The following is a 144179-nucleotide window of genomic DNA, read 5'->3' as shown; positions in this document are numbered from 1 at the left end:
TACATTACATTATGCAAAAGGCAAAACCAGAAGTAGAAACGGATCAATAATTAGCATGGGTTGGCATGGGGGAGGGGCTAACTAAAAAGGGATAGTAAGGGACCCTGGCCAGTGTGTCTAAGTGGTTAGGGCATTGGCATTCACACTGAAGGGTCGTGGGTTCAATTCCTGGTAAAGGGCACATACCTGGGTTTCAGGTTTGATCCCCAGCCCCAGTCAGGGCGTGTGTGGGGGCAACCAATTAATATGTCTCTCACATTGATATTTCTCTCTCTCTGCTCTCTCTTTCTCCCTCCCCCACCCTTCCTTCCACTCTCTCTAAAAATCAATGGAAAAATATTGGGTGAGGATAACAAAGGGGGATAGTAAGAGAATTTGAGGGAGCAATGGAACTACTCTGTCTTAGTTGTGGTGGTTTCACTATGCATTTGTCAAAACTTGCAAGTGTACACTAAAAAAATGTGACTATATATAGATTAATTTTTTTTAATTAAATCTTTATTGTTCAGATTATTACATTTGTTCCTCTTCCCCCCCCCCATAACTCCCCTCCTCCCAGTTCCCGCCCCACCCTCCACCCTCACTCCCCACCCACTGTCCTCATCCATAGGTGCACGATTTTTGTCCAGTCTCTTCCCGCATCTCCCACACCCCTTTCCCCCCCAAGAATAGTCAGTCCATTCCCTTTCTATGTCCCTGATTCTATTATAATCAACAGTTCATTCTGTTCATCAGATTATTTATTCACTTGATTCTTAGATTCACTTGTTGATAGATGCATATTTGTTGTTCCTAATTTGTATCTTTACCTTTTTCTTCCTCTTCCTCTTCTTAAAGGATACCTTTCAGCATTTCATATAATCCTGGTTTGGTGGTGATGAACTCCTTTAGCTTTTCCTTATCTGTGAAGCTCTTTATCTGACCTTCAATTCTGAATGATAGCTTTGCTGGATAAAGTAATCTTGGTTGTAGGTTCTTGGTCTTCATCACTTTGAATATTTCTTGCCACTCCCTTCTGGCCTGCAAAGTTTCTGTTGAGAAATCAGCTGACAGTCGTATGGGTATTCCCTTGTAGGTAACTGAGTTTCTTTCTCTTGCTGCTTTTAAGATTCTCTCTTTGTCTTTTGCTCTTGGCATTTTAATTATGATGTGTCTTGGTGTGGTCCTCTTTGGATTCCTTTTGTTTGGGGTTCTCCGCACTTCTTGGACCTGTAAGTCCATTTCTTTCACCAGGTGGGGGAAGTTTTCTGTCATTATTTCTTCAAATAGGTTTTCAATATCTTGCTCTCTCTCATCTTCTGGCACCCCTATAATTCTGATGTTGGTACGCTTGAAGCTGTCCCAGAGGCTCCTTACACTATCCTCGCATTTTTGGATTCTTTTTTCATTTTGCTTTTCCGGTTGGGTGTTTTTTGCTTCCTCGCATTTCAAATCATTGACTTGATTCTTGCGCTCCTCTGGTCTGCTGTCGGGAGTCTGTATAATATTCGTTATTTCAGTCCGTGTATGCTTAATTTCTAGTTGGTTCCCCAATATAAGATCGAGGATCTCATTAGTTTTCTTGTAGATCTCATTAAGTTTATCGGCGGCTTCTAAACAGTTCTTGAGAGACCTTAAAAGTGTGGTTCTGAACTCTATATCTTCCATTGACAATTTGTCCTGTTTCTTTGTCTCCACATTTTGTTATGCTTCCTTGGTGCACCCCCTAGTGGTCTTTGTGCGCAAGTCTTATAGTTAAACCTTGATTGTTGTAGCTAATACCAGGGAGGGTTTGACCTCCAGGCCAAGTGGCTATGAGAATCAGCTGTGTCTGCAGTGAGAGAACTTCTGTCCTCTAGGGAGGTGCTAATCTAGCCTTTGCTTGAGGCTATCCGGCAAATGCCTCTGTGCAGGGCTTGGGCAGGGTGGGTCGCACAGGATCAACAGGATGGGTCGGAGAGAGCAGTTATGGCGGCTCTCAGTCCTGTCCCCAGGGGCTCTGCCTCTCTGAGTCCCAGCAACCACTGCACACCTCCGAGAGAAAGCTGCACTCGCTCTGACTGAAGCCAGACAGTCCCGCGTCTCCTGTTTGAGTCTGGGTCCCTAAAGACTTGCCCTTATCTGGAGCTCAGAGTCTGCGACTCCCTCCCGATTGAAAACGCCAACCACGCCCTCCGCCGCCAGCCTGCTCCGTGCACTCCGCACCTCAGAATTTGACTTCAGCACTGCACCTCCTCTGAGTGTCCGTATGCGTTTCTCTTTCCTCCTAGTTGTAGGACTTCCACTCAGCCAGCGTTCCTGTGGTTCTGGGTGATGTCCATTCCGTCTTTTAGTTTCACTTTTGAAGTAGTTGTTCAAGGCAGCAAACTCCGGCGTTAACCTATGCCGCCATCTTGGTTCTCCCTGGAAAATGGCATTTTTCTAGATTAAATTTTAAAATATATTTTTATTGCCCTTGACCGGAATCAAACCTAGGACCCTTCAGTCTGCAGGCCAATGCTCTATCCACTGAACCAAACCAGCTAGGGATAGATTACATTTCTAAAAAATATTGTAAGAGCTATCAAATAAGAAATAGAATTTATAACAGCCAAACCAGTAGGAGAGAAAATGTGATCAATCCAATAGAGTCAGAGAAAGGGTGCAGGAAAATAAGCTTTGAAAAAGCAAAGTTAATACAAAACTCAAAATAATATGGTAGAGAGTCAAAAGTCCAATAATATGGTAGATGCCCTACCCCAGCAGTCAGGCAGGAGGAAATTCCCACTCACTCTTGGGAGGGTTAGCCTTTTTGTTCTATCCAGGCCTTCAACTAGTTGGAGGAGACCCATCACATTAGGAAGGGCAATCTGATTGACTCTGTCTCCCAATTCAAATGTTAATCTCACCCAAAAAACTCCCTCATAGACATACCCAGAATAATGTTTGACCAAATATCTGGCCACCCCATTGTTATTAGTGGAAGTGGGGTGTCCACCAGTGGAAGGGGATATCCCCTTCCCCACTGGGTGCTCTTGGTCGAGTCCTTATGATACCTCAAGAAAAATAATTTTCTGCCGAAACCGGTTTGGCTCAGTGGATAGAGCGTCGGCCTGTGGACTGAAAGGTCCTGGGTTCGATTCCGGTCAAGGGCATGTACCTGGGTTGCGGGCACATCCCCAGTAGGAGATGTGCAGGAGGCGGCTGATCGATGTTTCTCTCTCATCGATGTTTCTAACTATCTCTCTCCCTTCCTCTCTGTAAAAAATCAATAAAATATATTTTTAAAAAAAAGAAAAATAATTTTCTGAGATTCGCATGGGATTGTAAGTGATCCTCATTTGCGTGGAATTACATCCCTCAGTTTCTAAAGTCCCAGTTCCCTTAATCCAGTCCTGGAAGAGGTGCAGCTGGGGATTCAGCAGAGCTAGAAACAAAGCCAGTGTTCAGTTTCTGTTCAATGGTAGAACTGGATCTGGTACAGCATTAGGCTAGCTACAGTCCATCAGTCCATTGTGTGTAGAATCCACATGGCCGGAAGCCATGTGGGCAAATGCTGGAGCGTGAGAGTCCCATAGCCAAGCAAGAGGCAAGAGGAAGGGCTCCATATTTAGGAGATAAGTATCTTGAATCTTCGCACTCTTGCAGTGGCCACATCTACCAATGACCTCTTCCCAGGTGTGACTGACAGAAAAGTAACTTCCCTACTTCACCCAGATTTTACTGGGCATGTGTCTAATTGGTCTTTCCTTTGCTCCTTTCCAGTTATTCATAACTAGGTAATTACAACAGTGTCACCATGACCCAGTTAAGTTCACATGGGAAATTAACCATTACATCCAATATATCCAAACTATTTTCATTTCAACATGTAATCAATGTAAAAATAAATTAATGGGATATTTTACATTTTTAAACTAGGATCTCATAACCCAGAGTGTATTTTATACATACAGCCCATCTCCATTTGGATAAGTCACATCTCTTATTTTCAATAACCAAATATGGGTAGTGGCTATTGTATTATACATGATAGCTTGCATTTTCACATTCTTAATTATGTCTTTTGATGAACAGAAGTTCTTAATCTACTTTAGTCCAATTTATTCATCTTTTACTTCATGGTTAATGCTTTTGGTATATTAATAAATATTTCCCTACCACAAGGTCTTAAGAATATTTTCTCAGAAGCTTTATTGTTTTAACTTTCACATTTAGATTTATAATCCACTTGGAATAGATTTTTGGAGTATGGAGTGAGGTTAGGGTCAGGTTTCAATTTTTTTTTCTTCAATATTGAAATCCAATTGAACACCATTTATTGCAGGGAAAATTGTGTTTCTCCCCTGATCTGCAGGACCAACTCAGTCATATTTCAAGTGTCCATATACTAGTACATGTGGGTCTATTTCTAGATGCTCAGTTTGTTCCATTGGTATTTTTGCTGTCTATGAACTAATGCTATCTTGGTTACTATGGCTTTATGATATATCTTAATATTGAGTAAAGAAAATCCTCTCACTTTGTTCCTCTACAGAAGTGGTTCTCAAAGTATGGCATCACTATCAATTGGAAATTTATTAGAAATGCACATTTGAGGCTCTATTCCAGACCTACTAAATTTGAGAATCTACGGGAGGGTAGAGCTAAGAAATTTGTGTTTTCAAAAGCTCTATTGGTGATTATGGTGCGCTTTGAAGTTTGAAAGCAACTCTTCTGGAACAGGGATCAAGAAGCTATGAATTGCCTGGCCAGTGTGGCTCAGTGAGTGAGCTTCGACCTATGAACCAGGAGGTTACGGCTGGATTCCTGGTCAGCGCACATGCCCGGGTTGTGGGCTCGATCCCCAGTGGGGGTGTGTGCAGAAGGCAGCCTATCGATCCATGATTCTCTCTCATCATTGATGTTTCTCTTTCTCTCTCTCTCTCTCTCTCTCTCTCTCTCTCTTTTCCTCTCAGAAATCAATAAAAATATAATAAATGAAGCAGCTATGGCTTGCAGGTCAAATATTGCCAGCTATCTGTTTTTGTACTTTAAAACATTTTAATACATTTTTATGATAGTTTCAATGAAGATTTTACACATCATTTCTTAGATTTAATCTTAAATACTTGGTTTTTATGCTATTCTAAAGGGATTTGTATGTCATTTTTCTGTTTGTGGTTGGCATATAGAAGCACAATTAATTTTTGCATATTAATTTTACATATAATAACCTTGCCAAACTGTTTAAAATTTTATCTTTCTATTTTGTAGATGATCTAGTCAGACAATCATATTATTTGCGAAAAATTAGAGTTTTGTTTCCTCATTTCCAAGCGTTACAACTTTTGCATCTTTTTACTGTCTTATACTTCAGGCTAGAATTTGCATTACAGTGTGGAATGAAAGTGGTGATAATTGGAATCCTTGTCTTATACTTGATCTCAAAAGGAAGGCTTGTTTTTCATATAATTCCTATGCAGAATGATGCTTCTGTCATAACTATACTTGTCATTATACAAAGTCCTAGACTACAGTTATTATTATATAAACTACCTCTTATTCCTTTATATATATATTTTTAATTTATTGCTTAAAGTATTACAAAGGGTATTACATATGTGTCCATTTTATCCCCCCGCCCTAGACAGTCCCCTAGCCTCCCCTATCCCCCAATGTCTTATGTCCATTGGTTATGCTTATATGCATGCATACAAGTCCTTTAGTTGATCTCTTACCCCCCTACCTCCTGCCCCCCAACCCTCCCCAGCCTTCCCGCTGCAGTTTGACAATCTGTTTGAGGCAGCTCTGCCTCTGTATCTATTATTGTTCAAAAGTTTATAATGGTCTCTATTATCCATGAATGAGTGAGATCATGTGGTATTTTTCCTTCATTGACTGGCTTATTTCACTTAGCATAATGCTCTCCAGTTCCATCCATGACGTTGCAAATGGTAAGAGTTCCTTCCTTTTTAGAGCAGCATAGTATTCCATCGTGTAGATGTACCACAGTTTTCTAATCCATTCATCTACTGATGGGCACTTAGGCTGTTTCCAGATCTTAGCTATGGTGAATTGTGCTGCAATGAACATAGGGGTGCATATATCCTTTCTGATTGGTGTTTCTGGTTTCTTGGGATATATTCCTAGAAGTGGGATCACAGGGTCAAATGGGAGTTCCATTTTCAGTTTTTTAAGGAAACTCCATACTGTCTTCAATAGTGGCTGCACCAGTCTGCATTCCCACCAGCAGTGCACAAGTGTTCCTTTTTCTCCACATCCTCTCCAGCACCTTTATATTTTGGCATTCTCTAGGACTCTTGTTACTTCTCACAGACACATAGGGAAATTACATTTATTCTTGAGGCTTCAGGTAACATAATTTAAAAATTACAATAGTAATTTTGTCTGGACTTTAAGTCCAGACAAGATGGCATAGATTAATCTCTACATACACTTCCCTACTAAATAACACAAGGAGTTACCAAAGGAGAATCCTTAAAGGAAGTAAGAGGTAGTTGAACTAGTTTGGGACCCTAGGACTAGAGGAACATCAGCAGAGCATCTTATGAGATGCCCCCAACAGAAGAGGGTGATACAGGCCTAACCTTTTCTGATCATTAATCTAGTGACAGAATTAGATTTGCTTATTCCTCCCCTGGATCAAAAGGAAGTCCCACTGACACCACCAGACAAGCCCATCAGAACCAGAAGGGAGAAGATTAGAAGCCCCACTAACAATATGCAGTGAGTAGAAGCCCTCTCCTTTCCTGCTAGGCCTCAAACTCGGTTCCCCCTCTCAGAGAAGTTGCATTCTGAGGCAGTAACTTGAAAATCCAACCAAACCTGCCTGACAAGCACTCTTCTTCCCCACCGGGTCTGCAACCCTTCTTCCACCTAGAGACACCATGTGCAGAAAACATTAGAAGGGAGAGAAAATCTCAAATCAATAATCTTAGTGCCTACCTCAAAAACTAGAATAAAAGGAGCAAAATTAACCCAAAGTAAGCAGAAAAAAGGAAATAAAAAAGAGTTGAGATCAATGAAATTGAAAATAAGAATACAATAGAACCTGGCCAGTGTTTTGGTGGTTAGAGCATCAGACTTCACACTGAATGGTCGTGGGTTTGATTCCCACTCAAGGACAGTACCTGAGTTGAGGGTTTGCTCCCCACCTCTGGGTCAGGGCATGTGTGGGAGGCAACGATAATTGATGTATCTCTCATCTCTCTCTCTCTCTCTCCCTCTCTCTCTCTCTCTCTCTCTCTCTCTCTCTCTCTCTCTCTCTCTCTTTTTCCCCCCTCCCTTCCACTCTCTCTGAAAAGAATTTGGGGAAAAAATCCTCAGGTGAGGATTAACAACAACAACAAAAGAATACAATAGAAAAAAATCAATGAAACAAAAGCCGAGTTCTACACAAAAAGTCAATAAACTCAATACATTTCTGTCAAGACTGATAAATCCTATATAATAAAAGGCTAATATGCAAATAGACCAAATGGCAGAACAAGTGAACAAGCAATCAATCAATCACTATGATGTGCGCTGACCACCAGGGGGCATGTGTGGAACATGGTGGGCATTGGCCACAGTGGGATGGTGGAGCAGGTGAGCGGGGGGTGCCAAACCAAGGTGGGGCGCTCGTTGCTGTCATCGGGGCAAACCTCTGGTGGTTACTGAAAATTATTTGTTCCCATGCGCCACAGTCTAGCCCAGCACTTGCACATGCTGCCAGGGCAGGAGCTGCTGCTTGCACCCACTGCCAGTGCTGACCCCCCTCCCACCTGCAGCCAGCACCAGGCCTGCCACTTGCACCCGCTGCCGGTGCCTGGTGCCGGTCCCGATCACTTGGCATCATCAGCAGGTGCGAGTGGCAGCTGCTGACCCTGATCGCCCCTGGGGGCTTCTCCACCTCCCCCTGATCCTGAGGGGCAATCAGGGCAGTAGCCACTGCTCTCACCCACTGACGGTGCTGGCCCCGATCACACCCACTGCTGGCGCTAGCCCCAATCGTGCGAGTGGGGCTGGCGCTGTCAGTGTGTGGGAGTGGCGGCAGCAGGATCAGGGCTGCTGGCAGACAGGGGACTGGGGCCATGGCAGGAGGGGCCAGGCTGGGTTGTGGAGGATGGGCCAAGACCCACCCCTGTGACTTCTGCAGCCTCACGGCCCATAGTTCCTTTCAAGGTGCACAAATTCATGCACTGGGCCCCTAGTATAAAAATAAAGATGCATGCCCTGGCCAGTTTGGCTCGGTGGATAGAGCATCAGCCTGTGGGCTTAAGGGTCCCGGGTTTAATTCTGGTCAAGGCACATGCCAGGTTGCGGACTCCATCCCCAGTAGGGGGTGTGCAGGAGGCAGCCAATCAATGGTTCTCATCATCAATGTTTCTCTCTCACTTCCTTCCCCTTCCTCTCTGAAATTAATAAAAATATATTTTAAAAAATAAAATAAAGACACAGCCCTGGCGGGGTAGCTCAGTTGGTTAGAGCATCATCCTGATATGCCAAGGTTGTGGGTTCAATCTCTGGTCAGAGCACATACAAGAAACAACTAATGAATGCTTAAATAAGTGGAACAATAAATTGATCTCGATCTCTCTCTCATCAATAAATAAAAGTGTAAAAAAAGTCAAATCAGTAATATCAGGAATGAAACAGGAGGTATCATTACACATCCTGTTACCCATTTAAAGGATAACAAGTGAATACTATGAACAATTTTACACTCATAAATTCAACGTAGGAGAAATGGACCAATTTCTCAAACTACAAACCACAAACTACAAAACCGCAAACTATCAAAACTGAACTAAGATGAGCCGGGCTGGTGTAGCTCAGTGGTTGAGCGTCGACCTATGAACCAAGAGGTCACAGTTCAATTACCGATGAGAGCACATGCCCAGGTTTCGGGCTCAAACCCCAATTTGGGGTGTGCAGGAGGCAGCTGATCCATGATTCTCTCTCATCGATGTTTCTATCTCTCCCTCTCCCTTCCTCTCTAAAATCAATTAAAACAGCATAAGTGCCCATCAGCAGATGAGTGGATTAAAAACCTGTGGTACATCTACACAATGGAATACTACGCTGCGGTAAAAAAGAAGAAACTCTTGCTTTTTGCAACAGCTTGGATGGAACTGGAGAGCATTATGCTAAGTGAAATAAGCCAGTCAGAGAAAGATAAATACCACATGATCTCACTCATTTGTGGACCATAGAGAAAAACATAGACTGATGAACAGGGACAGATCCAAAGACAGAGAAACAGCAATCAGACTATTAATCCCCAGAGGGAAAGTAGGGGAGGGTGGGGGTAAGGGGAAGAGATCAACTAAAGGACTTGTATGCATGCATATAAGCCAAACCAATGGACATGGACAACAGGGGGATGGGAGCATGAGGGGGGGGAGGATGGGGGTTAATGGAGGGGAATGAGGACATATTTGTAATTCCTTAACTAATAAGAATTTAAAGATTAAAAAAATGTATATATATTTTTAAAAACTGAACTAAGATGAAATAGATATTTTGAATAATCCTGTAACCATTAGATAAGTTGAATTCATAATTATAAAGTTCTCAAAAATAAATCTCCAGGCCCATAAAGTTTCACTGGAGAAGTCTACCAAAATTTTAAGAGTTTGCATCAAATTACACAATCTCTTCCAGAAAATAAAACTCTTTCCAATTCATTTTATGAGGTCACTATTAATATGGTACAAAAGCTAGAGACAGTACAAGAAGAAAGAGAGAAGAGAGGAAGGAAGGAAGAAAGGAAGGAAGAAAGGAAGGAAGGAAGAAAGGGGAAACAAAGGAAAGAAAGAAAGAAAGAAAGAAAGAAAGAAAGAAAGAAAGAATAAAGAAAAAGAAAGAAAGAAAGAAAGAAAGAAAGAAAGAATAAAGAAAAAGAAAGAGAGAAAGAAAGAAAGAGGAAGAAAGAAAGAAAGAAAGAAAGAAAGAAAGAAAGAAAGAAAGAAAGAAAGAAAAAGGAATGAAGGAAGGAAGGAAGGAAGGAAGGAAGGAAGGAAGGAAGAAAGGGAGGGAGGGAGGAAGGAAGGAAGGAAGGAAGGAAGGAAGGAAGGAAGGAAGGAAGGAAGAAAGAAAGGAGAATAAAGAAACCACAGGCCGGTATCTCTAAGGAACTTAGACACAAAAATTATTCAACAAAATATTAGCAAATTAAATACAATAATTTATAAAACAGGTATATACCATTACCAAATGAAGTTTATTCCAGATATTCAAAACTGATTCAACACTCAAAAATCAATCACTGAAATCCACCATATCAATAGGCTCAAGAAGAAAAATCTTATAGGCACAGAAAAAACATTTGAGAAAATTCAACACCCATTTATGATTTAAAAACCCCCCAAAGCTCTCAGTATGTAGCATGATAAGGGAAGTGCCTCGACTTGATAAAAAAAAATCTACAAAAAGATGACAGCTTACATCACAATTAATGTTGAAAGACTGCTTTCCTTCTAGTCTACAAAGAAGCCACAGATGTTCACTCTCGCCACTATTCAACACAGCACGGAAAATACAACACATTAAGACAGAAAGATATAAAAAGAATACAGCTTAAAACGGAAGAAATAAAATTGTCCTTATTTATTTATTTTTAAAATATATTTTATTTCAGAGAGGAAGGGAGAGGGGGAGAGAGATAGAAACATCAATGAGAGAGAATCATTGATTGGCTGCCTCCTGCACGCCCCCTAGTGGGGATCAAGCCCACAACCCAGGCATGTGCCCTTGACCAGAATCAAACCCTGGACCCTTCAGTCCACAGGCTGATGCTCTATCCACTGAGCCAAACCGACTAGGGCAAATTGTCCTTATTTAAAGATAACATGCTTGTCTATACAGAAAATCTCATGGAATCTACAAAAAATCTTCTAGAACTAATAGGTGAATTGAGAAAAATTGCAAGATACAAGTGAAATTCAAATGTATTTCTACATATTAACAATAAATATGTGGAAACCAAAATTAAAAATACTCCCCTCCTGTCTCCTTCCATGATACATACCATGGCCACATACTTTCCAAATAAATATTTAGAAATATTCTCTTTCTCTATTATATATTATGAACAGGATGAGAAGTTTTAAAAGTTGTACAGTCAGCCCTTAAATGTTTATTTGCACACTGCACATGTTGATTCTTCATATTCAGATTGGTCCTCAGTCAAAATTAAAACAGACATACTCTCATGTGACATCTTCTTCAAATAATAACTAAATTTAAAATTTCCAGCTTTAATGAGATATAACTGACAAACTAAATTGTATGACATTAACATGTACATTGTGGTGATTTGATATATGTATACATTGTGAAAGGTCTCCCACTATCTAATTAATTAATGCATCTATCGCCTCACATATTTATCTTTTATTCCTTTTTTTTTGGTGACAACATTTAAATTTCTTCAGCAAATTTTAATTATACAATACAGTGTTATCAACTATAGTCACCATGTTTTATTACTACATTAGGTCTTTAGGTCTTACTCATTTTATAGCTGAAAGTCTGTCTTTTTCTGTTTGATTTCTTTCATTTAGAATAACATTCTCAAGGTCCATCCCTGTTATCACAAATGGCAGGATTTTCTTCTTAATCATCCTATATAATAAAGAGGTAATATGCAAATTAACCCTCATGCCTTCACAAGATGGCTGCCTACAACCAGGCCAGCAGGGGGGTTAGTGAGGGATGACCAAATGACTGAACAAGCAGGCTGTGTGGGGCGACCAGGCCGGCAGGGGGGGTAGTGAGGGATGACCAAACGACTGAACAGCAGGCTGCATGGGGTGACCAGGCTGGTGGGAGGGGTAATTAGGGGCGACCAGGCTGGCGGGGGGTTGCAGTTGGGGGTGACCTGGCTGGCATGCAGAGGCAGTGAGGGTTAATGAGGCCAGCAGGGGGGAGCAGTCAGTGGCAACCATGCAGGCAGGCAGGTGAATGATTAGGAGCTAGTGGTCCAGGATTGTGAGAGGGATTCCTGACTGCCGATTTAGGCCCGGTCCCTGGAATTGGGCCTAAACTGGCAGTCAGACATCCCCCAAGGGGTCCCAGATTCAAGAGGGTGCAGGCTGAGGGGACCCCCCACCCCCATTCACAAATTTCATGCACCAGGCCTCTAGTGGCTGAATATTCCATAGGTTGCAACTCAAGACTAAAGGTCAGCAATGGGCAAGTTCTACTGGACAGATTAGGAATGTTACCAAAGGCCAGGGCAGTGGGAGGTTCCTAGCAGCTGGGGGATAAAATTCAAGGGCTGGGGCCACTTGGATTTTGACCCTTCATAATCCCACCAAGTCAGCCCCTTCATTACCTCACCCCAGGCACATACACCTTGGCCATTAAGAAGGTCCAACCCTTGTAAAGGCTCCTATCATTAACCTGTAACAAATCAATGTGGAAATAAAGGTATGGTGACATGGAAAGAGCACTGGACTTAGAGACATAAGCTCTTAGTTTACATCTATCTCTATTACTACCTTAGTAGTGGGACCTTGATAATTTCTGGGCTTCACTGCTTTCATCTGAAAACTAGAGGCCTGGTGCACGAAATTCATGCACGGAGGGGGGGGATGATCTCACTCCCAACAGACCTCCCTGCCAGCCTGATCTCGCCCCCAACTGCTCTCCCCTGCTGGCCTGATCACCCCTAATTGACTTTGCGTGCCTGATCACCCCTAACTGCCCTCCCCTGCCATCCTGATCTCACCCCCAATTGCCCTCCCCTGCCAGCCTAATCACCCCTAACTGCCTCTGTCTCGGCCCCCACCACCACGGCTTTGTCTGGAAGGAACTTGGACGTCCGGAAGATGGCCGGTCAACCTGGTCTAATTAGCATATTACACTTTTATTAGTATAGATGGGGGAAATAATTTTCTTACCCTCATTCACATGATTGTTGTGAAGATAAAATTAGATAACAGGGTAGGCACATTGGTGTAGTGTAATAAGCATGTCAGACCCAACAAATGATACTTCCAATTCCAATATAAACACTTCAAAGTTGTGTGACTATGGGGAAAATACTTAACCTTTCAGAGCTCTCATTTCCTAACCTGTAGAATTGGATAAATATTATAAGTCTCACAGGTACATTGTGGCTTAAATGAGATAGTATTCAGAAGTGCCAAATCTCTAATAGGCACTCAAGAAGTAGTAATAGCCCAGCCAGTCTGGCTCAATGGTTGAGCTTCAACCCAGGAACCAAGAGGTCACTGGTTCAATTCCTGGAATGGGCACATGCCCGGGTTGTGGGCTCGATCCCCAGTAGGGGGCATGCAGGAGACAGCCATTGATGAAATTGCTCTCTCATCGATGTTTCTATCTATCTCTCGCCCTTCCTCTCCCTCTAAAAACCAACAAAAAACATTTTTAAAAAAGTAGTAATACCAGTACTAAATCTAGATGACAATATGTTGTAAAAAGCCTATACAAATAGACCAAGGTGGTGCACAATGGGGAGGAATTCACTGCATTTTTTTTTAAGGATGTGGCCCTTCTTCATAAAGATTGATTATCCCGGCCCTTTGCCATTACATCTTTAAATTCAAGATTTCACATTAATAGTTTTCAGAGAAGCTCAGGATAGCAGTGTGTCATAAAAGGGTTAAAAAAGATGTCTGGAAAGTGGGCAAAAACCTGTAGCTCCACCCTGCACCACTCCCCCCCTCCCCCAATAAGGTATTCTAAGAGATAGCATAGGACTCTCATTTCCTTAGTCAAAAATACATGGTTCTTATTCTTTTGATCATCATAGGCACAGCATTCTTCATACGTTGCATGATACAGTGTTTTCCCATTAGAATGTTCACTGCTCTTCAATTATCCATGTATATTTTTGTGCAACACTGGTAATTTTCATACATATTTATTCTAATTTCATTTCTATTGTATCCCTATGATTTTTCCTACTGGAACTTTCAACACTCTCACTGCTTTTGTATGTATCAGATATATGTTAATAATGTTCATTAAATTGCTCAAACCTAAGCAAAATCACTGCAAACATGTCTGATAAACACCAATTCCAGAGACAAAAATGAGAGTCAATAACTATCTGCTGGTGGCAGAGACTTGATGACATTTGCTCTCCATACAGCTTGTGGCTCTAAGAAATATCTCAAGTAGCCCTAGCCAGCTTGGCTCAGTGGATAGAACATTAGCCTGTGGACTGAAGTGTCCCAGGTTCAGTTCCAGCCACGGGCACATGCCTGGGTTGCAGGCTCGATCCCCAGTAGGGGGCATGCAGAAGGCAGCCAATCAATGATCCTCTCTCATCATTGACGTTTCTATCTCTCTCCCTTTCTCCCTTCCTCTCTGAATTCAATAAAGAACTAAAAAAAAGAAATATCTCAAGTAGAGGCATTTCAGCATATAGGGAACCTACTATATGCCAGGCATTGTGTCAATAGCTGGGAATGCAGTGGGGGCAAGACAAACCTAGTCTCAGCTCTCCTCAAATTTTCAATCTAACAGAGGGCACAGATCAGGAAATGGGCACTTGGCATGCAGTGTGCTGAAATGATGGGGAACTATAGAAGCACAGAAGCAGGTTATTTAATCCAGACTTGGAAAGCAGAGGAGACTTCTGGAGGGAATAATGTCTAAACTGAGACCAGAAGGATGAGTAGGATTGACTCAGATAAAGATGAAGGGAAAGGATTCTATGCAGGGAATATGACCTGCTCAAGGAACTGAAAGTACTTCTGTCCTGCTGTACAAATTGTGATGAGGAAGACTGGAGAGGTAAGTGGGAGCCAGGCTTCACTGGGCCTTATAAGCCATGGGGAGGAAGTGAGGAGTAGTTGAATACTCTGAAGGGAGACACTTGAGTCTCAACTGATTCTTTTACTTAGTAGTGTAAACTTTGGCAAATTATTTAAAACTAGAGGTCTGGTGCACAAAAGTTGTGCACTGGAGGAGGAGGTCCCTCAGCCTGGCCTGCACCCTCTTGCACCTTAGGTCCACTCCTGCCACTGCCACTGAGCTTTCCAGCCATGATCTAGGCTCAGGGCTTCTGGCTGAGCAGCGCTCCCCCTGTGGTAGCGCACTGACCACCAGGAGGCAGTTCTGCATTGAGTGTCTGCCCCCTGGTGGTCTCTGCGTGTCATAGTGACCAGTCGTTCTGCTGTTCAGTCGATTTGCATATTAGCCTTTTATTATATAGGCTTTTAAGCCTCAGTTTTCTTATGTGTAAAATGAAGACACTTCTCTACACCTACCTCATAGATTTAAGTGTTAATGAGGTAGTGTAAGATAACTAACACATAGAATATGCTTAATAAATATTGCCAATTATTATTCCTATATAATTTCATCTAATATGAACTTGATATACTTTGGTTGTTGGAAATTTGTGGTCTCATAGATTTGCATAGGCTGTATGTATGTGTATATATACATACACTCACATACACACATATTTTTTTCACATTACTTTTTAAAAAATCCTCAACCGAGGATATTTTTCCCATTAATCTTCAGAGAGATAGTGGAAGGGAGGGAGGAGAGGGTGAAAGAGAGAGAGAAACACACCAAATGGTTGCTCCCACATGCCCCCTGACTGGAGCTGGAGATCGAACCTGCAACCAAGGTACATGCCCTTGACTGGGAATCGAACCACTGAGCAAAACTGGCCAGGGCTCACATTACTTTTTAATCTTAGACTTTTATTATGAAACAGAAGTTTTATACATTGATATAGTCCTATTTGGCCTCCTTTCTTTTCTAATTTGTCTCCCATGGATTTAATATTATTATCACTGCCTCTACAGTGACAGTGTGTTCTGCCTTCCTCGGTCTTACTTTTATTATTTTTTATTGAATTTATTGAGGTGAGATTGGTTAATAAAATTACATAGATTTCATGTGTACAATTCTATATTGCATCATCTATATATTGTGCTTACCACCCCAAGTCTTCTCCTTCCGTCATGATTTATTCCCTATTTAACCTCTTCTATCTCCCCCAGCCCTTTCCCCTCTGATATTCACCATACTATTGTCTGTGTCTATGAGGTGTTTTTTTCTTAATCCCTTCATTTTTTTCACTCAGCCCCACAATCCCCTTCCCCTCTGACAACTGTCAGTCTATTCTCTATGAGTTTGTTTCTATTTTGTTAGTTTATTTTTTTAAATTAGAATCCACATATAAGTGAAATCATATATGGCACTTCTCTTTCTCTGACTGGCTTATTTCACTTAGCAGAATACTCTCTAGATCAGTGATGGCAAACCTTTTGAGCTAGGCGTGTCAGCATTTTGAAAAACCCTAACTTAACTCTGGTGCTGTGTCACATATAGAAATTTTTTGATATTTGCAACCATAGTAAAACAAAGACTTATATTTTTGACATTTATTTTATATATTTAAATGCCATTTAACAAAGAAAAATCAACCACAAAAATGAGTTCGCGTGTCACCTCTGACACGCATGTCATAGGTTCGCCATCACTGCTCTAGGTCCATCCATGCTGTCGCAAAAGGTAAAATTTCCTTCCTTTTTATGGCCAAGTAGTATTCCATTGTGTAAATGTGCCACAGCTTTTTTATCCACTCATTTACTGATGGGCACTTGGGCTGCTTCCAAATCGTGGCTATTGTAAATAGTGCTGCAATTAACATAGGGTTGCATATATTCTTTCAAATTAGTGTTTGGGGTTTCTTTGGATATATTCCCAGAAGTGGCAAAAAATTAAAAATGGAACTGCCTTATCACCCAGCGATTCCTCAATCTTCTTTTTAAAAAATTGATTACATTATTTTTGTTAATCCTCACCGGAGAATTTTTTTCCCATTGATTTTTAGACAGAGTGGAAGGGAGGGAGGGACGGTGAGAGAGGGAAACTCAATCTTTCTGAAACTTGCTGCTTCTGTACCTTTCTGTCCTTTGAATCTAAATTAATAGCCTAAGGAAAGAGCGCCCTCTGGTGTTCAACATTCATCACTTCAAGAAACATTGCCCCATTAACTGTGGTCTATGGTCCCTGCCATACCAGATGGTATTTTTTCTATTGATTTTTAGAGAGAGTGGAAGGGTGTGAGGGAGGGGAGAGAGAAGGAGGAAAGGAGAGAGGGAGAGAGGAAAACTCAGTTTTCCTGAAACTCGCTGCTTCTGTAACTTCCCACTGCTTGAAACTAAATTGATAGCCTGAAGCAAGAGCGCCCTCTGGCATTCAACACTCATCACTTCAAGAGACAAAGTCCCTAGGGGGGGAAAAAAAAGGCAAGGGGGTGGGGGGGGACATCTATAGTACTCTGAACAATAAAATATTTTTTAAAGTTATTTTAAAAATACTAATAAAGTTTCAGTGATATCGTTCATATATACTGCTAATGGAAATTGAGTTAAAACTCGAAGTTAATTTGAAAGAAATTTAAACATATGCATCCATATTTTAAGTGCACCCAACCTTTTACCCAGTGATTCTGTCCTGAAAATTATGCAGAGAAGATATCCATTGCAACATTGTTTATGATGATGAAATTTCAGAAATAATGGATATTCAACACTTGCGAGATGACTAAATAGTGTGGCATTCCAATATGAAATATTATGCAGCTTTTAATAAAGATATTTATAAAGAATATCTTATTGAGATGGAGAATGTTCATGCTATAGTGTTATGTGAGAAAAGAAGAATATAGCATGTTCTGTTGAGTATCACAAACATATTTTTGCACACATCTCAATTGAGTAAACTCATAAAAGTATAATTACTGTGTATACACATTTTAATGCTTTTCATACATATCAGCTATGGATGAAAAGGGGCCACATACTAAATCTGACTAGCTCAGGAGAGGCCTGCATGGCGGCCTTACAAACTCAGAGACCTAAAGTAACCACATAGGATGGTGGGATTTTAAACTTTTTAATTAAAGGCAGTTCATGGCAAGTAGTCATGTTCTCTGGAAGTATTTTTCCTTAACAAAAGTCAATCTTCACCTTAACTAAGCTTGTCATCTATTTTATAAAATTCTCACCTGAGGATATGTTTTTGTTGATTTTTAAAAATATATTTTTGTTGATTTCAGAGAGGAAGAGAGAGGGCGAGAGAGATGGCAACATCAATGATGAGAAAGAATCATTGATCAGCTACCTTTTGCATGCTCCCTACTGGGGATCAAGCTCATAACCCGGGCATGTGCCCTGACCAGCAATTGAATGCTGACCTCTCCTGGTTCATAGGTCAGTGCTCAACCACTGACTCACACCAGCGGGACTGATTTTTGCTATTTTTTGTTTTGTCTTTTTAGTGAGACAAGAAGAGAGAGAGAGAGAGAGAGAGAGAGAGAGAGAGAGAGAGAGAGAGAAACACTGATGTGAGAGAAACATTGATGGGTTGTCACCCGAACACATCATGACCAGGGACTGAACCCTAAAACTAGGTATGTACCCTAACCAGGAATCGAACCCACAACTTTTTGGTATATGGAATGACACTCAAATCAACTAAGCCAGGGTCTGTTGTCTTCTTGAATTTTAGGACAACTTACCTGATAAAACATGCCTTTGCAATAACAATGTTATTTCCTTTTTTTCCCAATTCCTCAAAGCACAGGCACTGTACAAGACTGGAGACCACAAACCCCCTAGTTGTTATTGTATCATGTTAATTGTTAACTGTTAACTATCTTATGTAAAAGAAGTTTACATGTTTACAAACTTATGTAAAAGAAGTATGGGTCTATCATTTTAGTTTTTATCCAATCCCAGAAGTCCCTTCACCCCCACCCCCTGCTTTGCTTTCTCCCGCCTCCCTAATCTGTCATCAATGTATTTCATTTAACACACGTCTTCTCTTTTTATTGTAATGTATAACATAAAGCGCAAAACTGCCATTTTGGGGAAAGCATTTTCTCAATCTGTTGAGGTTTTGCTTCCTGGCACTTGTCATCAGTTTGGCTCAAATAACTCATAAAAATAAAAAAAATTAAAAAGAACAAAAACCCTCAGTCCAAGAGAGGATGGGGGCTGTTAAACTATAAGTTCACAATACAAAACCTGTGGCAATTATAAAATGTTGTTGTCTTTGAACTTTCAAAGGTATTACACATCTACTAATGAATATACAGCCCAGGAAAATGTATATGTGCACAAAGATTATTACATACAAAAAGAAAAGGCACAAGGATTTGAAGATTTGGAATCCATGCCATATCCATTATTACTGTGTGGCCTTGGGAAAGTCCTCCTCCCAATTGGGCCTCCCATTTAAAAAAATTTTTTTTATTGATTAAGTTATTACATATGTGTCCTTATCCCCTTGTTACCCCCATCCCCCCCCCCACTCATGCCCTCACTCCCCTGTTGTCTGTGTCCATTCGTTAGGCCTATATGCTTGCATACAAGTCCTTTGGTTGATCTCTCCCCCTTACCCCCACCCTCCCCGACCTTCCCTCTGAGGTTTGACGTCTGATCAATGCTTCTCTGTCTCTGGATCTGTTTTTCTTCAGTTTATTTTATTCATTATATTCCATAAATGAGTGAGATCATGTGATATTTATCTTTCTCTGACTGGCTTATTTCACTTAGCATAATGCTCTCCAGTTCCATCCATGCTGTTGCAAATGGTAAGAGTTCCTTCTTTTTTTTTTTTTTACCACAGCATAGTATTCCATTGTGTAGATGTACCACAGTTTTTTAATCCACTCATCTGCTGATGGGCATTTAAGCTGTTCCCAAATCTTAGTTATTGTAAATTGTGCTGCTATGAACATAGGGGTGCATATATCCTTTATAATTGGTGTTTCTAGTTTCTTGGGATATATTCCTAGAAGTGGGATCACTGGGTCAAATGGGAGTTCCATTTTTAGTTTTTTGAGGAAACTCCAAACTGTTCTCCACAGTGGGTGCACCAGTCTGCATTCCCACCAGCAGTGCACAAGGGTTCCTTTTTCTCCACATCCTCGCCAGCACTTGTCATTTGTTTATTTGTTGATGATAGCCATTCTGACAGGTGTGAGATGGTACCGCATTGTCGTTTTGATTTGCATCTCTCGTATAATTAGTGACTTTGAACATGTTATCATATGTCTTTTGGCCTTTCTTCTGTCTTCTCTTGAAAAGTATCTATTTAGGTCTGTTGCCCATTTTTTGATTGGGTTGTTTATCTTCCTTTTGTTAAGTTGTATGAGTTCCCGGTAAATGTTGGAGATTAAACCCTTATCGGTAATAACATTTGCAAATATGTTCTCCCATGCAGTCGACTTTCTTGTTGTTTTGTTGATGGTTTCCTTTGTTGTGCAAAAGCTTTTTATTTTGATGTAGTCCCATTTGTTTATTTTTTCTTTAGTTTCTATTGCTCTAGGAGCAGTATCAGTGAAGAAATTGCTTTGGCATATGTCTGAGATTTTGCTGCCTGTGGATTCCTCTAGTATTTTTATGGTTTCCCGTCTTACGTTTAAGTCTTTTATCCATTTTTGAGTTTATTTTTGTGTATGGTGTAAGTTGGTGGTTTAGTTTCATTTTTTTTTGCATGTATCTGTCCAATTTTCCCAACACCATTTATTGAAGAGGCTGTCTTGACTCCATTGTGTGTTCATGCCTCCTTTGTCGAATATTAATTGAGCATAGTGGTTCAGGCCGATTTCTGGGCTCTCTGTTCTATTCCATTGATCTATATGTTTGTTCTTGTGCCAGTACCAGGCAGTTTTGAGAACAGTGGCTTTGTAATACAGCTTGATATCTGGTATTGAGATCCCACCTACTTTGCTCTTCTTTCTCAGGATTGCTGCAGCTATTCGGGGTCTTTTTTTTTAATTCCAGATGAATTTTTGGAAAGTTCGTTCTAGGTCTGTGAAATATGCCATTGGTTTTTTAGTGGGGAGTGCATTGAATCTATAGATTGCTTTGGGTAGTATGGACATCTTGATGATGTTGATTCTACCAATCCATGAACACGGTATGTTCTTCCATCTGTTTATGTCTTCCTCTATCTCCTTTTTCAGTGTCCTGTAGTTTTCCACATATAGGTCTTTTACCTCCTTAGTCAAGTTTATTCCTAGGTATCTTAATTTTTTTGGTGCAATGGTAAATGGGATTGCTTTTTTAGTCTCTCTTTCTATAAGTTCATTATTGGTGTATAGATATGCCATAGATTTCTTGGCATTAATTTTGTATCCTGTTACATTGCCATATTCATTTATTAAGTCTAATAATTTTTTGATGGAGTCTTTAGGGTTTTCTATGTACAGTATCATGTCATCTGCGAATAAGGACAGTTTTACTTCTTCTTTTCCAATTTGGATGCCTTTCATTTCTTCTTCTTGTCTGATTGCAATGGCTAGTACTTCCAGTACTATGTCGAACAGGAGTGGTGAGAGTGGGCATCCCTGTCTTGTTCCTGTTCTTAGGGGAATTGGTATTAGTTTTTGCCCATTGAATAGTCTCCCATCTTGCTGAGAATTTTTATCAAGAAAGGGTGTTGGATTTTTTCAAATGCTTTTTCTGCATCAATTGATATGACTATGTGACTTTTATCTTTCAATTTGTTTATGTGATGTATCATGTTTATTGATTTGCGGATATTGTACCATCCTTGCATTCCTGGGATAAATCCTACTTGGTAATGGTGTATGCTCTTTCTGATGTACTGTTGGATCCAATTTGCTGAAATTTTGTTGAGGATTTTGGCATCTATGTTCATGAGGGATATTGGCCTGTAATTCTCTTTCATTGTGTTGTCTTTATGTGGTTTTGGTATTAGGGTGATGCTGGCTTCATAGAATGAGCTTAGAAGTGTTCCTTCCTCTTGAATTTTTTGGAATAGTCCGAGGAGGATAGGTTTTAGTTCTTCCTTGAATGTTTGGTAAAACTCCCCTGTGAAGCTGTCTGGCCCCGGGCTTTTGTTTGCTGGAAGCTTTTTGATGACTGCTTCAATTTCTTCCATAGTTACCGGCCTATTGAGACTTTTAGAATTTTCCTGATTGAGTTTTGGGAGATTGTATTTTTCTAGGAATATGTCCATTTCCTCCAGGTTGTCTAGTTTGCTGGAGTAGAGCTGTCCATAGTATTTTTTAACAATCATTTGTATTTCTGTGGGGTCTGTTGTTATTTCGCCTCTTTCATTTCTGATTTTGTTTATTTGGGTCCTGTCATAAATGGAATAGAAGTAACAACTGAGATTATAGAAATACAAAATAGTATAAGAATATTATGCACAACTATATGCCAACAAATTGGACAATGTAGAAGAAATGGATAGATTCCTAAAACATACAATTTTCCAAAACTGATTCAAGAATAATAGAAAATCTGTACAGGCCAATTACAACAACAGAAATTGAAGCCGTAATTTAAAAGACTCCCAGCAAGGAAAAGTCCTGGACCGGATGACTTCACAGGTGAATTTTACCAAACATTCAAAGAAGAACTAACACCTATCCTTCCCCAACTATTCAAAAAAAAATTCAATTGGAGGGAAGACTCCCAAGCTCATTTTACAAGGCCAGCATTATTCTAATTCCAAAACCAGATAAAGACTCTACAAAAGAAAGAAAATGATAGGCCAATATTCTTGGTGAACATAAGTGCAAAAATCAACAAAATATCAGCAAAAAGAGTTCAGCAATACATTAAGAAGATAATATAACATGATCAACTGGGATTTATTTATTGGATGAAAGGTTGGTACAGTATCCTCAAATCAATTAACATGACATACCACATAAAAAATGAAAGATAAAAACCACAGGATCCTATCACTAGATGCATAAAAACATTTGACAAAATGTAGCACCCATTTATGATAAAAACTCTCAGTGAAGTGGGAACAGAGGGAACATACTTCAACATAATAAAGGCCACATATCACAAACCCACAATTGATATTATACTTAATGGGGGGAAACTAAAAGTGTTTCCATTATCAGGAACAAGACAGACATGTCCACTTTCACCATTCTTATTCAACATAGTACTGGAAGTCTTAGCCACAGCAATCACACATGAAGAAGAAATAAAAGGCATCCAAATTGGAAAGTAAGAAGTAAAACTGTCATTATTTGCAGATAACATGATACTATATAGAGAGAACCTTAACAATTCCACCAAAAAATACTACAACTGATAAATGAATTCAGTAAAATAGCAGGATACAAAATAGTCAGAAATTGGTTGCATTTTTATACACCAATAGTGAACTATCAGAAAGGAAAACCGAGAAAACAACCTCATTTACAATTGCACCAAAAAACTCCCGCATACCTAGGAATAAATTTACCACGGAATACTTTTTACCAAGGAGGTAAAAGACCTGTACTCAGAAAATTATAAGACACTGAAGAAAGAAATTAAAGATGACACAAATAAGTGGAAGTATATACAGTGCTCATGGATAGGAAGAATTAACATTGTTAAAATACACTAAGTGGCCAGATTATTATGACCACCTGATGTTTGTAGGCAAATTAGCTATAATTTCGCGCTGAACTTGCTAGAGGGCCAGACCATTATAAACGTCTCAATAGCACAATATACTTAAGTATCATTGCTGATCAAGTTCATCCTATCATGTTGATGGCCTATCCCAATGGAGATGGCTTCTTCCAACAAGACAATGCTCCATGCCACGGTGCTCGTATTGTGCAGGAGTGGTTTCAAGAACATGAGGGAGACTTTACCTTGCTTAGGTGGCCCCCACAATCACCAGATCTCAATCCAATGGAGCATTTGTTGGATGAAGTTAAAAGAGCCATCAGGCAGCTGGTTCCACAACCATCAAATGTCACAGAACTAGACAGTGCTATTCACCAGGCATGGTGTCAGATTCCTCGCATCACCTTTCAACATCTCGTGGAGTCAATGCCAAGACGAATCGCCGCAGTATTGAAGGCAAAAGGTGGCCCAATGAAGTACTGATGGGTTGGTCATAATAATCTGGCCGGTCATAATAATCTGGCCACTCAGTGTAAATTTTGGATATTAACCCCTTATTGGATGTATCATTGGTAAGTATATTTTCCCATTCAATAGGCTGACCTTTCATTTTGTTGATGGTTTCCTTTGTTGTCCATACTATCCAAAACAATCTCTAGATCCAATGCAATCCCTATCAAAACACCAATGGCATTTTTCACAGAACTAGAACAAGTAATCCAGAAAACTTATATGGAACCACAGAAGACCCTAAATAACCACCTCAATCTGGAGAAAGAAGAAAAAATTGGAGGCATTATGCAACCTCATAGCAAACTATGCTACAAAGGCTATAATAATCAATGAACTATATTATAAGACTATAGTAATCAAAACGGTATGGTACTGGCATAAAAACAGACACATAGATCAATGGAACATAATAGAAAGATCAGAAATAAACCCATGCCTACATGGTCAATTAATATTTGACAAAGGAGGTAAAAACATTCAATGGCTTAAGACAGTATATTCAATAAATGGTGTTGAAAAAATTGGACAATACATGCAAGAAAATGAAACGAGACCACCAACTTACACTATATACAAGAATAAACTCAAAATGGATTTAAGATTTAAATATGACTCAAAACCATAAAACTCCTAGAAGAAAACATAGGCAGTAAAATATCAGACATTTCTCTTAGCACTATTTTTAAAAAATATATTTTTATTGATTTCAGAGAGGAAGAGAGAGGGAGAGATAAAAACATCAATGATGAGAGAGAATCATTGATCGGCTGCCTCCTGCACACCCCCTACTGGGGATCAAGTCTGCAATCCAGGCATGTGCCCTTGACCAAAACTGAACCTGGGACCCTTCAGTCCACAGACCAATGCTCTATCCACTGAGCCACACCAGCTTTTCTTAATGATATATCTTTTCTTAATGATATATCTTCTTGGGCAAGGGAAGCAGAAGAAAAAACAAACAAACAAATGGGACTACATCAAACTAAAATGTGTTTTCACAACAAAGGAAACCATCAACAAAATGAAAGGTCAGCCTATTGAATGGGAAAATATACTTGCCAATGATACATCTGATAAGGAGTTAATATCCAAAATTTATAAAGAACTCATACAACTCAACACCAGAAAAACAAAAATACCAATTAAAAAGTGGGAAGAAGACCTGAATAGCCACTTCTACAAAGAGGACATACAGATGGCCAATAGACATATGAAAAGATGTTCAACATCACTAATCATCAGAAATAAAGACCCTAATGAGATATCACCTCACACCTTTCAGAATGGCTATCATCAATAAATCCATAAACAAGTGTTGGTGAGGATGTGGAGAAGAGGGAACTCTTGTGCACCCTTGGTGGAAATGCAGACTGGTGCAGTAACTACAGACAACGGTATGAAGTTTCCTCAAAAAATTAAAAATGGAACTGCCTTTTGACACAGTGATTCAATTTCTGGGTATTTATCTGAAGAAACCCAAAAACACTTATTCAAAAGAATATATACCCCCCAATGTTCATTGCAGTGTTATTTACAATAGCCAAGAAATGGAAGCAATCTAAGTGCCAATCAATAGACAAGTGAATAAAAAAAGTAGTGGCACATATATACAATGGAATATTACTCAACCATAAAAAAGAATAAAATCTTACTTTTTGCAACAGCATGAACGAACCTAGAGGATATTATGCTCAGTGAAATAAATCAGTTAGAGAAAGACAACATATGGTTTCACTTATATGTGGAACCTGAAGATCAAAATAAACGAGCAAACAAAATTGAAAGATTCAGACACAGAGACCAGACTGGTGATTGCCAGAGGAGAGGTGGCTGGGGGGACTGGGTGAAAGAGGTTAATGGATTAAAAAGTACAAGTTGGCCTAACCAGTTTGGCTCAGTGGATAGAGCGCCAGCCTGCAGACTGAAGGGTCCTGGGTTTGATTCTGGTCAAGGGCATGTACCTTGGTTGCGGGCACATGCTCAGTGGGGGGTATGCAGGAGGAGGCTGATCGATGTTTCTCTCTCATCGATGTTTCTAACTCTCTATCCCTCTCCCTTCCTCTCTGTAAAAAATCAATAAAATATTTATATTTTTAAAAAGTACAAATTGGTAGTTGCAGAAGAGTCAATATAGAGAATACAGTCAATACTATTGTGATAACTATGTGTGGTGCCAGGTAGGTACTGAAAATATTAGGGGGAACACTTGTATATAATTGTCTAATCACTATGCTGTACACCTAAAACCAATATAAAATAATACTGAAAAATATATTTTATTTTGGTGTTAACATTTAAAATTATTTTATGTTAAGGTTATGTTGATATTGAATCTTAGTTGGAATTATTCAGTGGTTCTCAACCTGTGGGTCGCGACCCCTTTGGCGGTCGAACAACCCTTTCACAGAGGTCACCTAAGACCATCCTGCATATCAGATATTTACATTACAATTCATAACAGTAGCAGCATTACAGTTATGAAGTAGCAACAAAAATAATTTTATGGTTGGGTCACAACATGAGGAACTGTATTTAAAGGGCCAGAAGGTTGAGAACCACTGATAGATGTTCATTGTACTCTTCTTTAAACTTTTCTATATTAAAAATGTAAAGTTGAGCCTGGCCAGTGTTGCTCAGTGGTTGAATGTCGATGTATGAACCATGAGGTCATGGTTGGATTCCCAGTCAGGGCACATGCCTGGATTTTGGGCTTGATCCCCAGTAGGGGTCATGCAGGAGGCAGCCAATTAATGATTCTCTCTCAGCATTAATGCTTCTCTCTCTCCATCTTCCTCACTGAAATCAATAATATATACATATATATGTATATATAAAGTTGGAATTTTTTTTAAGTCCACAAAGTCCAGGGCAATCTCAGTGCAAACTTGGATGCTTCCCTGCAGCACAGTGCCTAGTGACCCAATCCAGGTCTCCCACAGCATGCTTCCCTGTATCCTGACCCATGGGCACAGAAAAAGCCATATGAGTTGAGGTGGGGGACATGAAACAGGGAAGGCTTCATGGAGTGGGCTGAATTTGAGGTGAACATTTCAAAGTAAGGAATGAGAAGAGGGAAGAGAACTAATATCATTATGCCTCAAGCTCTCTCCTAGGAACTTCACTTACTTTATTTCATTAGTACTCTGCTCACAATACTAAGATGTAGGTGGTTTTACCGCCACCAATAATAATCCTATATAATAAAAGCCTAATATACAAATTATCCCCTTGACCAGGAATTCAACAGGTAGTTTGACTGCTTGCTATGACATGTGCTGACCCAGGTGCTGAGGGAACTGTGCAGGGCCCAATGACTCAGCAGAGGGTGGCACGTGGGGGTCCAGGGGCCCAGGTGCTGCCCAGGGCCCAGAGGTCACCTGGGACCTGCACTTCCATGCCAGATGCTAGCACTTCCATCACCAGCCAGGCCTAGGGACTGCACCCATGCACAAATTTTGTGCACTGGGTCTCTTGTAACAAAATGAAAGCAAGTACCATTGACTTAGTATAGTACTGACCAGGTATCAGGTACAGTTTTAAGCTTTCACTATTATCTCACTTATTCCTTAAAGTTCCTCATGGCTAGGGAAGAGTTCAAATTTTGAAGACATTCACTAACCTCCCAACATCTAGTGCTAGGGTTCCATGAATTTCACTTAGGATCAACTTTGTGATGACCATTCTCCTAGCAATTCCACACGAATTTACAACCAGGCAGCAGCCCAGATTTGAGGCCCACCTAGAGTCAAGGCTTCCACCAAATGATGTCTCTTTCTTCTCCTCCTCTGCTGACCCTGATTCACTCAGGACTCTGGGAAGAAAATGAACCGCAGAGAAAAGAAACTTGCTTCTGCTCCCATAGCTAATGAATGGCAGCTTGAGTTCAGACTTAGGCCAGCCTGACTCTCTGGCCAGGCTCCTCTGACTCTGGTGCTGTGATGTTTTGTTTCTTTTCTTTTTTTGAGGCATGATGGCTTTGTGTTTACACAGCCATCCTATATAATAAAAGCCTAATATGCAAAGTGTCCAACAGTCCGTTTGACCATTCCACCAGTCGCTATGACACACACTGACCACCAGGGGGCAGATGCTCTGACCGGTAGGTTAGCTTGCTGCTGGGGTCCAGCTGATCAGAACTGGGTGAGATGGGCCAGACATGCCCTGGGGCCCTCCCTGGCCCCGATCTTGCACTAGTGGGGTTCTTTGTCCTGGCCTGCACCCTCTCGCAATCTGGTACCCCTCAGAGGATGTCAGAGAGCCAGTTTCAGCCTGATCCCTGCAGGCCAGGCCAAGGGACCCCACCGATGCATGAATCCATGCACTGGGCCTCTAGTAGTAAATAAAATATTAATGGAACACCCTCATTTAGGAAAAACTGTGCAAGTAAAACCATGTGCCTATATTTACAGAAATATGAGGCTTTAAAATATATTACTGTTAACTCGCCAAAAAGAGATAATAGGTATTATATTTCATTAGTCAATGACATAGATAAGGGAAATATATTTTCATATTTTATCAGTTAATTATCATTTATTACTCAATCCTCTGAATGTTTTCCTTTTATATGGACTTACTGATGTCCTTCAACAGATGAATGTACAAAGATGTGATACACACACACACAATGGAATATTACTCAGCAATAAAAAAAGAATGAAATATTGCCATTTGTGGTAACATGGATGGACCTTGAGGGTATTATGCTAAGTGAAATACATCAGATGAGAAAGACAAATGTATGATTTCCCTTATATGTGGCATTTTAAAACACAAAACAAACAAAACAGAAACAGACACATTATGAAAATGAGCTGATGATTGCCAAAGGGAGGGGGTAAGGTGATGGATTAAATAGAGGGGGAAAATGTGTTATAACTAGTGATCAACAAGCCTTACACCTTCACTTATTTCTTTGGCCCAGAAGTCATAAAGAAAAAGATTGCCAGATTATTTTTCAGGTTCAAAACTTCTGTTTTTACAAGAGACATCATAAATAAAAAGTAAAATAATAGTCTGAAGACACTATTTACTGTAATTATACAAATTATTACTTTTTAAAGTATAGAAAGAGGTCCTACAAATTAATAATAAAATTTAGCAAAGATGTGAACAGTTACTTCACAGTAAAAAGAAAAGCCTTAGTGAGGTATAATAGACATTCAATAAACAACACATATTTATTTATTTATTTATTTATTTTTAAATATATTTTATTGATTTTTTACAGAGAGGAAGGGAGAGAGATAGAGAGTTAGAAACATCGATGAGAGAGAAACATCGATCAGCTGCCTCCTGCACATCTCACACTGGGGATATGCCCGCAACCCAGGTACATGCCCCTGACCGGAATCGAACCCGGGACCCCTCAGTCCGCAGGCCGACGCTCCATCCACTGAGCCAAACCAGCTTCGGCTGATTTCCTTTTTTTTTTTTTTTTTGTTGGAGAAATGCGTATGTTTACTATTCTTTTTTTTTTTTTTTTGAGTTGAAAAAAAGCTTTTTCTACTTTTTTTTTGCTTAAAGTATTACAAAGGGTATTACATATGTGTCCATTTTATCACCCCGCCCTAGACAGTCCCCTAGCCTCCCCTATCCCCCAGTGTCTTATGTCCATTGGTTATGCTTATATGCATGCATACAAGTCCTTTAGTTGATCTCTTACCCCCCTACCAACTGCCCCCCAACCCTCCCCGGTCTTCCTGCTGCAGTTTGACAATCTGTTTGAGGCTGCTCTGCCTCTGTATCTATTATTGTTCAAAAGTTTATAATGGTCTCTATTATCCATGAATGAGTGAGATCATGTGGTATTTTTCCTTCATTGACTGGCTTATTTCACTTAGCATAATGCTCTCCAGTTCCATCCATGACGTTGCAAATGGTAAGAGTTCCTTCCTTTTTACAGCAGCATAGTATTCCATCGTGTAGATATACCACAGTTTTCTAATCCATTCATCTACTGATGGGCACTTAGGCTGTTTCCAGATCTTAGCTATGGTGAATTGTGCTGCTATGAACATAGGGGTGCATATATCCTTTCCGATTGGTGTTTCTGGTTTCTTGGGATATATTCCTAGAAGTGGGATCACAGGGTCAAATGGGAGTCCCATTTTCAGTTTTTTAAGGAAACTCCATACTGTCTTCCATAGTGGCTGCACCAGTCTGCATTCCCACCAGCAGTGCAAAAGTGTTCCTTTTTCTCCACATCCTCTCCAGCACTTGTCGTTTGTTGATTTGTTGATGATAGCCAGTCTGACAGGTGTGAGATGATACCTCATTGTTGTTTTGATTTGCATCTCTCGGATGATTAGTGACTTTGAGCATGTTTTCATATGTCTCTTGGCTTTCTGAATGTCCTCTTTTGAAAGGTGTCTATTTAGGTCCTTTGCCCACTTTTTGATTGGATTGTTTATCTTCCTTTTGTTGAGTTGTATGAGTTCCCTATAAATTTTGGAGATTAGGCCCTTATCAGATATGACATTGGCAAATATGTTTTCCCACACAGTGGGTTTTCTTGTTGTTTTGTTGATGGTTTCTTTTGCTGTGCAGAAGCTTTTTATTTTGATGAAGTCCCATTTGTTTATTTTCTCTTTAGTTTCAAGTGCCCTAGGAGCTGTGTCAGTGAAGAAATTGCTTCGGCATATGTCTGAGATTTTGTTGCCTTTGGATTCTTATAGAATTTTTATGGTTTCCTGTCGTACATTTAAGTCCTTTATCCATTTTGAGTTTATTTTTGTGTATGGTGTAAGTTGGTGGTCTAGTTTCATTTTCTTGCATATATCTGTCCAATTTTCCCAACACCATTTATTGAAGAGACTATCTTGGCTCCATTGTATGTTCTTGCCTCCTTTGTCAAATTCAATAAACAACACATATTTAAAGTGTATGATTTGATAAGTTATGACATATGAAACTGCATGAAATTGTTACTACCAAGACAAGGAGACCTAGGTTCTTCTTGAAGGAAAAAATTCAGTCAAGAGACTGTGCAGCAAAGCAAGCCAGAATTCATTGGCTGCAGCAAAAGCACACTCAGGACGGTGACACAAGGAAGGGCTTAGCATAGAAGAAGCAACAGGAGAGCCTAGGATGGGCTGCTTTAGCTCCTGGGAAGTCAGAGAATAGGGGGCCTTGGAGACAGTTTCAGAGGGTTAGCCCAACAGGAGCTGCTGCTGCCCATTGCTGCCTGGGTTACAAGTCTCCTGGGGTCCCTTAGAAGTTAGGGCATTGGTTGGCAACCTGCGGCTCGGCAAACCGCGGCTCGCGAGCCACATGCAGCTCTTTGGCCCCTTGAGTATGGCTCTTCCACAAAATACCGACTTCTGCGCATGGGCCACGAAGTTTCAATCGCACCATACGTGCGTGCCCGCACGTGGTATTTTGTGGAAGAGCCACACTCAAGGGGCCAAAGAGCCGTGTGTGGCTCGCGAGCCGCGGTTTGCCGACCACGGAGTTAGGGGATGTGTGCCTGTGGGGGAAAGAGAGGGGGATTGGAACGGTGTGGGTGTGCTCCCCAGACGGAGAGCGCAGGCTGGGTTCTTTGTACTGAGTGCTTTTCTCTCTAGCTTGTAGGTTGAAATGTTAGGGGAGCGCTCAGGGGAGGTTTTCCTTAGAATGCTCGTCAGTTTTCCGAGTGTGCTCTTTCAGGGTTGTGGTCTCCAATTGGTCGGTGCCAGAGCAGGGGGGTTATTAGTCAATGAAGTTGGTCCTGGCATCACCCACTGGGTGTTGCTGCTTTTCTAGTTCTGGAGCTGAAACACAACTGAGGCCTAGATGTCATCTCTAAGGAGGAAAGGTGGGGGGGAGAGGGGGTGTCCAAAATCACATGACCAGGGATATGCTGGCAGAGGAAAGGTTACCCTGGGGGCAAGGTCCTTGTTTTGCCAGTTGATAGGCACCCAGGGCTTTCTGCCCTGGTGACCTGTACCTGGCCCATCATCCTTGCTCTGCTCATGTCTATCTGACTGCCTATAACAAAATGATGGTGGTGTCTATTGTGTCGAAGTCATCCATCTATAGCCAACCCAGGAAAGCACCAGGCTTTGGTGCAGGTTCCTGTGGTCATAAAGGCTAACAGGTGAGTCAGTACTGGGGAGAAAAACTTCAAAGCAACTACTGCCAGTGAACTCAGAAGCACCAACTTTAGACATAAAGGACAGCACTTTATTGTTCTTTTCTCTGAGAGGCCATCATTAACTGGTAAGGATTACATGCTTACTCTTGGCGACAACGCCAAGACTAAAGCAGCATCGCACTGTAAAAACAAACTGCATTTACAGGTCGGGCCTCTAGGGGGAGAAAGCTCCTGGAAGAATGCCTAGAGGCGACAGAGTGTTCAAGTCACTTTGTCAGAGTGCAATGAGTTTCTTTGCGGAGCAAGGTCTCCTTGACCGCTGGCTGATAGAGCGGTTTTCCACAGCTGCAGCCAGCTCTCCAAGGGTACCAAAAGCAGGAGAGACAAAAAGCTAATATTTCACCCAGATCGGTGTGTTCGCGTTCATGAAACGCTGACTGACAGTCCACTGGCGCGGCTTGCCAGCCCAGATTCCCCTCCTTCCACTACCCATTTGCTCTGGCCGGCCCAGGTCCGCCCAGTCCAGGATCCAAAGAATAGATTGAACGGAGGCTCTGGGCGCCAGTAACAAAACCAAAAAAAGGTGGGAAGGGGAGGGAAAGCCAACTACTTCTGGTTAAGTTTCGTTTTTACTAAAACTTCACGTGACTTCCTGACTCTCGACTCAGCGATTTCTACATTCAGCCTCCTTTATTTTATTGGTTTGTCATCACCGCCTTCACCTTTTCTTGTACTAGTATAACTCTACCCACCAGTTTTAACATTTAAGCCGAATTTCCCATTTGATACAAATAACAAATAAATCACCTATTTAATTCATTTCAAGCCCGCAAAATAATATACGGGTTTAAATAATCACTTGACACAGTCTCCTCCCTCATTCCCCAGGGGAGGAACTGCCACACATTTCCTTAAAAGAATCATCAATCAGGTATGTCTCTCCCCGCCCCCCCCCCCCACTTTAGTTCTGGAGTATTACAGACCTATTCCTAAGCAAATAAACGAATTAGATAAAGAATTGATAGTTTTCTTGGAATTGTTTTCTGTCTCCTCCACAGGTATAACCCAATAATGACAATTCTGAAAAATGTTGTGCAAATTGAATTTTTAGAACTTAAAACATGATTTTTGTTTTTTTTTAATTTATTTTAATCTTATAATAAAATAATACATACTTATTTTAGAAAATGTGACTAATCAGACAATTCAAAAGACAAAAAGGTAATTATTTATAATCTCAACACTTGGAAATTATCCTTATTAATAATTTGATGTCTTGCCTTCCAGTCTTTTTATTATGGATTTTTTAAAACCATTGTAATTTTTACCCATCCCCCCACCTCCTCCCCTTTGGCAACCATCAGCTTGTTCTCTGTATCTTTGAGTCTGTTTCTGTTTTGTTTGTTTTTTTCTTTTCTTTTCTTTTTTTAAAAATAAATATATTTTATTGATTTTTTACAGAGAGGAAGGGAGAGAGATAGTCAGAAACATCGATGAGAGAGAAACATCGATCAGCTGCCTCCTGCACATCTCCTACTGGGGATGTGCCCGCAACCCAGGTACATGCCCCTGACCGGAATCGAACCTGGGACCCTTCAGTCCGCAGGCCGATGCTCTATCCACTGAGCCAAACCGGTTTCTGCTCTTTTCTTTTTTTTTTTTTTTTTAGCTTTCGAGTATAAGTGAAATCACACGGTATTTGTCTGACTTATTTCACTTAGCATAATACCCTCTAGGTCAGTGATGGCGAACCTATGACACGCATGTCAGAGGTGACACACGAACTCACTTTTTGGTTGATTTTTCTTTGCTAAATGGCATTTAAATATATAAAATAAATATCAAAAATATAAGTCTTTGTTTTACTATGGTTGCAAATATCAAAAAATTTCTATATGTGACATGGCAGCAGAGTTAGGTTAGGGTTTTTCAAAATGCTGACATGCCGAGCTCAAAAGATTCGCCATCACTGCTCTAGGTGCATCCATGTTGTTGCAAATGGCAAGATTTCATTCTTTTTTACTGCTGAATAATATCCCATTGTCTATATGCATCACATCTTTTAAAAATTGTATTTATTTATTTAGTCCGCACCTGAGGATATTTTTCCATTGATTTTTAGAGAGAGAGAGAGAGAGAGAGAGAGAGAGAGAGAGAGAGAGAGAGAGAGGAGAGAGGAGAGAGACACATCGATTGATTGTCTCCCACATGCACCCTGACCAGGGCCGGGAGCCTGCAACCGAGGTACATGCCCTTGGCTGGAATGGAACCTGGGACCCTTCAGTCCCCAGGCTGACACTCTATCCACTGACCCAAACCAGCTAGGGCTATGTATCACATATTTATCCATTCCTATATCAATGGGCACCTAGGTTGCTTCCATATCTTGGCTATTGTAAGTAATGCTGCAATGAACATAGGAGTGCATATATCTTTTGAAATTCATATTTTTGTTTTCTTTGGGTAAATACCCAGAAGTGGTATTGCTGCATTGTATGGCAGCTCTATTTTAAATTTTTTGAGGAATCTCCATACCATTTTCCAGAGTGGCTGCACCAATTATCATCCCACTAAAAGGATACAAGTGTTCCCTTTTCTCCACATCCTCACCAGTATTTCCAACTTATTTTCCTTCATTACAATGTTAGCATTTTCCCATTGTATTAAGAGCATAACTTTTTTTTCTTTTTTTTAAAATTAAATCTTTATTGTTCAGATTATTACATTTGTTCCTCTTTTTTCCCCCCATAACTCCCCTCCTTCCAGTTCCCGCCCCACCCTCCACCCTCACTCCCCACCCACTGTCCTCATCCATAGGTGCACGATTTTTGTCCAGTCTCTTCCCGCATCTCCCACACCCCTTTCCCCCCCAAGAATAGTCAGTCCATTCCCTTTCTATGTCCCTGATTCTATTATGATCACCAGATTATTTATTCACTTGATTCTTAGATTCACTTGTTGATAGATGCATATTTGTTGTTCATAATTTGTATCTTTACCTTTTTCTTCTTCTTCCTCTTCTTAAAGGATACCTTTCAGCATTTCATATAATCCTGGTTTGGTGGTGATGAACTCCTTTAGCTTTTCCTTATTGGTGAAGCTCTTTATCTGACCTTCAGTTCTGAATGATAGCTTTGCTGGATAAAGTAATCTTGGTTGTAGGTTCTTGGTATTCATCACTTTGAATATTTCTTGCCACTCCCTCCTGGCCTGCAAAGTTTCTGTTGAGAAATCAGCTGACAGTCGTATGGGTATTCCCTTGTAGGTAACTGAGTTTCTTTCTCTTGCTGCTTTTAGGATTCTCTCTTTGTCTTTTGCTCTTGGCATTTTAATTATGATGTGTCTTGGTGTGATCCTCTTTGGATTCCTTTTGTTTGGGGTTCTCTGCGCTTCCTGGACTTGTAAGTCTATTTCTTTCACCAGGTGGGGGAAGTTTTCTGTCATGATTTCTTCAAATAGGTTTTCAATATCTTGTTCTCTCTCATCTTCTGGCACCCCTATAATTCTGATGTTGGTACGTTTGAAGCTGTCCCAGAGGCTCCTTACACTATCTTCGTATTTTCGTATTCTTTTTTCATTTTGCTTTTCCAGTTGGGTGTTTTTTGCTTCTTCGCATTTCGAATCTTTGACTGGATTCTTGCGCTCCTCTGGTCTGCTGTTGGGTGTCTGTATAATATTCTTTATTTCAGTCAGTGTATGTTTAATTTCTAGTTGGTTCTTTATCACAACATCGAGGGTCTCATTAGATTTCTTGTGGATATCACTACATTTATCGGCGGTCTCACCAGTCTTTTCGAGGGCCTGACTAAGTTTATCGGCAGCTTCTAGACAGTTCTTGAGAGACCTTAAAAGTGTGGTTTTGAGCTCTATATCTTCCATTTCTGACATTTGCGTCCTGTTTCTTTGTCTCCGCATTTTTGTATCTTTTCTTGGTGCACCCCCTAGTGGTCTTTGTGCGCAGTCTTGTTGTAGTTAAGCCTTGATTGTTGGCAATACCAGGGGTGATTTGACCTCCAGGCTAACTGGCTATCAAGAGCATAACTTTTTTTAACTTTTTATTTCAAGAAAAATGATTTTAAATATAATGTTACATGCAATAGACATTAATATTTTAAGAAAAATGATCTTAAATATAATAATACATGCAATAAACAATATCTCAAGAAAAACGATTTTAAGTATATTATTACCAAAACTGTACTAACATAGTATGATATCACAAAAGTTGTAGGCAATATTAAAAATCTGCAAATAACAGGATTACTTCTATTATATTCTAAAGTATTATTTTTTTCTCTTTAGCTCTATTTTTGTTCATCAGTTTATGTTGTTCATTATATTCCACAAATGAGTGGGATCATGTGATATTTATCTTTCTCTGACTGGCTTATTTTGCTTAGCATAATGCTCTCCAGTTCCATCCATGCTGTTGCAAATGGTAAGAATTCCTTCTTTTTTACAGCAGCATAGTATTCCATTATGTAGATGTACCACAGATTTTAATCCACTCATCTGTTGATGGGCACTTAGGCTGTTTCCAGATCTTAGCTATGGTGAATTGTGCTGCTATGAACATAGGGGTGCATATATCCTTTCTGATTGGTGTTTCTGGTTTCTTGGGATATATTCCTAGAAGTGGTATTACTGGGTCAAATGGGAGATCCATTTTTAATTTTCTGAGGAAATGCCATACTGTTCTCCACAGTGGCTGCACCAGTCTGCATTCCCACCAGCAGTGCACAAGCGTTCCTTTTTTTCCGCATCCTCACCAGCACTTGTCGTTTGTTGACTTGTTGATGATAGCCATTCTGACAGGTGTGAGATGGTACCGCATTGTCATTTTGATTTGCATCTCTCGGATGATTAGTGACTTTGAGCATGTTTTCATATGTCCCTTGGCCTTTTTTGTATCCTCTTTCAAAAAGTGTCTATTTAGGTCCTTTGCCCATTTTTTTTTATTGGATTGTTTATCTTCCTTTTGTTAAGTTTTATGAGTTGGAGCATAACTTTTAATGACTGTTTAATAGTCTGTTGTCTGAATGTAACATGCATCATTTAATCTTCTATTTTGAAACATCCAACTTCGATATTTTCAATTGAGCCAAGTATTTATAATAATAAAAGCGTAATATGCTAATTAGACTGGACAGCCAAACGACCTTCTGGATGTCATTCTGGACGAAGCCACCATGGCAGGGGCCAAGACAGAGATGGTTAGGGGCGATCAGGCAGGCAGATGAGTGGTTAGGGGAGATCAGGCAGGCAGGTGAGCAGTTAGGGGTGATCAGGCAGGCAGGTGAGCAGTTAGGGGAAATCAGGCAGGAGCAATCAGGCAGACAAGCGAGTGGTTAGGGGCAATGAGGCAGGCAGGCAGAGTGGTTAGGGACTATCAGGCAGGCCAGTGGTTAGGAACCAGCAGTCCCGGATTTCGAGAGGGATGTCTAACTGCCAGTTTAGGCCCCATCCTGCAATCAGACATGCCCCAAGAGGTCCAGGATTGTGAGAGGGTAAAGGCTGGGCTGAGGGACACCCCCCCATGCATGAATTTCATGCACCGAGCCTCTGGTTTAAAATAACTTTGTTGTAAATTCTTTCTGTGTAGTGAGGCAGCCTTTGAAATGTGAATAGTTACTCCAGACCTGTTACTGGCGAGATGACAAGAAGATCTCGGTTCTTGTCTTTTGGAAAGAAAGATTTCAATCAAGAGACAAAGTGTAGCAAAGTAAGTTAGAATTTATTGCCCACAGCAAAAATATACTTGGACAGTGAAACAAGGAAGATGCATAGAAGAAGTAACAGGAGACCCTAGGCTGGGCTGCTTTGGCTCACTGGGAAGTCAGAGAAAAGGGGGCCTTGGACACAGGTTCATGGGGTTAGCCTGGGATGAACTGCCACTGCCCATTGCTCCCCTGCCGGTAATTCTCATGGGGTCCCTTAGATTCTAGGGCTTAGAGGGAAGAAGGGGGAGGGGAATGGCTCAGGCATGCTCCCCTGGAGGAAAGTGCATGCTGGGCTTTTCATCCTGAGAGTATTTATCTCTCTTGTAGGTGGAATCTTAGGGGAAGTCTCAGTGGAGTGACTCATAATTCATCAGCTTTCCAGATGTGCTCTTTCAGGGTTGTGGTCTCCACTGATTGGTCAGCGCCAGGAGTCATTAGTCAATGCAGCTGGTCTTCAGGCAGCCACCTCTTCACTTGTCTGGTTTTGTTGCTTTACTGGGCCTGAAACTGAAATACAACTGAGGCCTAGGTGTTATCTTTAGGGAGGAAAAGGTCAGGGGGTCTAACCACATGACTAGTGATATGCTAGGGGAGGATAGGTTACCCTGGGGTGAGGTTCTTGTTTTCCCAGTTTTCCACCTTCCTAGACATTGGGGCTTTCTGCCCTGGTGACCTTCTGTACCTGGCCCATAGTCCTTGCTCTGCTCATATCTAACTGCCTATAACAAAAACTTTTCCCTTCTTGGTTCTTTGGCTGGCCTAATAATCAAATTGACATAAGACAGATTAACAGGAGAAAAACATTTAATTTTACTAGTATACATAGGTGTCCTATAAGAATATGAGACCCACAGGCAGTCAGGCAATTGAACTTTATATGCCATCCTGAGCTAAGGAGAAGGGGGTAGGACTCTGGGGCTTCAAAGGGGGAAGAAAACAATTCACAGGAAGATGGAAAGTGCAGATGTTTGATAAATAAATGTTTGCCATGCCATGCAGACAAGTCTTTCTGATATAAAAAGTTATCTCTGGTAATAGCCCTCTACTGGGTACAGGACCCATATCTAGATCATTTTAGGCAGTTCATGGGGAGGTAAGAAGCATTTCCTCTGAGTCTGCTGGGTTTTAAGTGCCTTCTGCTCAAAACAATCCACATGCCAAAGTGGCACATTTTGGGGTGGCAGATTCTGCTCCCCTGCAGAAGTTTTTGAGTTCTCATTTATTGGGTTTGCTAAAGATAAAGAACGCCTGAACTTTTCTTTTTTTTTAATTTGGGAGTTGTTTGAGGGTTTCATACAAATGTATATTTGAAATAGCTCTAAACCTATAGATGTTCTAAGCATCTTTTGTGTTTTTCCAAAGCACTTCAACATCATATATATCCACAAGTTCCTCCATCAGGGAAAAGAATGATCTAACTCCCTTCCCACTTGTTCCTCTCCACTGAGTAGAGGCAACTTGAAGATAATGGGCAATCACTAGCAATTAGGGTGTTTTTTTTTTTGGTGGGGGGGGGGGTGCTGAGCTCCAGGGGACTGGAGGAAAGTAAGAATGCTTATGCCCTCAAGTGTTTACAGCCCAGCCAAGTACAATAAAATCAAACCCATGTGCAATATTGGCCAGGTAGATTCTAAGTCACACAGTGTCTTATTCTTTTACTAGGGGCCCGGTGCACGAAATTCGTGCACTGGGTGTGTGTGGGGGGGAGAGTGTCCCTCAGCCCAGCCTGCCCCCTCTCACATACTGGGAGCCCTCAGGCGTTACCCCCATCACCCTCCGATCGCCTGATCGGCCCCTTGCCCAGGCCTGACGCCTCCGCCAGAGGTGTCAGGCTTGGACAGGGGACCCCCATCTCCCCCCAATCACTGGCTCTGGCACCCGCCCAGGCCTGAGGCCTCTGGCCCAGGAATCATGCCTGGGCAGGGGACCCCCATCTCCCTCGGATCGCTTGCTCCACCCCCCGCCCAAGCCTGACGCCTCTGACCCAGGCTTCAGGCCTGGGCAAGGGGACCATCCTATCCCCCCAATCCCCGGCTCCGCCCCCCACCCAGGCCTGATGCCTCAGCCAGAGGAGTTGACCCTCATCACCCTCCGGTCACCAATCACCGGATCGGCCCCTTGACCAGGCCTGAGGCCTCTGGCAGAGGCATCAGGCCTGGGCAGGGGACCCCCAGCTCCCCGCGGTTGCAGGCTCCGCCCCTGCCCAGGCCTAACGCCTCTGGCCTAGGCGTCCGGCCCAGGCAGCGGGGACCTGCAGTGGCAGCGGGGGGCGCCGCGACTGTGGGCTTCGCTTTAGGCCCAAGCAAGGGACCCCTAGCTCCTGGGACTGCCAGCTTCGACCGTGCCCAGCTCCCATCGCTGGCTCCACCCCTACTTCCTGCTATCACTGGCCAGGGCGGCAAAGGCGCCTGATTCTCTGATCATGGCTGGGGGGCAGGGCAAAGGTGGCCCCAGGGCCGTCTTTGCCCTGCCCCCTAGCTCTTAGCTCCCCCCTGGGTTTCAGATCACTGTCAGTGGCAGGGGGCTTCTTCCTGCTTTCCCTTTCGCCTCCCTGCATTGTGCCTACATATGCAAATTAGCCGCCATCTTGTTGGCAGTTAACTGCCAATCTTAGTTGGCAGTTAACTGCCAATCTTAGTTGGCAGTTAATTTGCATATAGCCCTGATTAGCCAATGAAAAAGGTATCGTCGTACACCAATTACCATTTTTCTCTTTTATTAGTGTAGATAACTCTACTCCAGGATCTGGCCTAACATTAGCACAGAAAAGAGAATTAATTCACTCATTCAACAATAGTTACTGAGTATCTACTATGCACCAGACACTGTTCTTGGTGCTCAGGATATATCAGTGAACATAAGAGGCACAAGTCTCTGTATTTTGTATTACCAGCACTTTAATTGGGGAGGGGGGTGGAGAGAGACCCTAAACAATAAACATAATAATAAGTAAACTATATTTTATGTTAGGAGGAGGTAAATTCTATGAAAGAAAGGCAAGAAAAAAGAGTTTGAAAAGTGCATGCATGTGTATGCTTCAGTATAAAATTGGGTAGTCAGGGTAGACCTCATTAAGAAAGTGACAGGTAAGCAAAGACTTGGAGGAAGTGAGAATTAGCCATCTGGACATCTGAGGGAAGAATGTTCCAGGCAGAGAAAGCAGCTGGTATAAAGGCCCTGGAGTGGGACTGTAACTGAAGAAAAGCAAGGTAATGGACATGGATGAAGAGAAGCAAAGTTTATTGCTTAAATGAATAAATGGCTAGATATGGGATTACAAAGCAAGATGTTAGCAAGTATAAAAAAAAACACCCATACTGCAAATTGAAAGTATTGAGTGCATGAGCAGCTGCTGAGTTAGAAAGAAGTTGTCAGGTGAAGATAGTTTTATTATTATAATTATTAATCTTTATTGTTTTAAGTATTACATATATCTCTTCCTCCCCCTCCTACTGACCCCTTCCAGCCCGCTCCTGCCCACTGCCCCAGGCCTTCACCACACTATTGTCTGTGTCCATGGGTTATGCATATATGAATAGAAGGTCTTTGGTTAATTACTTCCCACCCACCCACCCTCCCCCTCCTTCCCTCCAAGATTCCACACTCTGTTCCATGCTTCCATGCAGATGAAGACGGTTTTAGACAGGCTTTGTGAAACTTGAGTGTTCCATGGGAGGGTAAGGTGGAGAAGCTTATAAAATGGAGCCAGGGCCTCAAAGCACCCCACAATCATTGTCCAGGCTTTCAGGTCTCTATAGGGTTAGATGAGAAACTCAAGTCTTGAGACCATTGAAAACTGGCATCTACTCTTTTTTTTTTTGTGCATGTACTCTTATTTTAGGACTTTTAAGTGGCAAAGGAAGCAACAAACCATCCAAAAAACGAAAACAACAAACTACATTTTTTATCAAAATCTTATAAATGCTGACTTCAGGGGAAAAATGCTTAGGGATCCACCTCTTCCCTAAAATCTTCCAATCTTCCATACAAGTGTTGTTGTATTAGTTTTCTTTTTAATTTAATTTAATTTCTTATTAAAATATAGTTGGAATATAATAGTATATTAGTTTCAGATGTACAACATAGTGATTCAACAATATGTACCTTACGATGTGATCACCACACAAAGTCTAGTGACCATCTGTCACCATACAAAGTTACCACACTATCATTGACTATTTCACTTATCTGTGGAATTAAAAAACAAACATAACAAAAACATACTCATAGAAACAAAGGACAAACTGATGGTTTCCAGAGGGGAGGTAGGTAGAGGGATGGGTGGAAAAGGTGAAGGGGAATATAGTCAATAATAGTGTATTAGTTTTCTACTGATGCTTTAACAGCTCACCACAAACTTGGTGACTTAAACAACACAACTTTATTATCTTACAGTTCTGAAGGTCAGAAGTCCTGAAATCAAGGTGTTGGCAGGGGTGGGTTTCTTCTGGAGGCTCTGGGGGAGGATCCCTTTCCTTGCCTTTTCTAGGTTATAGAGGTTGCTTGCATTCCTTATCTCGTGGTCCTTTTCCTTTTATATAACTGTCCTTTGTATTTTCATTTACTATAAATTCCTTCCTCTAACAACTACTGGGGCACAAGAAATATTAGAAAGCTGTGTGATGCAAGTTGATAGAGTGCTTAGAGGTCATTTTACCTAACTTTTCCTCAATATTGAAACTCATTCAACATTTTCTGGACAAGTGCTCATTCAGCTTCTCTTTAAACACTTCCAGTGACTTGAAACAAGTCAGTATGAGTTATTAACTTTTCAGGTCTTATTGTTAGAAACTCTTCCTTCCTACTGAACTGAATCCTATCTCCTTGTAACTTCAAATGAATCTTCCTAATTTTTCTAAGGAGCTCCACAGAATGACCTCATTACCATGTGAGAACACAGCAAGAAGGTGGCTGTCTGTAAACCAGGAAGCATGCTCTCAACAGACGCTGAATCTCCTAGCACCTTGATCTTGGACTTCCCAGCATCCAGAATTATGAGAAATAAAAGTTTGTTGTCACTCACTCTATTGTAATGTCATAGCAGTTCAAACTGACAAAAACAGGCAAGTTATTTAATCTTTCTGTGCTTCAGTTTTCTCATCTGTAAAACAGAGATAGTGATAATTATTTTATCAAGTTGTGAGAATTACATGAGATAATACATGTAAAAGGCTATAACAGTCCCTGTTCTATAGGATGTGCTAGCTATTATTACTTTTAGGGTGTCACCAGTGAAAAGGTAGGTAATCCTAGATGCCTATCATGGATATGCTCTTTGAATGTTCTCATTTGAGCTACTATGTTTAAAGCAAAATATACCATACTGTTTCATTTTAAGATAGGGCCATCTTGGAAACCCAGAAAGAACCTAGGATTTTTAGGCTGTTAAAGCTGAAAGCAACTGTGGTGATTTTCTAGTCCAAAGTTTCATGTAATGTTTTAGCCACAAAGCCCCCTTATTCAAACAAAATTTCACCCAAAAAACCATGATCTAAAAACAGAGAAAACTGGATCCATTCTGGTTGGTGTGGGGTAAAAAGCCGGATGTCCTGCCCACACAATCTCTTCCATACACACTCAGAGATACCTGATCTAAACCCAAGGACTCCATGGAACATGCTTTGAGAAACACTAATGGAGTTCAAACAGATAGTAGAGCCAACTCAAAGGCTAACATGGGCCAAATAAACAAGGTTTCAGTTTATGTGGGCTGCAAAAAAACAAAAGCTCCAATTTTCATAGAAACGCAAGTTTATTTCAATAGAGACATGCTGAATACAAAGGGCTGAAATAAATGAGTAATCATTAACATAAAATAATAGAACATTTTAATAAAAATTAATATTTTTCTTGAACATTAACTTACCAGACACTGAATAACTGCACAAATTAATAAGCATAATGCAAATAAATCTATTTTTCTTGTTCTCTGAAAGCAAAATATTTCCTGTTGCACACATCAAACAAGTCAGTCCAAGACTAATGACGTGACAATCGGCTGCTAAAATATTCACTGCTAGTGTTAGTGAAGAGAATTGGTGCGCCTGCGTATAAGGGGCATAAGGGAAATGAATGCAATATGATTATAATAATCAGTCATTAGCAAACGTTGTAGTTCCTTATTAATAATCCTATATAATAAAAGGCTAATATGCAAATCGACTGAATGGCAGAATGACTGGTCACTATGATGCATACTGACCACCAGGGGGCAGGCGCACGATGCAGGAGCTGCCCCCTGGTGGTCAGTACATTAGCCAGAAGCCAGGCTCACAGCTGGTGAGCACAGTGGTGGTGGCAGGAGCCTCGCCCGCCTCCGTGGCGGCACTAAGGATGTCTGACTGACAGCTTAGACCTGCTCCCTGTGGGCCTAAGCCATCAGTCGCACATTCCCTGAGGGCTCCCAGACTGAAAGAGGGCACAGCCTGGGCTGAGGGACCCCCATGAGTGCATGGATTTTGTGCACTGGGCCTCTAGTTATGTATAAGAGGATATTGTAAAAATTAAGTTACAAAATTTTTATTAAAACATTTCTTACATACCGTTATATTGGCTAGGATGCAAAAAATATTCATTGTGGGCTGCATATGGTCTGTGGGCTGTGAGTTTGACATGCTTGTAGTAGAGGAAAGTGTGATTAAATGGGCAAAGAGATTATGTGACCTGAACAGGCTACAGAGTGATTGGCAACCAAACTGGGATCAGAAACCTGTTCTTTTGTTTTGTTTTAATATATATGTTTTTATTGATTTCAGAGAGGAAGGGGGATGGAGAGAGATATAGAAACATCAGTGATGAGACAGAATCATTGATTGGCTGCCTCCTGCACACCCCCAACTTGGGGATTGAGCCCACAGCCTGGGCATGTGTCCTAACTGGGAATCAAACCATCACCTCCTGGTTCACAGGTCCATGCTCAACCATTGAGCTACACCAGGCAGGCTGCTCTTCTGATTTTTATGCTGAGGAGAGTGAGTGGCTCTTAGGTGCAAGCACTATGCTAGATGTGGCAGTATATGGGGAAGCCTCAGCAGGGCCCTGTGACACCCATCACTTAGGTTTCATCTGGGTGACTGGTGTCTCTATCCTGGTTTATAGGTCTTCAGGTGGATGTGTCTACCCCTGAAAGCCACCTTGGCTCTCAGAAATCACTGTGTCTGTGAAGAAAAGATGGGGAAATACGGATGGAAAGAAAGAGATGGAATCAAGTAAAGTGTACTTACTTTTCTTAACTTCTAGTAAATCCCTAATGAAAGGGTTGGTGGGATGGACTGTCTTCCTGAAAGCCCATTGTAAAGCCAGCAAGTACTTTCCTGAACAGTCAGGCAGAAAACAGAATAAATAACATTTGGAAGAATGAAGTTGCTATGAAACTTACACATTTCCATTCATGTGAGTACTAAGGTCTCCATCTAATAAGTTCTATATCAGAACTGACCAGAGCCTTCAGTGTTTCCTGCCTTTCTTGCTGACATAAAACTTTAAAGAAGGGGGCCTTTTATTTATTTTTACTTTAAAAATATTTTTATTGATTTCAGAGAGGGAGATAGAAACATTAATGATGAGAAAGAATCATTGGTCGGCTGCTTCCAGCACGCCCCACACTGGGGATTGAGCCCACAACCCAGGCATGTGCCCTGACTAGGAATCAAACCATAACCTCCTGGTTCATAAGTCGATGCTCAACCACTGAGCAATGCCAGCTGGGCAATGAAGGGGGCCTTTTAGAGCACAGAGTTTGAGCCAACTGAGAATAGAGCTCCAGACAAGATATATAAAGGTAAGAGTTGTATTGTCAGCTCTGCTGCCTACTTGGGTAACTTGACCTCCCTGAGCAAAATGAAGGAGTTGAAACAAACAAGGACTCTTCTGTTTTAAAATGTCTTTTATTCCATATCAAAAGTCCACAGCTAATGGCTGCCATCTTAAGCCAAAGAGCTGGCTGCAGCCTTCTCAGTTACACCTGCAGAGTCAGGTCATTGTCATCATCAATAGTGTCATAAAGAGTAGGTAATGATTTCTGAATTTGAACTCTCTCCTCTAAACCACTAGTGCAAAGGAAGAGAACAATATGATTATTTCCTAAGCAACACATCACTTCAGTTTCATGAGTCACAATATCCTGGGATCACTCTCCTTTCATAATCTACTGAGTTGAAGGAGAATGTGCAGATTACAATGGAGAGATAAGTAAGGTTGGTATACAAGTGTGTGTGTGTGTGTGTGTGTGTGTGTGTGTGTGTGTGTGTGTGGAGAGAGAGAGAGAGAGAGAGAGAGAGAGAGAGAGAGAGAGAGAGAGAACACAGTAAAGAGAGAGTTAAAGAGAGAAATATATTATAGACAAAGAGAAAGTGGTAGAAGCAGAAGTCAGAAGTATGTCAACAGTCAGCTGCCAAGTCTAGTGGAAAGAAGGCATATATCCTGCCACTTTCTCTGATGTGAGACAGATGGGGCAAATTGTTGGGAAGGCCATTCCACCAGCTCAGCACTTAGGTAATATAGTCTACAAAAGCCAGAACCTATTCTTAGACCTGCCATTTATTTATTAATTAAATAAACATTTACTGAGCACTTACTATGAGAATAGACTAGTGGCCATGTTCTCAATCTTAAAGAAGCTCACAGGCTGCTATGGGTTCTGGCCCAGCGAACAGACAATTACAGTATGATGAATGACATGATGAGGGAAGTCCAGGGATTAGGTGAAACCTCCCAAATTTCATCCTTGGTTTGTTAAAGAAGGCTTCTTTGGAGAAAGTCATGTCACCTGAAGGAGAAGCAAAAGCCAGCCTGGTGTTGGAGGAGGTAGAAGGAGAAGGAATGCTTTAGGCAGAAGTAGAACTACAGGTTATTTTAATTATTTTCTTTGTGCTTAGCAGTGTTTTTCAAATGTTCTTCACTGGACATATATTACATTTATATAGAAATAATGTTAAAATATAAAGGATAGCAATAGCTATCTATTTTCAAAATTTTTTAATTTTTTCAATTACAGTTTACATTCAATATTATTTTGTATTACTTTCAGATGTACAGCATAGTGGTTAGACAATCATAAACTTCACAAAGTGTTCCTCCTGACATTTCCAATACCCACCTAGGACCATATATAGTAGTTATAATATTATTTTAAAATTTATTGTTAACAGTATTATAGATGTCCCCCTTTTACCCTATTGACCCACCTCCACTCTGCCCCCACCTCCACAATATTATTGACTATATTCTCTATGTTGTATTGTACATCCCCATGACTATTTTGTAACAAACAATCTGTATTTCTCAATCCCTTCACATTTTTCACCCAGTCCCCCAACCCCTTGTTCCTCTGGCAGCCATCAGTCTGTTCTTTGTATCTCTGAATCTGTTTCTGTTTTGTTTGTTCATTTATATTGTTCTTTAGATTCCACATATAAATGAGATCATATGGTATTTCTTTTTCTGACTGACTTATTTCACTTAGCACACTTTCTAGGTTCACCCATGTTGTCACAAATGATAAGATTTCATTCTTTTTTTATGGCCAAATAATATTAACAATGGCCCCCTCTTAATCAGTGAGCACCAATGAGAACTTACTTAGCTTTGTGACACACTAACAGGGAGAGAAAAGAACACTGCAATTATTACTAATAATAACAGTAATGAGAATATTTGTTGAGTTCTTACTACATGTCAGTGTTTTCCAGGCACCCCATTTAATCTTTACAATAATCCTCCATGATAAGCACAATTATTATCATCTTTATTCATGGATGAAAAAACTAAGGCCCAGAGGTCACACAATTATTAAGTGGTAGAGACAGGAATCAAATCCAAATAGCCCAATGGCAGAGCCCTGGCTTGTGACTCCTACATTGTACTGCCCTTCTTTACAAGATTAAAGTGATACACACAAGAGATCAACTAGTGTTTTAACTCCTTCTTCTTATAAGAAGCAACTGCTTGCCATCAGCTGACTATGTCTCTGTCTCCTCCAAGTGGGCTTGGGGGCGGGTCAAGGGATAATCTTTTTAAAAAATATTTTTATTATTTCAGCGAGGAGGGGAGAGGGAGAGAGAGTTAGAAACATCAGTGATGAGAGAGAATCATTGATAGGCTGCCTCCTGCATGGCCCCTATTGGGGATCGAGCACACAACCTGGGCATGTGCCCTTGACTGGAATCAAACCTGGGACTCTTCAGTCCCCAGGCCTACGCTCTATCCACTGACCCAAACCAGCTAGGGCAGGATAGTCTTCATGTGTGTGCTGAGAGGGAGATCAGATGCACAAAGAGCAGGAAGTGAATTTCCTAAGGTTGCATGACAATCTGATGGCTGAATCGGTTCCAAAAATCCACTTCACCATCCCAACTGCTGGGCCCCGCTTTGATCTGGTCACACCAGCAAAGCTTATTTTATGGGAAGTATCCGGTTTTCAAATCCGTGCCATAAATCCAAAAGGTTTATTAAAATTCCCCTATATTAATGGTGGTGTGCTGTCATGCAATCCCTATGTTAACCACGTGGTTATGCTGCAGACAAATGTAGGAATTTGGGGAAGCAGGAGTTTAAGAATATTTGTGGTATTTTTATAAATTGTGATACAGCTACATAATTAAAGGTTATGCAGCCATCCAAAAGAATGAGGTAAAGCCATATAAGTTTTAAGGAACATTTTCAAGATATGTAAATAAGTGAGAAAAGCAGGTCACTAAACAATATGAAAAGCAGGCTCGCATTTGTCTAATTAAAAAAAAGAGTAGAAAAAGAAAAAAAAACCCTGTCAAGAAAGACCAGGTGGAAAATGGGTTTTCAATAAAATGGAATTTTAGAGCAACAGAAGTCTAAAGGCCACAAAAGAAAAATAGCACCACTGTTATTTGAACAATGGCTAGTTACTTGCATTTTTGGCATTGTTAATCACTGAATCTGGGTTTCTCTTTGAATTTCACATAGAGAATGCATTACACAACAATTTATTATAAAATACCTGCTTTCTACACACATTTTAGGACGAACTACCACCATCAACAAGTCAATACAATTACATCAGGGGCTGAACAAGCTCAGTAGTGGGTGACACACATTTTGCAGAATTCTGCCAAACAAAGGAACTGAATAGGCTGTAGGTAAAGCAAATGAAAGGTGTTAAGGAATGAAACAGTTTAGATATTATTAATTCAGACATGGTACGTATATTCTGCAAAACAAAATTAACATTTAGTACCACGCTAACGAATTTTATCTCCAAAGAGATTAGTGCACTGGCAAAGTATTCTGATAACAGTGGAGATCTGTGGACAGCAGGTACCAAAAACATCCAGCCTTGCAGATCTCAAGGTAGCGATGGCCTTCACTGATCACTCCCTTTGTCAGAAGGCCAAAAAGAACTTGCAGCATGATCACCTGCCTGCTGAACTTTCACTCGAAGCAGCAAACTTTAAGGAGCCAAAGAGGAGTCCCCAGTGGGCAAGGGATGCAGAAAAACATGTTAAACGTAAACTTAAAAGACAGCAAAATGGGACACAAACCCCCATTCAAACCCCAGAGATGTGGGCAAGTCCCCAAAAGTAGTTGTTAGATTTTAAAACTGAACACACCTCATTTCCCAAAGACACAATACACAGAAATTTCAGGGGTAACTGGAAAAATCATCAGAGAAATGCTCAATGAATATCAAGCTATTCAACTCAAATATCTCAGGGCTGAAACATACCTCTATTCATTCAGCCAACAATGCCTCTTGCTTCTTAGCAGAGATGCAATTGGTTAAGGACACCAAGTGGCTTTAGAGAACAACTTTTAAAATTTTTCTTCTGGGCCAAGGTTAGGCCTACAGCCCAGGCATGTGCCCTGACTAGGAATCAAACCATGACCTCCTGGTTCCTAGGTTGACACTCAACCACTGAACCATGCAGACCAGGCAACAGTTATTACTTTGAGGAGTGGGGCTGGGGTCCAAGAGAGGGGAAAGGGTATTTCCTTTAGATTTTATATCTTTTAAAATTATTTCAATCTTTTTAAATCGTTTTTATTGATTTCAGAGAGGAAGTGTGAAGGAAAGAAAGATAGAAACATCAGCTGCCTCCTGCACGGGGTTGGGGGTCGGGGTATGAGGGTGGGAGGACTCCCGTGAGCCCGCAACCCGGGCATGTGCCCTGACCAGGAATCTAACTGTGGCCTCCTGGTTTATAAGTCAATGTTCAACCACTGAGCCAAGCCAGCTAGGTAAAAGTATTTCAATTTTTAATGATTTGTATACATTAATTTAAAAATCATTATTACAAACACAATCCAGTTGCTGTAAAAATTTCAATACAGCACAAGTTAATAAAAGTCCCTTCTCTCCCACCTCTTAATCCCATCCCTAGAGGACAGTTAACCACGGACATGAGTTTGGGGCCTGGTTACTCAGTGTGGTTTCCAGAACAGCAGCATCAGGATCATCTGAGAAATTGCTAGAAATGCAGATTCTCATGTCTCACCCCAGATTTGCTCAACCTCCATATCGGGGCCTAGTAATCTGTATTTTAAAAAGCCCCTTGGTAATTTTGATGCATGCTCAAAGTTGAGAATCATTTCATTTTAGCAGGTTAGACTAGATCTTTGGTGGTGGTGTTGAGGGGTGGGGAAGGGGGATTTGAGAAGAATCCTCCTGGGGAAAACTAATAATTCAAAATGACATGTCCCTATGCACCCAGCGAGCTCTTGGTCAAGGGTTGGCAGCCCCTTGAGCTCACTGTGACCTCTACATTGGGGTTAAATGATAACCGTACTGCCACAGTTTGAAGGCATTATCTAGAAAAGGGGAACATGTCAGAAGGAGAACCACGCCGGCATGGCTCAGTGGTTGAATGTTGACCTATGAACCAGGAGGTCACAGTTCAATTCCCGGTCAGGGCACATGCATGGGTTGCGGGCTAGATCCCTAATGTGGGGCGTGCAGGAGGCAGCTGATCAATGATTCTCTCTCATCATTGATGTTTCTATCTCTCTTTCTCTGTCTCCCCCCATCTCTGAAATCCATAAAAACATATTTTATAAAAAGAAAGAGAAAGGTAAAAGGAGTATAGAAGAAACTAAACAAGGATGAGTCAAGAAAGGAAAAATGGCAGAGAGAGAATGAAGATTAAAAAAAAAGCCATAAGATGGCAAGTAGATGACAGCAACACCTTAGGGCCACTCATTCATTGAGTTAATTCATATTTATCATTTTAAAATTATAAATCTCTGTATCTGTGCTAATTTCCTTCCTCTGACTCACACATTTCATTGTCTATGAAACTGAGGGTCCTTATGACATTGATTAAATTTAGCTTGAAATCATAGCTCTACAAATCATGTCTCTTTCTGTATATGTATATATACCCCCCCCCCCCCAGAGACCTATCCTCCCCCTGCCCCAAAATCAGTAACCCATGAGGCAGCAAAAGATAGAACTCAGTCCTGACTAATGGTGTCAAGGTCTGGACCTCTGGCAGGCTAAAGATAACATCTTGACCTAAGTTATTTTTCGGCTCCAGTCCCTCAGGTGGAATGATCCCCTGGCTACTTTCCAAAGAAACCAGACAGAAGGACACAGGAACAGATCTCAGAACTATCCTCAAGACTAGAAGAAATGGCCGAGACCGGTTTGGCTCAGTGGATAGAGCGTCGGCCTGCGGACTGAGGGGTCCCGGGTTCGATTCCGGTCAAGGGCATGTACCTGGGTTGCGGGCATGTCCCCGGTGGGGGATGTGCAGGAGGCAGCTGGTCGATGTTTCTCTCTCATCGATGTTTCTAACTCTCTATCTCTCTCCCTTCCTCTCTGTAAAAAAATCAATAAAATATATTTAAAAAAAAAAAAGACTAGAAGAAATGATTTATTACCTTTACCTCACCTCTGATCAATCAGCACCCAGTACGACCCTAAACCCCTAACATACAAGTGTCTTGTGTTTTTGCCCTTTATTACCTGTAACCTACATGCCATCAGGCAGTTGGGGGTATTGAACATCAGCTTCCCATTCTCCTGGGTGTTGTCATCTATAATAATAAAAGGGTAATATGCAAATCGACTGAACAGCTGAACAGTGGAATGACCATCCCCCCGACCTTCCAGATGGATGAACCTGGGGCTGCGAGGGCCGAGGTAGCCGGGTCTGTAAGGGTGGCTGGGGCTACGAGGGCGGCCAGGGCTGTGAAGCCCTGCTCTTGGACAAATTTTGTGCACTGGGCCTCTAGTTTATAATAAAATAACTAATATTTCTCCACTGCAACTTTCAGTGTATAGCATTTGGCTCTGCTAATGCTGGGTGGACAGACTCTTTCTGTTCCTCTGACCTACACATTTCATTGTCTATCATTTACCAAATGTGAGATGTTCATTATTTCTTACACCATTCAGTGTCTTCACATTTAGGAAGTGTTTGCTAGTGATCCCTACTCCCTGGCCAAAGAATCATGAGCTCTCAAAGGGTTCCAAAGGCTCATAATCTAACTGGGCATGTGTGTGTGTGTGTGTGTGTGTGTGTGTGTGTGTGTTTGCTGAGGAATTTCACCCACTGGGGAGGTGTGAGGTATGGTAGGAGAGGAAGTGCACATGAAAGGACTCTGGATGCAGCACTATCAACAATCTAGTCAACACATATGAAGTTCAGATTGGAAGGGATCTTCTGGAGCTCCTCAAACATCGACCCTAGTCCCACAGGCTTGACTTCACTGCAGAAGAGCCTGGGGAAAGCTCCTTCAGCTGGGCTGGGGTAATGAAAGACAGTGCATAAAAAGTAAGTAGTTTTCAGCTCTAGCCTTTGTGACTTAGTTGGTTGAGCATCGACTCATGACCAGGAGGTCATGGTTCAATTCCCTGTTAGGGCACATACCTGTGTTGTGGGTTCAATCCCCAGTAGGAGGCATGTAGGAGGCAGCTGATCAATGATTCTCACTCATCATTGATGTTTCCCCTCCTCGCTGAAATCAATAAAAACCTATTTTAAAAAAAGTAAGTAGTTTTCACAAGGTTTGAGATGGGGAGGAACATTAAACAACTCTAAGTATAGAAGCTCAGAATGAACAAAGCTTTAAGTATTTTTAGCCTTTTTTCTTTTTTTACAAAATACCCACCACTTACCTATGACTTCCAAAACATTGTTCTGTCCCAGTCAAGAAACCAGCATTTGTTATGGCAGGGGAAAAGGTTGCAATGTGGATTTAGTATAAAAGGCTGCTCTATCTTACTGTGTTCCTTTTTTTTAGTTTTTTTAAAAACATATTTTATTGATTTTTTACAGAGAGGAAGGGAGAGGGATAGAGCATTAGAAACATCCATGAGAGAGAAACATCAATCAGCTGCCTCCAGCACACTCCCACTGGGGATGTGCCCACAACCAAAGTACATGCCCTTGACTGGAATCGAACCTGGGACCCTTGAGTTCACAGGTTGATGCTCTATCCGTTGAGCCAAACCAGGAGTGAGTGTTCCATTTTTTAACTTGATGATCTTTGACTCATTGAGGCACTTTGCTTCCTTATCCTATATACTAAAAGGCTAATATGCAAATTGTCCCCTCGACCAGGAGTTTGACCAGGGGGCAGGGCTGGCCAGCCAACCTCCCACATCTCCCCCCCATCCCCAGCTTGCTCTGCCCAATCACCCTGATCCAGTCCAGCCTCTGGACCCCACCCATGCACTAATTCGTGCACCGGGCCTCTAGTATTTTAAATAAAAGAGCATTTACTCTTATAGATTCCTAGAATTATAAAGTTGGAGCCACTTAGAGATAATCTCTGACCCATTAATATTGCCTTAGGAAGTTTTGAGAAAAATACAATGTCCAGGCCCCACTCTATACCAACTGAATTAGAATCTCAAGAGACGGGACCAAGGGGGCACCTCTGGTTTTAAAGCCCCACAAGTGATTCCAACAGGATTGAGAAATAGCTCTTGGTAATAATAATAATAATAATAATAATATAAACAAAACACACACACACACACACAAAATTGGACCTACTATTTCAGAATCTCTGAGGGAATAAAGCGCAGGAATCTGTATGTTATTAAAAATACCCTGATGATTCTTTTGGAAACTTACATTTGAGAAGCAGTACTTTATTTCAACTGGAAATTTTTATAGCTTTTGAATGCTTTCATTTGTTGAATATTTTAGGTTTCATCTGTTCAGCTGTTAAATATACCAAATATTATGTTTAGTATGAATTCATTAAAGGATATTTACATGTATATATGCATAGGAAAAGCAACTGGAAGGATGATGGATGGATATAGATTAACACTGTATCTGGGTAGTAGGTATATGGATGATCTTCGGTCGTCCCTCCCCCCTTTCTATTTTATTTCTATCTCATTTTCTTTCTTTCTCCATTTAAAGAAGAGTCTTCCTCTTTCTGAGTTGAATTTCCCCTTCTGAAAAACGGGGTGTTGTAACTTAGTGAACTTCAAGACCACGTCCTGTTCCGGCGGTCAGTGACTTCATACTACCCACTAGCTCACTTGCCCATTTAATAGCATGAACTGCATAGGTAACAATAGTGAAGAATCATCGTATATAATTCTTATATGTATTACGTTGTGATGCCTAGCAACCGTTTTTACTCCAGTAAAATTATTCTCTTGTTCAAGGAATCGGAACTGAAATAATCTCTACCATCTACACTACCTAAAAGTTCATCCTCTCTCTTTTGCCTCAGATAAGGCCGTCCGCGCACATCTCTTAAGAATGTAAGAATGATCGTGAACCAAAAAGCCAGGGCGTGGTCGTCCCGCCCACCCGCCCTACATCACTACCCTTTTCGCTGCTTTGAAGCGCAGAGATTGGCTGAATGCAAGAAAGAGCCCCGCCCCTAGTCTTATGACCGGCGCTGAAGCTCCCAGTCCTGGCTTTTAGCGCTGTGGTCGGTGGGCAGCAACTGTCTTCCTCCGCTTCCCCGAGCCTTTTCCGTGGTGGTGCTGCTCTCGTCGCTGCCTGCTCTTCCGGATCATGGTGTGCTTCCGCCTCTCTCCGGTGCCGGGCTCGGGGCTCGTTGTGCTCTGCCTCATTCTGGGTGAGTTGCCGGGCCCTCCTGCTTAGTATACCTCCCTCCCCCCTACCGCCCCGCCTGGGCCGGGGCGCCCAGTTCAAAGGCCACAACTTGCCGAACTGGTCCCAGGGGTGGGGGTTGAGAGGCTGAACAGCTGACACTGGGCGGTGGCGCTTGCCTCAGGTGACAAGCAATGACCTAGAGAAGACCCGACGGGAGGGGTGGCGGAGGAAGAAGGGCCAGTGAGAGTAAGAAAGGGCAAGTAAGCAGGGTGGGCTGGATGCCAAGAGAGTAGGTAGGAAAAATCGAGGAGTGAAGCGGATGGGGTAGGAAGACTCATTTGGGGAAACTATGAAGGAATGAGCTTAGGAAGTCGATACGTCCTGATTCTAGGGTGGCAGAGACAATTAGGAAAGCCTTGGCTTCCTAGGATCAGGGAAGAGTTTTGAAGATGGTGGAAAAGTATGGGGCGAGAGAGAAAATTGGGGAACGAAAAGACTGCCTGCGTGAAGAACTTGAGGGAAGTGGGGCAGATATGAGAGTTGACTCTGAGGGACAGTGAGAGGGTTGGGGGCTTTGGTGGAGGGGTGATTAAAGAGATGAGGAATGATTCTGGATTTGACTTTGGTAGTTGGAGTTCTGAGGGGGAAGGGACCTAAGGTGGCTGGGCAATTTCCAGGCAAGAAAACTCAGCCTCAACCTCTGGAGAGTAAAGGAATGAGTGGATACTTCGATAGGGAGTGAATATCTGACTTGGAGGTGTTGAAGATGTCAGTTTTCTACTAGTTTTGCTACTTTTCCCAGCCCCTAAATCCATCCTCAAATGTTTCAGTTGGAAGGGCCTTCCAGATCCAAGGATTTGAGATTGTATCTGAGTCTTGTATGCTTCTTTGCCTTCAGAAGCTCTTTTTCTTCTTCTGTATCATGCAACTGGCCTATTACTTGGTTTTCAGAGGAGGAAAAGGTGGAGGAGGGTAGGTAACTTGCTAAGGACTGGGTTGTTACCATGTCCTCAGAATGGCTGGGTGAATGTTGGCTGATTGTGTTCCCCCCCCCCCTCCTCCAAGCAATCAGTTTAATGCCTGAAAGGTGAACTTTGACCAGAATGTCTTTTCCTGACCTGATTCATCCTGTTTGTTGCTACCCACGGACTCTTGCTGTTTGTGACCTAATTAAAAAAGAAACAAAAACTGAAGGAACAGATCAGATGGTAGCAGAGAGGAAATAGAGATACTAGGGTCCTGAGAAGATAGTGAGGAGTACACATCTTATAATTTACACTTCAGTAGAATAAAATGAGCCCCCTAGAACAGTGGATTCTCAATCAGGGGATATTTGGCAATATCTGGAGACATTTTTGGTTGTCACAACTGGGAATTGCTTTTAGCATCTAGTGGTTAGAGGTCAGGCATGCTTCTAAATATTCTACAATGCACAAGACAGCTCCCCCAAAACAAAGAATTATCTACCTCAAAATGTCAGTAGTACCAAAGCTGAGAAATCTTGCTCCACATCCATAGCTTTGGAAGGATTCTTGATTATCTGATGTACTGATTCTCAAGGATCTTTGCTGGGAGTCTGTCAGATCAAAACTATTTCCAGAAAAATACTAAGATATTATTTGTCCTTTTCACTCTCATCCTCTCACCGGTGTTCAGTGGAGTTTTCCAGAAGCCACATAATGAGTGATGGCATCACCCTGATGGCTCTGATATGTTTTATTTACTTCTCAGTTTTAAATTCTATGGCAAATACCTATAGACATAAGTCACATAAACAAAAGCTACTTGAGGTGTTTGGCGGATAAGAGAGTAAAGGGGGTCTTGACACTGAAACATTTGTGAATCTGATCTAGTCCAGCTGTCCACGCAGAGCAGGAAACTCTTCTGTAGGCTTTCTGAAAGCGGGTGGGTGAGGCTTTGCTCAAGCAGAGTTTGAAGCTTTCATGCTACTGAGGACTGAGAGACCCTAAGAAAGGATTGTTTACCAGAAAAGCACCTTGTCAGTGACTAGAACGCATCGAACCACAGCATCTGTTAACCAGTAAGTCACTGCCAGTTGAATCTGCACAAATACAACACTGTTATTGTTTAGAGAAAGTGAAAAAAATAGTTGTCTTCCTTGTTAGTTTTAATTTGTCATTATTTTTGTTTTTGTTTTTTAATGAAAGCTCTTTTGTTTTGATTTTACAAAAGCAATGCTTGCTCATTGCAGAAAATAAACAGGCAAAAGAAACATAAAAGAACCTATCAGCTCATCTGCTAGTTTGCCATTTATTGATTGGGACTAACTAGATTCACCCTCTGGGAAGATTTCCTAGATTGATTCACTCCACTTGCAAGTTCAAAACAGGATTTCGAGGAGTAAATGTTAATAATGTACCCAGATCAGATTTTTAAAAGGTACCAGGATTAAATAGAAACCATGTCTTCTATACAGCTGCTTTTTCTGACAGCTGTTGGTTCAGTGTGGCACTAACTCCTTCCATGTGGTTTTGTCTCTTGAAATTTTAGATATCAAAATGGCTACCAAGAATAAGTTTTTGAAAACTCAGTAAATATTTGTAAAGTATCTGTTATGGATCCCATGCTGTTCCTGGGTTCTAGGAGGGTGGTGAAGGATGATCTGTTCTGAATTTATAGCCTCATTAGCATTAGTGTTTTAGCTGTGCCACTTTGTGACTTTATAACTCTATTCCAACTTCACCAGTAACTTTACTTTTTAAAAACAGCTGCTTTAGAGGAAGTACAGAAAAGAATTTTTCAAGTCTATGTATTGGCCTTTTCCACAGAGTTAAATAGGCTGATATTTATTTGAATTGTAACTGACTAGAGTGAGTACTTTCTGGAGAAGAGCTACATAGCAGCATTATAAAGAGAGTACTAAATGAAAATCCTTCCCTAGCATCATTGCCTAACTGTGTTCCCGTCGTGTGACATCAGAGATTTCAGAATTTTGTGGTTTTGATTCTTATAACTAGTGACTTCTGGTTTTTATAGGGTTGAAGCTTTTCTGGGAGGGAAAAACCTCATAGAAATACCCTGAGTGTGTGTTTCACTGGTTGGAGCCCCTCCTTCCCACAAATGTTTCTGGAATGCCTATTGTGTACCAGCCCCTATACTAGGTGAAAGGGATAGATAGTGCAAAGGGAAAGACAGATGGGGTCCCGGCTCTTGGGAAGCTTACATTTTAGTAGCGGAAGATAGTCCAACATGTAAATAATAGAATTTCAGATAGTCCTAGGTAGTGTGAAGAAAATGCAGCAGGTAATGTGGAAAAGGGATGAGCAGATGATAGGGGTGGGTAATGGAGTCAGAAGGCCTTTCATTGTGGTTTGACATTGGAGCAGAGACCTGAGTGTTGGAAGGAGGACAGCCAGGTGAGCATCTGGAGGAACAGGAATACATCTTGACTTTCCCAAATTCTTAGTTTATTACACTAGCCTATTTTCCACTCTTTTTTTTTTCCCTAACAGTACCAGTGGTGTTCATTTCTGAGAGTGGAGACTATCTTATGTACAGTTATTTCCCTGTGCCCACCTAGCACAGGGCTTGGTACATATTTAACTCTCCGTAAATATTTGTTGAGGGTACTCACTGATGGGCACTGAGGTTATGATGGTGGGCTAGACCAACTTGGTCTTCCTATTCCTCTTGAATCTTAAATTATGTTTTGAAAGAAGTTGTTTTTGTGTGTCTTTGAATTGAGAACGTCGAGATTAGTGCTAAGCAGTACAGATAATTATAAGCCTATTTACTAAAGTATAATCCCATATAATAATGATAGTATCTTACCTGTACCCCTTCAGATATACCTACATAGTAGTGAAGGTAACATGAAGAACAAGGAAGTCTGGTGAGAAGGAGAATATGGTTTTAACAAAGAACCAACCTCTCTCCTTTTGTGGGTGATCTAAAAGAGAACGTAAGCATTGAGATTTTTCTGTAGCCTAACCACATTTGGTTAAACTGGTAACTTTGATTTCAAGGTTCTGCTAAAAATTATTCTAGCTATATTAGTGTGACTTGAAAGGACAGGCTATCATTGGTTATCACATCTGATAGGATTGTAGATATTCAAATATTTACTATGAGTGCAGCTTTTTTCCTCTATATCCTTGGGTGGAATTTGTGGTCAAGGTTTGTTTTACAGTACTGTGTCTGACTTAAGTGATCCATTGGTGCAGGAAGGCTAATTTTCCTCATGTAGTAACAAAAGCATTCTGGTCATAACTTTGTATTATAGTGATCAGAGATCTCCTATCCAAAAGTATACGTTATGAGTACTTGTTGGTATCCTGCTATGTGTTGCAAGAGAGTTCTGGAGGTCTGCCAAATACCACTCAGCAATAAGCACTTTCCATTAGTTGGATAATGTTGAATCTTATTTCCTTATCCACTCTGGGACCTTAAAAACATTAAATTATTTTGTAGCTTGCAATCATATTAGTACTTTTATTTTTAAGAGATTTACCAGAGCCCTAACTGGTTTGGCTCAGTGGATAGACCGTCGGCCTGTGGAGTCAAGGGTCCCAGGTTCGATTCCGGTTAAGGGCATGTACCTTGTTTGCAGGCACATCCCCAGTTAGGGGGTGTGTAGGAGGCAGTTGATCGATGTTTCTTTCTCATCAATGTTTCTGACTCTCTATTCCTCTCCCTTCCTCTCTGTAAAAAATCAATAAAATATATTTAAAAAAAGAGAGGTTTACCAGAAATCAGCTACTAAATGTGATGATTGTACCTATATTAGGAATTATAAGTGAGGAACTGTAAATGAGGAATAGTTAATCTGACTTTAACCTATGAATAGAAAAGAAAGAGTAAATAGGTAGTACTGTATATGCCTATGTACTGTTCTTTTGTTAAGACTCTGTGCTCGCCCTAACTGGTTTGGCTCAGTGGATAGAGCGCTGGCCTGTGGACTGAAGGGTCCCAGGTTCGATTCCAGTCAAGGGCATGTACCTTGGTTGCAGGCACATCCCCAGTAGGAGGTGTGCAGGACGCTGCTGATTGATGTTTCTCTCTCATTGATGTTTCTAACTCTCTATCCCTCTCCCTTCCTCTCTGTAAAAAATCAATAAAATATATATTTTTTAAAAAGACTCTGTGCTCAACATCATTCTGAATTGGTGAGTGTGAGGACAAGAATCCATAACTTTAATATGATGAAAGTAAATATAAACCTAAAATTGGGAAGGGTTCCTTTAAGTCAGCGATTCTCAACCTGTGGGTCGCGACCCCTATGGGGGTCGAACGACCCTTTCATAGGGGTCGCCTAAGACCATCAGAAAACACATATATAATTGCATATTGTTTTTGTGATTAATCACTATGCTTTAATTATGTTCAATTTGTAACAATGAAAATACATCCTGCATATCAGATATTTACATTACGATTCATAACAGTAGCAAAATTACAGTTATGAAGTAGCAACGAAAATAATTTTATGGTTTGGGGTCACAACATGAGGAACTGTATTGAAGGGTCGCAGCGTTAGGAAGGTTGAGAACCACTGCTTTAGGTGCTGTGTTTACTAGAAGGGAAGCTTGTAAGCTGGAACCTCTAACTTGCTTGGCAAAGTTCTCTTAGCTCTAAGGGTTTAGATGCTTTTGAAGAACCTATTAGAGAAATACGCACACTACAGTTCTTTGCAAGATTAACTTACCCAGAGTCTCACAGGTAGTAAATTGGATGGCCTGATTTGAATTCTAGTTCTTCAATTCCAGGGATGGGGCTCTTAATCACCTCATAATATTGCCCCTTAGATCATTGTTTGTTTTACCACCAATATTATGATTCCACCCACCCCATCTTCTTTACAAATGCATATTTTCAGCTACATTGGGTCAAATAGACTTGTAAAAACCTAGCCATTTTTTGCAGTATCTTATGCTTTGAGAAATAAGTTCTGATTTCTAAAAGAACCTATACATGATCTCTTTAGAAACAAACTAGAGAGGATATTTGAATTTGAGAAAGTTGATTTTGAGGACTGCCTTTTTCTTTTCTTTGGAGAATGAACTCTCAGCTCTATAATTACATACTCTAAGATATATTCAGCTGTGGTTTTTTAATGGCATAAAGCCTTTAAACAAAAATGGCTTGGTTGTTCTAAAATCAAACACCAAAATCAGGATGGAAAATGCTGGAGATTTTTTACCAAAGTGTAAATGTTTCAACTATAAACATACCTTATGAGAAAAGCATTATTCCTAGCCTGGAATTTATGTCAAAATTTGTTGAGGAAACTCACATGGGGGTTGAAGGAGCATCCAGAAGACTGACAGGTTGGCTTTATGATTTGGAAGAGCTAAAAGATTGGCCTTCCTGTAATCAGATTAAGCTATATTTCAGGTCCTTATTGCAGGGTATTTGTATCTTGATATAATCAATCAGTTTTTATTGAGAATCTAATATATATTCAGCACTACTAGGAATGATAGGAGATAGAGTATAGGTAATATATATAATACCCACCATCATGACACCCATGATGGATGACATTCATATAAAAGACACACTCCTAGGGGCTGTGGCATAGATAAGATCATTTGTTTCAGGGAGTATATTGGAATTCAAAGGAATTGCAGAGACATTATCAAAAGAAATCTTGACTTTATATATATCATTCCTTCATAGACTTTGGTACTTTTTTTTATTAGTTAACAAATTACTTGTTGCATGCTATAATTTACCACAGCACATCAGTTTGTTGGGAAGTGACAGTTGAAGACTGTTTTTGTAGTTTATGACAATACGGAAGACAGGGTTTGCAGGCATAAAATAACTGAATAATTCAGGATAGTATAAGATATATTAAAATTTTGGGATGTGCCATGTGACTGCTCCTCCAGGGCATTTATAGTCAAGGAAATCTTTGTGGAAAAAAATGGCTGCTGATAAAATGGATAGCATATCAGTCCAGGTTCTTAATTGAAAGCAATAGAAATAAAATCCAATTGATTGTAAGCAGAAAAGGAATTTATTAAAAAGATATCAGGGTATATCCCATACCCAATAGATGCACATACATATGGGTTCACTGATGTGTTCATTTGTAATAGAACCAAACTGGGAATTATGCAAATACCCATCAACAGTAGCATAGATGAATAGTAGAGTAGTCACCCAATGATCGAAAACTATACTTAGAGTGAGAATGGACAAACTGTAGTTACACACAACTGGAGTGAATCTCACTAACATACTGAGTAAAAGAAGCCAGACATGAAAGAGCATAGAATGATTCCATTTATATCAAGTTGAAAAACAGGCAAAACTAATTTCTCCTGTTAGAAGTCAGGATAGTGGATAATGGTTACCCTTGGGAGGGAAATGGTAACTGGAAAGAGGAACCAGGAGGACTTTGAGAGTACTGGAATATTCTGTTTGTTGACACAGGTGGGTTCAGTTTGTGAAAAATCTTTGAGCTGTATACTTAATGTTATGCATACTTTTATTTATATACTAGACTAGAAGCCCAGTGCACAAAATTTGTGCACTGGGGGGGGGAGGGTCCCTCAGCCTGGCCTGCTCCCTCTCACAGGCCGGGACTCTCAGGGGGGTGGGATGTCCAACTGAGGGCTTAGGCCCGCTCCCCCATAAGCATCCTTAGCGCTGCATTCGTCAGCCATGAGCCCAGCTTCTGGCTGAGCGGCGCTCCCCCTGTGGGAGCGCACTGACCACCAGCGCACTCCTGCATTGAGTGTCTGCCCCCTGGTGGTCAGTGCGCCTCATAGCAACTGGAGCTTCTGCTGTCAGGCCAAATGTGAGGGGGCGTAGGCCAGGCCGAGGGACCCCACCAGTGCATGATCAGACCCAGGGAGGGACGCGGGAGGTTGGCCAGCCAGGGAGGGACCGTGGAAGGGCTCCAGCGTGTGTCCGGCCCATCTTGCTCAGTCCCGATTGGCTGGACCCCAGCAGCCAGATAACCTACCAGTCAGAGCATCTGCCTCCTGGTGGTCAGTGCACATCACAGCAAGCAGTTGAGCAACCTTAGCATATCATTAGCATATTATGCTTTGATTGGTTGAACAGCTGACCAGACACTTAGCATATTAGGCCTTTATTATATAGGATATATATATATTTCATAGAGGAAGGGAGAGGGAGAGAGAGTTAGAAATTCTGCGGGTCAATGATGAGAGAGTATCATTGATAGGCTGCCTCCTGCATGCCCTACACTGGAGATTGAGCCCATAACCCAGGCATATGCCCTAACCAGGAATCCAACCGTGACTTCCTGTTTCAAGGGTCAGTGCTCAACCACTAAGCCACACCAGCTGGGCTATGCGTACTTTTCCCATCTATATGTCATGCTGCATACTTTTCCATATGCGTGTTGCACATCAATACAATTTTCCCTTATAAAATATGCATATTAAGTAATGCAGAATTACTGGAGGTCCTGGCTACATATCCCAAAGTCTGATTCAGTATCCCAAATCATGTTCTTGAACTGCATTTCCATTGCCAAGCATTGAACTGCAACTTGCACCACTGGCCACTGCCACTACCAGCTCTGCCTGCCTTGTTTCCTGGGAGCTTAATCCTGCTGTAACTACTTCCACCTGAGGGAGATAGTTCCATTCCTGGCTCCTATACAAATTCTGGTGTGGATGCCTTTGTTAGGTGGAGCCTAGCACAAGATCCTATCCTTGCTGCAAGGGAGGCTTGGGAAAGCAAGTATCTAACATTTTCAGCTTTTTAAAAAATATATATTTTATTGATTTTTTTACAGAGAGGAAGGGAGAGGGATAGAGAGTTAGAAACATCGATGAGAGAGAAACATCGATCAGCTGACTCCTGCACACCTCCTACTGGGGATGTGCCTGCAACCAAGGTACATGCCCTAGACCGGAATCGAACCTGGGACCTTTCAGTCCGTAGGCCGACGCTCTACCCACTGAGCCAAACCGGTTAGGGCTGACATTTTCAGCTTTTAAAGTAGGCAGTGATGTCTGCCAGAAATTGTTTTAAAAAAAAAAAAGAAAAGAAAAGGAAAGAAAGAAAAGAAGAAGAAGAAGGCAGTGGAGGGGGTGTTTCAAAGTGAAATCTTTCCTGAGGTGAATATTTAGGTCAGTAGAAGAAAGTAAATTTCAAATGTTAGGTACAGTGTCTAGGGGTAGAGATTGAATACAACATAGCATTTGGGTCCAGTGGAACAAGTTTAACTAGATCAAAGGGTGTGTTCTGGGAAAATGGCTAGAGAAAAGTTGAAGGAGTGGGGTGGGAAAGATTAAGGATTAATTTGAAAGCCAGGCGGAGGAATTCAAATTTAATATGGGAATTTCAGAGCCAATAAAAGTTTGTGAACAAGAAAGTGTCCTGAGCCCTAACCGGTTTGGCTCAGTGGGTAGAGTGTCGGCCTACGGACTGAAAGGTCCCAGGTTCGATTCCAGTCAAGGGCTTGTACCTGGGTTGCGGGCACATCCCCAGTAGGGGGTGTGCAGGAAGCAGCTGATCGATGTGTCTCTCTCATTGATGTTTCTAACTCTTTATCCCTCTCTCTTCCTCTCTGTGAAAAATAAAATAAAATATATTAAAAAAAAAAAAGAATGTGTCCTGAGAGGAAGAGGTATTCAAGGACCATTAATCTGGCAACACTTCTAGAAGCAGCAGTTAGGAGGTGTCTAGTAATTTAGGGAATGGGTGGTGAATTGAGAGTAGAAATAAAAGTCAAAGACTGGATTTAAGAAAGCATTTGAAGGGAAAAATATCAATAGGACTTAACAAAGAAAATGAAGGAGAAGGTAATTCTCCTACTTTTGAGCCTGATGTGGTACCGCCTTTCATTCAGAGCTAGCGAGGGTGAGAAGGGGACCAGTTTGGAGGAAGTAGAAGAATGAATTTTCATTTTGGAATTGTTGAATTTGAGGTAATAGGTCTTTGAGTACCAGTAAAAGCAGTCCCTGTGCAGTTGGAGATAGAGGCCAGACAGTGAAGTAAGCTCTGTGGAAGGAATACTAGTAGCTCTCACAGGGAGAGAGGGTGTGAAGGGACTAGGACAAATGTGCCAGAGCTCAGTGTTTCTCAGATCTCACATTTAGTGGTAAATATAATGTAGTGGAAAATTTGGACTACAAATTGTACCTTCTGCTTCGTAAAGCTTCACCTCGGCCCATATTGATACTATTATTATTTGATGCTGTTTTCTTTCTATTACTCTAATATCTTTGAAGTGTATATAATTAATCCATATGAGGCTTCTCTTGGTTATTTCTAATAGTTTTGAATGCTTTGAATACAAGGAGAATATGTTCAAGCTAGGGACTTTAAACAAGACTGAGAGAGGCTGCATATAAAAAGCAGGCCTCCAGTTGATTAGAAAAATTACAAGCTGGAATTCTCAGCACCACTACTGGGTAGCCTTGGATCAGTGATGACAGCTCCATTCCATATTGTACTTAGAAAAGAATGGCCATAAAACCTACTTAGGCCTAACAAGTTCTTTTCGAGCCTTAGCCAGTACAGTTAGGCACTGTCAGTAACCACAAGCTTTAGCACAATATTCAGGCTTGGCAAGGCAGCCTGGGCTCTGGAGCCTGACGACAGACTTTTGTGTACAGCTTGTAAGCTGTTGTTGAGGCACACCTTCTCAGTATTCCTCTTAGGACTTTATTCTCTATAGTCTGTAACATGTTCCTACTTGTAGATTATTCTAGACTAGGGGCCCAGTGCACGAAATTCGTGCACTGGGTGTGTGTGTGTGTGTGTGTGTGTGTGTGTGTGGGGAGTGTCCCTCAGCCCAGCCTGCCCCCTCTCACATACTGGGAGCCCTCAGGCGTTGACCCCCATCACCCTCCGATTGCCTGATCGGCCCCTTGCCCAGGCCTGACGCCTCTGCCAGAGGTGTCAGGCTTGGACAGGGGACCCCCATCTCCCCCCGATCACTGGCTCTGGCCCCCGCCCAGGCCTGAGGCCTCTGGCCCAGGAATCATGCCTGGGCAGGGGACCCCCATCTCCCTCTGATCGCTTGCTCCACCCCCCGCCCAAGCCTGACGCCTCTGACCCAGGCTTCAGGCCTGGGCAAGGGGACCATCATATCCCCCCAATCCCCGGCTCCGCCCCCCACCCAGGCCTGATGCCTCGGCCAGAGGAGTTGACCCTCATCACCCTCCGATCACCAATCACCGGATCGGCCCCTTGACCAGGCCTGAGGCCTCCGGCAGAGGTGTCAGGCCTGGGCGGGGGACCCCCAGCTCCCCGCGGTTGCAGGCTCCGCCCCTGCCCGCCCAGGCCTAACGCCTCTGGCCTAGGCGTCCGGCCCGGGCAGTGGGGACCTGCAGTGGCAGCGGGGGACACCGCGATCGTGGGCTTCGCTTTAGGCCCAGGCAAGGGACCCCTAGCTCCTGGGACTGCCAGCTTCGACCGTGCCCAGCTCCCATCGCTGGCTCCACCCCTACTTCCTGCTATCACTGGCCAGGGCGGCAAAGGCGCCTGATTCTCTGATCAGGGCCGCCTTTGCCCTGCCCCCCAGCTCTTAGCTCCCCCCTGGGTTTCCGATCACTGTCAGTGGCAGGGGGCTTCTTCCTGCTTTCCCTTTCGCCTCCTTGCATTGTGCCTACATATGCAAATTAGCCGCCATCTTGTTGGCAGTTAACTGCCAATCTTAGTTGGCAGTTAATTTGCATATAGCCCTGATTAGCCAATGAAAAAGGTATTGCCGTACGCCAATTACCATTTTTCTCTTTTATTAGTGTAGATTGCTCAGATATCATTAAAGGATCTGCAGCTATCTTAACAGGAAACAGCTCATCCCTTGGGTAATGTGTGAAATAGTGAAGAAAAATCCTTAGATAGTTACCCATCATTTAAGCTGCTGGTGTGTTTGCTGGCATATAGTACTTGAGTCCTCGGTCTCTCCAGGGTAATAGGTAATATCTTCCCTATATTTAGCTTAGTGTGGATCTTACTCAAATTAGCGGAAAAGACTCAAGGGCTTGTCTGTCTCCTGCATGGTTTCTCTACCTAAAGAGGTAGCAGATTGACAACACAGGAAGTGATTTTGAGTCCGTGTCAAAGGATCCATCAGCCTTTCTAATTAATAGGATTTTTAAGTGAAACAAAAAGTGATGAACCAGTAGTACATTTATAGAAAAAATAACCTTTTGCTTATGGATCAGACAACCTTTGCAACTCTGCTCCTTTGCTCACATGGTAGACATGCATCAAAAGAGTTATCCCACCTCTTTACATCGGAAGAAAGTAGTTAGCCAAGACATCCGTGTGTCATAGTTCATGTAGTTTCTGACAGGCCTTAAGGCAACAAGACGATTGAATATCAGATCTATCATTATTTTTGCAGAGAGAGTTCCCTGAGCTGGTTTGAGAGAAGCAGGAGTTTAATACCTCTTCCAAGCTCCCCCTTACCTTGTTTATCTTAAAAGGCAAAAATCTGAACAGGCAAACTATAATTGCCTAAAACAAAGCCAGCAAGGCACAGATTAATGTCACCAACCTGTGCCATTACCTATACATCCTAGGTCAAGCAATTATTCTTTTGGGAAGAGGAAACGCTAACTTTATCAATAACATTCCACTAAAGATAAAAAGAAAAACAATGACCAAGATACCATATCTATTAAAAATACTTTGTTTCATTTTAGAGCTGGTTGAACTTCAGTGGTGGATAGAGCTTGTTCTTATATATGTTTTTGTAGTACAAGTTAAAAATCTTACTCTTTTTAAATCTTTTTAGGAGCTATCTCGTCTTATGCATTAGAACTTAATTTGACGAATTCAAAAAATGCCACTTGCCTTTATGCAAAATGGCGGATGAATTTCACTATAGGCTATGAGACTACAAGCAAAAGTAATGTAAGTATTTTTCTTCTTCTTTGTGTTTTATAGCAGGAATTTAATTCTATTCTTTTTATCCTTTACATGCATTTATACAAATAAGATTTCATATATTAACTGACTTAAGTTCTGTGGGTTTTTAAAAAAACTTGTGTCCTTGAATGTATTCTGATCAGTATTGGAAGGAATATTTTAATTGGTTCTTTCAAGTTTTTTTAGAGTTGCTTAAGGGCAAATGATCTGAAGACTCTATGGTGTTCTAACTGCTTCTGTAATGTTTTTAACATGTATTAACATCAAAGCTTGTCCCTTTTTAAATAGCTTGCTATTAAAAATCTCCCCTTTTGGCAGTACTACTCAACCCCTTTGCCTTTTTATTTTCTTTTAGTTAAGGTCCTGCCTGCTTACAACCTGATTTTTAAAAAATCAACTTAAGAAGAGAAGTTCAGGCTAGTTTTCCTTTTCCTTTCAGACATAGTACATGAATTTGTCCAGAAACCTGGTGTGTAGCTGAGGAATCTGAGACTGGTTTACACAGCAAATCAGGCAAAGGGCAAACTAGCCATGGGGGATGTGTGATGTAGACTAAAGTGGCACATCCCACGAAAATGCTTGATGCTCACTACTGTCTGTGTGTTCCTTACTCCCAAACTTCTTTATTTCAACTTCATCTTGTTTGTTTGTTTATATTTCTATTAAATTTATTGTGGTTTATTGGTTAACATCATGTAATTTTCAGGTGTACAGAATTATAATACATCATCTGTATATTGCATTGTGTGCTCAACACTCAATCTAGTTTCCATTACCTTATATTTGACCCCCTTCACCTATTTTGCCGTCCCCACCTCTCTTTCCCCTGTTGTCTGTATCTATGAGCTTGTTTTTGTTTGGTTAGTTTATTGCTTTTTATTTTATATTTCACATATGAGTGAAAGCTTATGGTTTTTGTCCTTTTCCATTTTAGCATAATACTCTCCAAACCTATCCATATTGTTGCAAATGGCAATATTTCATCTTTTTATGGCTGAGTAGTATTCCATTGTATGTATGTACCACATCTTTATCTAATCATCCACAAATCAAACTTCTTTTTCTTTTAGAAAACTGTAACCATTTCAGACCTTGGCAATGCAACATACAATGGAAGTATCTGTGGTGATGACCAGAATAGTCCCAAAATTGAGGTGCAATTTGGATCTGTTTTTTCCTGGACTGTGAATTTTACAAAGGAGAAGTCTACTTATTTAATTGAAAGTATCTCATTTTCCTATGACACTAATGATAGCACAACATTTCCTGATGCTAAAAAGAAAGGTAACCTTAATAATTGGATTTGTGTTATGTTTTCTTGCTGTTTATTAATAATAAAAATGTGAATAATTTAAAAATTATGCTTATGCATGTATGTCTTCCTAACTACACTGGAAACTATGCTTTTGTATCCTTCCCACATCCATGTACAGCACAGTGTTCAACACAGCATTGATATTTGCTATGCTTTGTATCAGATAGTACTTTAATCCTTACCAATAAGCCTGAGAAGCAGATATTTTCCCAACTTTACAGGTAAAAGGAATGAGGCTTGATGATATTAAATTACTTTCCCAAACGTCACACAGGGTAGTAAGTGGGTGAGCTGTTTTTTTGAACCAAAGTCTATTGAGCTACACACTTAACTATTACTATTTATTTCATTCAATGGGCACTCAATAAATGTTGAATCAATGAACAAATCCTTTATTAATAACTATTTTAAATGTGTACAAATTCAGTAATCTAAAAGGAGCAGAAATGCTTCATCTGCAAATCTTTCTAGCATTTTGATAGGATTTTGCCAACAAGTAAATGATGATTAATTAAAGATAAAGTGACTGGAGTCAACATTTACTGCTGTTTTGAGAAATATCAGGTCAAAAAGAACTTGGGGAAAGCATTGGCAATTAGGTCACCACTGTAACTACTAGAACTGAAATGTGTATTAAAATGTTTTGAAATCTCCATGGATAATGGAGATTTCCATTGTGTTAGGGATATAATTCTCTCCTTTCTTCCCCCTCTGTTGAGGTTGAGTTAACATGGTGTTTGTAGTAGCTTAGCATTTCTCACCAGTAGTATTTCATTCTGACCCCAGAAATAGATACAGAGACTTCAGTTGCCTAGACCTGGAGATAAATAACTCATTTGGATATATGGATATTAAAAGATCATCTTTTAAGGACTCAGAAGTGAATGTGGTCATATAAAATGGGAGTTATTGCAGACTTAGATTTGGAAATCAAATCCTAGTTTTCTTTTTTACCAATCTCTTAGTTTGAGGGGGATAACTAAAGCAAATTTGTTATGAGATATCGTATATATTTAGTTTTGTGCCCTACATTGTATTTCAGAGCTAGTATAAGATTTGCCCCTCACTTTCAAGGAGCTTAAAAACTAGTTGGAGAGACAAAGTGAAATTATTTTTTCAATTTATATGGGAAAATTAGAAGGCATTGAGATCTGTGTGAAGTTGTTGTTGTTTGTGCTTGGGAGGTTGGAGGACTCATACATCTTTTCTGACAATGTGAGAGAAGCTCTCCAGTGGTTCTCAACCTTCCTAATGCCGTGACCCTTTAATACAGTTCCTCATGTTGTGGTGACCCCCAACCATAAAATTATTTTCGTGCTACTTCATAACTGTAATGTTGCTACTGTTATGAATTGTAATATAAATATCTGATATGCAGGATGTATTTTCAGGGGTCGCGACCCACAGGTTGAGAACCGCTGCTCTAGACCCTCTCTCTCAAAATACAGAGTGACTTTTGCATATTGTACATAGTCCCTGAGTCCATCTGTGTATGCCTTCAGTTAAGAGGTCAGATTTAAAGTGTTCTTATAAGTAGTCCTGATTAAGAAAGAGCACAGAGAAAGGAGAGGTCAGTGTGTGTTGAAGTGAAAAAGTAGGACCTGAGCTGAAACTCTGCTAATGTACAATTAGAGTAAGCAGAGAATTTTGAGCAGAGTATTTCCAGCAGGGGGAAGCATCGTGTGTGTGGCAGTAATTGAAAAGCTGCCAGATTAAAATAGAGGCTGTGTGTGTAGCAGCCAAGAAAATCAAGTTGGCTAGGTGGCAATGGGTCTAAGTTATAGGGAGCCTTGGAAGCCAAGGAAAGGCATTTAGCTTGATAGGGTAGGCACTGGGGAACCATTTTAGTTTTTTACCAGGAGAGCAATATAACCAAAGCAGAGACTACTAGTTTATAAAGAATATTCTGCAGAATTAATTTGGAAGTGAGGAGACTGCATCCAGAGAAGCCAGCTTCAAAGGCTATTATAGTAATTAAGGTATGATGTGATGAGTGCCTGGACCAAATGGGTGGCAAGAAAAGGAGGTGGGGTTTAATCTGACAGATTGATGGGAAAACTTTGGACTCTAAAAGCTAACACCTATTTCATCCACCTTTTATTTTAAATAAGGAGAATGCAGATTTTTTTTTTATTACTAGCATCTGTGTAATATTTTGAAACTATTTGGAATTTAAAAGGGCTTCCTTAAATGGACTGTTGATGGTTTTTTAAATAATTTTGTGTTTTCTTTTTAGGCTTCTGATAATTGAAGTGACTTGGAAATTTCTGTTTTCTTTAAAGAGTTTTTTTCTTGATTAAAATACAGAAAAGTACCAAGAATAATATAACAAGCCCACGTATACCCATTACCCAGAATTAGTAAATGCCATTGTTTTTCACATTTTGCCTCATCTTTTAATTTTATTTTTTAAATATATTTTTGTTGATTTCAGAGAGGAAGGGAGAGGGAAAGAGAGATAGAAACATCAATGATGAGAGAGAATAATTGATCGGCTGCTTCCTGCACATCCCACACTGGGGATTGAGCCCACAACACAGGCATGTGCCCTGACCGGGAATTGAACTGTGACCGCCTGGTTCATAGGTTGATGCTCATCCACTGAGCCATGCTGGCTGGGCTAAATAAATAAAATCTTACAAATACACTTGAGGTTTCCTTTGTACCCACTCTCTAGTCTAGAGCCATTTTCCTCCCTGCCTCCTGAAACGTAACCACTCTCATGAATTTGCAGTATAGCCTTTCTGTCTATTTGTTCCTTCTTGACTAATAGACATGTCAGTAGATATGTTCATAAACAATACATAGTTTAAAAATGATAGTTTTATAGTGTAAGTCAATATTTCTACAACTTGTTTTTTTATTTGTTTTTTGAGGTCTAAATACAGCGAGTTCATGTAGCTGTTCACTTACGTTAAGGGTAAAAACAAGTGTTCTAGTTTATTGGTTAAAATTTTTTTCTTTGGTCATTAGGGGGCGCCAAGGCAGCATTAACTGTCTGCCGGGCTATATGATGGAGAGGCACAAAAAGCAGCCTGTATTATGGACCTTGAATAGTACCTTCCTTACTGCTTCTCCAAAAGAAACTAAGCCATTTGGGTGGATAAGTGTGGTCACAGTCTTTTGAAGTTTTACTATAGGAATTATAATAAATACTATGTACAGAATGGCTATAACTTACTGCTTTCACATTCTGAAGAGTTCATGAAATGGAATAGTCTTTAAATTCCATCCAAGAAGAGGTTCCAAAAATTCATGTACTTACTATAACTTACTTTGGGATAGTAGCACAGAAATAAGGATCTACTATAAAATCCCTGATTAATGCATCTGTCTTCCTTTTTAGTCACTGTCCTGTTGATTCTACCTTAGATATATGTTTCAGCCTTGCCTCTTTGCTCTCTTCCTCTCACCATCTTAGTTTAGGCATCCCCTCCTTGCTTTTTACCTTAACCATGTCATCAGACTTCTAAGTGGTTTCCCTCTTAAATGACTTTCCCTAACATTTTTCTCCCCTGCCTATCTCATAATTTTGCTGTCTCCTTTAAAATAAATTGTACATGTGTTATTTATTTCCAGCTTTAAAAACTGGAGCTGACCTCCCACTGCTAAAAAATAAAGCCCCATTAACCTGTCCTTAAATCATATAAGATGCTTCAGAGTGTGACCACCTGCAGCTTGTCTTCCCTTCCTAACCTCCATTTCTCTTGTACCCTGTGTTTCATCCATAGGGAATGTGTCATTCCCTGAAGATGCCATGTCCTCTGTCACTTTGGAGATGGGGCAGAAGAGAAGAAAGTGTAATGCATATTTATATTATCACTTTTTTTCCTACCTTCCTAAAAACAGCTATTGTTAATCTTTTTTTACAGGAATTTTTACTGTTCATGAACCTGTGGCATTCAGAATTCCATTGAATGACATCTTTAGATGCAATAGTATGTTGACTGCAGAAAAGAAAGATGTTATCCAGCACTATTGGGATGTTCATGTACAAGCTTTTGTCCAAAATGGCACAGTGAGCACAAAAGGTGACTCCTTAAAGTATATGTTCCTGTACTTGGGTCCTAAATTAAGATGAGTATACCAGGTAGCTTTGTTGAAGTTGTTACCTGCAAGCAAGCATATACTAAGATTTATTCATAGTTTACACTGGACTGTAATATTTTTATAAATAATAATTCTTATTCTTATGGAACTTATAATTTTAAGTTTATAATGTACCTCTTGTGGAATGGTATTTTAAAAATATTTTTATTGATTTCAGAGAGGGAGAGAGAGGGAGAGAGAGATAGAAACATCAATGATGAGAGAGAATCACTGATCGGCTGCCTCCTGCATACCCCCCACTGGGGATTGAGCCTGCAACCCGAGCATGTCCCCTGACTAGGAATCGAACCATGACTTCCTGTTTCATAGGTTGATGTTCAACCACTGAGCCATGCCAGCTAGGCTGGAATGGTATATTAAAATGCTTTATTTATAGTGTTTTCAGCCGATACAACCTAGTCTTTGTTTGATCAAATCCTCAAATAGTATTTGATCATCAGCTCTTTCACTTTTGATGATGCAAGTCCAAAGCATAGAAATTTTATTTCTGAGTTCTAATCTTGAATTTTATAAATTAGTTTTATAATTTTTATATAACTTTATATAACTGTAACAATTTCTCATTCATCAGTTCTGGGAAACTACCAATACTTCCTAAAAAGAGGTTGAAATGCCTATGATTTGCTCTAGGGGTAACACAAATAAAAAGTTCATTTGTATTTAAATCCTTCAATAATCTCCAAACTTTCTTCTGGTAAACACTATCTTTATAGTAGTTGTATGTGGGAGAGAAGGGGGCAGGCCTACATTGGAGCAAAATGTTTTCAAACTTAAGTCTCTGATTTTCACATAAGAGGCAGTGAAGTTCTTTGGGAATAAAGGGACTTAAGTGTCTGAAATGATGGATTTGCAGCTGGCCATGTTTGAGTAGATAAAGCATTTGTGTGTGTCAAGCCTGTTTGCTGTGTCATAACTCTTAGAGATTGTCTGCATATGAAGCAGCAGTTTGAGAACTCTGACTCATTTATTTTAAAATATCTATCGAGGTATTCCCTCCCCTTCTTTTGGACTGCTATTGTGATAAATAGTTTGCTCTTCCTAGGCCTTTATGAGTTAAGAAAAAGTCTACTTTAATTTATTTTGTCCTTTGTTTTAGAGTTTCTGTGTGATAAAGATAAAACTTCAACCACTGTTGTGCCCGTTACTCCCACCACTTTACCATCTCCTACTACAACACCTGCTCAAAAGGAAAAACCAGAGATTGGATCCTATTCAGTTAATAATACCAATGGTACTTGTCTTCTGGCTACCATGGGGCTGCAGTTGAACATGACTCAAGATAAGGTATAGTTGTCTATAGATATCACTCAAGATAAAGTATGGTTGTTTATTTTTATGCTACATTCTATTTGCATCTCCTTTCAAATAGTATAGCCTACATTCAGCTCAAGCGTAGTGTTATTAGAATGATGGCATTTTAAATGGAGATATGATGTTGACTCATTGAGTTTTGGTGAGTTTGGAGTTACTATAACCATGAAGAGTTAATGTTGTTCTCAAGGTGTTATCTCGGGCAGTGGGAAACCTAGCAGTTTAACAGACTGTTTGGGTTTAGATTCCATTTGCCATCAATAGATCAGGCAATATCAGAGTTGATCGTTATTTCAGTCAGTTTAAATATAATTCCTTCACACTTTTATCAAAAACATATGCTATAGGTTGATGTATGAGAACAGTGTAGCTATCTATTTCTCCAGCTGTTTGATGACTGGAATCCTATAGATATGTCCACATACAGCATGGAACTTCTACTTGCAGTGTTCCACTGAGGCTACAGAGGGTGTACCAACAAACAAATCCCATTTCCAGAGACCTGTGACTTAAACAAGCCAGACAGCTCTTGCTCCATAAATTATGTGTATTTTCATTTGGCTCCTTACTAAGGAAGCTTTCCCTCTTGTTTTTCTTTTTTTTTAAAGTCATCTGAGTCACAGCTTGAAGGCCTGTGCCAACTTTGTTTGAAAGTAAGACATCATAAACTTAAGTATCCAGACAAAAGGATTTTTTTATTCTCCACTAACATTGGTCTTATTAGATTATAAAGTTTTGTTGTAGACATTTGTGGCTAATCTGTACCTTCCTCCCCCCTTCTTCCCTTAAAGGTTGTTACAGTTATTAACATCAAACCCAATACAACTGACTTCACTGGCAGCTGCCATTCTCAAACTGCTCTACTTAGGCTGAACGGCAGCAACATTAAGTATCTTGACTTTGTCTTTGCTGTGGTGAGTAATAGATGTTTCTAAAATTAGGCTTATTCTCTCAGAAAGATATCTGAAAGTATAAATAGGTGTGTGTGTGTGTGTGTGTGTGTGTGTGTGTGTGTTTTGGGGAGATAATTAGCTCTATTTTCCATTTCAACACTACTTAATTATAGAGTGTAGTCCATTGATTCCTGTTAATCCCTCAGGGTCACCTCAATGGTCTGTGGCTGGACTCTTACATTAATGTTCACCAATTGTGGCTATTCTGCATTTATATAGACCTTAGGGTAGGAGCAAGAATCAACCCACATCAAAAAAACTGTCTAGCCGAGCCAGTGTGACTCAGTGGTTGAGTATCAGCCTATGAACCAGGAGGTCACTGGTCAGGGCATATACCTGGGTTGTGGGCTTGATCTGCAATAGGGGGCATGCAGGAGGCAGGTGATCAATGATTCTCTCTCATCATTGATGTTTCTATCTCTCTCTTCCTCTCCCTTCCTCTCTGAAATCAATAAAAATATATTTAAAAAAACAACTGTCTAATCGCTCCATATATAAAAAGTATGTATACATATGTGTGTGTGTGTGTGTGTGTGTATGTATATATATATATATATATATATATATATATATATATATATACATACATACATATATATATATAAAAGCCCAGTGACTGAAAAGCAGAACGACCAGAATGACCAGTTGACCAGTCTCTATAATGTGCACTGACCACCAGGGGGCAGACGCTCAACACAGGAGCTGCCCCCTGGTGGCCAGTGTGCTCTCACAGTAGGAGCACCGCTCCGCTGACCAGGATGAACAGCTGCTCCCACAGCGGGCTGATCCTCTCACGCCATGCCCCCACCAGTGCACAATCTGTGCACTGGGCCTCTAGTATATCCTATCTAATAATAGAGAAACATGGTAATTAACCGTAACTTCGCTACCCTTCCCATTGGCTAATCAGCGAGATATGCAAATTAATCGCCAGCCAAGATGGCAGCTAATTTGCATATGTCAGCCCCAAGCCACGGACTGAGGCTTTAGGCCTGGGTCAGGGAGGAGCCAGCCAGCGATCGTTGATGGTGGAGGTGGCGGCGGGGAGCTGGGGGTTCCCCGACCAAGGCCTAATGCCTCGGCCAGAGGCTTTAGGCTTGGGCCGGGGCGGAGCCAGCCAGCAATCATTGATGGCAGAAGCGGCGGGCAACCGGGGCGGAGCCAGCCAGCTATGCTTGATGGCAGCAGAGGCAGGGAGCTGGGGGTGCCTGGGCCCAGGCCTAAAACCTTGGCCTGAGGCTTTAGCCTTGGGCCGGGGAGGAGCCAGCCAGCGATCATTGAGCCAGCGATCATTGATGGTGGTGGCGGCGGGGAGCTGGGGGTGCCCTAGCCTAGGCCTAAAGCCTGGCTGAGGCTTTAGGCCAGGGCTTGGGCGGAGCCAGCCAGTGATTATTGAGCCAGCGATCATTGATGGTGGCAGCGTGGAGCTAGGGGTGCCCTGACCCAGGCCTAACACCTTGGCCTAAGGCATTAGGCCTGGGTCAGGGAGGAGCCAGCCAGCGATCGTTGATGGCAGTGATGGGGGGGAGCGTGGGGGTGGGCCCCCGGCCCAGACCTAACACCTTGGCCAGAGGCTTTAGGCTTGGGCCGGGGAGGAGCCAGCCAGGGATCACTGATGGCTGCAGCGGCGGGGAACCGGGGCAGAGCCAGCCAGCGATCCTTGATGGCGGTGGCAGCAGCTGCGGGGAGCTGGGGGTGCCCTGGCCCAGGCCTACAACCTTGGCCTGAGGCTTTAGCCTTGGGCCGGGGAGGAGCCAGCCAGTGATCATTGAGCCAGTGATCGTTGATGGTGGCAGCGGTGGGGAGCTGGGGGTGCCCCGGCCCAGGGCTAATGACTCGCCAGAGGCGTTAGGCCTGGGCAGGGGCCAAACCGGCAATTGGTGTGAACTACAGAGGAAACACCTTTTTTGACTGCTGATTGGCTAAGCTCCCTGTATGCCACTGGTAATATTCTTAGTAACTTGGGTAATGAGAGTCCAAATAGGTGATCTAGGGTTTTTTTACCACACTCCTGGAGAAAAAAAAGGAAGGTCTGCTGCTGGAGGGTTAAGAAATGTCATATCCTGCCCTAGCTGGTTTGGCTCAGTGGGTAATGCCTCGGCCTGCCCAACGTAGATTCTGGGTTCAATTCTGACCAAGGGCATGTACCTAGGTTGCAGGCTCCTCCCTGGCTGGGGCCCAGGTCAGGGCTCATGCAGGAGGCAACCAATCAAAGTGTTCCTCTCACTTTGATGTTTCTCTCTGTCTTTCCCTTTCTCTTCCACATTCTCTAAAAATCAATGGAAACATATCCTCAGGTGAGGAGAATGAAAGAAAGGAAGGAAGGAAGGAAGGAAGGAAGGAAGGAAGGAAGGAAGGAAGGAAGGAAGGAAAGAAATGTCATATCCTATGAAAGACACATCTTGAAAATGCCTAAAGAAAGTTGTAATTTTTTCATGGTAAAGGGACTGGAGGCCGTGTTGATGGAAACACCTTGGTGGCTGTGGTGACTGGCAGTGGTTGCAGCAGCGGGGTGATGGGGCTGGTGCCTTCCCCTGATCAGCCCGGTCGACTCCCACAAAGGGAGGCCAGACTGTGGCTTAGGCCCGCTCCCCAAGGGGAGCAGGGAGCAGGTAGTAGGACATCCCCTAGGGCTTCCAGTATGTGATAGGGGGCAAGCTGGGCTGAGGGACCCACCCCCCTCCAGTGCACAGATTTTTGTGCACCGGGCCTCTAGTCCTATATAATTAAAGGCTAATATGCAAATCGACCAAATGGCAGAATGACTGGTCGCTATGATGCGCACTGACCACCAAGGGGCAGACGCTCAATGCAGGAGCTGCCCCCTTGTGGTCAGTGCTGGAAGCGCCACTCAGCCAGAAGCCAGGCTCATGGCTGGTGAGCACAGCGGCAGTGGCAGGAGCCTCTCCCACCTCCACAGCAGCACTAAGGACCCCTTGGGGGATGTCTGACTGCCGGCATGAGGGCACAGGCCAGGCTGAGGGACCCTTTCCCCCAAGTGCACGAATGTCGTGCAGGGGGCCTCTAGTATATATATAAAACCCTAAGCGACCATTAGGACCAGACGACCAAACGACCGGCTGGTAGCAGTGATGCACACTGACCACCAGGGGGCAGATGCTCATGCGGGAGCTGCCCCCTAGTGGTCAGTGCGCTCCCACAGCTAACCTCCCATGGCCGGCCAACCTCCCGCGGCTCCTCCTCCCGGCTGGTGGCCCGATCGGCCTGGTCAGGACTGGGCAAGATGGCCCCGATCAGCCCTGATCACCAGCCAGGCTGAGGGACCCCACCTGTGCACAAATTTGTGCACCGGGCCTCTAGTATTGATATAAAAGTAAAGTAATATCCATACTATTTTTCTCTATTTTTGGTTAGAAAACTCTCATGTTTGTGTACTATAATATATTAGGCATTTTGGAAGCTATACTATTTGTAATAGTACCAGTAATAACAGCTACATTTGAGTAATTGATATCAATAAGGCTGTGTATAAATACTTTACATGCATTAATTAATTAAATCAAGACAGTTTATAATGGCAACATTCAGGTTTTTGTTCATATTTGTATCAAGGTCTGAATCTTAAACAGAAAGTTCCAAGTTAAGCACACATTTTCTACTTCTTGCTAGCATAAATGAATCATTGGGAACCTTTATTTTCACCTTCTCAGAAGCAGTTATTATTCCCACAATTTTTAGAGGGGTGTGTGTGTATCTAAGGGATAGGAAAATAGTCTTGACACCTGATATAGAAAAAGTTAATCTGTTATTATTTGTTTTATATCTGAACTTGGTTTCCTGAGCCTAAAACCTTTTTTTCTCTCTGGAATATAATGCCAAGAAACTTAGGATTATATTAGACAATTACATTTTAGAAAGGTTTACAAAAATCTTCCCTTTTCTAACATTCAAATCATTCCTCTGTTATACTACATACTAGGGCAGTGATGGCGAACCTATGACACATGTGTCAGAGGTGACACACAAACTCATTTTTTTGGTTGATTTTTCTTTGTTAAATGGCATTTAAATATATAAAATATCAAAAATATAAGTCTTTGTTTTACTATGGTTGCAAATATCAAAAAATTTCTATATGTGACACAGCACCAGAGTTAAGTTAGGGTTTTTCAAAATGCTGACACGCCGAGCTCAAAAGGTTCGCCATCACTGTACTAGGGGCTCAGTGCACGAAATTCGTGCACTGGGGGGGGGGGTGTCCCTCAGCCCAGCCTGCCCCCTCTCACATACTGGGAGCCCTCAGGGGATGTCCTAGTGATGGCTTAGGCCCGCTCCCTGCTCCCCTTGGAGAGCGGGCCTAAGCCGCAGTCTGGCCCACCTTTGTGGGAGGTGACCAGAATGATCAGGGGAAGGCACCAGCCCCATCACCCCGCTGCTGCAGCCACTGCCAGTCACCGCAGCCAGCAAGGTTTTTTCAACAACACGGACTCCAGTCCCTTTACCATGAAAAAATGACAACTTTCTTTAGGCATTTTCAAGATGTGTCTTTCATATAATAATAATTTCTTTATTATTTTTTTTATCCTCACCTGAGGATATGTTTCCATTGATTTTTAGAGAATGTGGAAGAGAAAGGGAAAGACAGAGAGAAACATCAAAGTGAGAGGAACACTTTGATTGGTCGCCTCCTACATGAGCCCTGACCTGGGCCCCGGCCAGGGAGGAGCCTGCAACCTAGGTACATGCCCTTAGTCAGACCCTGCCATCGGCAGGCCAAGGCATTATCCACTGAGCCAAAGTGGCTAGGGCAGGATATGACATTTCTTAGCCCTTCAGCAGCGACCTTTGTTTCTTTCGCCAGGAGTGTGGTGAAAAACCCTAGATCACCTTTTTGGATTCTTATTACCCAAGTTACTAAGACTATTACCGGTGGCTTACAGGGAGCTTAACCAATGAGTAGTCAGAAAAGGTGTTTCCTCTGTAGTTCACACCAATCGCTGGCGGCTGCGCTGTCCTGCCCTGCCTGCAGTATGCAAATTAGCCGCCATATTTGTTGGCAGTTAATTTGCATATCACACTGATTAGCCAATGGGAGGTGTAGCGAAGGTACAGTCAATTACCACGTTTGTCTATTATTAGATAGGATATGATCAGTGAATTACTATTAAAACCATTTAGTTACACTTCTCCTTTTCAATGTGGTAAGAGCAGGCCTCCCCAGACACATCCTCTTTTATTTTTAAAAATATTTTTTATTGATTTCAGAGTGAGGGAGGGAGAGAGAGAGAGAGAGAGAGAGAGAGAGAGAGAGAGAGAGAGGTCAATGATGAGAGAGAACCATTGATTGGCTGCCTCCTGCATGCTCCACACTGGTGATCGAGCCTGAAACTTGGGCATGTGCCCTAATCTGGAATCAAACCATGACCTCCTGGTTCATGGGTCAACACTCAGCCACTGAGCCACACCAGCCAGGTGACACATTATCTTTTAAAGTTGCATGGTGATTATACTATAGTCACTAAGAATGAGGAAATTAATATTTTAGGTTTATTCCCTTTTGAGGGATTGAGTTTGATCTTTCTATATATGGTAAGATCCTAAAAGGACCATGGTTTCTTCTGACTCTAATGGGAAAATATTTAATAATTACAATATTTAATTTGCCTAACAGATTATTTTAAAGTGCAATCCATAATAGTTCTATTTTAACCATGCTACAGGCACTTTGAAAATTCAGGAAAAACCTGTAATGTCATTAGAGTTCAGTGGGGCCCATCTCACCTTCATGATAGATGCTTCCAAAGGAGAATTTATTGAATTCCAGTGTATTATTTGCAGGATGCTATGGTGGGATACAAAGAAGGCATATATTCTCAAGGTGCCCACAGTTTAGTGGTAAAGATAGAAATAGACAAGTAATTACTGTTTTGAGGAAGACCTTGAATGCCATGCTGAGCCTTTTGAATTTGATTCTGTGGGCAATAGAGTACTGTAGAAGGTACATACAAAGTGAGATGAGTGTTAGACCAGAGGAAAATACAAGGTGCTATGGGAGTACAGAGGCTGGAGTGGTTAACTCTGGCTGGTGGTGAGTTAGGAAAGCTTAATGGAATAGATTACATTTGAGCTGGACCTTCAAGGATGGGTCAGATTTGTACACAAGGAGAGTGAGTACAAAAGTACAGGTTATCTCTGGATAAAGGAACCCAGTCAAGACCAGCCAAGAAAATGAGGCATGTAGCATGTTTAATAAAAGATAAATATGGAATAGTGGTTGGGACAAATTATGGAGAGCCTTGAATGCTGAGCCAGGACATAGCCTAAGCAGAGGAGAGATGTGAAGAGGTGGTCAAGTCTTCCTTTATGCTTCCTTCTGAAATTTCTGAGTCTGCCCCCTCGTTTTCATTCCCTACTGCCTTTGCCCTGATTCCAACTTGCATTACCTCATACCTGGACTATTCAGTCTTCTTAATTAATCCCTCTTCTTCCTCCCCTCCCTCAATGTTCTGCATCGGCTAATCTTCTTGAAGCACATCTCTTCCTCAGAAACCTCCAGTGGTTCTGTTTTGCCAATAAGATAACATCTAAATCCCTGGCAGGGTAGTTAGTTCTAGCCTCCCTCCCTGACCCTGTGCAAATGTAACCTGCAATCCAGCTTTGTTTCCTTCGTTCCCTCTTCATGAATCTCATGCTTTCCTCATCTTGTTTTCTGTACACAATCCAGTGAGGTAGGAGATAGGTAGTAACCAGCACACAGGCTCTGCAGCCAGACCTCCTGGATCCAAATCCCAGCTCACTGACTACTAACCATATAGCCTCTGGGAAAGTTACTTAACATCTCTTCACTTTGATTACCCCATCTCAAAATGGGGTGGTGTAATTATTCAATGAAGCTTCATATGTAAAGTTTTAAGAACAGTGCTTAGCACTTAGTAAATTCTCAGGTACTAGTATATTTGTGATTACGCTTATTTTTTTAAAATTTATTTTTAGTGATTTCAAAGAGAAAGGGAGAGGGAGAGATAGAAACATCAATGATGAGAGAGAATCACTGATCGGCTGCCTCATGCATGCCCCTCACTGGAGACTGAGCCCACAACCCGGGCATGTGGCCTTGGCCAGAATCGAACCCAGGACCCTTCAGTCCCCAGACTGACACTCTATCCACTGAGCCAAACCAGCTAGGGCATGATTACACTTATTTTCTACCTTTACTCATGTTGTTGCCTTCTTGAATACCCTTTTCTGTTTGTTTTCTAATTGAATCCTACCCAATTCAAATGGCCCATCCTTAAGCTTGCATTACTTTTGCTCCTCCCTTTGTTGGAAGTAATTTTTCTCCTTTTCATTTTCATAACTTAATCACTTTTTTTTGTAATATGGTTATTTATGTACTATATATATATATATATATATATATATATATATATAAATAAATTTAGGTCTGTTAATTGTTTCATATCTGAACTTGGTTTCTTGAACATAAAACCTTTTTTCTCTATGGAATATATGCTGAATAATTGAGGATTATATCTAATTATATTTTAGAAAGGTTTACAAAAAATATTTCCTTTTCTAACATTCAAATCATTCCTCTGTTATAGTACCTATATGGCCAGTGAATATAATATTAAATTCCAAGACCCACTGGAACATTCTAAGACACCCCCCCCCCAGGGGATGTTTAAAACTACATATAGTACCAAACTCTATATATACTGTGTTTTCTCCTATACATACATACTGATGATTAATTTAATTTATAAATTGGCCATAGTAAGAGATTAACAATAAACAATAAAATAGAACAGTTAGAACAACATACTGTAATACAAGTTACGTGAATATGATTTCTCTCTCTACAAATATCTGGAACTTTCCATTTAAGATTTGTGTACTGGGGTTGATCATGAACAACTAAAATCGTGGAAAGTGAAACTGCAGAAAGCAAAACTGGATAACGGGGGACTACTGTATTCATCTTATCTTCCCTGGCAGATTGCAAACGGGGCAAGGGGTGGGGCGGGGGGTGCAGGATTTAAATCTGGTTCATTTTGCTAGCTCCCTGGAGCACTTCAATATGTTACCTTGTACATACTAAGCACTGACATAATTGGAATGATGGGCTAATCAGATGAGTGCTTCAGAAAAATAATAGCAGAGAAGGAAAGCTTGAGTTTGAGAGGCTGAAAGGCAGGGAGCTCAGTTAGAGGCTATTATGATTCAAGCTAGAGGTGGGGAGGGCTTAGCAAGTGACAGGAGGAATAAAATGGAGGAAATGAATTGAGTGTCTGAGAACCATATCTCTGGTCCAAAAATTGGAAACAAAATGCAGAGGGAAAGGGTTTCTGTCCCATTTTGTATTTTCTACTTAGTTACAATTTTTTCTAATATTAAATTCCAACACCCACTGAAACATTCCAAGACCCCCAGGGGATTGCATCTCTGCTGAGCACAGCAATTAGACTTGTAGAATAATACTTTATGTTGAATAGAGTTTTAATTCATAGTTGTATCTTTTGGGTAATGGTATTTGATTGATTTTATTCTGTAGAAAGTAACTACCTGTAAAATTATTTGCAGTATAATATCAGTTCCAGCCTGTATATCTAGTCAGCTGTAATAAAGATGAGCTCTGTAGATTCTCTAATATGAAACAGTCCTTATGATGTGTTGATTAACTGCAAACTCATTTTTTTTAATAGAAAAATGAAAACCGATTCTATCTGAAGGAAGTGAATGTCAGCATGTATTTGGTTAATGGCTCTGGTAAGCAAAATATTGGCCTCAGGGTAAAGAGTGTGTGGTACACTGAAGGAATAGAAACCATAATTGTCTTGTTACAAAATAGTGCCTTACCTAATGGGACAGAAGATTTTGTGTGAAAAATCATACTTTGACTACAACTTATAATCAGTAACTTAGAACTATAGTAGTCTATCTTTTGCAGTATACCATATTTTCAAATCATAGTGGGTAATAGTTAAGGATGTGACTGATTTTTAGACTATAGAAACATCTATAGAAAAAGCAGGGAACAGTGACAGATAATGAATAGAATTAGTGAGTTGATTACTACTATATTGTAAGGTACAAAATGTTGAATCATTATATTATACACATAAACTAATATCACTAACATAATATTGTATACCAACTCTACTTAAATTTAGAAAAAAAGGAAAGAAAGGGAATCTAGTGACGGGAAGAATTGCTTTTTGTAGGTAGACTTTGTACCCCAAGCTCTTATACTTCACTGAAAAATTCTGAGTTCAGTCTCACTTTTTATGTTAATAGGATAAGATGTTACTAACGTATTTTTTTCTTTGAAGTTTTCAGCATTGCAAATAACAATCTTAGCTACTGGGATGCCCCCCTGGGAAGTTCTTATATGTGCAACAAAGAGCAGACGGTTTCAGTGTCTGGAGCATTTCAGATAAATACCTTTTATCTAAGAGTTCAGCCTTTCAATGTGATAGAAGGAAAGTATTCTACAGGTAAGAGTCAAACCAGATTTATTAATAATTGATGGTCTTATGTTGACTTTTCCTTTGAGTCATGAATACTTAAGCATTGAACTAGAGAAATATAAACTCGCCTCTCGACTCCATGGTAGAGTTCTCAAAGCCTTGAGCAAGTTGTGTCACTCTATATTTGGCTCATCATTTTGCTCAACGTAGATTTTTGTGTGATCTGAAAACCATTTGCAACAAACTTCTTAAAGCTGAAAACTGATAAAAGCTTTACATGAGCTAAATTTACGTAAGGTAGGGACATTGCCCCCAGGTTTTAGTTTGTGAGAAGGATGGCACTTGGGAACAGCAGCTTTGAGCATCTGGCTTCTGCCTTGGGGCCATCTTCCAGCTGGAAACATTTTCATACTTGAATAAAAGCATTTTGGTCATATTTTGTTGAGACAAAAGATTATGGTAGCAAAGCCTCAAATATCAGGAACTATGCTTTGGCCAGCCAGAATGATCTGGAGAATTTAAAAATCATGTGCCAGTGTGAATGAGCCCTTTTGAAGATCTACTCAGTCCTTATGATAGTGTTTATCAGATTTTTAATGAAACCTTTGCAAGGTGTTTATATGAGTATGAAAGATGCATTTGGCATTACAAGATTAAAATTTGCATGAAGGAAAAAGTACATAAAATTCCTTAATTGACTTGCCCTTTTAAACCCTTTACCTAAAATTGTTGGTTTGTGGATTGCAGCTCTGCTGAGCACAGCTATCCAGTCATCCACAGCATTTTTAACTATTAATTCCATGGTTTAGAACAGGGGTGGGGAACGTCCAGCCCGTGGGCCGTATAAAGCCCACGAAATCATTTGGTCTGGCCCTGCTGAGGCATTAGGGTGAATTAAATACATATTTGACCAAATATAGCAGGCTAATTTTTAAGTTGATAATGTTGTATGGCCCACGAATGTATAAATATCCATCTGGCCCTTGGCAGAAAAAAGGTTCCCCACCCCTGGTTTAGAAAAAAATGTAGAAGCTGTGTTTAAAAATCAATATGCTCTGAGCAATTCAGCTACTTTTGCAATAGTGCTGAACACCTAGCCTGACTTGGTTAGGTCACAATAAATTGGGTTCTTCGCCCTACTACCATTCTTGCGACAAGAGAGGTTAATCACACTTTAAACTTTTAAAAACATTTATTTTCCCTTTTTTTTTTATTTTTTACTTAAATTATTTTGATCCTTTAATGATTTTCTTCTTGAGTCTTTATCTAGCTCCTCTACATTATTACCTTAATTTTAGGTCCAGATATGTTTTTAGAATTTAAAGTTATTTGCAGTATAATATCAGCTCAAGCCTGTATATCTAGTCAGTTGTAATAGAGATGAGCTCTGTAAATTCTGTAATTTGAAACTTTGCTGTTTATGTGCATATAATTTAAAATCTCACCCAAAGGAGTATACAACATTTAATATAAGGGTAGGCAAAAGTAGGTCTAGAGTTGTGAGTACACGAAACAGTTTATTCTTGTATTATTATTTTGTATTTTTCCATATGAACAACTGTAATCTGCTTTTGCCAATCCCTGTCTTGATGATGAATGTATCACCAATTTGTTGGGCTATGCTCATGACTGTGGGTGCCTATAAATACAACACAGTGGTAATACGTGACTATATAGGAGAAAGAAATAGACTTGTAGTAAGGTAAAAGAATATTGATTGGATTTTACTGGATCAGACTACTCCCTAGGAAAAGAAAAAAAATATTCTATGGACTACCAATCCTGACCAGATTGATAAATGTATGATTAATGTAATAAACACACTCAAAGTAGTAAGAGGTCCCAGTTTCTTGACTTTTGCAGCCACTAAAATCATGTACTCTAAGTCAGGGATCCGTATACTTTTCTATAAAGGCCCAGACAATAAATGTTTAAGGTTTGAAGGCCATATGGTCTCTCTCACAACTAGTCAGCTCTGCTATTGTAGCACAAGGACAGCCATAGGCAATAACCAAATGAGTGTGGCTGTGTTCCAATAAAACTTTATTTGTGGACACTGAAATTTGAATTTCATATAATTCTCATGTCTCAAAATATTCTTTTTTGTTTCTTTTAAACCATTGTAAAATGTTTAAAAGCCATTTTTAGCTCTTGGGCCAAATTTGGCCCATGGGCTAGTTTGCCGTTCTGTCTAAAGGATTCCAGAGCTAGTCTGGCCATCCTAATCCCATGATTAAACCATCCTGATCTGGTCCCAGTCTCCCAAAAGACATTCACTCTACCACTGAGAGGCTCGTCTTGCCATGTGAAATGGGCTAGATTAGCTCACTTCATTTTAAATAAAGTAATACTCCTGTTTTGGAAAGGACTTTGAATATAAATTAAAAAACATGTACACATGTATGCATTTACTCATAGATAACAAAAATATATATGTGTTCATATATATGAATATACGTACAATCATATACGAATGAAAGAACAAATGAGTTTTAGGATTTTAATTCTAGAGCAATCTATAATATTCTATAGCTTTATCTTTAAAATATACTGTCTTAATTACTTAAAGTTGAAATTGTAAGAGCACTTCTGACTTTTGAGTCAACATCTTTTACTTTTGGACATTCTTTTTTTTTATTATACTCATTATTTGTTACACACTTTTTCTCACCTACAGCCCAGGAGTGTTCGCTGGATGATGACACCATTCTAATACCAATTATAGTTGGTGCTGGTCTTTCAGGCTTGATTATCGTTATAGTGATTGCTTACCTAATTGGCAGAAGAAAAAGTTATGCTGGATATCAGACTCTGTAACACTAATGCATATGTGATCTCTGTTCCAAAGTAATAAAGCAAGTACAAGTTCCAACATGCAATACTATTCAATTTAAAATATATTTACTTTTAGTTCTGATCTTAGAACCAGTGATATGGGGGATTTTGTACTTAAATAAATACAAACACCCCAAAACTATTAACTACAAATTGGTCATGTGAATTTGGTTTTCCTAACCAAGGCATTTAAATATGTTATTTCTTCAGCCAAAGGCATGTGCAAAATCACCTGGATTATAGGTTCTATTTTATTTGCTTGAATTAGTGTTTCAGTGTTTTTACTTTAGTCATTCTGACTAGAGATATACAGTTTAGGAAAAACAGGTTTTTAAAAGAGATTTGTTTTCTTGCATGTGGTTGAATTGAGACAGTACATTCTACAGTGGATTTGTACTTGCTCCCTTTGCATTTTTTTCTGTGATTTTGTTTGCAGGTTAACTTAGCTGCTTTGACATTGCTATATATTTGATCTAATAGAGATATGGCAGTAGATGTGAACAGTCTAATATTATGTTCTTAGCAATGACTGCTTTCCTAATGCTTTTTGAATACATTTGTATTTAATGTGGCTGTAATGACAAAAGATGCAAAGCTTTTGAAATTTTAGAATAGGTGTTAAGCTTATTGTTTAATCCCTTCTAAAAAAACCTAGATATTTCAATCTTTTAAATTGCAAGATACAAGACTATTCCAGCTGAGCATTTCAATTTTCTAGGTGCTTTAGAGATAATTGCTAGGCAGTGCCAATTTCGGGCCTTAGTCATTTTACCTGTAAATTGGTCTCTACCTGCAGAGCTAAAGTTAATGTAGACTTCCAGTGTCCTTGGTGGTAGTAGTATCTTTTATTCCTTTTTTATATTTTCTTTTCCTTAAAGAAGAAATGCCAGTATGTCCTAGAACCTAGAAAAGAAGGGCACTTATACCTATAAAGTAACTTGCACATAACCCAAAAGTCTCAGTCTTCTCCATTAAAATGTTTGGGGTTTTTTGTTTTGTTTTTAAGAGTTGTTCTTTGTTTCCAGCTTAAAGTGATTGCTACAACATTTACTAATTTGGCTTTCCTATTTAAATGGTTATATGCTAATCAAAACTTACAGTATTGTTGTTCATTATGGTAGAATCATTATTAATTCATGTATTTTGTGTTCAGTTTTGTCCTCTGGGGAGATGCACCAGTTGTCCATCTACCGTGAACCACCTAATGTTTATATGAGAAAGCAAAACATTTCAGCTTCATAGTTAACATATCAAGTATTTCTTGCTGTTTCTAGGTGTTTTTTATTGGAATGGCTGAGCAAATATTTAGAAATTGTTAATATGCAGCCATATACCAAAGGTGCCTGAGTTTTTTTTGGGGGGGGGGATTAGGAGATTGTATACCCCCATTCACTACAAAATGAGATATCTGGGTTCCAAGGTATTATTGATGTTGAATTAATTTGGTAGTCTAACTAAAAATACACACACAAGCAATTGCCTGTAAGCATATATATGTCTGTTACTATCTTTCGAGTTATATTGGAGTGCTGAATATTTTTTCCCACTTAAATTTGCTCTCTGTTTAGAATAGCCTGAAATTCTTACTGGCTCAGAATCAGATTCCTGATCAACCCCTCTCTTAAAGCTACAATGAGCTGCATTGCCAGCTTAAGGCACTTATAAAAGACAAAAGACAAAAATATAAATCTGATTTTTAAAAATTATTTTTTATTTAAATAGTATGTTAGTGTAAGATTGTTAACCTTAAAAGAATGGATAATGCTTATAAGAACGTAGGTCTTAGATGTTTCTCACAAGTCAAAACAAAGCAGCTTTAAAAAAATAGATTAAAGCATAAGTGGGTGGCACTGGCTTAATGCTGTTAATGTTTCTAAAAGTTTCTACATTAAATTATATATCTGATTCATATGAAAATATCTCTAATTAACACTGTTTTCTAGAAAATCTGACTTCATTGAATATTTTTGTATCTTACGTGGGCCAGTTTATATACGGTCATTTAAGCCACATGCTCTTTGTACCTTTTGTAGTTTCATTTGCTTTACTGGGTTTACACCTTAATGGTCTAACACTCTATGGTTCTGAGTGTTTTTCATGTGTTAGCATTTATATAAAGAAACTGGTCCATGTAAATACTTCTCATGTTTTTCTTTCAAATGTTTAAGCCACTAGTTGATGTATGGTATTTCTCTAGATATTTGCTTGTCCATTTGCTCCACATATTGCTTCTAAAACAAACAATAAAGGTTATTTTATTTCTTAAGGAAATTTGCTCACATTATTTCCCATTGGTTGAAGTCAAGATTTTGTATATCACATAATGTCAATTTCTTCCAAAAGGAAAAACTTTACAAATGCTTAGAAATAGAACTAAATTATTTCCAAAATGTCCTGTTATTATCTGGAAGAATGGTCCAATACATGGGTCTCTACTGATGCTGGGCTGGCTACAGTATAAGAATCACCTGGGAAACTTGTTATAAAAATTCAAGTTCCAGGCACCATTCCTAGAGTATTTAATATTTAATTTAGCAGGTCTGAGATAAGATGTGTGTGTGTGTGTGTGTGTGTGTGTGTGTGTGTGTGTGTGTTCCTCAGCCAGATCTGGTGTGTAGCCAATTGTGGAACCAGCAATCAAGAATATTCATTTAAGCCCTAGGTGGTTTGGCACAGTGGATAGAGCGTTGGCCTGCAGACTGAAGGGTTCCAGGCTTGATTCTGGTCAAGGGCACTACCTTGGTTGCAGGCTTGATTCCCCAGTCCTGGTCAGGGTGTGTGCGGGAGGCAACCAATTGATGTGCCTCTTTCACATCGATTATTCTCTCTGTCTCTCCCCCTCCCTTCCGCTCTCTCTAAAAATCAATGGGAAAATATCCTCAAGTGAGGATTAACAACAACAAAAAAAGAATATTTATTTAATATTAAAAAGCATCAGAGTATCTTGTGCATTTTTCTCAACTCCTAAAATGAGGCTGATATTTCATATCTATACATAGCAGCTGTGCATTGCAGCCATATAATCCAAACTATTGATCTGAACCAAAATAGGATTGTGTGCAATCTCTCACTCTAAAATGTTTGAACCTTAGTATCTCTCTCTCTCTCTCTCTCTCTCTCTCTCTCTCTCTCTCTCTCTCTCTCTCATACACACACACACACACACACACACACACACACAAAATTAGCAATCTGGCTCATAACTTTCCTCTGGATTACCCAGTTAAGCCATGTGACTGCCAGTTAATCATCATAGCTCCCACCTTTGCTACTAGCTGCCATGTCACTTTGGCCAAGCTGCTTAACTTCTGGGGTCTCGTAAAGTTGAAGGCTTTATTTCTCTATTTCTTTTGAATGGTAGTTTTCCATGTTAGTGAAGATTTGAGTATATTTACCAGTAGAAGGAATCTGATAAGAAGCTCCTTGATATGTATCAAGAACATAACTTTACATACAGTGTAAAATGCACCATCTTGTTTCTTTTCTTTTTTAGGAGGAATTCTTATAAGACACATATTTTCTTTAAGATTATAGCATTTCATCTCTGTTTAGGTAGATAATGTTAAATTGGCTTGGGCTCATCTCTCTCCCACCCATTTCCTTATCTATTACCGTGGTAGCTAACTTTCTGCATCAAAATTGCCATATTTTGTTTTTGAAAGTAGTATAGACATATTTGGGTGATACTCAATAGCTAGTATCTTTTCAGATTCATGTTATATAGTTCAGTTTGGTTATAGATCTAAAAGATATATAATTTAAAAAAGATGTCACATAAGAATGTAATTCCTAACACTGACTCTTACAAAGAGAAATTTGACACAATTGATTTTAAGAGGAGTTTTTGATTTACATTTTTTAATAAATGTGTATCTCAAAAAATGTGTATCTCAGCTTTCCAACTCACACTGAATATTATTTTTGAAAGATTTCTGAACATAAATTTGAAGATAACAGGTTTTTTAAAAAATTTCTTTATTGATTAAGGTATTACATATGTGTCCTTCTATCCCCATTACCCCTCCCCCCCAATCAGGTTTTTTTTAATCTACAATTTAAACTTAGTTGAAATTTCAATGCCTATGAATAGTTTATCTTTAAAAATCTTAATTTCTTCTCTGACTATTAAACTCTTCCAAAAATACACTTTTCCTTTTCCCCAAAATATTTTCAGTACCGTCTCAAATGTACATTAGGCAAATAGATCAGTTCAAAAAGACTTATAGAGTGCTCGCTTTGGCAGCACATATACTAAAATTGGAACAAAATGACTTACAGAATGAGATTTTCTTTTCTTCAGGATGTGATCCTATTAAAATTCCTGTTTTACCAAAATATCTTCCCATTACTTAAAGAATCCTTAAAGGTTGAATGCACAAAATCATTATTTATTATAAATTAATACTTCACATGCTAATTGAGAACATTTTAAATAAGTGACAGCATTTAGAAAGATCTTTGTAAGGGTGGAATTGCCTTTTTGATCTACTTTGGGAATATTTGTCTTACATGAAAGCTTTATTAGCACTATTTATGAAAACTGTTTCAGTACTAGGTCAAATAGCCAATTTGGGAAAGATGACTGAATCCATTGCCAGAATTAAAAATTAATCTACTAATGAATTTTTTAAAAACCCAAGTTATATTAAATCCAAGGCATAATACTATAAGGTGTATGCTACCTAATAGTTTATGTGCTGGGTGATAATTTGGGAAATGGAAGGGGATGAGCTAACTGGGTGCTCTTAACAAACACCATTTATTTACAAGTCACATCTAGCAACCTTTATCTGGATTTTTAATAGAACAGAGAAGCAGGTAATAAAGATAATTGAGCTGGTAGCCACAGCTGATGTCATAAAGTCCTAAACTCCAGGACTGCATCTTGTTCCCAGTTACTGCCCCAGAGGCTAGCCTGGCACATTTCTTAAATACAAGCACAATCAGAATTGCCTTGCAGCCTGTTCATTCTTATTTTTGACACAAATTCTAATAAGTTTAATTATCTGATTTATACATCCCTGGTAAATTGCAAGCTAGGAGGAGATCTAGGGCATTAAGAGTCAAGGAAATGGAAAAATAGTAAGAAGTGGTGATTCAACATCTCATCCTTCCCTTTTTGCAAACGTATCCCTATCTGAACCACTTGTTCCTTCCTTTCTCCAGTCTCAGTAAGTTTTCTTTTCCTGGTCAATGCTTCTGGAATCCCATTTCTTCTACCTCTTAGGAAACCTTGTATTCTTCAGCATCTCCAACCTGTCAAATACTAATGGCCCTTTCCCTCATCCTATAAACACCTTGAAGATATCACTTCTTGACCCCATATCCCCTTATAATTACCTCCCTATTGTCCTCTCTGTTCTCCTAAACTTATTGAAAAGAGTATTGCGTGTTCCCCATCCCAAGTTCTTGATCTCCTACCAGTCACTCCTTGTTCACTCCTAAACCTGCAGCAATTTGACTCATAGCCCTCACCTTCCATATTGCTAGATCCAATTGCAATTTTTCAGACTTCGCTAATATTTTACACTATTCTCCCACACTACCCAAAACTGTTTCCTTCATTGACTTCTGTGGCACTATTTTCTATCTGCCTTTTCTACTTTTTTCCCCTGCTCCTTGATCCCTCAGATAGTGGTGTTCCCAAGGGCTTTGCCTCTGGTCCTCTTTTTACTACTTTCTGTCACTGAGAAATATCTTTGTCTGTTGTTTAACTACCACTTAGGTTCATCAACCACTTGACTCAGACACAGGTATTTTAAACTCAGCAGATCTAACACTGAACATCCCCATCTTGCACATATCCCTCTCCATCCTTCCCCATACACAAAATTTAAAAAATTAACCCCCACACAAAAATAACTACAAACAAAACTGAAATGCATATATTCTTCCTCCTGTATTCCCTATCGTCATTAACTAGCACCGGTATCTACATAGCCAGTCACTCAAGCTATGTGTGGAATTGGAAACCATTCAAATTATCTCTTCCTATCACACCTCTGACATCCATTTGGTCAACTCTGCCTTCTAATCGGATCTCTAGCTTGTCCCTTATGCATTTCCACTTTGTTAATCCAGTTCAGGACCATATTATTGGATATCTAAACTCTAGCAATAGAGGTGCCTCCTAACTTAATAGTACCAGCCTTCCATCTGCCATAACTTCCTGCCTAAACTCCTGCTGCACTTTTTTTTTTTTTTGGCTGTCAGTGTAAGGCCAAAACTACTAGAGCATACAATGCCTTTGCGAGCTGGTCCTAGTACCCTTTTCCTACTGCTTTTCTAGCCAAGAGTACCTCTTGATCCGATGTTCTAGTTATGCCAACCTTTTTGCGTTTCCCCTGAAGTGCTACGTTTTCATACCTTCCTTATTTTTGTGCTGTTCCCTATACCTGGAGTGTCTTTTTCCCACTATCTGCATGGTTAATTCCTATTCTTCTTTTTAAAATTTATCTTTATTGTTGAAAGTATTACAGATGTCCCTCTTTTTCCCCCATTGACCCCTTCCACCCATCCCCTGCCCCAGACCTTCACTCCCCTATTGTCTGTGTCCATAGATTATGCATACAAGTTCTTTGGGTAATCTCTTCCCACCCACCCACCTCTGCCTTCCATCTGAGATTCATCGGTCTGTTCCATGCTTCTATGTCTCTGGATCTATTTTGTTCATCAGCTTATTTAAAAAAAGCTCCAGTGTCACTTCTTTTTAAAGTATGTTTTGTGTAACAAGGCTGAGTTGAGTATGCTTCTGAACACTTCCATGACACTTTGTGTATTGCCTGCCTCTATTACAGCCCATTTTAAAATTATAATCACTGATTTTCCTGTCTGACTCTTACACTGGACTGATCATCTTGAGACAGACAGTTATGCCACCAGGGCTAGTTTGCATCTTTTCCCACTATTAAATGACTCCAGATTGTTATGCAGTGAGTTCTTAGGTCTGCATAGTATCGTTGTTCACTTGGTTCATTTCATTAATACTTTACAACCTGCAGTGTTCCACTGTGCTTCAACATCATAACAGTTTGCCTCTGAAGGCTCACAGCATGATCATCAAGGAAAGGCTAATTATATTTATCCATTATCTTCTGTTTAAGAAACCTGGAAAGCATGTGATCATTTTATATAACTTTCATCCAAAATGACTGCATTTTTGGGGTGCTTAAAAATGTGTGATTTTGTTACTTGGAAAATCACTTTTGTGGGACATCTCATTTGCTGGTAATGAATGCCAATGACATTACTTTGGTGTAAAAAACAAATATGTGTTGAGAAGTGCTGTCATTTTAACTTGAAATTTACAGATTTGAAGTTCTGTCACTTTCTGTCTCAATTTCCTTTCTCCACATCTAGCTCAAGACTGCAGTGCAGATGAAGACAACTTCCTTGTGCCCATAGCAGTGGGAGCAGCGTTGGCAGGAGTATTTATTCTAGTGTTGCTGATTTACTTAATTGGCCTCAAGCACCATCACACTGGATATGAGCAATTTTAGAACCTGCAATCTGATTGATTATATAAAAATACATGCACATAACGAAATTTTCTTGCCTCTTAATTTTGAAACATTTTGCTCCTTAAAATTAATTATTAAATCAGTGCTAGCATTTTGAGATAAATCTTTATAAATAAAAAACTTATGTTTGATCAGCTTAAAATAAAAAATGTTGTTGCTGATCTGGAAGATAAACTTGTTAAAAAGAACATTGGTGTGCAATATTTTAAGGTCTGTCTTAAGCCGTGGCCAAATTTTGATCCTAAAATGCCTTAAACTTATTAACATGGTCATTATAAGAATAAAACATGTAGCTGTCTCTTAATAGAATTAATAAACACTATTTCACTACTAGCATTCTGTTTCAATGTATAAGAACTATACTGCTTTAAACTCATTACAGTGTCTTTGCATACAGTTCATTAAATATTGATGTGGCATGAATGTCTATCAGATATACTCAAACTTGCTTTTCAGTTGAATGTCCTCAGGGCCATCAGCATTTTTTAGGTTATGTGACTTTTTGTTGATTTCTTTGAGTCCAAGTTACAGATGAAGTCAGTCTCTCAGGCTTGTGACTTTTACCTTCTAGGTAAATAATAGAACCAAAAGGTCACAACAGAACTTATCCTGGCCTGAGAATTAATTGGTTGTTTTTTAATGTTTCCTTTTCCTCAATAGACACTGAAAAGATTCAAGCATATTTAACCACTTGCCTTTTTTTTCTTGTTTTTCTTGTCTTTGGATGCCTGATTAGCATTGAAAGATGGAAATATTCTATGAACTAATTAGGACAGATTGTGTTGTGTTTCTGTACCTCATTTTGTTGATCTCTAGAGCATTAAAATCCATTTAGTGTTGTCATCAGCCCGGCACCTATGAAATGTAAGCTAACAGCAATCTCAGAAGGGATGCAGTGAAGCATGCTTCTTCATGATTGTCCCTGGGGCGCAGAGCATAAATGGAGGGTAGAGAGAAGCTGTTGGCATTATTAAAATGCTTCAATAGGGGCTATTGATAATCCGCCCCTATTGAAGCATATTCCTTATTATAAGTGCAGCACAGACATTGAATATAAAAACAAGAAGGACTCTTAATCAATAGACTTGAGAAGACTGCCACATTGAAATGATTATTTTATTCATTCTATGTGTATATTGGCTTGCTCAGAATTTCTGTAACTCACTTATTACAGTATTTTGGTACCCAGTATCAGTCTCTGAAGGCTTTCATTACGTAAAATACAGGAAATCCTTTCAACAAACGCTACCGTAATTACTTAAACTCATATACTCAGAACCTTAGCAACTGTTTTTCTTTTTTTATGAATGACAAAAGTACAAGAGGAGGAAAAGATAAACTTAGAGGAAAATGCAAGTTATTTAATCATAAATCATACCAAATATCACATTTTATTAATTGCATTAGACTTATACTGGAAAAGACCTTAAAGGTTATTTACTCTAACCCTATAATTTTACAGAAAGGGAAGTAACTTCAGTGAAGTTACATATCTAGTGGTCAACAAAACCGTTATTAGTATTTTGATAAAAATTGTCCCAGTGAAATGTAGTCACTGAATAGTAAAACTAGTTTAAACTTGAAATTATATGATCAGAATGAGGCACTTTGAACTTCTGTACTACTTTGAGTAAATAACACAGGATCTCAACTTCTTTTAAGTATTTTTAAAGCAGTGAATATTTGCTTTTTCAATAATAATAATAATAATAATAATATACCGAAACACTCCTATTTTGATCTCTATTTGCTACTTCAAAACCTAAACCTCCTTGGACGGGATCTCAAACATGGGAGGAAAATGGAAGAGAAAGAACACTTGTTGATCACCTGATGTGTATCAGATGCTTTAGAAATGCAATTATAGTTAATCCTCAAATACCTTATAATAGGTATTATTATCCCCCTTTTACAGATGAGAAAAGTGAATCCAAGTTTAAATAACTTGACCAAGGTCCTTTAGTTAGTAATCGATGGAGTCAAGATTCAAACTCAGTTCTGTCTGAATCCAGAGCTCAAAATCTATGTGGCACACATTGCCTTCTCGGTGGTCCAGTGGAATGAACTGAAATGTATAGGATTCTTCTGTTATTCTTCCAGGCCACTGCTCAGCTAAATAACTGTATATAATCCTGTAATTACCTATTGCCTGTGTGAAAAATTTATACTGCATTTTTTTATCCTAAGTCCTTTTCAATTTAAATTTTATTCATACAGAGTTCTTATTTATATTTTAACTAAAGGCCTGGTGCATGGATTCCTACACTGGTGGGGGTCCCTTGGCCTGGCCTGTGGGGATCGGGCTGAAACTGGCTCTCTAACATCCCCTGAGGGATCCTGGATTGCGAGAGGGCTCAGGCCAGGCCAAGGGACCCCACTGGTACACAATCAGGGCTGTGGAGGGACTGCGGGAGGGCTCTAGGGCATGTCTGGCATGTCTTGCCCAGTCCCAATCAGTCGGAACTCAGCAGCAAGCTAACCTACCAGTCAGAGCATCTGCCCCCTTGGTGGTCAGTGTGTGTCATAGCAACTGGTCGAACGATCAAATGGTTGGACACTTAGTATATTAGGCTTTTATTATATAAGACTAGAGGCCCACTGCACGAAATTTGTGCACGGGTACAGTCCCTCGGCCTGGCCGGTGATCGAAGTGTGAGCGTCTGACCTCTGGGCCCTGGGCAGCACCTGTGGTGAGCGCTACCAGACGCCATGGGCCAGAGCTCAGCATGGGCCTCTAGGCTGCCCAGTGGTGCCACCCACTCACCTGCTCCACCATCCCACCGGGGTCCCGCTCTCGTCGGGGGCAGGGAGGGGTGGGCCGTCAGGGCAGGCAGCGCCTCCACTGCCACCCACTACCAGCACTGCACCACTGATGCCCGCCATGTTCCGTGCCACCCCCTGGTGGTCAGCGCACGTCACAGCGAGCAGTTGAACTCCTGATCAAGGGGACAATTTGCATATTAGGCTTTTATTATATAAGACAGTGATGGCGAACCTATGATACGTGTGTCAGAGGTGATGCGAACTCATTTTTTTGGTTGATTTTTCTTTGTTAAATGGCGTTTAAATATATAAAATAAATATCAAAAATATAAGTCTTTGTTTTACTATGGTTGCAAATATCAAAAAATGTCTATATGTGACACAGCACCAGAGTTAAGTTAGGGTTTTTCAAAATGCTGACACGCCGAGCTCAAAGGGTTCGCCGTCACTGCTATAGGATGATAGTTGTGGCAAGGGAGAAAGGAAGTGGGGAAATACTCAGGCAGTGGTCTTAAGTGTAGATGATAGTTCTTCTCCCCAGTGCCATTGCATAATTAAACATCAAGTCTCCCCATGTTAGGCAAGCATGATTCTGTGTTTTGGACCTTCCCCCTTCTTAACTTCTGCTTTGTGTACTGAGACATTTGGTGTGATCTGAGATGAACTGATGAGAGATATAAGGGGATCAGCTGCTTAGAAATCTTCAGGTGGATACAGAGAAAATAAGAGAATTGGGGTAATGTTCTAAAAGACTAACCTACATACACTTTCAAAATGCTTGTTTGCTTGTTTCTGCTTAATTTCATTCCTTACTAATTTCTGTTCTTGCTTTCTGTCCTTTTCTAACAGCTGAAGAATGTTCTGTGGACTCTGACCTCAACTTTCTTATTCCGGTTGCAGTGGGTGTGGCCTTGGGCTTCCTTATACTTGTGGTCTTTATCTCTTATATGATTGGAAGAAGGAAAAGTCGTACTGGATATCAGTCTGTGTAGCCAATTAAATTTAGTGCAACTGATTGAGATTTGCAGACTAACCTCAGTGAATTGCTAGCTAACTTGGGCATGAGTAGCACTTACTTAAGAAAAAAAAGTATTAAGACCCATTTCCTTTGTTTTTCTATTTTTCCTTCCTTTGTTAAAGTATAATTGAAAGAAAAAGTGTGGCTTAGAATATGTTTTTTTAGTAAGAAATAATTTTAAGCCTCTGGATCTAATTATGAAAGCAGCATGTCTACTGAAGTATAATTTTATATGTTGCCATTACTTGTATTTTGCTACGTTGACATTATTTGCACAATCAAAGCTGTTAGAGAATTTAACTTGCTTCAGGAAAGAAATTCAAGAAAATAATGAATTCATTTTCATGGGAGGCAAACATAAAATTTGGTTCATAATAAGACTTCCTTTCCCAACTTCCTGATCAGAATTATTTAAATCTGTGTTTTTCTGCTAGTTAAAAAAGGAAGGAAAGAAATGGCTTCACAAAACTGTGTTCAATAGCAAAAGTCTGGCTCTCTTCTTCACTGTTAGTGGCTACTATTTTTTAATGAGGATGCCTTTTTTTCTTTTCCTTTGGAGTTTAGAATATACTGATTATACAGACTTGACATTTATGCCAAAGGATGAAGTAAGATCTTTGGTTTTTTTTAAAGGTGTTGATATAGAGTGGGTTATGGTTTTTTTAGGGTTATGATTTAGACTTTTTTTCCTTTAGAGCCTTAACTTGTTCAGAAAGTTAATCCATCATTAAAAACAAACGTCTGTACTTTGTGTGCCTCCTGTACTCTCCCATTCCCTATGTGAATAAGTTCTAATGGATATTTTTAATGTCTTTCTTTCTTTCTTCTCAAAGCAGCAAGTGCTGACTCTAGTCTAGAGGCTAGTGGGCCCTGATGTGTCATCAGTTAGATGGCTGCCTAGCCAAAGCTGGACTGGGATTATTCTGTAAATTTGTTGATCTCAATATAGATTTATATCCTTGTAGAGACCTCTAGCTTTTGGGGGTAAGATTCTAGTCTAGAGACTACTCATCCCAGTATCTGTTTGATTGGCAAGGCTGTTGATTTCCCTTTGATTTAGAAGCACTGTGTGGTATTTCTCTAGGGCCCAAGTAGCTGCTTTGCACACCTGTTGCTAGTATAAGGCAGATTTTTATTTTATCAAGCTATTTTTCTCTATATGACTAAAAACAAAAGTTTCCAAAGATCTGCCTGCACTTCAAAAATGTTCCATGGAATAATTAAGCTTAAACCTCAAGTTAGTTTGTTATTAAATCCAAGGATCAAGTCCCCATCTACCTCTCAGCGCAATGCAGATGCTTACCACTGTATTGTTGCCATTAACTGCTGCCAGAACTCTGCCAAAAACTGGAACTATAACACTTTTTTAAAAAGAAAATTCATCAACATCTTTCTTTACTGTCTTACCATATGTGCATCTCAAAAGCATATTTCCAAACTGGAGCAGAAAGTCAGATTGCTCAATCACTTCTCCCTTCAAACACTCTAGTTCTGACTTGCAGAGTCAAGCTCTCCCCTATTTGCTAAGTATATCAAGAATGTTTTCTTGCCCTAGCCAGTTTGGCTCAGTGGATAGAGCGTCAGCCTGCAGACTTGAGGGTCCTGGGTTTGATTCCAGTCAAGGGCACGTACCTGGGTTGCAGGCTCTTCCCCAGCCTGGGCCCTGGTGCAGGAGGCAACCAATCAATGTGTTTCTCTAACATCGAGGTTTCTCTCTATGTCTTTCCCTCTCTCTTCCACTCTCCCTAAAAATCAATGGAAAAATATCCTCGGGTGAGGATTAACAAAAAAGAATGTTTTATTTTCAAATGTTCTCCTGTAAAAACAATTGCTTATTTGTTATTTGGCCAAAATGAAGGCACCATAAAGAACAGTGGCTTCATTTGAATAAACATTTTTGAGATAATTAGCTAGAAGCCAGGTTATTTAAATCAGATTGTGACCTTAGTAAGTATAGGAATTGTAAATTCAAATACATTCAAAATTATATAGGTTTGTTTAAAAGTGTTCTACTTTTTGGGTAGGGAACTAATACCACTATTTCTTCATTAAGTTTCATGGTTTTATTATAAATAATTACCAAATGTGTGTTTAATCTTGTTTGAGAATTAAGTTTAAAATACAAAATATTAATAGAGGGTTAAAACAAACACTGCTTCAACTCCAATAAAATACAGGAAGCCCCAAATCTGTGATATGAGTGTTCAGTTAGCTTTGCTTATTGAATTCATTTTTATATCAGTACAACAGTAGATCAGACAGAAGGACTTTGAGCTTGTGAATAAAAAGAATTGTTTTTCACCTAAGCTTCTTTGGAAGAACTGATGCTTGCGGCTAACTAAAGTTTTGGATATATCAATTTAAGGAACTAATTAATACCTGCAAAATAAAGCATACTGTGGTACTCCTGTTCGATCTGATATGTGTGATTTTTATAATCAATGGATTATAAAATAATAAAGATCATACAATCCATATCACTGTGGATAACTTCATTTTTATTCATATACTTGGCCTTAAGAGCTTGGATTGATTTGTGTAATCTAAGTTCCTCAATTTCTAGTCTCTTGAATTGTCAATAGGAATCATATGATCTCATAGGTCTGCAAATTAAGTGCCATCATTAAGAAGGCATTAGAACCTTTAGTTCAGATACCTCAAGTATGAGGGCCTATCTGATCATGAATATTCCTAGAAAACATTCTGAATCAAATCTGGGTCTGGCAAATGTAACAGCTTCTATATAAATGTACTTTTAGTGTATATCTATCTGCATTGATGAACTGTTCTCATTGTTGAAGTTCATGCCATCCTGACCAAGATACTGGTAGACCTCAGTGATGTAGCCAGGCAAAGGAAGAGCTATCCATTTTCTGAAAATGTCTTCAAATTCCTTACAACAGTGGTTCTCAACCTTCCTAATGCCGCGACCCTTTAATACAGTTCCTCATGTTGTGGTGACCCCCAACCATAAAATTATTTTTGTTGCTACTTCATAACTGTAATTTTGCTACTGTTATGAATTGTAATGTAAATATCTGATATGCAGAATGTATTTAGGCGACCTCTGTGAAAGGGTTGTTCGACCCCCAAAGGGGTCGTGACCACAGGTTGAGAATCACTGCCTTACAACATAGTCTAATGCTCAAGTGTTATATGATTGGATTAAATGGCAACACACTCCATTTTAAATAAGGGACATTTTTGGTGGCAGAAAGATTTAAACATTGGCTCTCTCCATAGTTTCTGAGTAATAGGGTTTTGTATTCTGATTGTTAGACACTTACTGACTTTTAATTAAGAAAAAAAATGGCCTTACCTTGCTTTGTGGAACTGGGGAGGAGGATCTCAATAGAACCTGTCTTTATTGTCTCAGCTAATTCACTGAATATACTTCACAAGTCCATGCACCTCTCAGGGCCTCTGTAAGGACCACTTTAAGATTACTGACAGCAAGAAGAGTGGTTCAGTGGGTCAAAAGTAGGGTTACAGTTGTTTGTAGGGAAAAATAATACAATAATTTATAAATAATAATACAAGAATAAGCTCTTGTGTTTTATGTACTCACATCTATAAACTACTTTTGACCCTACCCTGTATATCGCTATGAGGGTTACCATGTATCTAAAAAGTCAAATTGGTTGTTTGTCTTAAGTTCAATGCGTACACTCTGAATGCTAGAACTACCTTTCGAACTCTAGAGAGTTCTACTTTCATGTTCTACTTTCTCTTTACTTTTACTATCTGTATTTTTTTAATCCTCACCTGAGGATATGTATTTTATTGATTTTAGTCAGAGAGGAAGGGAGAGGAGAGAAACATCAATTGGTTGTCTCCCATATTCGTTCTGACCGGGCATTGAACCTGCAACCTTTTGGTGTACCCGACGACATTTCAACCAACTGAGCCACCAGGCCAGGGTTCTTTGCTTTTACTGTTTGTATTTTGATGACAGTGTTTTATGTACTCAGTCCATTTGTTTTAAGACCTATGCATAATGAACAGAAGAAATCTTGGTAAGCAATGCATTTTTAGTAGGAAAAAAACACTCTGCATCCTGGTTTTTAAGAAGCAACCAATTTTTAAAAAAATTTATGCCTTATATTAAATGGTTATGGAAATCAGATTTCTGTACTCTTCTGTCCTGTATGATGTAGTCACCCATAAATATTCTTCAGTATTCTTAAAATAACTTGAGTTTTGTTCTGCTCACTGGAGGGGCAGACAGATGTTGTGGCAGCATGCCTTTTGAAAGAACAAACCATGGCCAGTTTGTGCTGTGCCTCATCAGTAATGCTTAAGCCCTTAATGTCACTTTTCTCAGAGTAGCCTCATCTGGTTATTCTGATCACGTACCTTATGATTCTGCCCACAAACTGTTCTGCACCATGAGTCATTTTGACGGTGCATTAGTATGTTTAAGAGACTAAATGGAACTATTTTTCTCCTCACTTTCCCTAAATTAATGCATCCCTACCCCAAGTCATCCTGTGGCTTTAAGTGCAGTATAGCCATGACAGCAATCCTTGCTGGGTGGTTCTGAGTCCCAATACACAGTTTCTACACTTAGATCTAGAGCAGTGGTTCTCAACCTTCTGGCCCTCTAAATACAGTTCCTCATGTTGTGGTGACCCCCAACCATAAAATTATTTCCGTTGCTACTTCATAACTGTAATGTTGCTACTGTTATGAATTATAATGTAAATATCTGATATGCAGGATGGTCTTAGGCGACCCCTGTGAAAAGGTCGTTTGACCGCCAAAGGGATCGCGACCCACAGGTTGAGAACCGCTGATCTAGAGCCTTTTGGAAAAGATTTCAAGGAATCCTTACCCACATACTTAAAGTTTCCAACCCTAGTCTGCAGTGCTACCCTCCCCACCTCATCTACTGCTCTCCTGTACTCACTCCACTCCAGCCATACTGGCCCTATTGCTATTCCTCACAAATCCTAAGGCTGCTCTCACTTCAAGGCCATTGTACTTGCTCTGCCTTCTACTTGGAAAGATCCTGCAGCTATCATGCTTACTCTCTCATGCCATTCAAAACTTTTTTCAAATGTTACCCAATCAGTGAGGAGTGGCCTATTTAAAATAGCACTCCTCGCCTCCAGGACTGTCCATTTCCCTTACTAGTTCATTTATTATCATCTATCACCATCTGACACACTATATATTTTACTTAATCCATGTTCCATGTATGTTTCCCACTAGAAGGTAAACTTCATGAGAGCAGGAATTTTTCTGTTTACTACTCTGTCCAAGTACCTAGAACAGTGCCTGCCACATAATTCACACTGGATAAATATTTGCTGAATGGATGACTGGTTATCTTGTTTAATAGCTAAACATTTATTAAGCACTTAATACCTTATTTCATCAAATCTAAGATGCCATCAATTGTAACATAAATATTGACAAACTGTGGTTATGAGAGGCCTACTGGTTTCAACCCTGTTAAAATGTGAAAAAATGTACATCTTAGAGTTGTACTCTAAGGCACTGTGGAGATTGCTGTGTATGGATTATATCATCTACCATTTATTCCATTTAATGCAGTTGGGATTCAGAGCCAAGCCGTTGGAGGTGAAGGCTTTAAGCACTCTACGATTCCAGCCTCCCTTTAGTATGATATACTGGTTCTTGTGTCAGTTTCAATTCCAAAAACAGAATCCTGTATTTGTGGTTGCTATAATTTTCAACTTTAAAGCAGACAGTATGTACTATTCCTTTGTTCTTTTTTTAAGTGCTAGATAGTATAGTTTGATAGGTATATCAGAATAGAAGTTGAATCCTAGCTTTTACTACACAGTAGCAGTGTGAACTTGGACAGTTATTAACCTCTCTAAGCTTAAGTTTCTCCATCTGTAAAATGGAGATGATACTACTTCTCATCCTGTAGAGTTTTAAAGAGAATTAAATAACATAATGCTACCAAGTACATGGTAGGAAGTAATAACTGTGAGCTGTTTTTAATGATATAAATCAGGATCTTTTTCCTAAAGACAATAGATGTAAAATATTTAGACAAGATCATAAAAGGAGGAAGTGAAGAAATGAGAATAGGGCTGAGATAAAACCCCAAGGAACAGAAATCCACTCAAACTGGTTTTTACAAAGGAAAGAATTTTAAAGTTATATGGTAAGTCTCACAGTATCCAATTGAAGGAAGTAGATCCGAGGCTCTAAAAAAATAGAGAGTTAAATTATAAAGCTTCAACTGAAAGAATAAACAGGTGATGACTACCAGGAAAGTTTAGAAAAAGATGAATGATGAGTGATGACAACTTGTACTGCATTTATTAAAATATGAAGCCGTAATTAAATGTTAGATGAATATAAGAATACACCAATAGTTTAACAGACAACACAAAGACACACACACACACACACACAAACACACACACACACACTGCTATGTATTTGGCATTTGATAAAGATGTTCTTTTCAGATCAATAGGGAAACAATGGAACATTGAAAAATGATACGGAGATACAAGGTTAATTTTTCTTTAGGAAAATACATTTAAACATCACCATCAAAATAAACACCAAAATAAACTCAAGGATGATTAAAGAGTTAAAAATTTTTTAAACTATAAAAGATATAGAATCAAGTATAGATGGTTGTATATCTTATCTCAAAATAGAGGTCTTCCTAAGAATAAAAGAAAATGATAGTAGAAAAGAAAGATCTCAATATATAAAAGTTTAGTACTTCTGACCATCAAAATGCTACCAGATACAAATTTAAACTACAAACAAGGGAAAATACTTGCAATCTTAAGTATGACAAAGGATTAGGTTAACATCCTTACTATCAGATACAATGAATATTCCATGAGTAAACTTGAATAGGGACATGAATAGCTAAATCATGACAGAAGAAATACAAATGAATAAGTTGAGCCCTGGCCAGTGTTGCTAGATGGTTAGCGTGCCGGCGGGAGCACCTAAGGGTTGCAGGTTTGATTCCCAGTCAAGGGCATGTATCTGAGTTTCGGGTTTGATCCCCAGCCCTGGTTAGGGCACATTCAGGAGGCAACTGGTAGATGTTTCTCTCTCTCTCTCTCTCTCTCTCTCTCTCTCTCTCTCTGTCTCTCCCCCACCCCCTCTCTCTTCCTTCATCATGCCCAGGGATGATCCCTTCCATCCTCTGTAAAATAAAAAATAAATAAACAAACATAAACAAATCAATGGAAAAAATATCCTCGGGTGAGGATTAACAACAACAAGAAAAGTAAGTTGAAAAATGTTCCATTTTCCTAGTAAGCAAAGAAATATAAATTAAAATGATATATCCTTAAACTAGATAAGGTCTTTTTAATGATGATATTTACTCTTGGCCACAGTAAAGAAAACTGTACACTAACATAATGTTGAGAGTGAAAATAAAAATTGGAAAACAATCTAAATGCCTAATAAAATAGAACTAATTAAGCAAATTGAAACATTGACATGACAGAATGTTACATGGCCATTTAAAATCACTTTCTCAAATAATACAAATATGAGACTATATTTGTGTCTTACTGTTAAGAATGTTGAAAAGAGCCCTAACCGGTTTGGCTCAGTGGATAGAGCATCGGCCTGCAGACTGAAGGGTCCCAGGTTCGATTCCGGTCAAGGGCATGTACCTTGGTTGAGGGCACATCCCCAGTAGGGGGTGTACAGGAGGCAGCTGATCGATGTTTCTCTCTCATTGATGTTTCTAACTCTCTATCCCTCTCCCTTCCTCTCTGTAAAAAAATTAATAAAATAAATTTTAAAAAAAAGAATGTTGAAAAGAAAATGTACCATTCTGTTTTGGCATATATATACTTGTATATATATAAACTGCTCATCTGCCACCCAAGAGGTGCTTCTCCTTATCCCTACCCTTCCCCCATGCTGGGTGCAGACTCCACTAAAGGGAGGGTCCACATTGGAGCCACTACTACAGCCCAAGAGGCTACAAAAAAGTATGTACCACATCCTGACTTGGTGTATATGTAGATATGTACATGTGTGTATATATACAAAGTAAGTACATTAAAATATAAACAGCAGTCATCTCCAGGTTCGGGGATCATAGATGATTTTGTTTTTTACATTTATGTTTTGGTAAATCCAGTTTACTTTGATAATCAGAAAGGGCCACAGGAAAATGATTTCCCAAGAGAGTGGGTTTTGAATCTCCTAGTTCTCTCCTGCATTCTACTCATAAAGGACAGCTGGCTCTGAGAGAGGACAAAGCCTCCATTCCTACAGGTATGACGGTTTTCCCCTCATTTGAAACATCTATACTAATAAAAGAGTAATATGCTAATTAGACTGGGAGACCTTCTGGACATCCTTCCAGACAAAGCCATGGTGGTGGGGCCGAGGCAGAGGCAGTTAGGGGTGATCAGGCTGGCAGAGGGGTCAGTCGGGGGAGATCAGGCCGGCAGGGGGGGCAGTTGGGGGCAAGCAGTCTGGTGGGGGGGCAGTTGGGGCAAGCAGGTCAATGTGGGGGGACAAGTGGGGTGAGGTCTGCAGGGGGGCAGTTGGGGGCAATCAGGCCAGCAGAGGGGCAATTGGGGGCAAGCTGGCCAGCAGAGGGGGCAGTTGGGGGTGAGCAGGCTGGTGGGGAGGGCAGTTGGGGCCGAGCGGGCCAGCGGGGGGGACAGTTGTGGGCTTCAGGCCAGCAGGCAGAGTGGTTAGGGGTGATGAGGCAGGCAGGCAGGTGAGCCATTAGGAGCCAGCAGTCCTGGATTGAAAGAGGCATGTCCGACTGCCGATTTAGGCCTGATCCCTGTGGGTGTCCCAGATTGGAGAGGGTGCAGGCTGGGCTGAGAGACACCTTCCCCCCATGCACGAATTTCATGCACTGGGCCACTAGTGTTTTTATAAAGAAAAATTACTTTACATTGCTAATTAGTCCAGTCACCTTGCCTTTACCATACATCATGCATAGCTCTCTGGCCCTCAAAGGGATACAGAGGCACACTTATCACTGGTCTGTTGTTGCCTCCTGTGGCACCTGAGAGATGCTGCTCCCCATCCCTGCACTTTTGCACATGCTCCTGCAGAGGTCCCCACAAGAAGGGTCAGGATTGGAACCACTACTTAGTATCTGAGATAAATAGGAGTGGAAGTGTTGATGGCAAGGGGCTCTGTGGAGGTGGGATGGGGAACCTACCAACCACCACATGCTACTCTGTTTCCTGCATCTCTATCTCTGCTGGCTTCACCAGGCTGACATCTTTAGGAGCCATGCCCACAATCATCTTCTTCCAGGATCTTCTTTTTGAGCACCAACACTCCACAGTGTCCACGCCTGCCTGACTCTTTTGCCATCTCCACCCACTTTCCTCTCCCCCACTGCCTCTATGACTCAGAATCCTTCCATTATAATCAGTTTTATTGGTCAAGGTATTGACAGACCCTGTTAACTGCTATTAATTGGTGAGGGCAAAAGGTTGAAGCACTGTGATACTGTAGAAAGTTAGTGGTGTTTGGTGCCAGGAAAATTGGGGTTAGAAACCAGGCTTCATTAACTTCCAACTGAGTGACTTTGGGTAAATCACTGAGTTAACACATCTGTAAAATGGGAGTAAAATATCCTTGAAGAACTATTAATAAAGCTATCTATTATACCTATACTTTACAGAGCTGTGATAGTGGCCAATGGGATTATGGTCATAAAGTATCACATAGTAGGCACTCAGTGGTATGACAGCACTAAATGGGCATCCTTTATATGCATTACCTAATCATCACAGAAGAACCCTGAGGTTAGGGGAAAGGAGCCAATACTTTGGGGGGGATCATAGAAATTCAGTGGCTTGTTCAAGGTCACACAGTTAGTGAATGCCAGAGCAGGTATACAAAACCAGGCCACTCTGGCTGCAGACTCTTCCCTTATATAACTTACTGTCCTTACCTGTATGTGTCCAGCCCAGAACGAAGGGATAATTGACAGCCAATATCAATGATTCTGGCCAAAGATTCATTCAGGTTGCTATGGAAAAAGTGAGTTCTGAAATACTGGATAATCAGATTGAACTGTGGAACAGATATGCCCAGGGATGATTCTGCTTTCAGAGATCTACAGACATTCATTTCAATGGACATCAGAGTGTGTTGTGAAGCCCTAAAATTAACCAACCATGAAATCTGTTAATATTATTCTATGGATTACAAACAAAGGTTCTCAAACTTCAGGGGGCATCAGAAATACATGTTAGGCCCCACGCCCAGGACTTCCGGAGTCAGAAGGTCTGAGGTGGAGCATAAGAAATTGTAGTTGTAACAAGTACCCAGGTGATCCTGATGCTGCTGGTCCAGAAACAACACATTGAGAACCACCAGCTTAAAATGTACTATAACATCCCCAACTCTTATCTGTGTCCCATCCTCCCCAAATTCCAGGAAGCTATCAGCACACGCAAGACTATCAGAAAGCCAGCCCCAATCCTGAAAACGGAGCTTTGGCTTGATGTTCCTGATGATTCCATTCCTCCCCAGTGCCCTCCCAAGTAACCACAGCATCCAGGTAATCAGGCCTCTGAGGGAAGAGGGGAAGTTGGTGGGGCAGGATCACTTCTGTGCTCTGCCCCATTGCTGCCCTTGTACCCAGCAGGTAGTCATTTGCCTCAGGGAGCATTTTTAAGCCTGGCTGTTTTTCAGAATCCTGAGCACTTTAATGGGATTGTGCGCAGGAAGGAGGGGACAGTGCCATGGAAAACAGAAATGCAGAAGAGAAATTTCTATCAATAAGGACGGGGCCTTGGGGAAATGGCTTCTGGGTGCACACGGGGAGGCTGGACCCCAGGCATTAGGTCTCCGAGTCTAGGTAACAATACCTCATCTCTTGTGCCCCATGGGCCCAAGAGCAGCAGAGATGCCCACCTTTGAAGGACTATGTGAACTTGGACACCCTAGGAGTGAGGATATTTTTTCCACTGATTTTTACAGAGCGTGGGAAGAGGGGGAGGGGGTGAGAGAGAACAGGGTGGGGAGCGGGAGAGGAACAGCAATGTGAGAGAGACACATCAATTGGTTGCCTCCCACACACACCTGGACTGGGCTCAAACCTGTAACCCAGGTATGTTCCTGTGACCAGGAATCAAACCCACAGTCCTCTGGTGCAGACGCTCTAACCACTGAGCCATGCCAGCCAGGGCTCCCGCTCCCATTCTTGAGTAACTCTCAGGAAAAAGAGGGCCCTTCAGTAGTGAATGAGACTAACCTTTCACCTCAGTGGGATGGAGGGAAGATGCAGATTTAAGCTGCAGCCTTTGAGCAAACCTGCCCTGAGATGCCCACTACCCAGAAGACACAGCAGGAAAGTGCACACGCTTTATTTCTAGTTAGAATCAGAGAAACCTCAACAAAGGGTGAACATGAACTGGGCAGATCTCAAGGGGGAAACTCTAGGACACCTTTTGTTCAAACAGGAGGCTGATCTAACTCCTCCTCCCTGCCCCCACCCCCGGCTCCACCTTGGCTGCCCCCTTGCAGCAGCTGCCTCAGGAGTGGAGAGCCTGTCCAGAACACACCAAGTGGAAGGAGCATTCTCCGGAGTGCCTGTCCCACCCAGTCCAGTCTATTTTTAACCCAGTTAGCCTTCCCAAGCGAAGTGCAATGTCTGGCCTTGGAATTCCTTTTGCTCTTCATCCACTCTTGGCTGGAAGGGGACTTGCGATGAAAGTGGCCGAGGATCAGGGCTTGAGTATAGCCAACACTCCTGAAGCACTGCCCTTCTTTAAGACAGTCACCCAGTGGCCTTTCAGGCAACCAGGACAGCTGTCCCTCTCAAGGGAGGAACTCAGCAGAATACTAGAAAAGTCCCGCTTACATCCTTGTGAGGCTATTTCTGATCTTGGCCACTGCCCATTCATCTCCATTGGGATTAAGGTGATGAGTGGTTCAGTCATTCAAGTCCTTCTATGAAAGTCTCTTTGACTTTGTCTCCAAAATCATAGAGATGGATCTTGACATTATTTCAGTTGGATTCACCCAAAAGCCACAGTAAATGCTAGGCAAAGAAGACACCCCTGGTCTACACTGTATCTCAAATTAGGCTCTCTCCTATCATCTAATCAAACTCATCCAACTGGGTAATAATTGTACATCACATAACATAAAATTGTGGTTCCTTACAAATATTAGACAATAACTATTTGTTCAATGAATTAATGAATAAAACTCAATAAAATTGCTATAACTTCTAAAATTTAACACTGCCCTCCCAATCCCCTTTGAACTGTGCTATGAATCCATTTTCACCAACAGGATTAAGTTCTAACAAAATCTATTTGCTCTCCTTTGTTTTAAGATGTGTGCCAGAACATCTCTTCCCTGACTCCTTCTCATTCTTGTTCTCTCCAGCTGGCTGAGGTGTCACTGAGGTGAAGGCTGCTTGCTGAGAGGCAGAAGGGTTACTTCGCGAGGGTTCACACACTGGGACCCAGAGCTTCTTTGGCTTCACACAAGTTCCTGGAGCTTAGAGACACAAGGAACAGGCCCTCGCCTATGAGTGTTATAAAAACCAAATCAAGAAACAAATATGAACGCTGTTGCAGTTTACAGCGTAATAATCACATTTTCAAGGAAAAGCATTGTTCTCGGAATATAATGTATCTTATGTTCTAAAAGCATCGTTATTCTCAGCCAAATACCTAGTATTAGGGGAAAGAGGAGGTTACAGAGAATACAGAAAGGAGAAAAGAGAATGTTTCATCATGTCAGCCTCCACAGGGTGTCAACCAATTGATAGCAGCCATCTAGAATCCACCACCTGTGAACTTAAGTGCAATTGGAGAAATTTTCCTTTAAAAGATTAATAAATATTCCTCAAAAAATTACAAATGGAACTGCCTTTTGATCTAGCCATCCCACTTCTGGAAATATAAACCTAAGAATCCCAAAAATGCCAATTCAAAAAAATATATGCACCCCTATGTTCATAGCAGCATTACTTACAATAGCCAAGATCTGGAAACAGCCACAACGCCCATCAGTAGATGAGTGGATAAAAAAGCTGTGGTACATTTATATGCAATGGAATACTGTGCAGCTGTAAACAGGAAATCTTACCTTTTGAACAACATGGATGGGCCTGGAGATTATTATGCTAAACGAAATAAGCAGTCAGAGAAAGACAAATACCATGTGATCTCACTTATATGTGGAATGTAATGAACAAAATAAGCTGACAAACAAAATAGAAACAGGCCTGGCCAGGGTCTCAGTTGGTTGGGCACTGTCCTGTGCACAGAAGGGTTGCTGGTTCAATTCCTGGTCAGGGCATATGCCCCAGTTTCTCACTCAATCCCCGGTGGGGGACATATAGGAGGCATTCAATTAATGTTTCACTCCCCAATCGGTGTTTCCCTATCCCTCTCCTTTCCTCTCTTTCTAAAAATCAATAAAAATATTTTTAAAATACTCTAATTAAAAAAAATAGAAACAGAGGCATGGATACATGGAACAGACTGACAGCTGTCAGAAAAGAGGAAGTGCGGGAGACTGAATGAAAGAAGGTAAAGGATTAATCAAAGAACATATAGGCATAACCTATAGACACAGATAACAGTGTGGCCAGAGGAAAGGGGGGTGGGGGGCTGGGTAGAGGTGAGCAAAGGGGGAGGGGAAATGGGGACATCTATAATAGTATCAATAATAAAAGTAAAGTTAAAAAAAGATTAATGAACATATTCAGTAGAATTTCATCTTTCTTTAAAACAATACACAGTATATACACATATATACATACACGTATAACATAATGTTAAAATGGTTATTGCTTAATGGTAGGATAATGACAATTTTTGTTTGCTAGGTTTTAAATTTTTCTATGATGTAAATAAAAGTTTTCTTTTTGTTTTATCAGAAGGGAGCTTCTAGAAATTGCTTTCTCTTTGGAATATGTGCTCATTCTTTTTCTACATCCCTGAACTCAGTGAGGAGCTTGTTTTGTGCCAAGGCTTACCACCTTACTTACTATCTAGATTCTATCGAATTTATCTCAAGTAAAGTGTCTGGAAAAATTATTCACACTCTACCACAGACAGTCCCAATCCCTACCCCTGAGGTCTGGGTTTCTCCTCTTGCTGGGATTCAAAGACTTTCTTACCTTTTGGTAGACTGGGCACCTGTCCCTGAGGTTGCTGCTTCTCTGAGGTACCATCTCGGCTCCTGCTGTGCCCGGAAGGATTTGTGAAGTGGGACTTCACAGGCCCCTCCTTTTGGCCTCCGCTCTCCTCGTCACACTGCAGGGCTTTCTTCTTCTTGGACCCAACTGCAGGGTACCTGCCAGGTGGGTGGCTCACCCCAGTAGGCATCTGGGGGCCTAAGAGGCCTGACAGGTAAAGCGCACCTGTTGACGAGACCATCACCCTCTGTGAATCAGCACCCGATGGACACTGCCTCACTTTGGCCAGCACCTGGCTCCGCTCCCCTACATTCAGAGGCTGCGTATTAATCCCGAGCTGTTGCCCTAGAGGCTTGGGTACGGCCTGCTGACGCCGTTTCTCAGCCAGGAGCAGCTGCCGTCGCGCGGCTTCGCGCTGGCCCAGCGTCCGTTGCAGGTCTTCCCGCGCCTGACGGCACTGCCAGACCAGCCAATCGCGCTCCTTGATCTTCTGCTGCAGCTTGGCCACCAGAGTGCTGGCGGCGCTCTCGTGCTCCTCAATTTGCTCCTGCAGTCGCCAGACGCCACGCGCGTAGTCATCGCGCTGCCTCGCGGCTACACGAACGCCCAAGGCCAACGCGCTCCAGGCGAAAGCTCTCTTGCTGTTGTCCGGCACCTGAGGGTTCACCACAATACTTCGAAGCTGGTCCTCTATCTCATACCAGGGCCTAGCGCTGAATGCTGAGTAAAAGTCCGGGCCGCCTCCATTTTGGAGCACCTCTTCATTGATGAACTGGACTATCTCGCTGTAGCGGAAACCGCTCCTGGAGTCCCCTGAGGGTACTGCCATGGCGGCCCAGTCAGCAAACGCCGCCCCCCCTCCGCTGCTGTAGAAAGCCTTGGCCACCTATCAATTGGCCCCTCAGCCCCACTTTAGTCCTTCCTCAGTCCTGGCCGCCTCCTTGGCCTCTTCCCTTGTTCACCCACTTGTTCTGAGGAAGAGTGAGGCCAATCCTCTTACCACACGAACACCTACTGGGAATGATGGGGTGGCGCCACAGACTTGAGCTCGGAGCTATGTCGAAAGGCGGTGGCGCCACAGACTTGAGCTCGGAGCTACTACGTCGAAAGGCGGGTGTCGCGCTAGCCACTGGCTGTGCCAGTGCGCCCCCTGCTGAACGGGCAAGTTCGGAGGTCCTCTGAGTTCTGAGGCGGGAGGGGCGGAGGGGAGGGGGGTGGGGGAGGGGGAACGCTGCTTTTCTTGGTACAAGGCTTCCTTCAGGGCTAGCCCACTGGGACACTGTACCGGAACTTCAATGAGCACAGAGAGAACGAAATTCTTGTTTCAGAAAGTTTCTGGGTTTCTGACAGACAGACAATACCCAGACACACTGAATTTCTAACCTGGGAGTAGGATGAGTAGGTGCAAGGGGGACTCTGGTTCAGCTCCCTCTCCTATAACTCTCAGTTGCTGTGTCAAACTTTCTGTATGGTCTCCAAGCTGTGTGCACTCTTCCCTCCTCATCTTAAACAGATGACCTTGGAGTTCCTCTCATTAAGAAAATCCAGCCCAGTGGTGTGGCTCAGTGGTTGAAGGTGAACCTATGAAACAGGAGGTCATAGTTTGATTTCCCATCAGGGCACATGTCCAGATTGTGGGCTCGATCCCTAGTAGGGGGCATACTAGAGGCAGCCGATCAATGATTCTCTCTCATCATTGATGTTTCTATCTCTCCCTTTCCATTCCTTTCTGAAATCAATAAAAATATACTTAAAAAAAGAGAAACTCCAGAGATTGCTCAGTGGTTAGAGCAGTGGTTCTCAACCTGTGGGTCGCGACCCCTTTGGGGGTCAAATGACCCTTTCACAGGGGTCGCCTAAGACCATTGGAAAACACATATATAATTACATATTGTTTTTGTGATTAATCACTATGCTTTAATTATGTTCAACTTGTAAAAATGAAAATACATCCTGCATATCGGATATTTACATTGCGATTCAGAACAGTAGCAAAATTACAGTTATGAAGTAGCAACGAAAATAATTTTATGGTTGGGGGTCACCACAACATGAGGAACTGTATTAAAGGGTCGCGGCATTAGGAAGGTTGAGAACCACTAGGTTAGAGCATCAGCCTCCACACAGAAGGGTCTCAAAAATATATTTAAAAAGAGAAAGTAGTCTACACTATGTCCACTTCATTGTGCTCCCTTCATCATTCAATCTGCTGCACTTTGTTTATTTCCCCCTACCAAATTTAGTAAAAATTCTCTGATAAGGTCACCAGCAGTCCTTACTCCAGTGCAAAGCTAGTGGATACTTTGAAAGTTATTTTTTACATGATGTTTCAATAGGGTTTGATTCAGTTGACCATTTCATCCTTGACATTCCATCTTGTATTGGTTTCTGTGACACCACATTCTACTGATGTTCTTATTCCTCTGCCTTATCTTTTTTCAGTTTCTTTGAACTACTTGTTCTTCTGCCCAAGGCCCCAAAGTTGGTGTTTCCCCAGTTTTGTTCTTAGCCCCCTTTCATTCTATATGCTTTTCTTGGATAAATGTATTCACTCCCATAATTTTAAATACTACCTCTATCACAACTGTGCACTTACACATTAGAGTCTCGGTCTTTTTAAATTTTTATTTTTTAATTATAATTTACATTCAGTATTATTTTGTATTAGTTTCAGGTGTACAGCATAATGATTAGACAATCATATACTTTACAAAATGTTCCCCCCGATATTTTCATTTCTCACTTGGCACCATACGTAGTTATTATAATATTACTAGGGGCCCAGTGCATGAATCTGTGCACCTTGAAAGGAACTGTGGGCCACAAGGCTGCGGTGGGCACAGGGGTGGGTCTCAGCTCATCCTGCCCAGCTCCTCCTGCCACGGTCCCCAGTCCCCTGTCTGCCGGCAGCCCCACTCCTGCCACTGCCACTCCCATGTGCTGATGGTGCTGGCCCCTTTTGCACCTGCTGAGGGCGCAGAGTGATTGGGGCCGGCACCAGCAGCGGGTGCAAGCCGGGCTGGCGCCATCAGCTGGTGCAAGCGGCGGCTGCTGCCCCGATTGCCACTCAGATGCAGGGGGAGGTGAAGAAGCCCTCAGGGGTGATCAGGGCCAGCAGCCACCACTCACACCCACCGATGGCGCCAAGCCATAGGGACTGGCACCGGGCACTGGCTGCAGATGCGAGCAGTGGCTCCGATGCCGGCTGTGGGTGCGAGTGGTGTCATCACCGGCAGCAGGTGCAAGGAGTGGCTTCCAGCCCTGATCGTCCCTCAGGAGCAGGGGGAGGTGGAGAAGCCCTGAGTGGTGATCGAGGCTGGCAGCCACCACTCGCACCCAATGATGGCGCTGAGCAATTGGGGCCAGCACTGGGTGCCAGCAGTGGGTACAAGCGGGGCTGGTGCTGGCAACAGGTGCAAGCACCGGGCGGGACCACAGCATGCGGGAGCAAAGAATTTTAAATAACCACCAGAGATTCACTTCGATGACAGTGACTGGTGCCCTACCTTGGTCTGGCACCCCCACTCACCTGCTCCACCATTCTGCCATGGCCAACACCCACCATGTTCTGCATGCACCGTCAGGTGTTCAGCGCATGCCATAGTGACTGGTTGTTCGGTTGTTTGGTTGTTCTGCTGTTCGGTCTATTTGCATATTAGGTTTTATATAGATAGATTAACTACATTTCCTATGCTGCACTTTATATTTTCACTTTCTTTTTCTTCTGTTTTTGTTTGTTTGTTTGTTGTTAATTCTTTCCCAAGGATATTTTTCCATTTAGAGAGAGTGGAAAGGAGGGGGAAAGACAGAGAGAAACAACGATGTGAAAGAGACACATCGATTGGTTGCCGCCTATATGCACCTCGACCAGGACCGGGGAACCTGCAACCAAGATATGTGCCCTTGACCAAATTGAACCCAGGACCCCTCAGTCCATGGGCTGACACTCTATCCACTGAGCCAAACCCGCTAGGGCTATATTTTCATTTTCGTTTTAAAAAATATATATTTTTATTGATTTCAGAAAAAAAAGGAGAGGGAGAGGAAGAGAGAGATAGAAATATCAATGATGAGAGAGAATCGTTGATTGACTGCCTCCTGCACGCCCTCTACTGGAGATCGAGCCTGCAACCTTCCAACCTATGCTCTTGGCTGGAATCAAACCTGGGACCCCTTAGTCCACAGGCCGATGCTCTATCCACTGAGCAAAACCAGCTAGAGCATATTTTCACTTTCTTGATGGTGTCCTTTGAAAGCACAAAAGTTTTCAATTTTGATGAAGTTAAATTTATCTATTTTTCTTTTTGTCATGTGTGCTTTTGATATTATTTTTAAGAAACTGTTAATCCAAGGTCACAAAGATTTATGTCTGTTTTTTTTTCCTAAGAGTTTTATAGTTTTAGCTCGTACATTTAGGTTTTTGATCCATTTGGGTTAATTTTTGTATATGGTATAAAGTAGGAGTCCAAATTCTTTTCTTTCTTTCTTCCTATTTATTTATTTTGCATGTGGATTGTCCTAGCACCATTTCTTGAGGACAGTATTGTTTGACTATTGAATGGACAAAGCACCATTTTCAAAAATCAATTGGCCATAGTTGTGTGGGTTTATTTCTGGACTCTCAATTTCATTTCATTAATCTATATGTCTACCCTTATGACAGTACCATACTGTTTTAATTACTCTAGCTTTGTAGTAAGTTTTGAAATTGGGATGCATGAGCCTTCTAAAATCAATTTGTTCTTCTTTTTCAAGACTATTTTGGCTTTTCTGGGTCCCTTGTATTCCTATATGAATTTTAGGATCACCTTGTCAATTTCTGAAGAAAAGAGGAAGTTGGGGTTTTGAAAGGATTGTATTGACCCCATAGCCACAGAGCAGAGTATGAATGAAGATAAAATTTCCCAATCACTGGATTTGGTTCAGTAGATGTTTCCAGCACTGTACCAGGTTCCAAGGAGTCTACCCACAGAACCTCCACTTAGCGACTGTATTAGATATCTTCTGTTTGCCCCTCCAAATGTACTCTCTACCCTTCTCCACTCTCTTCCTTGGGAGGCTGATCTATATGGACATCAGTGAGCTTCCTTGCCCTCTGGCTTCTGGTTGGATTTGGTGAATTTACCATCAGAGGTGATCAGAGGGAGGCAGAAAATTAAGTAGGGTACTTATTTTTTTTCCCACACTACAAGCCCACCTTGAGCTAATTTAGCTCTTCAACAAGTCACCACTCCTCTCACAGTAGTCAATTGTACTCGACTCAGTCCTTCCAAGCTCTGGGAACCACTAGCCTTGGTTACTGTGCTATTCTCTGTGGTTCTCTACATCTACACACTTATAAGTAACCTCTTTATCAATAACCCCCTTTCCAAATATTCCATTTTGTCAAGTGTACTATTTCTTGTAGGAACCCTGATTGGTATTATGCCCATACAGGAGCCTGCAAGGAAGTACATCCTGAAGATTCAGCTGCTAGATTGAGAGCCTATTATATCCTTCTTAAATGTTTTGGATACCGCTATCAGCTTTTCTTCCCTCCTACCCTGAAACTAAATAACTTTGTGAAGTAGGGAGGGCTATTCAGTCTTTCAGCACCTTTTCCCTTGCCCTGTACCTCCATCCATCCTATTCCTCCCCCACCTCTCAACACACACACACACACACATACACACACACACACACACACCCCTCTATTTTATGCCTGGATAAAATCATAATGTAAATCACATTTTTGAATTATTTGATGAAATTACTTTATCATGTTTGGATATTTTAAAAGGAAGTCAGTAAGGAAAGTTACTCTAACAAAGAACCTAGATGGGAGAAATATATTGGGGTCATGGACCTCTCCCCAGTGCAACTATATTAGCCATGTTGACCTTAGGCCAGGGCAGCTTCCAAGGAAAGAAGAGATTCCTACTGCATCCTAGTCTCTGAATCAAATAAGGGAGTGGAATATTTCTGTCATGAATTGCAATTACCACTAGAGATTTGCTCTGAGAGACAGTTTGTGGCCAGATGTGCACTGAAGTCACTTAGCCAATCTTTCATCAAGCAATAGAAGTTTCTTTTGGATTTTGGTTCCTTCTCCCCACTTCAACTTTCACTTAGTGTTTTTATCCTACACAAACACATAGAACAATTTATACTTGTACTCAACTTTGATGAAGAAAGAAAGTTTACTCTGACAAAGTAGTCTGAGCAACCAGAGCATAGAGACTGCAAAATAAAAAAATGCTCAGAATGAAACAACTTAGTTTCATCCTCTCGTGGCTAAACCACAAGAGTTGAAAAAAGGTGGGGGGAGAGAAAGTATTAAATTAATGGGCTGTCAATTGTCAAGTTTTCCACCTACATAGATGCCCAATATTCCAGTGGGAAAATCAGTGGTACAGTCTAGAAAAAGGAAATCATACACTTTTTTTAAAAAAAAATTATTTATTGTTGTCAACAAGTTACCAAGACAATACTAATGTTTTCTACATGAAGATTCCCAGCAAATAAATGCCTAAGAGGTTACTTTAGGATAATGATTTCAGAGAGGGAAGGGGTGAAAAATCACATGTCTAAGCATGGACAAAACCATGAAGGCATTTTGAAGTAGTATTTCTCATTGACAATCAAGTAAAACCAAGTGCATTGCAACAAATTATATACAGATCAAACACTGGTATAGCACAGTGTGGGGAACTATTTGAATTAATCCACTAGAAGTTATTGAACTGTTAGAATTCAATTTAATCGTGATTAAATTATAATATCCGATTTTGTATTAAAAAGGTATTTGTTCATGTCCCAGCTGACAACCCAAACTATCCTAGTACTTTTCAACACTTATTTGAAACTGTGGAAACAATGGATTCCATTGAATGAGAAATACTGTATGACAAAAGATTCATAATTCCTTGTTTGTTTAATAGTTAACATATTTAACAGGATAATGTATTATGTATAAACTATAGCACCAGTAATTGAATTCCTGTGAAATGTTAACTATTATAACTCAAATTTGACATATGTTTCAAAATGTTGGGAATATCATTCATTGGTTTTTAAAAAGATGGTACTTCCTGGTAAGCAGCAGCTCAGAGTAGAAAGAGCACTGGACCTGGAGTCAGATGCAATGCAGGTTGTTTTCCCTAAATGCTCTCTAATATCCTTTCCAGATTTAATGTGATCTTTTACTACTGAATCTTGAGAATTTATTTGAGGTGATTTTTAAATGGTTTAAAAGTTATTGTCTTTAAGCATCTTGTCTATTTTTTGTTAAGGTTAGTTTTTAAAATCGAGTTTGGTAAGGAAGGGTTGGAAGGAGACAGTTGTATTGTTTTTCGTATTTTCCTCGGATCTGTTGTCGTATCGCTTCTATTACTTGTTAATAGTGGTCAACCCCCCTCTACTCTGTTGTTAAGAGTTGGCAGGAGTTGGAAGGTGTCTGGGAAGGAGATTCCAAAGAGTAACAGCCTTTCTGCCACAAAGCCAAGAGAAAAACACTATCTGAGAGACTGGTGTGATGTGTTTACATAACTGGCTCAAAATCCCAAGATTAAATAGCTTAGAATTTCTTAAGAGAGTTCACTTAAGAAAATCTTGCTTTTGTTCTCAGATTTTCTTCTTCCCAACCCAACTAGAGTTTACATCTGCACACCAATATCTGACCAATAGAAATCACAAGCCTAAAATGCCCAAAATTGATTTCAACATCTCCCTCTCCAATCCTGCTTCTCTCTTGTATTCCCAGTCGTGATAAACAATATCACCATCTCACTGGCTCTAGCCAAGCTCAAAACCTCAGAGTCATTCTTGACTCTTCTTTTCCCCTCATTGCCCATTCCCCAGTCTTGTTCCTCTCCAATCCACTCTTCACATTATGGCTGCCAAAGTGCTCTTTCTAAAATGCAAATATGGTCACAGAGATTCCTTGCTTATAATGCTTTAATGACTCCTTTTCACCTACTGGATAAAATTAAAGGTCCTCTTTTGGTACCTGCATATCTCTCTAGCCCAACCCCCGGTCACCTCCTGCCATTTCCCTGAGCCCTTTATACTCCAATGACATGAACTGCTCACAAGTAACCAAACACACCATAGTCTTTCCTGATTGTGACTTTGCATGTGAAATTTCCCCTGCTACTTTCTCAGCTCAAGTTAGTAACTTTTCTTCATGTTCCAATAGCATTTCCACATACTAGTTTTATAATGCTTGTCACACTATATTGTAGTTACTTCTTCACTTGTTTGTCTTTACTACCAAACTACCAGTTCCTTGTTTGGAACGAAGGTAAACATTATAGAGTAGTTTCAGACTCTGGATGCTTCTAGGTGGCATTTAAGCTAACTTTGGATCCTGAGACACTATGCTATTCTCTAATGTTCACTTCTCCTTGTCCCATCTCTCCCCCTGGTAGAGGTGTTAAGAAGCAGTGGCCAAAGATATGACAAAGCAGCTGGGCTGATCCATAGCCTGGATAAACATCGGCTTCATATATTTTTTTAAGCAAATGAAAATCTAGCTAATGAGTCTTGAATTAGGGTTTCCTGCAAGAAGATTTCTGTCTTATAATGTATCAGTTGGCAGACCCTGATTTCAATCCCTAGAGCTGTAGCCGGGGGTCAACACACCCATCCCTTGTGGTCTCAGAGAACATCACACTACTGTCAAACAAATAGCCCAAGAAGAAATAGTGAGTAGCGATCTTCTTCTTTGTTCTCTCCTCTGCCTGAAGATGAGACAACCTTGTTTACAAGAATGTTTGGATGATTACACCATAGATCGAGGAATCAAATACCAATCACATCCACATAATAAGTGTTCTCAAGTCAAGTGGGCCTCACCTTCCCCAAAAAAAGTCATAGGGAAAGTCTTCATCTCTATCCAAAGCAATATCCAGTTAGCATGCTTTCAGTTGAAGATACCCTAGTCTTTGAATCAGTATTTAGTTGCCCACGTGAGACAGCCAGTTTTTCAAGCAGCTTTGGATATAGAATTCCTTAAGTATGATGGCCCTAGATATATTCTGGGTTGATCTAACTGGTGATTCCCACAGAAGAACCTTGCCAAGCAGGTGGGAAAAAAGGTTATCATCCTAGTTGGGAAGAATCTCACCTCTAAAAACAACAAAGTTTTAGAAAACACAATGAATTTATAATCATCATAGAAATTCTCCTTCACGGCTACTGTGAATTTTATCATATACTATGTTTGCACTACACTGAGATGTCTAGCAGCAAGAATGGGTTTTAGTTTTAAGTGGAGGGTGAAGGAAATTAATATAATCTGTCATCAGGAGAAACCACCTTTAAAAAATCAAATAGCTCCCACAATGTCATTTTATACATATGTCAAAGGCAAGGAAAGAGGATCTGCTCTTAGGTGTCCAACTGGCTGTGTCCTGATTGAAGAAAAAGAATTCAGGTGCTACCAAGGATAACATGAACTAAAACAGAAACAGAACTGGTGTGTGTGTCCCCCGACATTCTTAAGTTTCTATGTTCAGAGTAAAGATTACCCTACCCACAAAACGATCATTGATGACATCATTTATGATGCCTTTGCCCTTCAGTTGGCACTGCACAGGCACCGCTTGGTTCTTCACCACGTCTGTAAAGTGCATTGCCACCAGCGGGGAGGTGTAGTTAACCTGTAAATGGAGGAACAATGAATTCTAAGTGTGAGGAGGGGTGGCTGTGTGGGAGAGTAATAGGATGAAAGTGATCAGATACTCAGGGCAGGATGGGATAACCTCCAAAAGAGAACTTAGCAAATCCCATGATTCTAAGACACAAATGGCTAAAGCAAATGACATGCTCTTTCTGCCCTCAGACAGTGGGGAAATTACATATTTCTCTCATAAGTCACTGTCAGATGTTTGATTGTCCTCTGGGGAAAACCAGTTCTAACTCAGTACGGTATGATTTCCTGGATATCAAACCATCAATCAAACGGGAACTATCTGTCAAGTTTCTATGCTAGAAAAGAAGCTTTCACTACCCCAAGGCCTCAATGGGAGAAAGGGAAGTGAGATTATTGGGCATAATTTAGTGCAATGGCAGTGATTTGTTTGCTCCTGGCTCTGTCACAATGCTATGTGACATTGGGCAAGTTACTTCCTCTCTCAGAACCCTAGTTTCTCTATCTGTAAACTGAGGGAATTAGACCACACTATATCTGAGATTCCTTTAGATATGGAAAGGAGTAGTTGTGATAGGAATTGGTAGAGTGGGCTCCTGGTATTGGCCAGCAGCTGTTCACCTTTCTGTTACTACTCTCTGCTCCCTAACTCTCATAGAACCCAGCCAGCTTTTCCTTTGCCTCTGAGCCCTTTTTGACAGCAAAGACTGAAGGGGATACAGGCTTACGTGAGTCATTTTGCCATAGTAAGGGTAGTAGCGGAGGTCAAAAGAAGCCGACTCTGGATAGTAATTGATGGATCGGATGTCGTTTTCATCACCTCTCTGTAAGTAAAAGCAGGCATATATGGGATGCTGGGTCACTTGGTTGGAGCCTGAGCTAAAGGGACCTATGCCCCAGGTGAAATCACTGTGAGTCCCACAACCACTTCTCCCAAGAAGACCATGGAAGCAGAATGAGACAAAGCTCAACCCAGACCTATCCCCAGAGAACCATTTCCAGGAAGAGATTGTGCCTTGGCTTTTCAGTTCAAAAAATACTGACTAGAAGGCCTGAACTGAGGAGGCTGAAGATGCTCAGTATGGCTCTGTGCTGGCTCCTAGGAGACCCAGACAGAAGGGCTCCAAAGGGCTTGCAGTACCTGGTGCTTCTCTGGCAAGAGGACTTAACCATGCCAGCCCCTGCTCAAAGAATCATATTGGGCCTGGCTCCCAGTGTTGGATTTTGGAGCTGAGGCGCCTGTAAGTTGGAACATGTTTAGTAAATCCCACCCACAACAACTTACCCACTGTGGATTTGGTTCTGTTGGAAGTCAGACCAGGTGCACAGGGATACAGCCTATAGTTGCCTTACCTAAACTCATGTCTCTGATCACATTTTCTGTCGTGCTTAATTACAGTAGGTGAAGTCAAGAGGATAAGCAAGCGGGGCCCAGTACTAGATTAAGTAAACAAGACTACCCTCATAATATCATGCCAGGTAGGGGATTGCCCATTCTGCCTATGCGTTAGTCTTGCCCTAAATAGCAGAAGTCTGGGGGCTAATAAGGGACAAATTGTGTATCACTACTAGGAAATCACTCACTAGGGTCATGTGGTGACTTCTTTCAATACAGTATAATTGTTCTTAGTATAAACAGTTTTCCTTAATGTATTCTAGTAATTACCTCATCATGCTTGATTTCCACAAGTGGGTGTAGATTGACCAGTATTTATTATTATAGAATGCATAAAGACCCTTAATATTTCTTTTTTTAAATAAAAGAACATTTTCAGCGAGGTTTGATGTAAGCTGAAAAATGAATGGCTTCCATTCAATTAATATACTAGTTTCAGACAGAGTTGGTCTTTATGATTTAGTTACATATTATTCTAAAGGACTATGAAATTCATTTTTGTGAATGGTATGTGGAATCAATTCTACTAGTTTATGGTCATGCCTCGCATGTCTGTATATTTATTTACACATAATCACATGCATGTGAGCAAAATGAATATTTTTCTACCTGTTCACCTGGCAAACAAGGCCTGACCTTTCAAAGCTCATCTTCAGCATCACCATCCTCCACGTCAAAGCTCCCACTGCACCTTTCATAGCACCTGTAATACTTAATTGCCCTGATTTCAGGGAATCATATTTATCTTTGCACTCCCAACACCTAGCAAAGTACCTGATCTATAATAAGTGATCAGTAAATGCTGCCTTTACTGCTTTCTGATCTGCCACCATCAAGACTAGGGTTTTGAACTGAACTTCTACTACTGAAAATGGCATTACCTGGCTTCACACAATTGCAAGACAATTGTCCAGGGCTTGAGATACAGTTGATGCTGTCAAACAGGAGGGAGCTACTGCCAATTTAAGAAGCAAATCCCAGATCTAGGGCTTTTTCCTACAAAGGAGCTAATTGGGGCAGATGAGATAGGAGTTAATGGTCCCTCCAAGGACAGTTAATTAGCATATTAATGGAGTTCTGTTTACACTCCCTTGTAGTCATTTGTTATTGCAACACCAGTGGCCTGGCCATTGCTACAAAAAGTGAAATTCAGTTTTAAAAGCAGGGACTAATGACTCTAATAAAAGCTGTTTGTTTAGTTCAAAGAAACAAGTAATTAGAGCAAAAAACAAAAGTGTAAACAGAATCTCAATTAATGACTTGGCACATCATTATTCCCTGCTGTGGCCCTTAGCTGAGGTTCAGTCTTTGGCTTTCACAGGTATAAATCAGCGCGCGCGCGCGCGCGCGCGCGCGCACACACACACACACACACACACACACACACACACACACCACGAACACACAGGAAATGAATGCTTTCTGGAAATAGGGAGGCCTGAAATTACTAAAGGGAGACGTAGTTTTGAAAAGATTAACCCTTCCCCTAACCCATAGTGAACCATCCATAGTAAAGCCTTGGAAAGTATGAGCCACCTCTTTGCATGAAATAGATGTGCTAGCAATGCTTACTCAAAAAGTCACTTTACCTGAACTTTGCAGGAAACTTTCACAGGATCTCCAAGCTCAGGACGAAAACCTACAATCTGTCAAAAGAAAATCAGCGTGTTTTTTAAAAAACAAAAACAAAAAAGCAAAACAGGTTTGATAGTAAAAATGGGGCTTTTATAAATCCCCTCTGAGTCATCCCTTCCTTAGGCATAAGTTTAATGTATTCTGACCTCTCACAAATGTTACAAAAAGCAAAAAATGTAAAATATCTTCAGAGCTATACAGCTCAGCTTATGCCTTGTATTTGTGCCTGACATTCATACAGTTGTAATTGCAGTAAGAAAACCCTGAAGGTGTAATTAACTTTCTGGTTTCAATAGGGGAGTGCCTGGTAAGGCTTTGCCACACCTCTAAGACATGGCAGGAGAGAAGGAAAATGCATTTATTTTGATATGAGAATTGTCCCTCACCCCACCCCATATCAATCCTTTGTTCCAAACAGCTCAGGATCTCATTCCTGACAGAGGGCATCAAAGGGGGCGGGGGAGGTTTGGGGGTGTGGTAGAAGAATGGAAATGGGGAATGTCCAAGGAGAAAAAAAGAATTATTGCTTGATAGTTTTTCCGGTTGTTTATGTTACTGATGCTGTCAGTAAAAATGGCCAAATTGGCAGTGTGTGAAGACAGAGCCAAAGAGAAATGGAGTGTCCAGAGCCCTCCTATCCAGCTTATCCACTTATCGCCAGATTGTCAAGGGCCAATATACCCGGTTCATCTTTAGAAGGATGCAGGGCTGTCCAGTAGAGTAGCCAAAAGTAGGGTCTTCCAGGCCAGAGCAATTCTTCAGGAAGGAGCGCTTAAATTGGCAGGCCTTCTTGTCCTCATCTTCATTTCCATCTTGGATGAAGTATTGCCCTGGAGGGCAATCTACATTCATTTCCTCTTGAAGACTGTCATTATAACCTAAAGTGTGTATGGGTAGCAAGAAGACATGTTAGATGGGTGCTACATGGGAAGACCATGCTTTCAGTAGTCCTCCTCCCTAGTTTCCTTTCTCCGGCTTGCCTGTGCTTCTCAGAAAGCCTGTTCAATCTGTCCTAGGCCCCGTGACATGGCATCAGGTCAAGGCCCTTCATCAGCAACATGTCTTCAGGATGCTTTCTAGGTTATTCCCCTCAGCCCACTTTGATTGACTGCCCTCTTGCTTCTCATTTCCTCAGAACTTTTGGCTATCCATCTCTGGGTCACTTTATAACTTCTACTTTTCATCATTTCTTTTCAGATATGGTAAATTGTAAATGTGGAACTCCACCTCTTCTACTTCTGGGAAGGGAATAGGCACATAGTAGGCAGATTTTGGAAGAGGGACTGCATCAGGTCAAGGCATGGCATATAAGAGACAGCAAAGCTCCTGTGTTAAATCTCCTTAAGCTCAGCCTAATAGACATATCCCTTTGAGGTCAATGAGAGGCACCTGATGCAAGAGAGTGAGACGTGTGTGTTGTGAGACAGGTGAAGGGGGAGGAAGAAGAGGAGGAAGAGGAGGATAAAAAGGAGGAGGAGGAAATAAAGTTCCTCATTCTTTACAAAGGGAAGTTAGCACTACAAAATAGAAGCTTAGGTTGAAAGACAGAAGCCAATGACAACCATAGCATCTCCATTTAGACGCAGTAGTTCTCAACCTCCTGGCCCTTTAAATACAGTTCCTCATGTTGTGACCCAACCATAAAATTATTTTTGTTGCTACTTCATAACTATAATGTTGCTACTGTTATGAATCGTAATGTAAATATCTGATATGCAGGATGGTCTTAAGCAACCCCTGTGAAAGGGTCGTTCAATCGCCAAAGGGGTCGCGACCCACAGGTTGAGAACCCCTGATTTAGAGGGTGAGGGCGTGAGATCTTGTCTACTGAGACCTGAAGCAATGTAATGGAATGTTACATTGAATGGAATGTAACATGTGTCCAAGGTACACTTGTCAGGAAGAGAGCTGAAAGGGGCTGTGAGCTGACTTTTTGGGGCTACTAGATGTCATAGATCTAGGCTTTGGAAGTTACTGCATTAGTTCAAATTTGGTTCTAAATGATAATGTTAGTCCTATTAGATCTAGCCCCTGTGCATTCATGTTCCAAGTAGCTCAGTTTTTTCAGAGGAGATTGTGTACCTATGATCTACCAGAGGTAAAACTCTAAACGTACTGCTGGATCTTCATCTAGACAGGTTGTGACCTGGGTTTTATATTATTAGGAAGCAACTGGGAATTTTAAATCTATTCCAGTTATGGCTAAACCTTTATTATTCCTCAGACAAAGCTACATTCAATTCAAGGTCTTGCTATAATCATATTTTTAGAGCAAGAACTATGTTCAAATAACTTTCTAAATAGAAGCTCTAATCATGTGCTCATTGTTTCTCTTGAGGTAGTTCCATAAAAAATAATGTGACATGGGCATGACCCGTATTGCAAAATCCCAGTCCTCGTGGGAATGAAATTGATACTCTGGGATTTCTATTTCAGAGATGTGTTCCTTTTAAACAGGGTACATTATCTATGCTTAGGAACAACAATAAAAAAAAAAAACCCAATGCTTTTCCTAATGTCCTCCACTTCTGTCATCAGGTCAGAAGTGGTATTTCTCCATCTATTAGCTTCTCAGGAAATTCCTCAGCCGAGATTCCAGCAGTACATTTGCAGTAGCTCACAAGCATTTTGAAAGTAAAGAAGATATTGTGCTGGCTATGATGTCCAAGACATTTGGGGGGTCAAAAATTGAACTACATAGACTCAGAAAGAACCCAGCCATCTGAAACTTAGATTTACCCAAAATAACACCAGTATTACTTATACAAAACTGAATTTCTAATTCTTAGTCATATGCCAGCAGCAAAGAATTATGAAAAGCAGCACTTCTCAAGTTTTAAAGGTCATACAAAGTGACCCGTGGATCTTGTTAAAATGCAGGTCCTTATTCAACAGGTCTGGGGTGGGCCTGAGATTCTGCCTTTCTAACAAACTCTAACAAAGGGATGCTTATGTAACTGGTCCCTGGACTATGCTTTGAGTACCAAGGGTGTCAAGAACATGGACGTGGGTTTAAAACACTGGTTCTGCTAGGAGACTTTGATCATGTTACCCCCCCCCCTTTCTGAGCCTCAGTTTCCCCATTTGTAAAATGAGACAATACACTCTGCTATGCAGGGTTAAAATTAAATGAAAAAATTTATTAATTTAATGAACACTTTCTATCACATAAGAAATTGTTTTCCTCTTAATTCAGTGCACATTCTACTGGCCACTCCCACCTCACCCCCTCCCATTTCAGCCAGGCCAGGTCAACCAAATTAGTCTAACTGGCTTTTCCCCCACAAATCATAGGTCAATAATGTAAACTCACTGGAGCTCTTCTTTCATAGCTGGATAAATACAGAGGTTGTGTGCTCTGTGTTTAACTCTAACCAAGCTGCTACCTCAGTTTTCAACCTGTGGTAGGGCTTTTCAAAAAGCCATTCATTAGTTACTGAAAATGTATATGATGACACTATAGACATAAGCATCTTGAAAACACTTCTGATTAAAATGTAGGAGTAACTGTTACCCAGAGTTTCTTCCTCTAACTCCCTCTGGAATGCTGTTAAATAAAGACCCTTGCTTTCTTACTTCAAGATGGCCCAACTCCAAGAAATGACTTATCTTACCTTGAGAAAGTGTAAGAGATAGGGACCTTCCAGTTCTGGAGAACATTCTTCTTTTCTTACCACTAACTCCCCCCCAATTATATTCTAATAACCGATCAGTATTGAGCCATCTGGATGTGCCCAGGACATAACTAGGTGTTGTAGGGTGTTCAAGAAGAGAAGACAATTTCTCTGCCCCAATTGACTTATTCGATTGCTGGGAAGTTGGCTTATATGTTTTCCAGGAAACAAACAACCATAAATTAGAGCAGTTTTGAATGTATCTACAGGTTCTGAGGGAGATGCAAGGTAAGGAGTGGGCTGGGGTTAGTAAGAGTGGGTCAGCTGAATTTTGAATTCCCACCCACAACCTTTCCAAAGAGGTTTGCACCATTCAGAGGAACTTACTTACCCTGGAGAAAGCCATTTAGGCTAATCACATAATGCTGCCAAGTGTCAGGTTCAGAAACGTTGAAGTTGAAGTTAAGGCTATGGGCGAAGGGTCTGATCATAACTCCTGGCAATGAAAACAGGTCTTGGATATATTAACCCATTCTTGGGATAATTTTTTTGGTATTGATTCCCATGAAACCATTTCCCCCCAGGCAATCAAAATGAAAAGAATCATAATTTGCCAAGTACCAATTTACTTTTACTCTTAATAATTGAATCCCTAAGTCATTACTGGGAAGAGCCAAAGTTAATTGAGGCTAAACATGCTGTGCAAGCAGATTTCTGTCCAGCAAGTTCTGATAACACAGGGCATTTGGGCACTCACCAGGAGGCTTCACCCTCTCAGTGAATGTTGGCATGTAAGGACCGATGGTGAGAAATAGCGTGTACATGCAGAGAGTGATCACAGCAGCCAGGGAGGCGTAGAAGAAGAAGTAAATGACTAAGATCAAGCCTGCAGAACAATCAGAGATGAAAGTGGTCAGTGCTTGCCAACAGATTCTGCCTCCTCACTTGAATTTATGAACCAGAACCAATCCAAACATATGAGATGGCTTTTTTTTTTAATGCCCCAGATTCAATATATCCTTCCTTGCTCATTCAGATTTCACCAATTTGGAATTGGTGAAAATTGTGTCAGAGGTCTGATTGCAGTTTACCCTACAGCATCTTTGATGGAAGGACTTGCTGAGCAAATGATAACCATGAACAAGATTACAGAATAGAGTTTAAAGTACTGCAGTGAGTAAATTGCTTAGGAGTCCTCTGGGCAACAGTTGATGTCCTAAGTACAAATCATTCTTCACTATTCATTAAAGCAGGTGCCCTGAAGAGTCCTAGAAGCTTGGTTCCAGTGATTATATGTATTTACAATGGATGGAAACAGCATTTATTGTCACATAGCCTATAATTCAAACTTTTGATTAATTTCCATGGGACTTGCCCCTAGTCAAGGTAAAGTGAGGTTTCACCCTATTTATCTTGTATCTTATTCATATTTAGCAAAAGTTTAAGTGGCTCTGCTTCTCAAAAAGAACACTAACACAGGACAGGAAAGGGAAGAGTAAGAAACTATGCTTAATTATTGACACTTGCTACTTGTGAGTTCTAACCTGTGAGCTTGGGCAAGTTACAGAACCCCTCTGCACCCAAGATTCCTCATAAGTAAAATGGGAATAAGGTTAGCACTTACCTCATATCCTTCTCCATATTTGTATCAGTACAGTAGTCCCCACTTATCCACGGCTTTGCTTTCCATGGTTTTAGTTACCCATGGCCAACACCATGGTCCAAAGATATTAAATGAAAAATTCCCAAAATAAACAATTCATAAGTTTTGAAATGTGCACCATTCTGAGTAACATGATGAAATCTCACACCATCCAGCTCCATCCTGCCCAGGACATGAATCATCCCATTGTTCAAGCTATCCACACTGTATATGGTATGCACTCATTAGTCACTTAGTAGCTGTGTTGGTTATCAAAACTTCTTTCACAGTATCACAGTGCTTGTGTTCAAGTCACCCTTATTTTATTTAATAATGCCACATTCACATAACTGTTATTATAGTATCTATAATAATAAAAGCATAATATGCTAATTAGACCAGATGTCCTTCCGGATGAAGCCTGGGCTGCGAGGGAAGCCCAGGTCCCGGGTGTCAGAGGGAAGCCAGTGCCGGCAGCCAAGGAAAGGAAGGCCTACTCTTGCATGAATTTCACTCATCAAGCCTCTAGTATTATTATAATTGTTCTATTTTATTATTAGTTATTGTTAATCTTTTACTGTGCTTAATTTATAAATTAAACTTTATCATAGGTATGTATGTACAGGAAAAAATTTTAGTATATATAGGGTTCATATCCACTGGGAGTCTTGGAATGTATACCCTGAAGATAAGGGGGACTACTGTATCTGAAATTCAGTCTTTCCTTATATCCTATCCTGACCTTACCACTTCCTATTTAATCTTAGAATCTGAACCTCAGTTTTCTCATATGTAAGATGAGGACAATAATAGCACTTGAATAATGCACATAAACAGCATAGCACAGCCTGGGAGATACCAAGTATTCTATAAATGACAGTCTTCATCATTACTATTATTAATATTATTATTACTATAGGACCAGAAGCATAAGTGTGTGAATTCCTCCTCTGTGGGCTATATTAGAATTAGCTTTGCCCAGGATTAGGCAGCACAGAGTGAGGTAAATAAGAGTGAAATTGCTACTGAGAAGCTCTTTCCAAGTCCTCCTTGGGCTCTTTCAGCCAACAATATCTGGCTCTGCTCACAACAGTGACATGATGTTGGAACTACACATTTGAACTGAATCATGAACCAGAAACTGGAACAAAACACATAACTTTGCTATACCCAAACCCGATTCCAAATATTAATTTTTAAATTGAACCATGAACCAAATAATTAACCAAAGATGATTGGAGAAGGAGAAAAAAAATCCTTAGTAATCCAACTAGAAATGGAACCTCTATGTTTTATAAGATAAACTAAAGCAGAACTGGAACATGAACACATTGATTCAGCTGGAGTCCCTGGAGAAGAAATAGCAGCACCTGTGTGCCTGTGATACTTGGCTACTGACTAGAGGCTGTTCTAATGGGATGTGCCCTGTGCCATCTCCTCCATTCCTTTATCCTCATCCCCATCCTTGGAATGGATCAACAGCTGAAGCCATGCTCAAGGACTGGAAGACAGTTGCATGGATGAAAGGAGAGCAATAGAATACAGGTAAACTCCCTTGGAAACATCTTCCTTCCTGCCTACAATGTGTGAATGGCACTAGCAATGAGTCCTCTCAGCCTTACAAAGGAATCTGCGCCCTGGAATCTCAGCCACAGGCAAAAAAAAGCACCATACCCATCTGAACTCATTGACCCCATCAACCCTTTCTACTCTGGATGTCCAAGTTTTAATTGGCCACTCCTATAGGCAATCCAAGGCTCTCTTCTGAATGCTCCACCCAAGTATGGGTAGACCTGGATATCTTGGATAGACTAGGTACCCATGATCACAATTCTTCACTCCTACCACCAAAACACCCCCATCAGTTCCTGAGGCCCTACCCATCAGGGCCTTGCTCATTGCCACAGTTCATGAAGATGGTGCAGTGTTCTGGCAAGAGAATGAGCCCAGTGTTCATCCAATCTGGGTTTGACTCTCGGCACTGTCACTTATCAACTCTGTCACTTTAAACAAATTACCCTCTCTAAGCCTGTTTCTGCATCTGTAAAATGGGGATAATAATATTACTACCTCAAATGGTTCTTGTCAGTATCCAATAAAATAACATGTAGTTCCTAAGAATAGAGGTTGCCCAGCTACCAAAAGAAAAGCGTATATATATATATATATATATATATATATATATATATCTCCCTAATATGCAAATATGCAAATAGACTGAACGGCAAAACAACCTGTCGCTATGACATGTGCCGACCACCAGGGGGAGTGTGCAGAACATGGCGAGTGTTGGCAGCAGGCAGCAGAGTGCGGACGGAACATGGCAGGTGTCGGCCGCGGCAGGATGGTCAGGTGAGCGGGGGGCGCCAGACCAAGGCGGAGTGCCAGTCACTGTCATCAGGGTGAGCCTCTGGTGGTTACTCAAAATTCTTTGCTCCCATGTGGCACAGTCCTGCCTGGCACTCGCACCTGCTGCCAGTGCTGGCCCCACTCGCACCTGCTGCAGTGCCTGGTGCCAGGCCTGATTGCCTTTGAGGGCTTCTCCACCTCCCCCTGTTCCTGAGGGGTGATTGGGGCAGCAGCCGCTGCCTGCACCTGCTGCTGACGCCAGCCCCAATTGCTCCACACGTTCAGCAGGTGTGAGTGGGCCAAGCAGCGGCAGCGGGAGCAGGGCTGCAGGCAGATAGGGGACCAGGGGCCACAGAGGGAGGGTCCCGGTGGGGTGTTGGAGGATGAGCCGAGACCCGCCCCTGTGCCTACCGCAATCTTGCAGACCATAGTTCCTTTCAAGGTGCACGAATTTGTGCACTGGGCCCCTAGTACTATAATAATAGGTGGGTGATTATGTTGGTCATGTTGCTGTACAAGCTCAAGTGGACACCTAGTTCTCAAGCAAGAGGGCAGCAAGGCATATGTTTGGAGGCCTAAACATTAGGATCACTATTTTCCCTTTGCTCAGGGGTAGCTGAACAGAAGCCAGAATTCCTGGACTGTCCTTAGACCTGCACCCAGAGGCCTGGATAGGGCCTACTGTGCAGTGTCCCCACTGCCATATCTTCCCTGGACACTTGAACCTTCCTCCCTCATTCCTATTTACTGGCCTATCACTTGTTCTCCACGGGAGCAATTTGAATAAGCTCATCTGATTAAGTTCCAATTGCTGGCTACTTGGGGGTTAATGTAGGGCATCCTCTCCCAGAATCACACTTGCTTTTCACAAGGCCTGATTTTTCAGTCCTCTTTAGACAAGGGAGAAACAGCTGTGCCCCCTTTGGAGCCCCAGTGAGTGTCCAGCATTTGTTTGCAGCTTCAGAATGTTGGAATGTTCCCTGAATGGTACATTTGTTCCAGTTGAGCATTTGAGGGATATACAGGGGTGGGGTTGAGAACTGAGGAAGGGTGAAGGGAGGTGGACGTTCTTCAGAGTCCCACACTTGCTATTCCTAATTCCAGGAAGCAGGACTAGCTTCACCCTGACTGCACCCTAACTGACCTGAATTAGAAACATAAATGATGAGGGAGAGAATTCTCAGCCAAAGGGCCTCAGAAGTCATGACCATCAACTTCAGCAACTTAGACCCTTGGCACTAGGGAACTTTTATTTCATCCATGGTGTTCTCTATTTTTTTTTCTTCTCCAAACCAGCAGCTGCTCTTTTTCTGGGCTGCACAGAGAGTGTGGCAAGTGTGAATTTGACCACAGGCAAAATCTCCTGAGGAGAAGGCTCAGCACTAATAGTTTAAGAGGTGAGTAGGACCCTGGGAGAGGAATGCTGGGGGAGTTGTGAAGTGGAAGTGGTGGCAGCATGTGATTCAAAGAGGAAATACTAAAAATGTGATTCTGCTATTGATCAAGTGATGTGGGTGGGGGCTCAGCCTTAATCTCTAGAAATTATCCTTTCAAACCTAATTTCTCTGTGTACATCATGGGAGTATAAACCACCAAAAAAGCTGGGTTTAGGGGCAGGCCTCCTGACTCTCTGATATTTCTAGGTGAAATTATGAGGCTTTATAAATCCTTGGTCAGGTTAGCAGGGATTTGAGTCTCATATCCTAGAAGTAGTTTTCAGAGTACTTTCAACTTTACAATGATAACATCTTGTTGGAGCCTCATGCTGATCCTGTGAGAGAGGCAAGAAAGGGATTGTTCTTTCATTTGGTGGGTGAGGAAACTGAAGTTCAGTGAGGGTAAATATAAACCCAAGGTCACACAGAAAGTGACAGAGCTGAGACTTTTAAAAATGTCTGTGCTTTCCAATTCATTCTTACTGTCTCTCTGCATTGAAAATGTTTTTGAACCCAGAAGATTTCAGCCATACAGTCAATATTGTTCACCCACTTGGAGTTTGTTCTGATGGCATCTGCCCATAGTCCAGACATTTCCCTAAGCATTGATCCTTTTACATGATACCTAAGAAAAGTTTGCAGACAAGCCCATCCAACATATGGTAAACGAGTCCTGTACACCAAGCCAAAAGGAAAGGACACTTTAGTGGGGGCACTGGGACAACTGGGACTTACTCCAACTCTGACCTGTTCGGGCCAGAGACATCCTTTTCTCCGGATCCCACAGGTACTCATTCATGATCTGCAATTTCCGCCACCAGGTGTTGCCTGTTGGCTGACCCTGACCCTCTTCCTCATCCTTTTCCTCCTCTTCTTTCACCTCCTCTTCCTCCTCCTCTTCCTCCAAATTGGGTACCACCATCACCCGAGCCTCCTCTTCTGCTTCTTCCTCTTCATCTGCTAAGTAATTCTGATTCACTTCATCCTGATCATCCTGGAACAGTGACAAAACAATCCCCTCTTTGAAAAAAATTTCCAGTGGCACATCCCACCAGCCAAATATAAATGGAAAACGACTTAATATTTAGAGATACTTCAAATTTCTACTTTCCCATAAACATACCCATTGTTACAAGAGATATTTCCTTTCTCTCTGTTCTTTTGAAAGAAACGTCCTTTCTATGACCATTTTGATTCAATATCTTTTCCATAGAGGTATAAGTTTTATTCTCAGCTTTAGGTATTTAGGCTCTTCCTCCAGGACTGCTTGTATCATTATTCTGTCCTGGGGCCTTGGCCTCCTGCTTCACTTTGTCTGGCTTGTCAGGACAGAGATGAGCTCAATGCTGGAGGATGGAGTAGTTTTAGACATTTGTGTCTGTGATGGTAAATTCTCAGTCCATACCAGCTTTATTTTAACACCCTGTACACTTTCAGCTGCTCCACCTCACCATCCCAAGTTGTGGCTAAAAATAGCCTTGGATAGAAATCAAGTGGAGAAGCCAATTGCTATACCCCTTCTCAAAATGTAGACTGCCTTCCCAACTCCCAACAGAAACAAGTGATGGGGGTGGGGGTTGCTATTTGCTGCTTCTCTGACTGTTGCCTGGTCTGGAACTTCTTTCTGTCTTAAGCTGATTTAAAAGACCACCTGAGGGCTAGTACCCCAACTGACACTTCCTTAGTCTCCATCCCTCCCAAACCCTATACGCTAGGCAAAAATCTGGGCACGTAGTAAGTGCTCAGCACATATTTGTTGATTGACTGATTGCAGCCATTACTTGAGATGTGAAACTGTAATATTCTCTGAGTGGTTCTAAGGGGAAAAAACCCAGACTTCACCAAATGGTATTTCAAATGCCTCCCAGCCACAGGCCAGAGAGTTGGATCTTTGTTCTTTGTGGATCTGCCAAGGCTCACTGCAGCAGCAGAAAATGAGGTCGCCCTCCCTTCTCTCTAACTGTCCAAATCTGCAGAGTGGCGGGGCCTGTGCACCTGTTGGGGTTGAAAGTGTTGAATGATAGAGGCCAGGGGCTCCATGCTGCCCCCTCCCTGCTCGATTCCTCAAAGGCCATTTAGAGGACACTCAACTAAAAATTCTGCCATTAATGGGGAGAGGCCTCAGAAAATTAGATTGTTCAGAATCAGTAAAAGTGATATAGAATGATAAGGCTCTACTCAGCATTCAGTCTGCCCAGCCCTATGTAACTCTTGATTATAAGCACTCTGGAATTACTCCCTAATTTGTTCAAATGTACAGCTTTATATCACACACTATATCAAAACTGACAGTAACCTTGGAGATTCACTTGTCCATCTGAGGCTCAAAGAGGGAACAAGCTCTAAACAGAGCCACACAGCAAGTTCATGATAGAATTGTCAGTCCCAGAACTTTTATCTCCTGATACTCTAGACCAGCGGTTCTCAACCTGTGGGTCTCGACCCTTTGGCGGTCGAACAACCCTTTCACAGGGGTCGCCTAAGGCCATCCTGCATATCAGATATTTACATTACGATTCATAACAGTAGCAACATTACAGTTATGAAGTAGCAACGAAAATAATTTTATGGTTGGGTCACAACATGAGGAACTGTATTGAAAGGGCCAGAAGGTTGAGAACCACTGCTCTAGACAATAATGTTTCTCCTCTGTCACATTGAGCACAAATGCCTAAAGGTGATTTAGCAGATTTGTGGAGAACAATAGTATGTTAGAGTCTATGTTCCCAAAATATAGTAAGTGCTTATAATTGAGGATTTCTGACTCTGACATGGACTTGCAATGTAAGGCTTAGGAAAATAAACTCCATTATTCAATGTTGAATGGATTAATAAATGTTCTTATATCTCACTTGGGTATGAATGTATGTACACACATTTGACCTCCCAAAGTGGATTTTGAGCACCCAGGGGCCAGGGTCTATATTCTAACACCTTGATGGTCCACCACAGTGTAAAGTCCACAGCTAAGTAACCAGTGGGTAATTAATAAATGTCAATAGCAACTGTCTGACTCTGGGGAAATGCTCTCACAGAACTTGTCACTCTAAGCTCAGCAGTCATGTAGACTGCAGTGGGCAGTCATCATGGCCCCCAGAGAATCTACTGCAACTGAAAATCTCAGAGAATTTGAAATGTAACATTTCATTATGGGGAATTTATATTCCCTTTATATTTTCTGAACAACTTTCTTCTCTCTACTTGTTGCCTATATGCCTGCCCTCCACCTCTGCTCCACAGAGGAGGCAGCTGGCCTTGACCTCGGCCTGATCTTATTTGTAGATATGAACTCTCATGATAATCCTATTAAAGATGACTTGTCATTAAAGCTTTACCCTCGAGGGACGAATTAACCTTTTCAGAGCTGATTTCCCCACAGCTCTCACGATGCCTCAATATCCAGAACCTCAAATATCTTTTCCCACTACCTTGCTTCCAAGTACAGGGGAACCTCACTATGTGGAAGAGGGGTGCTTTTGTGCAACTAACTATTTAATGGAATCCAGTAGGGAATCCTTTGGTAATGAGAGGGTCTGTTTTTGTCAGTTTCCTAAAGTAGCACTGCCCTCATGTGATAGTGTGAGTGTGCTGGGATATAACAGTGGGTGTGTGCTGGGGCCATCATGTTGCCCTAAAAGGAAAGAATCTGAAGGACAGAGGGTGGCTCCATTTTGAGAACTCTAAATATATAAACATATAACAAATATATAACAAACAGTATGACCCAAAGGATAAATTTGTGTACTGCATTGAGTAATACCCTATAAACATTTGAACAATAGCTCATGGACACAGACAATAGCGTAGGGAAGGCCTGGGGTAGGGCAGGGGCTGGGTGGAGGGGGGCAAAAGGGGAAAATGGAGGACATCTGTAATACTGTCAGTAATAAAAATAAATTTAAAAAAACGATTGGTTAATTTTCAAAGAGAAATTAGCCCACAATTATTCACTGTATCAAATAATTTTCAATTTAAAAATTTTTTAAATTTGATTGTTTTCTTTATAAAGAGCTAGATCCCCTGATGCATTGAAAATCCAAATCGAAACAAAACAGAAACAGACTCATAGATACAGAGAACAGACTGATGCTTGACAGCGGGAAGGGGTGTTGAGGGACTGGGTACAAAAGGTGAAGGAATTGGGATTAAGAAGTATGAATTTGTAGTTACAGAATAGTCACAGAGATGTAAATTATAGCATAGGGAATGTAGTCATTAATATTGTAATAACTATGTATGGGACCAGATAGGTACTGGAAATAACGAGGGACCATTCTGTAAAGTACATGACTATCTAACCACTATGTTGTACATATGAAACTAATACAGAGTAATATTGAATGTAAATTGTAATTGAAAAATAAAAATAAATAAACAGAAGAAAATACAAACCAGTTGACAAATCATTGAAATTATATACAACACTTTAGCAACATTACACAGAAAAGAAGTCAAGTAAGGAACACTTATATATGCCCTGCAGATTGTGACTACTGTAAGAGCTGGAAGGAATTTTGGGATGTCAAAAGAAAGATCCTACAAATTGTGGCTGGAAAGTCAAGGGAAGCCCTTCTTAGGTGTATATAACATTAGAATAATTTATGTTTTCCTCTGCTGGCTGTCTTTACTCAACTCTGTGATTATATAAGTGGCAATTCCCAAAGAAAAATGGGTTAAGCTTTATTTCCTCCTGGGGCTCAGATAGAAATCCTCTTTGGGGGGAAATTTCAAAATATACCTCCCTTCAAAAAAAAGTACTGTGTGTGGCATATATTAATGAATTATAGCAAAGTAAATGTAAAGAAACTTTGGGTTCAAAAAATGTGTAATGCACTCTGGTGATAAATGGTGACATCAAAGGGGTGTGTGTGTGTGTGTGTGTGTGTGGCAGGATGGCAATGGGTGGTGGAGGGTCAGAGGGTTGGGGAGTTGCATACTGCAAGTATAATGGAAAGAGCACAAGATTCGAAGTGAGAAAACTTGCATTTTCACCTTGGTTCTTCCACTAATTATCAAGTCACTCCTGTGCTCTGAGCCCCAGAAGCCTCTTTTACATAATGAGGGGTTCTGGAGAAATGATGTCTAGGATTACTACCAGCTTCTATCTAGGATTCTATGATTTTAGCTATAGTTTGGAATTTCTGCCTTAGTAAAAGAGAAGCTGGGTTTCTAAGAAGCTACCACCCAAAGAGACTGAGACAGCTGGGTAGGCAGTGCCTTTCATTTCCTCCTCCCCTTCCCCTCTCTCTTGGTTAAATTTCCTGCTATCAGAACAAAACCTTTACTCCCAAACTCCAAAATGTTTGTTCAAATTCTAAGCTCAGAAGAAAAATTTCCTCTCATTATCTGGCATCTTCCCTTTCCCTTATCTTTCTTCCATAGGAAGAGAGGCTTCCTGTTTCAACCCAGAAAATTAGGGTGAAATGGAATGCTGGGAGTCACTGCTGGCTCTTGAAATTATGTGCTTCCTTAAACTTCACTGTTCTTGCCATCCAAAGGAGAAGAAGCCACAAGCCAAGACCTACACAACCCCCACCCCACCCCACTAAAAAGAAGCAGCAAAATATCCTGTTCCCTGGGACTCACAAGTCTGTAGCGATAACTGTGAGGAAAGACCGGAGCCCTTCTGGACCGGAGCTGCCTTCTCATAGCTGTTCAGTGGGTAAAGGCAAAGCAGAGGCAGGCAAGTGGGTGAGAGTTCTGGAGCTTCTGCAGGAGACACTGGTTGCTGGGGCCACTTGCTGCCTAGTAAAAGTGAACCCTCCTGGCATAAGTCCTTCCCCAAAATAATCTAACATGCCCCTCTCTCATTGGTTGGCCCCTTTCCTGAATCAAAGGAAAGCCCTATGGAAAAGCAAGCTCATCATTACAGGGAGGGGGAGATATTCTGGGTCACAAGGATGAACAGCTCACCTCTCCCCAATTCATGTCTCTTCCCACCCCCTGCCCTTCTCTAGTACCTGAGATACTATGGGCCCAATGGAAATCTTAAATTGTGTTCTTCTCAATTGAGAGTTGGATATCAGTGTGTGCAGGAGGTGGGGCATGAGTGGGAGTTGGGGGTGAAGGGAGATGGCCAAGAATAACTTTCTTTTTTCATAAGGCTGATCTCATGCAAAAGGATCTAGGGTGTCAAGAAAGAATCCCTTCGCTCTCCCCATCCCACACACACACCAAGCCATCTACAATATTTATCCATGTCAACCCAGGAGCTCCTGAAAATGTGGATTATGGGTCTTGATTTTAGAGGCCAGGCTTTAGTTTTACCTTTCCCTACACCAAAGAGGGTCTTGAACATAAAGAAGCCTTTTTCTAGACCACATGTCAGAATGGCCCCATCAGTCGCTGCCCCTCACACACACATCCCTTGGAATCCTGGCCAAATTTCTGTAGTGGTTGAGATCTATATTTATCCCTTAGCATCGGGGCAGGGAACAAGCCAGAACTTTGCAGTGTCAGTTTCCCAGACATACATAACTCCCGAAGCCAAAGTGGGATCCAACAAAAGAAAAATTATAGAAACAGCCAAGAACAGTGTATAGCATTTTTGGCTGTTTGATCCACCCCACTGGAGTCTGGGTGGCTAAAAGGCCCAGGTAGAGTTTTTAATCCTTCCTTCACAAATTACTCCTCCCTCTCTCCACATTACACCCAGATGACTAAGAATATTGCAGATATTGATATTCTGGGCAGATTCATAACCAAGAAAAATAGCACAATACCTTGAATAGATTTCTCTATTCATAATTCCAACTCTAGGCTATCCTGATGCAGATAAGTTTGGTAGTGGTTAATTTAAAATAAAGACTCCATTTACTAGATTGTTACTAATGGAGTACTTTTCCTTAGCAGAATATCCTCCCATGCCCTTATTTGAAGAGAGGCCACTAAAAAAATAAAAGAAACTCATTCTTCTTTTTGGATTTTAATAACAGAAAATGTATTCCAAGGGATAACCTGGTCTCAGTAGATACCAAGTTCTACCTCTTATACTTTCCCCATTTGAGACTTTTGTGCAATGCCTGATGTTAAATGTGAGAACTCTGACACCCTTGGAAACCTCAAAAAACAAAACAGAACAAAAAAACAAGCCCAGCTGGTGTGGCTCAGTGGTTGAGCATCCACCCATGAACCAGCAGGTCACAGTTCAATCCCCAGTCAGTGCACATGCCCAGGTTTCAGGCTCAATCCCCAGTGTGGGGCATGCAGAAGGCAACTGATCAATGATTCTCTCTCATCATTGATGTTTCTCTCTCTCTCTCTCTCTCTCCCCTCTCTCCCTCTCTTCTTCTCTGAAATCAATTAAAAAAATAAAAAATAAAACACAAACAAAAGCCTGGTTAACTGGTCTCATCTTACTAAGGCAAAAAAAGAAAGTACAGTCATGTTAGTAAGATTTCAAAAATCAAGCATGGGAGGCAGCACTATTTACAATATTGAAGATATGGAAACAGCCTAAGTGTCTGTCTACAGATGAATGGATAAAAAAATGTGGCATATTATTCAGCCAAGAGAAAGAAGGAAATCTTGTCATTGGTGACAACATGGATGGACCTTGAGGGCATTATGCTAAGTGAAATAAGTCATACTGAGAAAGATAAATACTGTATGATCTCACATATGGAATTCTAAAAAAACCAAACTCATAGAAACAGAGTAGAATAGTGATTATCAGGGGTTGGGAGTAGTAGAACTAGGGATATGTTGGTCGAAGGGTACAAACTTTTAGCCCTGGCCATGTATCTCAGTTGGTTGGAGCATCATCCTATACACCAAAGGTTCTTGGGTTCAATTCCTGGGAAGAACACATACCCAGGTTGAGGGTTCAATCCCTGGTCAGGTGCATATGGGAGGAAACCAATTGATGTTTCTCTCACACATCCATGTTTCTCTCTCTCTCTTTCTCTCTTCCTGTCTCCCTTCCTCTCTCTCTAAAATAAATAAAAACATACCTTTGGGTGAGGATTGAAAATAATAAAAATAAGTGTATCACATCACATTGTACATCTTAAACTTACACAATGTTATATGTCCATTATATCTCAATAAATCTGGAAAAAATCCAAGGGTGGGAACACCAAAGGGGCTTGGAATAATGTGACCTCAGGTAACAAAATATTTCATTCTCCAAAATCTCTTGTTCCCTAGCATTCTGGGTAATTTGGGGCTTGCTATTTACTTAATATATTTGCAATCTATTTTGACTATAGTCCAGGCTGCCTTCTGGAATGGCAGTTGAGTGGGATAAAATAACAAAATGGCATAGGATCTCAAAGACAGAAACCTCTATGAATCCATAGTTAAAAAAAAATCTAGCTAAGGGAGAAATCAATCCCACCAATTTTGGAGAAAAAGCAATCTGATTGACAGTGCAGCAGATTGGAGCCAGAGTGACCAATGGGAACATAATGCAGCAGTGGCTACAGAGGCAAGAGAGTAGGGAGAAAGGAGAAGCTTTGAATGTGACAGTAGGTTCAAAGGCAAATGATTCAAGTCTCTAAAACTATATGCCCAGTCCTTGGGCACAAGTGTTAGCTGCTGCTTCTATAAGCCCCTTTTCCTGTTTGCCCTAGGGTAGCTCATGGTTGCTGTCCTAGCGGTTTTGCTCAGTGGATAGAGCATGACTGGTTAAGGCCATGGACTGAAGGGTCCTGGGTTCAATTCTGGTCAAGGGCACGTACCTTGGTTGCAGGTTCCCTGGCCTGGTTCGGGGTGCGTGCAGGAGGCAATGAATTGATGTATTTCTCTCACATCAATGTTTCTCTTTGTCTTTCCCTCTCTCTTCCACTCTCTAAAAATTAATGGGAAAATATCCTCAGGTGAGGATTAACAAAAAACCCCAGAAAACTACATGGTTGCTGACATGGAACAGAAACAATCTTATGGACTGGGTCCTCCTGTTCCTAAAGGAAGGAAGAGATGGTAGCACTCTTCAAAGAATCTTTGTCTCTACCATGAGATGGCATCTGTTCTGGTGGATTATTTCCACAATTGTGGGAGGTGGGAGGGGGGAATGTGTCCCAGAGCCCAGGGCAAACAGAAAAAGGGGCTTATAGAAGCAGCAGCTAACACTTGTGCCCAAGGACTGGGCATATAGTTTTAGAGACTTGAATCATTTGCCTTTGAACCTACTGTCACATTCAAAGAAAGTTTTGTACTTTCTTTGCCTAGGAATTGGCTAAAACTTCATGGAGTCTCTGGGAGATTATATGCAGTGGAGCTTAAAAGTTGTTTACCTTTGGAGTCACCCAGGCACTGTTGAGTGCTGTCTAGAACCCCAGTCCCTTCCAGCATTCATGACCTAGTGGACTCTGAAGTCATGGCTAAGGAAACTCCAGGCTGGCCTAGGGCCTGAGGCTGCCTGTGAATGCTGCCCAGCATAGGGTGTCATCTTAGAAGTATATGGAGGAGGGGGAACTCATTTGCGGCTGCAAAGATCAGGGAAGGCTTCCCGGAATAGGCGGGGTTTGGGCTGGACCTTGAAGGGCAGTCCTTCAAGCTGGAACAGCTACTGCCCGACTTTGATGATGTCAGTATAGTCCCCAGTGCCCAAAGTCCCCCCTTCCGCACAGCTAGCCTCTGAGTAGTGGCCAGCAAGCGGGGCCAGTA

The 144179-nt window shown here is 41.0% G+C and overlaps 2 protein-coding genes across 5 annotated transcripts; one reads left to right on the top strand and one right to left on the bottom strand.

The window, feature by feature from the left end:
- Positions 1–54438: 54438 nt before the first annotated feature.
- Positions 54439–101225, top strand: LAMP2 (lysosomal associated membrane protein 2). Of its 3 annotated transcripts, none has more exons than XM_081115225.1 (9): positions 54439–54680; positions 67359–67477; positions 68563–68776; positions 72680–72838; positions 74014–74201; positions 75020–75142; positions 83848–83911; positions 84475–84639; positions 98580–101225. In XM_081115225.1, exons 1-9 carry the CDS (start codon positions 54617–54619, stop codon positions 98720–98722), a joined length of 1239 nt encoding a protein of 412 aa, XP_080971351.1. In that variant the 5' UTR covers positions 54439–54616; the 3' UTR covers positions 98723–101225. The 3 variants fall into 3 exon arrangements, with proteins under 3 accessions (XP_080971351.1, XP_080971352.1, XP_080971353.1); XM_081115226.1 differs by lacking the exon at positions 98580–101225 and adding an exon at positions 94807–95394; XM_081115227.1 differs by lacking the exon at positions 98580–101225 and adding an exon at positions 87290–89718.
- Positions 101226–122346: 21121 nt separating this feature from the next.
- Positions 122347–140219, bottom strand: ATP1B4 (ATPase Na+/K+ transporting family member beta 4; the record flags this gene model as incomplete). Of its 2 annotated transcripts, none has more annotated exons than XM_081081140.1 (8): positions 122347–122508; positions 123227–123322; positions 125484–125540; positions 126211–126407; positions 129535–129639; positions 129901–130029; positions 135306–135564; positions 140157–140219. In XM_081081140.1, the coding sequence occupies 8 exons, from the start codon at positions 140217–140219 to the stop codon at positions 122347–122349; spliced, it is 1068 nt and encodes a 355-aa protein (XP_080937266.1). The 2 variants fall into 2 exon arrangements, with proteins under 2 accessions (XP_080937266.1, XP_080937267.1); XM_081081141.1 differs by having other exon boundaries at positions 135318–135564.
- Positions 140220–144179: the final 3960 nt, after the last annotated feature.

Source organism: Myotis nattereri (genome assembly GCF_964212035.1).
Source record: "Myotis nattereri genome assembly, chromosome: X".
Classification (NCBI taxonomy): Eukaryota; Metazoa; Chordata; class Mammalia; order Chiroptera; family Vespertilionidae; genus Myotis; species Myotis nattereri.
Note: the sequence above shows the minus strand (reverse complement) of the source record. Positions and strands in the feature narration are given on the sequence as shown.

What these genes read in the sequence shown, in the direction of transcription:
- LAMP2 (XM_081115225.1), top strand. Translation starts at nt 54,617, where the DNA reads ATGGTGTGCTTCCGCCTCTCTCCGGTGCCGGGCTCGGGGCTCGTTGTG. An exon ending in TTGACTTTGTCTTTGCTGTG is followed by an intron (nt 75,143 to 83,847) that starts GTGAGTAATAGA and finishes TTTTTTTAATAG; the next exon opens with AAAAATGAAAACCGATTCTA. An exon ending in AGAAGGAAAGTATTCTACAG is followed by an intron (nt 84,640 to 98,579) that starts GTAAGAGTCAAA and finishes CTTTTCTAACAG; the next exon opens with CTGAAGAATGTTCTGTGGAC.